The following is a 144,179-nucleotide window of genomic DNA, read 5'->3' as shown; positions in this document are numbered from 1 at the left end:
AACTGTTTTTCCTGTTCGTGTTATAGCCACTGCTTGAACGGCTAGGAATATTTGGATCAGTGTGATTGTCGGAATATGATTCATCCAAGATGCATCTCACGATTTAGACGGTCCGATTAAGGTTGATGTGCGCCACGTGTAGAGAAGACGAACCACCACCACGAACTTGAACCATCATCGTAGTCTTGGAAACGAGAACCATCTTATCCCATTCTCCTAAATCGATTCACATGGGGATTCGTGTGGCATTACTCGGGCCCACCTCCCGATACCCTCCACGTGGCATTAAAACCCCAATCCAACGGCAGACTCGCTCTCCCAGCTGACGCGGCCCTGTTAGCCTGACGGGTGTGTTCGGAAGGATTAAGATGACGTGTCCGAGTGCAATGCGGCAGTTAGTCCCGTGGTGAAAAGTTACAAAGAAACAACTGACAGGCATTCGGCAATGACGACACGTGGCGTAATCTTGACCGTAAAAGGGCGATCTAGTCGAGCTGTAACCGTCGTGCTTAAACGTGGGTTAGGGAATTTAATAAAGCGGAAATAAACAGAAAATGAGAGGAGGGGAAACAGGAAAATTTAAAAAAAAAAAAAATAGTTAAAAAAACGCAAATCCCGAGGAAATTGGACGCTAATGCACGAGTACCAGCGACAAAACCTGCTATAGATCGGTTCCTAAGGAGTTGAATTCAACAATTAAATTTCCTCTAATTTTAATTAATCGCATCATTAATGTTAATTAATTATTTCGTGAAATTACGATTTTACTCCTTTTCTTCCCAAGCACCACTCATCTTCCAATAGTTACCGGGCTTGTCCTTGAATTGACGAAAATGCCCTTTTCATTTTGTGAATCGAAATAGTACAGATGTGTACCTTTCGGTTCCGAAAATACAAATTTGGGGGTGCTAAGACCAATCACTTTGGATGAAGCTGTCATTTATGGAAGCGGATTGCGTCCTGCCCGTGCCTGGACAATAATCCGTCCACGCAGGAGCTCTGTGGATCACATGCGGTGTATGGGATTTATCCACGCCATTCATCCAGTTTTTAAGATGATTTTAATGCATGAACCGAAAAATGATGTAGATCTAAAGTTCATGTGAACCACACCATAGGAATAACAGTTCATAATGACATCCACCGTTGAAACTTTCTAGGGGTAACCGTAATGTTAATTTTCCATCCAAGCTGTTCATTAGCTTATATAGATCTGGATTAAAGGAAAACACAAATATTAGGTTGATCCAAATCTTCTGTGGTCCACTAAATTTTTAATGGTGAGCGTTCAATTCCTACTATCTCTTTCACTTGAGCCTTGTATCTGAAAATTTTTGGTATTATTATCTAAAATGAACTTGAAAAATTAATGGACGGCGTGGATAAAACATATACACCACGGTGGACACCACAGAGCCCTGCCTGGACGGATATTGTACAGGCGAGGCAGGATGCAATCCGCTTCCGTCATTTATCCAAAAAGAATAGTGAAATTATTTATTAGTATTTTTTCGTGCTGACGTCAGTAGACCTTTTGTGCACATGCGCACAATGTGCCGGTGCTTTTATGTGCTGAGATGGTCGGATCGATAATCTGGACCGTTCTTTACTTTTGTCCCACTTTTTTAATGTGGGGTTGAGAAAAATTCACGTAGATCAGATGAATTTTATCATCTGTTGAGTTCCATGCAAAAATGGACGGCTTGGATAAGGGAAGATTAATTATCAGTATGATTATATTCCCTCTATGGTGCTCACATTGGATACATTATGTTTCCAGCAGACCGTCTTGATCACATGAACATAACCATCTCATCCGTTGATTGTCAAACAGTTGAAAAAACGAACGATCATGATTAGCATAAATTAATCAATATGAATTTTTAACAAATTAACATGAAAATAGATTGTTTTTCGTAGTTGCATTTCTTCATTTGTAAGTAAATTTCTAGATTAATCATCCACCTAACTTTCTCTTTCTCATTATTGGAAAATGACAGAAATGCCAACGTGTAGCCTACCAAAACGTCATTAATTAACCTAAGCAACAGGGGCAATTAGGTCATTTTCATTTTAATTGAACAGGAATTCCAACGACCCAGTAAGGTCCAGGTAAACCGATTACTCAACATTACCCCAAAAATAAGCCTTTTAATGCTCGGGAGATGCTTCATACTCGTGGACTCAAAAGTCACACATATGACATATGGGATGCAGATAAGTCAAGGAAAACCATCCAAATTGTGGGCCATGACTGGATCATGAACTAAAAGGTCCATTGAACTTTTATCGTTGCTAACCGGGTGATTGCATCTAACCAATGGTTTTTGTCTATAAACAAATGTCCTTTAATCAAAGTTTAAGATGGTTCCATCAATCTGATTTCATGTTTATGACCTTAATAATGCTGCGGGTCCAATGATGGATGGTTTAATTTGAGTCAAATACATGCCTCATGTGTATGCTAGAGTGCATGCGTATGAAACGTCACAGTGTGCCAGAGTATCAAATAACCACCTTACCAAAAAAGTAAAGGATAGCCGTCGGTGTACTTGTCAGTACTGTTACTTTAGAAAATGGTCCGACGATACAAGTAATTAGACTGGTGAACACAGCCATGAAAGCATAATTTCAATTGCTGGGCTACCTTTTTGGACGGCCATGGTGCAATATCACACTGATTAGAAGTTGAGTTCACAACCATCCTATCCATTGCCTACTTTGAACGGTCAGAAAAAGTTTAGAACAGCAGTCTGAAACTTCTATGCAATAAAGGGGGTATAAATGTCCGAGTACAACATTCTTAGTGCATTTTCCCATCCATCTATGAGGTGGCCCACCAATCGGTCGGTTGGGATTTAGAAGGATATTGTGTATTTAATATTTGTTGGGGGTGGTGTTCTTCAGTGTACTGTGCAACACTGGATCAGGCTTCATAAATAACGGAAAGCTACAATGTGCGTTTGCCACTATTACATAAATTGTGCCAACTCATGCGGTGCACACGTGAAATACATGCAAGCAATCCGGACCGGTCAAATGGCAGGCAGATGTGGACGGAACATACCCTGGAAGTCCTGTTAATTACCAGGCTACATCAAATGAACGGTCAGAAAAAAAGAAGATCAGGGATCAGAATTCAACAGGGGAAATCAGATGGCTTAGGTTTGTCTTCTTATTGTGATTTTCAGACTCTATAAACTATTTGGACAGTCCAGATTGGCATGCACCATGCCACGTATACATCCAGTTGAGTTAATTGCGATGAACAAACACTCTGAAACAAGTCCTCAGGAGGGGATTCTCGTAGTTAAGAGACATAACAGGTGCATTTTTTTCTAATTCATCAGTTTCTTTTCCTGGCAGTTGAAAAGATGCCCTTTTCCTTATTAAATATATAAACATTTTCACCCAACTTTCTTTTTTCTTTTTTTTTTTCATTTTTGAATCCACCGTTTTAGATGTCCGTCTGTCATCTTCAAACGCAAATAAACCCTACTCTCTCTCTCTGTCTTTCTCATAAGGAGGAGAAAAAACCCATTCTTCGGCCCTAACAGACCTTAATGGAAACGCCAGAAATCTTCCACGCTGGTTACTGCCGTGCCGGAAATCCCCAATTCGTGCCGGAAAAGCGACACACCGACCCGAAATCCGGCGACCATTTCATCATCGAAGACCTCCTAGATTTCTCCAACGAAGACGCCGTCGCCGTCGTCGCTGACGACGACGGAACCTTCGACGCTGCTGCCGGAAACTCTACTGATTCCTCCACTGTCACCGCCGTCGATAGCTGCAACTCCTCGTTTTCCGGCTCTGAACTTCATTTCTCCAGCGAACTTGGCTGCCGGAATTTATCGGACGCTCATTTCTCGGGCGACCTCTGTGTCCCGGTAAATACCCGCGACAAAACGACGAATCTCATTTTCGCGGCAATTTCTTGCGCTGAGTATTTCCGTAGATAATTTCTAATTCCACCCCCAAAAATTGATATTTCAACCCCAAACGAATGCAGTTTTGTCGAAAGTAGGGATTGTCGAGAGCAGTCATGGAAAAACAAAACATTTATTATGACCAAATTGCCCCTACAGGAGTGGGAATTTCAGTTTTAAGGGTGGGAGAAAAAGGGGAAAGAAAACAGTTACATACGGTTTTAAATTCTCATTCCGTTTTGATATTATCCTTAATTTTTCTCGGAACTTCTCAATTTACTATGAAACCTCTGAATTTTATCGTTTTTCTTTTAATATTTCTTTCAGAAAATCGAATTCTCCTTATATTTTGAAATTTCGTGAATTTTTTAGCATTTTCAGACACTACAAATGAATAGAGAATTCATTTTTGAATTTGAAAAATAAAAATGATTATCTGTTATTTTTTTATTTAAAAACGCCTGGTAAAAAAAATGACAGAATATTCTTTTTAAATTTCTTCAAAAGGTATAAAAATTACTTAGGAAAAATTAAAATTTGGGTTTTTCTTTTGCAGTATGATGAATTAGTGGAGCTCGAAGGGCTGACGAATTTCGTCCACGAACTGATGAAAAGAATGCATTAAAAAAAAAATAAAAAATCGAAATTCTTCATTGTGTATCGAAATTAATTACGAATTTAAAATTTTTTATTTTTTTTTGGCAGTATGATCAATTAGTGGAGCTCGAATGGCTGTCGAACATCGTCGACGAATCCTTTTCAAGCGAAGATATGCAGAAATTACAGATAATTTCAGGCATGAAAGCCCGCACCGATGACTCATCGGAAACCCGAGAATTCCCAACCAGTAACGGCCGTAACAGCCCGATATTCAGGCCAGAGGTGTCAGTTCCCGGGAAGGCCCGCAGCAAGCGTCCTCGTGCGGTCCCATGCAACTGGTCCTCCCGGTTGCTAGTCCTGTCGCCGACGACATCGTCGTCGGAGTCGGAGACGGTCGCCCCGCCCAATCCCACCAAGAAGGCGCCAAAATCAACGCCGAAGAAGAAAGAGGCTCCGGAGTCGTCGCCGGACGGGCGAAAGTGCCTGCATTGCATGACGGACAAGACGCCGCAGTGGCGGACCGGGCCGATGGGGCCCAAGACGCTGTGCAATGCATGCGGGGTCCGGTACAAGTCCGGGAGGCTGGTGCCGGAGTATCGGCCGGCAGCGAGTCCTACGTTCATGCTTACGAAGCATTCAAATTCGCATAGGAAGGTTATGGAGCTACGGCGGCAGAAGGAATTGCAACAGCAGCAACAACAGCAGTTTCTGCATCCGAATGCCGTCTTCGACGTCATCGGTGGAGATGAGTACTTGATCCATCATGGTGGTCCAGACTTTCGGCAGCTAATTTGAATGGAAAAACTCAAAACTTCTAATGAAAATTTGAGGTTTAGTTGCGAAATTTAGATTTTCTGAACTTTTTTTCTTCTTCTTTTTTTGTAATTCTCTTTTAATTCCTAACTCTTTTTGTTTTTGTTAATTAGATTTTTTCCAAAAATGCAAAAATTAAAAAAGAAAAAAAAGATGGGGTGGTCGAAGGTTAGTGTTAGAATTCTGATGTTTTTCTTATTTTTTTCTTCTTTTTTTCCGAATTGGGCAATTTATGCAAGGAATTTTCAGCAGTTTTGGATTTATTTTTTATTTTTTTTAGATTCTTATTTTTTATTTTTAATTGCAAGGAATTTCTTTTTTTATTTTAAAAATGAAAGAAGAGAGGTTGGATAACATCAAAACCATAGCATCCAAACGATGGGCCATCTCGATGGTGGGGCAGGGATAATCCTGACTGTCCAATAGAGGGCTTTTGATGGACTACCTACCCTGTAATTTTCTTGATCGAACTGTTTTTGGATGGTTGGAAATTTTGAAGCGTGCGACATTCTGCGGCCCATTGAAGAGGTGGAGCCGATTTAGTTGCGGTGTCGCTATCATTAGTTATATGTTTAGGTTCGAACGTGGACGTGGTTCCCGTTAGTAGAAATTATATAAAACTTTGGTATGTCACATACATGCGAACGACTACTGTACACGTGGCATCTTCATCTATCCAAATGTCGAATTGGGTCCCACGTATGAATGGGTCTGTTGACTGGGCCATCCTAAATTGTATCAGAGATGGACCTTTCTTCCTGAACTTGGACGGTAGCATCTGTTCACAGCCACTGATCCTGATCGTATTTCTGGGTGCAATAGAACACCGTTACCTTTTGCATGCACCCCATCAATCGAAGGGCCCATGATTTGGACGGTTCGGATTGTGTAGAATTAGGAACCATGCATCTTACTCTTGCGAGTATAATAGAATTCCTCTTGGTTTAAGACACTTGCTCGTATAATTCATACTCCTTATCCGTGACGTGCCTCCTTTCGAAGCTATGGCTACGCGAGTGGGCCACACACCGCATGTCCTGTTCTCAGAAAATCAGGTCAGTCCATTCATTATTGGGCCACACGCATTTTCCGATACTGTACTTTTAACCGTCCAATTTTTCATATACATGTACGCCATCAAAGAACCAAACCAACCTTATTTTCAAGCAATGGAACATAAAATGTACTGTCCACCCGATCAATGGCCCGGATGCCAAGCACACATGGCCCACCCACATGTACGGAAAGAGTGGCATTGGCATAGATACTCTCTCGTGCGCGCGCGCGCGCGTGTATATATATATATATATAGGCTTGGTTTTCCGGGAAAGCGTAATTCAGGCGGGTATAATAAGAAAAGCTACACCAATGGAGTATACTCGTTAAGTATCGTTTTCCGTTTTATTATTCTATTTCACCGAAACCGGTAAATATTAAAATAATAAAATTCAAATATCTATGCTAATGGCACGGAATTTCCTGTAAAGATGGGTGTAGCTATGGAGGTACTAGATACTAGCTAGGAAAAAGAACAAATTCGTTACTCTGGAAAGAGTGATGAGCCATACTCCTGCACTCAGGGTCTCTAGAGGCCATATATTAATCTCTACCTAAAAAGTTACCGAAATCATGGGACTAATTTAGATGGGTCATAAACCAAAGCTCGTATTTAACGGATGATCATCACTATCCGATTGATGGAAATCTATTGGCCCGTTAAAATGAACAGTAGTCAACGGTGAGAATTCTAAATTTGGATATATGGAAATTAGAAGTTAATATTATAGAGTCGATTTCATTTTCGGAAAAAAATATTATGCCGTTGGTCCCACCGTTTGGACAGATTGGATTAAGATAAATATATTCCAGGTGTACAATTTTTAGTGCAGGTGTATGGATTGCGAAATAATCCCGCGTATCAAAAAAGAAAATCTTTGATCCTCTGTTTGCTTGTAGTGGTTCTTAAATCAGAATCATGCTCTCAAAAAATTAGTTTAGTTTAAGAGAGGCACATGACTAGATTTAAAAAAAGTTAAACGGTCGACAACGTGGGACCTACTTTAGATGGATCTTAAACTAACAATTACACTCAAACCTATCTCCTAAACGGATGTTCCGTTGACATCTGATGGACGGTTAAGATGAAAATTGTTCATTGGTCCAAATTCAACAAACAAAGATCCATCATCAATCGGGGACCACAATGGTCCAATCAACCTGATTATATGGCTGTGCCAAATCCGAAGTGGGCCCCACTATTTGGACTGCTTAGTTTGAAACTTTGGGACGGGGATTGCATCCTACCGCTTCCTTGACACACCACAGGAAACAGTGGTGATTGAATGCTTACTGTTAAAAACTTCTTGGAGGGTAAGTTTTTGATCAAGTTAATATTTGTCTTATCCCTTCATCTAGGTTCATGTGACCTTGTGAACAGGTTAAAGGAGAAATAAACATTACTATAGGCCTTAAGAAGGTTTCAACTATGATATCATTATCACCGCTGCTTTATGTGGTGTGGCCAACTTGAGCCTTGATTCTGCCTCCATGTGGGCTAATTCCTTGATATGATTTGTTAAAATGGATGGACAGTGTGGATAAAACACATACATCATGGTGGGCCTCTCGGATCCCCTGCCAAGACAGGTAAGATGCAATTTGCTTTCCATTCTTTGACTTACATGAATTATTTTTAAGTTAGTCAACATTTGCATAGAAAATGACACGGTAGTTAGTAATTAATTATTATCCATTTATAACGTATTTATATGCGAGATAAAAAATCAAATACGTTATTCTCGTGTGTTTCAGTATGAACTATCACACTCTATCATAGTGCGTACATGCGTACCTGCAAGCTTATGTGTTGGTGAGGGGAGTGATGGCTAACCTACGTAGGGTGGTCCAAGAGGACACATGGGGTAGAGCTAGAATATTTAAATAATAATAATAATAATGGGTGAGTATGACTGTCCACGCGATCCCAGACATTGCTAATCCATAGGCCATTTTAGATTTGTTAAAATGAGGAATATTGACGCAAAATACCTCCGTTTAAATATAATAAATATGAGAAGGGGTAGCAAACGGAGAGGTGGTCACATGCTTGCTTATGCATATTATAATGTCACTCACGAGATGGCCTCCTTTAGTTTCATGCACACGAGTCGTGGCATGCACGTGAATGCATGTGCATGGCGCCTGTGAGGGATGTCTACTTTCAAAGTCATGTATGCAAATACATGCACCGGGGGCACACGTCAACACCATGGCATGGATGGATATTGATGCAGGGTCATGTATAACCCGAGGATTGTCATCAATTCTCGTTATGGTGTGATACATGTGCCGTACAAGCTTAGACGCGCATGCCTATGAGGTGAGTGGATTAGGTGCCCCCTTATCATGGGCCCACCCATCTTGATGTATGTATTATATATCCATGTTGTCCGTTAGATTTGTCAGATTATTTTTCAAAATGAGACTCAAAATTGTAGGAAACAATGGTGATTGGCCATTAGAAGCTTCTTCTGAGCCACATAAATTTTGGATCAACCTAATAATTGTTTTTTTTTCTTTTTTATCCATCATCTAAGTTTGTGTGAACTTATCAACAATTTAGATGGCAAATAAACATTATGGAAACATCACAGTGGGCCCTAGGAAGTTTTTAATGGTATGACTTTTCAATCAACACTATTTTTATAGGTACGGTGATCCACACCATGGATATAAAAAACAAACATTAATTTAGGCCTCAAGGTAAGGGCCACACCGTCTTGGGTGAGGCTGAGCCATACCCAATCTGCTCCCAGTTCCTCGAGCCGTTTTGATTCAAGTAAACTTGTGCCATGGATAAGTAGTCAGGATTAGTTGTATTGGCATAGATTATCTATGGGTATACTCTCTTTTAACTTTTCCATTTTTCTATTTGTCAAACACCCAAGGGGCGTTTGGTGTATGGTATTAGAAGGGATTAGGTGGGATGGAATTGCATTTGGTCCCAGGTTTGGGAAGAAATGGAAAAGCTTGGAATTAGATAAGATGGAATTACATTGGGACCTGTGCCAATTCCACTCAATGTTAGCAAGTTGTGTAGGTCTCACCATGATGTGTGGGCTATATCCACACTGTCCACCCATTTTTCGAGATCATTTTAGAGCATGGGCCAAAAAATCAGGTAGATGTAAAGCTCAAGTGGACCCCACCATAGAAAGCAGCAGGGATTGAATACTTATGGTTGAAAACTTCTTTTGGACCACATAATTTTGGATTTGCCTCATTTTTAGGCCCATGCCATAAAATGAGGTTACAAAACAAATGAACAGTTTAGATATAACACATATATATTATTCTTAATAGTTTCAAATGCTGGTGGGTATATCTATTCAATGTACCACCATATTACAAACGGAAGATGGAATTAAGCTTATCCCATGATAACAGGGGACAATCCTTGCCATGTGTAATAATTATATTTTTTGAATCCCTTCCCACCTGATCCTTACTAATGCCCTGCGCCAAACACCCCCTAAAGGCATGTTTGGCTAGACCAATCCCATAGGATTAGGAGGGATAGAATGGATTTTAAGGTAACGATGGTGGTGTTAGTGTTTGTCCCTTGATCCCATGGGTTTCGATAGCCCATGGGATATATAACAGCCTGTTTGGACCGTCCCAAATGGATGGGTTTGCATCCACACTGCTTCTTGTGGTGTGCCTCACTCACTGTTTTATATTTGCCTTAAAACAGGTTCATATATAGCTAAATACAGGCCGGTGAAAATGATGGACAGAGTGGATATCTCATTGATATCTTGGTGGGACCCACATAGCGGTGAAAATTTACATCATGGGATTGGCAGAATCTATGTTAGCTAACAGCGGTATTTACTAGGGCGAGGCAGATGAAATCCCACCCCACCATCCTAAACGGCGGATGGGATGGGATGGCGCAGGATAACCCTCCTAATCTCATCTAATACCATATCTAGTGCCCGGCCAAACACACCCTAAGGGTGTGAAGAGAGGATGGATTTAGCACATGTAAAAAGCATGATATAAACAATGTCACATTAACACATATGTGAGTTGGGCACTTAATTAAGGATTGAAGGTAGCACTTATGCACATTTGAAGAACTTGAACTTAAGTGTCATGCATGTGGCACATTTGAAATATATGAAGCATGTGTATAAAAAAAAAAAATATTTCTTACGCCCAGTGAATTAGGCACAAATGGTTTCATTGTGGCAAAGATAACGAAATTCTTTCTTAAAAATGATGTGTTAAGATTAGTTGTCCTCGTTAGCTTACGTTCTCATGTTATATATAGGACCGCATTGGTCTACATCACTTGTTTTATACAATGCATAAGTGGTTGTTTGAATGAAAGTAAATGAGAGAAATTGGGAGTAAACAGGGTAAGAGTTGCGTTTGGAAGTAAGCAAATGAATATAATTGGTACTTGGAGTAAATGGGTTTGGTTTGATAGCGTGAGTAAGATGAAAGATTTGGATGTAAATGGCGTGAAATGCTTGTTTAAGTTTCATTGGAGAGTTGCACAAGTATATGACGGTGTTGTTGTTGCTATGTACATTTCCCCCTTATGCATAGCATGCTAATGATACTTTGAAACAATTTAATTATCATCTATATCACTAAAATTACACCAATAAAATGATCCAAATTGTTCAAATGTTAGCCATTTAAATAGATGGTTAAAAAACATTTGTTAAGTTGCTTGTCCGTGATTATTGCATTTGTCGCCTACCCAAAGCTTAACCTCATTTTTTACTAAAGTTTATATTTCAGTAGGCATATTACAATTATTATGTCAAATATCACATATATACTAATTAGATATATTAAAAATACTTTGAGATATCACATATATTCTTGTGAATATATCGAAACATTCCAATCAATTCTAATTCCTTTTATATGCTTCCATATAAATCAAATATTTGAATTTGGATGCATTTCATTTACTCCCATCCAAATAGAATTGAATAAATCATTTATACTTAAAATGAGAAATGTGAAATAAATTCCATTTAATTTACATTTATAAGTTTCCAAATGACATGTAACAAAAGTTATTATGGACCCACAATGTTTTATATGCAAATCCACTCCGTCCATCAGGCAAAAGACCTTATTTAAACCATAGATATAAAATATTAACTTAAAAGTTCTAATGGTAACAATGTAAAACTGCTCCTAAAGCCTTTAGGTGCACATGGTGTAGCCTGCTTGAGTTTTGGATATAGCTGATTTTTGTGTCTTCACTTTATTATGGTTAGTAAGACATGATTAACAGGCTCGATGAAACATGCATACCATGGTGGCCAATACAAAAACGTATCGCTTGCATCCCATCCCAATTATCCATTGTGAGATGGCTAATCTAAGTTGTGGGTTTGGCTGAGTTTTTACCCCAATGCCTAGGATCCATGATAAAGCCTCATAGATGGGGATGATTTTTGCATATAGAGCATGATAGGCCTTATAATGCTTGTTTTATGTGGTAGTAGAGTGGTGTGCTTAAATAAAGTTTACAAATCATGAAATTGTATACTTTTTATGGGTCGAGGACGTTTTTCCTAATACACTAGTTCACACAACAATGTGCACTTGAACACATGACCTCATGTTGAAACTTTTGTGAGTTTACCACCTTGGCATGAGCAAGGAGGGCGGGGTCCATTGCTTCCGCACCGATCCCAGCTCAAGACAAGCTATGACTTTAAGTGTCTAACTGATGAATGGGTCTAATCACACTGTCTAACACCGTTTATTTATTTTTATTTTTTTTCATGTCATTTTAAGTGAAAATCCAAAAAAATAAGACAGATCCAAGATTCCAGCGGCTACATCTTAAGAAGAATCAGTGTTAATGATACCTGTTGGGGACAAAAGATACGGAGTTCGGAGACTCGGACTCTATGCCTCGGGTCGCCAAAGGATGTGTCAGATCCGAGGCATGGTTTATTGAGCCGAGACAGAAGTTGAGTCGACTCGAACTACACATCAGCAATCCGGGCATGCATCGGGCCGATCTTCTTATCGGATCGGCCAGCGCAAGATAAAGCCTCATCCCGAATATCTTGGGACAAGATCCCCGACCCCGAAGCTCACGGGATCGGACGAAGACTGGAGATAGGCACGATCCTGTCTCCGTGATACCAGGAGAGGATCCCGCACACGATATCAGGAGAAGAATCCTCGTACAAATAAATGCTCCAGCAGCTATAAAAGAAGGACCTCCCTCATCTGGTAGGGTAAGGCAAAAAATTCTATCTCAAAACCCCTCAATACGCTTAGACCCAGAGTCCAGGCCTGACTTTGGCATCGGAGGGTCCCCTGCTTAAGCCAGGGTCTCCTTTGTCCTCTTTTTGTGCAGGTACACGAAGGTCTAAGAGGGCGAACCAGATATTCGCGTCCGGCGGTGGCGCTGGGGAACGCTCTGAAAGGGAAGGGAGTCATACTTCTATATTGAGTTCCATGGTGATGACTAGAAGGACGGTCCCGAAGAAGATTTGAATGAGATTGCGATTACGGGGCCAGCGGGTCCGCAGCCCAGAACCCAACTAACAACCGCCAACGAGGAGCGGCCAGAACAAGCAACATAGCGGGGTCGCGACGATGGGCGGTTGGACAAGGAGGTTCAAGAAATCCATCCGATATGAACATGATGAAGCAATCAACGAATGAAACCAAACCTTTGGAGTAAAAGGGGAGACAGAGCACGTACCGACTGCGGCGGTTGATCCTCAACTTTCCGCGCCGCAGTCTTTGTGGCCGAACCAACCCCAAGGCGAGTCAGAACCATCTCCAGCGCAGTCGGCCAACGCTTCCCTGCCCCCGACCGATCTTCGACACGAGATAGAGCGAAGAAGGCGCAACCGCCCTTCCATGGAAGGCACAGCGCAATGAACCTTGGAAAGCCGATATTCAAAATTTTAAAAGAGAAGTGCGGGAAGAAATGGCGAAAGAGATGGCAGACATAAAGCATGGCCGGAATATGTACTCGGCTAGATCCGAAGCAAAGGCGTCCCCCTTTGTGGACTCGATAATGAAGGCTCGGTTGCCCGAGAGGTTTCGCTTACCTCAAATCACTCCTTTCACCGGCAAGACCGACCCGACGGAGCACATCGAATGCTTCAAAACCTATATGGAGCTCCACGATGCCTCGGATGCAATGTGTCGGGCCTTTTCTCTTACATTGCCCGATGTAGCTCGACTGTGGTTCAAATAATTGAAACCAAACTCATTGAGTTGAGCGACGCCTTCCTCACAAACTTCATCGGTGGAAAAAAGAAATTGAAGCCCCCCACATTTGAACAACATAGTTCAAAAGCGGAGAGCTATTGAAAGATTATATCAAGCGTTTCAATTTCGAATCCCTTTTAAAAACATTCAGAAGAAACGGCTCTCAATGCGCTCATGCAAGGAGTTAGAGATAAGTCATTCTTGGCACTCTAGACAAAACTCCGCCTAATACTCTGGCAGAATTTATGGCACAGTCAGTTCAAATAGTTGAAACCAAAACTTTGGTCAAAGACTCGGACAAAAAGCGGCCGGAGGAAGGAAACGCAAGGATGATCAAGCGCATAATGAGCGAAGGTCGAAACGGCCGGATCGAAGATTTTCCATATATACCCCCCTGAAGAAGAGCAAGTATTGATGGAAATCAAAAGCGGGCTTTGTTCGGCCCAAGCTCGGGAGTAATCCTAATCGGGGGACAAGGATAAATCGCCATTATCACCGAGATCACTGGCATAACACAAGTGATTGCCGACACCTAAAGGAAGAGATCGAACGACTCATAAGGGACGGCCGACTCAAAGAGCATGTGGTTAAAGCCGGGGTAGCTGAGGGACGTCCGACCGAGAGTCAGCCTATGGAAGAAATCCGGACAATTATCGGCGGCCCGCGAGGTGGAGGCGACTCAAACAATGCTCGAAGGAATCACGCGAGGAAGCTCAGTCAGCCTAAATCTGAGCTTATGATTATAGATCGGCCACCAAAGGAGAAGAAAAGGGAAAGATATTGCATCTCGTTTATAGAGGAGGATGCCCGAGGTATCTATCACCCCCACGATGACGCATTGATTGTCACCCTGACTATCGCTAACCGGAAAGTGTTCCGGACACTCGTCGATATGGAGTCATCTGCAGACGTGTTATTTACACAGGCGTTCGACAAAATGGGGATCGAACGATCCATGTTACGCCCAGTTCGGACCCCGTTGATCGGTTTTTCCGGAGGACAGGTACTGCCCGAAGGGATTGTCTCGTTACCACTCACTGCTGGTAGTGCCCCACATCAGACGACGATGATGGTTGAATTCTTGGTCGTCGATCAACCCTTAGTATACAACGCAATACTCGGCCGACCTTCATTGAGTCTCCTCTAGGCCGTGGTATCCACATACCATCTTTCACTGAAATTCCCGACTGAGTCGGGAGTAGGAATTGTCAAAGGAGACCAGCAAGATGCGAGGCGTTGTTACATGATAGCTATAAAGGGAACCGCCGATAAAAGTCCGATCAACATATCAACGATCGAATCATTGGACCCCCGGGGCGAGAATCATGAACGAGGGCAACCGGCCGAAGATCTTATCTCAGTCCCCTTGGTCGAGACAGATGGATCTAAAACAGTGCAAATTGGCTCGTCCCTGCGATCACCCTTGAAAGATAATTTGATAGCCCTACTTCGACGATATGCTGATGTATTTGCGTGAACCATGAAGATATGCAGGGAATCAACCCGTCAGTGATCACTCACCGACTCCCCTCGAGATTCGAGGAAGGGCCTCCCGAGGATCCGGCGACTGAAGTGGCTGAGTCCAATGATGCTGCGGGTGGTACTGGGGCCGACACTATCCGAGAATGGGTCGCGAATGTCGTGCTTGTAAAGAAATCCAACGGGAAGTGGCGAGTCGGTATTGACTATATTGACTTAAATAAAGCCTGCCCAAGGATAGCTTTGCTTGAGGATATACCAATGGTAGATAAGTCAGGGACATGAGCTCCTTAGCTTCATGGATGCTTATTCAGTATAATCAAATTGCAATGCATAAAACAGATAAATCAAAAACTACCTTTGTCACCGACAAAGGCCTTTATTGTTACCGAGTGATGCCATTTTGTCTGAAGATGCCGGCGCAACTTATCAAAGATTAGTTAACAAAATCTTTGCTCGGCTTATTGGGAACCATGGAAGTATACATTGACGACATGCTCGTCAAAAGTATAACGCGGGAATCATATGAATGATTTGGAAGAAATGTTTCTCATCCTACGGAAGTTTCGGATGAAGCTAATGCCAGTAAATGTGCTTTTGGGGTGGGCTCCGGAAAGTTCCTCGGTTTCTTGGTCAGTCAGGGAGGAATAGAGGCAAACCCGAGAAGATAAGGGCTTTGATTGATATGGAATCCCCAAGACCATTAAGGACATTCAAAGGTTGACTGGACGAGTCACATCGGTTCCTGTCCAGAGCCACGGACAAATGTCTCCCTTTCTTCAATTGAAAGGAAGACAAACAATGGGTTGGACGGAAGAATGTGAAGCGGCATTCCAACAATTAAAATCATATCTCGGTTCTCCACCTCTCTTATCAAAATCCGAATCAGGGGAGTCCTGCTCCTTTACCTAGCAGCATCCGAGGCAGCGGTTAGCTCGGCTTTGATACGCGAAGGAAAGCAACTGCCGGTTTATTACGTCAGCAAAGCGTTATTGCCAGCGGAAACGAGATACCCAAGCTTGGAAAAAGTGGCCTTGGCTTTAATAACTTCCTCTCGCCGACTCGGGCTATTTCCATGCCCATACCATCATCGTGATGCCCGATCTTCCGCTTCGCCAGGTGGAAACCAGAAGCTTCCGGCCGACTCATGAAGTGGGCTATCGAACTGAGTGAAACCGAAGGTAGGAATCAAAGGGCAAGCCGTAGCTGATTTTATTGCGGGGTACACCACCAACCGAACTCCCGGTCAACGATATGCCAATGGATGTGCAGTTCCAACCGCTCCCCCGACCCTACCCTGCCTTATTTTCTGGAAACTGTTTGTCGGCGGTTCTTCCAACTCGAAGGCAAGTGGGGCTGGGGTTGTGCTGGAAACCCCCGATCATACCTATATACGTATGCCTTACAGCAGAATATGAAGCATTGTTACTCGGCCTCCAACTCGTCGCTAGCATGGGAGTCACGCACCTAAGTGTTTTCAGCGATTCTCAGTTGGTTGTTAATCAAGTTACCGGTGTATACCAGACACGGAAAGACCAATTAAGAGCATACATGAAGAAAGCGAAAGAACTTATCAATGGATTTCAACTCTGTCGTGTCACTCGGATCCCTCGAATAGAAAACGGCAAAGCCGATTTATTAGCAAAGCTCGCCTCCGCCGATGTAGATGATATACCCAGGTCCGTCCCTGTCGAATACGTCGATAAGCCGAGTATAAATGAACCAATTAGCGAGGTCATCAATACAATCGACTCGGAACCATCCTGGACCGATCCGATCCGCCAATACCTTGACAAAGGAAAGCTGCCTGAAGATCGTGCCGAGGCTCGACGAGTTAAGATTCGGGCCTCCCGTTACACCATACTCAATGGAACCCTTTATAAGAAAGGGTACTACGCCCCGTTGCTACGGTGCCTCAAACCCAGTGAGGCGAACTATGTATTACGTGAAATTCATGAAGGAATCTGCGGAAACCACTCTGGAGGGCGATCTCTCGCCCATAAGGTCCTACGACAGGGATATTACTGGCCCACTATCCAATACGACGCTCGCAAGCTCGTCCAAAAATGCGATAAATGTCAACGGTTCGCGACAATTCCGAGGCAAGCCCCCGAGGCACTGACGCCGATGACTGGTCCCTGGCCCTTCGCACAGTCCACTCCCTATGGGAAAAGGTCAGACCAAGTTTGCTGTGGTAGCAGTGAATTATTTTACGAAATTGGCCGAGGCAGAGCCATTAGCTAAAATAACCGAGCAGAAGATCACCGAGTTTGTGTGGAAAAACATTATCTGCCGATTCGGAGTACCCCGTACCATTATTACAGACAATGGAAGGCAATTTGATAATAGAAGCTTTCGCGAGATGTGCGACAACCTCGGAATCAGAAACGTCTATTCTTCGCCTCATCATCCTCAAACTAACGGACAAGTAGAAGCGGTTAACAAGATTATCAAGCAACATTTACGGACCAAGCTTGACCGGGCCAAAGGAGCATGGGCCGAAGAGCTCCCAAAAATTCTCTAGGCTTACCGAACTACAGCTCGAACCGCCACAGGAGAAACGCCCTTTTCACTCGCGTATGGCTCGGAAGCCGTCACTCCCGTTGAAATCGGATTACCTTCGGCTCGAGTCACTTCGTTCAATACGGAAGAAAATGAAGAACTCCTTACACTCGGGCTCAACCTTCTGGACGAACAAAGGGAAGTGGGGCGGCTGCGCACGGAGGCACGACAACGACAAGTGGCTCGGTTCTACAATACCCGAGTTAAGATCAGGAGGTTTCGAATGGGAGATATGGTTCTCCGAAAAGTATTTTCCAATACCAAGGAATTTGGATCGGGTACGTTGGGACCCAATTAGGAAGGACCCTATATCGTCTCGGGCACCATCCGACCAGGAACGTATCGGCTAGAAGATCTAAACGGACAATCATTGCCTCATCCTTGGACGCTGAGCACCTCAAGATTTACTATCCTTAGCTCGGTACTCAATGTTTAAAAACTCTGAACTAAGAAAGATTGAAGCCAAGTCAAATGAATAAAACTAAGTGTTTTCTTTCATTCATCAACCACATGTGAGTACAACATGTGAATACATCGATTTAAAAAAAAAAAAAAAAACAACACAAGGGGCCCTGGTTACTGTCCTCCGGAAGGAACGGTACCCGAAGCATTCTCGCATGTACCAGCCTCATCCCCAGCAGTGACTTCAGCGGCGGCGTCCGGATTCTCGATTTCTGAGGCTCCTCCTCCCTCGATTTCTGAAAGATCAAGGTCAGGAAAAGATTTCTTTATGTCTTTGACACATTCCAGATATTCGCTTTGGAACAAGCGATCCCTCTCATCCTCGAACTCCGCTGACTCAAGGAAAGCTTGGACGGCTTGGTCCCTAGCCTTCTCAGCCTCCCGAGTCTTCTCCTCGGCCTGTTGAATGCGCTCCGCCGCTCAAGCTTGGCCCGAGCCAAGTCATCTGCACAAGAAGCATGGTGCGAGAACTCGTCGGTTCTCCTCTTCAGCTCTGGATAGAGCCAATACACGAGTAACCTCGGCTTGCGCTTCATCGAGGGCTCTCTTGGAGGAAGCCGCCTCTTGCGTCTTCGGCAGCTTTTTGGGCAAGGGCCGCCTCGCCTGAGAATGCCGACTAGAATTTCGGCATCCTCGCGTCGCCCTTCGGCCTCCGACAGGTCAGCCGATGAGTCGAAGATAACTCTTTCTTTGGCCTTAATCAAGCGGGAGCGAGTTCAAAAGCACCCTTCTGCATGGCCGGTTTGCGGCGAAGGAGCGTTTAGAGGCGATGAACTCTTTTCGCCCCATGGGCTAAGGCCCAGGGAACCTCCGACACCACCTTCTGCAGGACGGGCGGCCCTTCTTGGTTCGTTTCCTCCCCTGGAGGATGCGGTCCTCGTCTCTTCTTCCCCCCTTGAGGTCGCTAGTCTCTTCCTTCTGTCTCGGAACATCCGTCGCAACGTGTCCCAAGTCGGGTGCCAGGTTGCGGCCACCGTCGCTTCCACCCTTTCTTCCGGGTCATAACGACAGAAGGGGCCTTCTCCTTCCGCACCACTCTTTGCCTCTTCGGCAGCCGAGGCTCCGACAGAAGAACCGATCGCGGAGGAGCCTTTAACTTCAGAACCGCCCTAAGAGGAGGACGAGCTCCAGTCATTCCGAAGGAGCCGGTTCGGGAGCAATCCTAAGATTGGGTCGAGCTTGGGCAAATCTAAAAAAAAAAAAAAAAAAAAAAAAGCGAAGTAAGTGGGAAATTCAGAAGATGCATGAAGACACATTTTCAATTACCCGTGACGTCTAGACCTGCGAGATGAAGACGCTCCTGTGTAAAAGCACCTTCCAGGACCTATCTGCTGGATCGAACGCCCTCAACTCTTTGATCCAAGCAGAGCCGAGCTTTGGCCGCTTCTTCGGAATATCTGCAAGCCCGTCAGACTCGGAATATCACAAAAATAAAGAAGGGCGAGGAGAAGACCCAAGTCACCGCTCTGGAACGCCCAGGAACACGAGCCTCGCAGACCGGATTGGTCTCCCCGACCACAGGCCCAAAACCAACGTTCTCTCCAATGTTTGTTGGAAGTGGGAGGGTCGGTTATTAGGGAGCCGCCTCCGCCCTCCAAGTAGCAAAGACATAAAAGCCGGGGTAGTTCGGGTTCACGCGCACTTGGTACAAGTGGAGAAACTAGCGGTGGCTGTTCTATCTCAGCCCACAACACCGCACACCCGAATAAGTTCCTCCACCCATTCGGAACTATTTGCCCCGGGGCAATCTGAATCCGAGATAAAACTCCCCGGACAATGGCCTGAAGGGGCAGACGCAAGCCGCATTGCATTGAGACTTGGTAGATCGCGACCGCCCCAGCAGGAGGATGATCCGGCAAGTCATTCGGACGGGGGAGATAAGTGATAACCGATTCGGGGATGTGATACCCGATTCAGATTCTCTCTAAATCCGCCTCAGTCAAAACTGAAGGAACCGGGCCGCTTAGATCATCCCCTGATCCTTCTCCTTCAGACTCGGCGTGTGCCGACTCATCAACGGGAACCGACCCAGAGGTTCCCTCGGTAATCAACATCTCCTCTTCTTCCTCCTCTTCTTCCTCCATGCCCCTTGGAAAATTAGGCCTTCCCGGGCGGGTCAATAAAGACGACCCACCACGAGAAGGATCAACGGAAGCAGGGCGCTCCGCCGGAGCTTCAGTAACCCTCTCAGAAAGAAAAGCAGCGTTCGCATCAACTGCTATCTCTGTCAGTAAGGAAGGCGATTCCGCAACATTCCAAAAACGTTGCGCTTCGCCTTCATCTCCGGAAACTCCCTCCTGGGGACTTCGAGGACCTCTAGCCGCCATTATCGCTAAATAAAGAGGAAGGAGAGACTCACCGAAGGAAGAAAGGAAAACGGAAATGGCGAAAGGAGGCGCTGGCAGTTAAGAGAGAGGAAAGGAAGAAGACGCAAGACCGAAAAAGCTCCAAAGGAAAAGCAAAGCGGGAATGGCAGTAGAAGTTCGAAATGCGGGACCCCCACCATTTTATAAGATTGCCATGTAGCAGAAGCAATTAATGGGAAAATGATTCGACGCCTGCATCGACTCCCCCACTCGACACGTGGCGCACGTCTACTGACGACAATAATGCCCTTGCTACGTGTCCAACCCTCATTGGCGGGGTGAGCGATTTGACGGCTGACGGCGCATGCGATGTCAGAAACTGAACCGTCTCCCGTCAAAGGCGACACAGAATGCATTAAATGACTACTTATTGTCTCGGACTGAGCTATGAACCGACTCAAAACTCGCTACTCCTAAGTGTCATATGAAACACACGGAGTAAGGGGGCTTACTGTTGGGGACAAAAGATACGGAGTTCGGAGACTCGGACTCTATGCCTCGGGTCGCCAAAGGATGTGTCAGATCCGAGGCATGGTTTACTGAGCCGAGACAGAAGTTGAGTCGGCTCGGACTACACATTAGCAATCCGGGCATGCATCGGGCCGATCTTCTTATCGGATCGGCCAGTGCAAGATAAAGCCTCATCCCGAATATCTTGGGACAAGATCCCCGACCCTGAAGCTCACGGGATCGGACGAAGACTGGAGATAGGCACAATCCTGTCTCCGTGATACCAGGAGAGGATCCTGCACACGATATCAGGAGAAGAATCCCCGTACAAATAAATGCTCCAGCAGCTATAAAAGAAGGACCTCCCTTGTCTGGTAGGGTAAGGCAAAAAATTCTATCTCAAAACCCCTCAATACGCTTAGACCCAGAGTCCAGGCCTGACTTTGGCATCGAAGGGTCCTTTGCTTAAGCCAGGGTCTCCTTTGTCCTCTTTTTGTGCAGGTATACGAAGGTCTAAGAGGGCGAACCAGATATTCGCATCAACAATACCTATTGTTGAAACCTTTATAGGGCCCACTATAATTTTTATTTACCATTTAACTTGGTCATAAAGTCATATAGACCCAGAATAAGGAAATAAAACAAAGGTGGCCTTTATAAGTTTTTCAACGGTCAGCATTAATTTTCATTTTGTGGTCTACTTAAGACTTAAATGTGAGTTACCTTTAGGCTCGTAACTTAAAATGAAATAGAAAAATAGATGTAGAGTGTGGATAAAACCCATACAACACGTGGAGCGTCAGAGCCCTAACCTACCCCGTCCGCGCCCGAGAAAGGACCCTAGCTTTCTCTGTGTTATGCCTTGCTGGACACAACTTCGGATGGATGAGAACATCCTCCTGAGATGAACGCACATGCATTGTATGAATACATGCACATGGCTTTACCAAATGCATTGTCAGTTAATAAATGGGACGGACATCAACTGCGGATTGGGCTGGTGTGTGGAAGTTACCACGTTATGTGGATCCCACCACGAGGTATGTGTTATATCCAAACCATCCATCCATTTTAGGAGTTAGTCTTAAGGCTTGATTCGAAAATTAAGACAGATCTAAAGATCAAGTGTACCACACTGCAAAAAAAGTGGGTGACTGAACTTGTACCATTAAAATCCTTTTAGGGGTCACAGAAGCTTTGGATTAATATAATATTTGTTTTTCTTCTTCATCCAATTATTTTTTTACCTTATGAACAGATTGGAAGGAAAATAAACGTTATGGCGGGCCCTACGAATATTTTAACTGTGAGAATTATTATCCCGTTTATTTATAGTGTGGTCCAGTTAAGTGCTTTGGATATGATTTATTTTTGAGCTCATTCTCTGAAACGATATGGCAAAATGTATGAAAGGTATGGATATAATAAATACATCGTTGTGGGGCACATGTAACTTTGATCTCCTTTGAATTGGGAGCTCAAGGAGCGTCAGCGCTCATCTTCGCACGACACGTACCCGCACCAGATAGGTCGGTGGTGTGTGGTACACCGGCCAATCCGCTTCCGTAGTAAATGAACGCGGAATGGGTACTATCCACATCGGGACGGACAGTCCTGACAGGGGCTTGTGGGCTACCTTGATGTATATGTTTTATCCACGCCGTTTATCAATTTTGAAAGATCATTTCAGGGCAAGTGGCAAAGAAGGAGGCAGAAGGCTTAAATAGACCACATGTACAGGAAACAGTGGTAATAAAACGCCAACCATTAAAAACTTCTCAGGGCCCACATAAGTTTTGAATCAAGCCAATATTTATAGTTTTCCTTCATCGACGTCCATGTAAACTTTTGAACAGGTTGGACAGCAAATAAATATCACGGTGGGTGGTAGGCATGACTCTCACCATTTCTTACTTTGGTGTGACCTACTTCAGCCTTTGATCTGATTTATTTTTGGGACGTCGCTCTAAAATAATCTATCACAATGGATGACCGGCGTGGATAATACAGAGACCCTGTCATGACCGTCCGTATCTGGCCAGGTCCTGATGGCGGTAGTACCTCATCCGCGCCTGTCGTAAATGCTCGTCTGATCGGTTGAATTGCTTGCATTCAGTATTTTCAGGAGTTACCTGCCAATCGGCGCAAGGAAACAGCTGTTTTTTTTTTACTCCGTTCCTGAATCTGACCAAGTGGGGACCATGGTTTGCTGATCCCTACCGTTTGTTTGGTGGGTCCCACCAAGGGTGGATTATGCTCAAAAGATCTTAAATATTTAACGATCCTAGCCATCCATTTCTTCGTCTAACTATAGATGGTCGTTGCTGTACCTTTCTTCTTAGTCACGTATTTGCACGCTACCATCAGAGCTTCATTAAGCATCCATACGGGCCCCTTCAAATGGATGGTGAAGATTTAACATTGTCAAAGGCCCCAATTCAAAATAAAAATAAAAAATCTATTAATCACCCGCTAATATTAATTCAAACAGAGTGGCATTTTGTACCATGGGCCATCCATAATAGCTTGACTAGTTGGACGGTCCAGATATGGTGACCGTGGAGACAAGTCTAGCCTTGTAAGTGGATAAATAATAATGGGACACAATTTTAATTGGACGATAAATATGAAAAGCGTTAAACGGTCCAAATCCAACAACCGAATGTCCATCTCTCAGCCGATTGTCTTAATCAATCTGATTTTAGTGGATCTCACTAATCAACGGTGTGTTCCACTGTTTGGACGGTTGGGATCTGAGATTTCTGTCACTTTTAGTGCAACGCCAGCCATCATTCCCTTGCGAATTATGGGCACCGTGCTTCAGCAGGATTCTTTAGCAATCTAAACCGTTCGATCTGATGGGCCTTTTAGTGGATGGAGGATGCACCAAACATTTCTTAAATTGTAAAATCCTGCCCCTTTAATCGATTATACCTACAAAATAACTGTTTGGAGATACTTATAGCAAAATTCCACGCTCATTGGAAGAAAGGTCAAGCATCGAAGGGTTCGAATATTCCAATCTGGGAATAATCGGGGCATCCCACATCCCTGGTGGGCCATCAGATCAAAGGTTTGGATCTCCGAACTATCGTGCCAGCAAGCGAGAAATGAGCAGATGTCTAGCACCCCAATTAGACACACCAGCTCATCCGATGGTTTTGATCCCGATTGCCAGGTGCCACAGCATCGATGGACCACCATGGATGGCATTAGACAGACGGCCCAGATCATCATACCATTGCACGATCCTAGCCCAGTGATATTTCAGTATACCTTCAAGGACAAAAGCATGTCAATCTCCATTTGAATCTTTGCATTGGTTAATCTAGATTAGCCAATCCAAACATTCACTTCGAACTCTGTTTGGGTGGTTAGGATTGGATGAGCCCATGGATTAGGATTAGTGAGTCAGTCTACCATATCCCATTGCTGGAAAGTGGAAATGGGAAGTCTGTGGATGTAACAAGTTCCATTGAGGACGGGGCATCCAGGTAGCCAACTTGTTCAAGGTTTATGAAATAAAGTCAACTAATATTCAAAAAGCTTAAAAAAGGCAGCGATGGATATTTATTATAAAAATGTGAAATAAGGATGAAAAAAACTATTTTGTACTTTTGCTATATTTGCCAAATATATCGTGGGGGATTGTTCATATTGTTGTTTAATTCACATTTAATGAATGGCCTGTATTTGTCAAAGGTGTGTTATTAACTTAGTGCCAGGGTGTGCTAAAGTTGAACTCAAACTCATATCAATTAAACGTTTGTGATCCCATACATCGAAGTAGTCGGATTATGATCAAACCTATGAAGGTTAATCTGATTGTTCCACCACCACTGTTGTGATAATCAAGTGATTTTAAAAAAAATGAAAGATTAATTCTTCCAAATGGGATAATTTTACCTTTCACCAAGGACTTTTCTTCCATCCATTGCTTAACTTGTAGATTGAGTGAAGATAACCTTGTTTCAACACTTAGGTCTTGGTATCAATCTCCAAATGAGGTGTGGCTAACAATGGGATGTGTACTGACAAGATGAAAAAGTTTTTTTTTTTTCCTTCTTCTAATAGTGATAGCATATCAGGTTTCTCAGTAATGAGATAATGGATGAATAAGATTAAAAATTAAGACTAAATTGCCGATTTCATTGATTTGCATATAAGATAGTATAATCAGCAAAATTAAATTAAATTAAGTGGAGAAAAATAAAGAAAATTACCTATAATCATCTATGCGGACATAGCAACCGAGGTGTGCAATCTTTAAGACGTGACTGGTGTGATCCACCAAGTAAGAATCCAATGATCGATGGGATCAAATGACGAATATCATGGATATTTAATCCACTCATAAGGCGTATTGTAACGATGTTGTTGGATACTAGTAGATTAAGTTAAACTAAAAATTCCGAACTTGTTGCAATGTGGCTAGATAGAAGTGAAATATTTAGGCTAAAACTAAGATAAATAGTGTTGTAGTGTGGCTGGATAGAAGTAGAACATTTAGGATAAAACTAAGATAAATAGTGTTGCGTTGTAAAGATTGATTGATTGTATGTGGTGAGGGTTCAAAGCTATTAATTGAGTACTACTTTTATAAACTTAGAAAGGCGATAGATGAGTTGAGATTTCCTTATCAATCCTCAAAGATGACTCGGTCATGTCCCAACATGATTCAAATTCTTTACATCATTATAATTGGATCTCATTCTGATTTCATATGAATTTATCTTCTAACCTTTAGTAGTCCCCAAAAGACATTGATCGTCTCTAAAAAGTTTCATGTTTTGGCATGATTGTGTTAGATGACCTTGTTATGCATATTTTGGATTTGGAGATATCTAGTATCGATGGGTCTGTATGTACCTTGCTACGTACATTGTTGGTTTCACGTGTCTTTCATGTAGTTTCTCTTTCCATGAAGACGGATATACATATTGTTAGTATACATTTGTTTGTCACTCACATGATTTTGTGTGTTATAAAATCAATTAAGTCATTGAAAGTTGAAAACTGAAAACCCAAAAAGATGTGGAGCATCAAGGAGCAAAGGATATATATATATATATATATATATATATATATATATATGGATCCTTGCTCTTGCTCGGGTGGTAGACTCTCGGAGTTTCAACACCCAGTCAAGGGTTTGAGTATCCATAGGTGGTGAAAGCCCACTATGGCGTGAGTGTGTGTGTGTGTGTGTGTGTGTGGCGCTTTATTAACCCCAATCCTTGAACCTCTATATGATCCTAACCCTATAGGTAAATCTTGTTGATCATCTATTAGATTTAAAAGCTTAATTGAAAAATGATAAGTAAAACTAAAAAGCATGTTAAGCTGCTTTGAAATCATATGCCCAAAGTCATGGTTTTCGAGTGCTTCTCCATCCCATTGACAAGTTGTTAATGGGACTCAAAATCAAAGTACCACTTAATCTGATCGATGAATGTGTTTAGAAACCAACAAAAATCATTTAAAATTTTCCGAATGTAATCAACATGAACTCCAAACTTCATTTAGGATTCAGAGAGTCCCACAATCCAAACGTTCCCTTAGAACTCAAACTTGGGCCCATTCAGGTTGGAGCTAAGAAGACAGATGGACAAGGCAATCTAACCATCCATCCAATGATGACCCTCAAATGGAAGACAGATGGACAAGGCAATCCTAATCATCCATCCAATGGTGACCCTCAAATGGATGCTCAGGGACCCAAATTCAACAAGTAGACTCAGATGGTTAACTTGTCAAATCAATGTGATTTTCAGGCTATCCACAGTGGGGCCCACAAATTGATGATCTTGGTCCCATGCATGTAAGCAGCTGTGAAAAGAGTCCACAATTTAATCAATGGATATGATATTTACACCCACAACTATTGAAAAGAGTCCACAATTTAATCAATGGATATGATATTTACACCCACAACTATTGAAAGAGACACCCCATCTCTATACCTTTAGAAATATGATAGAAAGATGGACCGTCAGTGTACTTAACGTAGGAAATGGAGGAGTGGACTCATCAACTAGGGAGCGTGTAGATATCAATTACCTTTGATAATGAAAATAGCTTTCATACTCTGGTATAGTGCAATAGATCATACGCAGGCGCTTACAAATTTCGAAATTGCTTACTGTACACAAGTAATTCAAATAGATTATAGGTACAATTTACATGCATCATTAACCAAATTTAAGATTATTTTATTCTCCAACTATAGGATTGGTGGACATTGGACGGTTGAAAATGAAAAATGCCCAATTATTCTGTTTCAACAAACTAGTGTCCATAAATCAAAGGTTAGGATTTAGGACAGTCACTTAGCGACAGGGTGGATTCCAAAATTTGGTTGGCTTAATTTGATTTACTGTATACCATGTGTATAGTTTCAGAGTGCCTGTGCATCAAGCGTCATATGCTTCAGAGTATCAAATAAGTCCTTTATAATGGAGGGTAACAAATCTTCCGAAGGCAGACGAGTATAGGATATCAGCCGAAAACTCACTCTCTCATTGTATCCTTTTCCAAAGTTTTTAGGAAATTTAAAATAAAAATAAAATGAAACTGCCTACTTAATATAGAATTTATATCTAATATCTTTTTCAAAATTGTTTTAAAAAACTACCTCATTAATTAAAATAATTATCACTTAAATACTTTCCATTAGGTTTCTTAGTACAAGTTAGGGTCCACCATGAAAGCAAAGGACCCCGCCGCTCGGTGGGCCCCATCCATGATTCGGGCAGACAATATGATTAGAAACAATGCATGGGGCAACACACCCTCCAAATCATATCCGATGGTGTGGCTCAGCTGAATCACAGGTAGGCCATATTTTTGTTCCCCAGGCCTAATAAATTTTGGTGTTGCAACTAAGAGTTCAAGTAGATTTCATATAACCATCAGGGTAAGCGATATAAAAATCAAGAGTGGACATGTGTCTCCTAACTGTTTCCTTAGTTGACCCACCTGAATGATAGGTTCAGCTTGATTGATTTTGCCCTAAGCCTAATGTACAATTACTCATCTAATGGTGGGAGTAGATTTCACATACACATTACTAAGGTTGTACATGAGCCACGCTAGCTCGAAAAGTTTGCTTAGCTTGGCTCGATCTAGCTCGGCTTGAACAATGACTCGAGATGAGCTAAGCTTCAAATAACCCAGCTAACTTTGAAAATGAGCTTGCGAGTTCAATCATAATGGATCTTGACTCGACTCGACTAGAACTCAGCTCGGCGAGAGAGAGAGAGAGAGAGAGAGAGAGAGAGAGAGAGAGAGAGAGAGAGAGAGAGAGAGAGAGAGAGATATATATATATATATATATATATATATATATATATATATATATATATTGAATATTTGATTTGGGAGTTCAGTTAGGTGCGGGTTGGGTCATTTGAGTTGGGTGTGGGTTGGATCGAGTCGCTGGGTTGGGTTGGGTTGGGTTGGGTTGGGTTGGGTTGGCGGTAGGCTTGACTTGATTCGAGGTGAGCTCACCTTGATTTGATCCACTAGCTCGCTTTAAGCTCGAGTCAAAAAGTTTGGCAAACAAATTGCACTCAAGGAGAGCATGGACGAGTCAAGCCAATCTTAGTCCACCTTGACTTGACTAGGCTCGATGTACAACCCTACACATTAGTATGTGCCCCTTGAAAAATCAAGGGTGGGCATCCGTGTCAAAATGTTCGCAAATACACTAATATATTAAGGGAATTTTACACAATGCCCACTCTTGATTTTTAGCTGGGCCCAAGCTGGGCCCACCGTGATGTGAATGTGAGATCCACTTGAGCCACCCATGGCCAAAAATCAGATAGGCTAAACCAACGAAAGCAATTGGGAGCAAGACATTCACCCTTATTTTTTATAGGTCCACTGTTATAATTATATGAAATAAACTCCAACAATTACATATAAAACCGAAATTTGGACTCAAGGCTCAAAAATCAAGCACATCCATCATTAGGTGGTCCACACCAAAGGAAACACTTGCAGGGTGAGCATGACCTGTACAATGTTTCCAATATGCCTCAATGTGAATTTCACATAAACATTGCAATGGGGCCCACCCCAGCTGCCAAACCCCTTTGATCAACCACAACTTCCATCAACCAAAGGTGCCCCAAGGATTAAACTAATCAGGTAGGTTATTGAAAACTTTTTTGAAAAAGGTATCCAAATTTCCATATTAAGTAGGTAGTGTTTTTTTTATTTTTTATTTTTTAAATCTCAAGTTTTAACAGGGCAGGGCGATGAAGATATGGGTCCCACCAAAACTGCTGATTACGAATGGCTACTATTATTCTACATATGGGGCAGTGAAAGAGAGAGGAGACATGCAACGTCAATGCAAGCGACATACGAAAAGAAGCAAAAGACACATGCACATGCACCCCCTTTCATTTATTTAAACGATATTCAACGCCACGGCCGAGAAATATGGGACACAAGTACACATGACAAGCACCCCCATCCCTCATGTCACGTGCTCTTCCATGTATATATTTTCATGCCTCACACGTGCAAAAGGACTGGCATGTGCGAGACTCGAACCCCACATCAGATAATCCTACAAGCCAGGCTTATATGGTCCTCAGGTGACCCACGCCCGTTGAAAACAACTGAACGGCTAAGATAAATAGTCCAATGGTCCGGATCCTGTATACAAGAACGACTCATCCGATGATTGTACCTGGCTGATTTTTTTTTATCTTTCTTTTGAGGCATGGGGTTGACACAGTGAGGATCTCCTGACCAAGGGCTCCGATTCAGAACACGTGTGACTCGAATCCACGTGTGGGGCAAATGCACTTTCAAAGTGCTGCACGAATGACTGCAACTCAACATTTCCTCAAAATGAGGCCATGGTTCAGTGATCCGAACCGTATCTTTTAAGAACACCCGCAGTAGCACATCCACCGGAACCTCCAATGACGGAAAATAATCCTAACCAATCAATAGGTAGCCCACAAATGGACGGTTGAACTGTAGCAACGGTTCACATTCAACCCAACAAAGGTGAAATATACTGTATATACGATCCCCCAATGGGGGATTTTTTTTCTTTATAGGGTAAGGGTCGATCAGGCAATTTTTGGTATATGGGTCACCTACAGTGAGGCCCACCATATCATTTGGTATCATTTAAAACTCGGGCCCCACTGGTACAAAACGTAAACCGTTAATGTACAAACTATTTTCCAATTTGGTTTTCGCATAGATGGGGTCACTAGACAATCATCCAGACCATTGATGTGATAGACCCTAAGCTAGATGGAGAATGCCCTAAAAATCCTTTTGATGCGATGATTCAAACCCTCCGTTCAGAGGTCTGCCAATAGACGGTTGAGAACTGCTATATCATATGTACTCATTTGACAGGACAGACCCCAACAACTGGATGGCTAGGATCTTCTTAAACTGGGATACTATTAAGCATGAGCCATTTATGACAGGGATCACCATGAGAAACCTTTTATACCATGCACACGTAATAACTCCTAGATGGGAGGCATCCATTCTCACTTTCTCAGAAATTGAAGGGTCTTGATGGATCAGGACATGTATCACCTCCTGCTGGGCCCAAATTTCGGTGATCCAGACCATTGATCTGATGCGTGACACATGGATGGACTGTACCCAAAAAATGAAATTCCAGATTAACAGCGGCTAGACCTGCATAATCTCCCAATGTGCCCTCTCTGTACAAGCAGGAGCCATGGTTCGATGATCCAGACCATTGATCCGATGTGCCACGCAGTAGATGGGGTGCAACAAAAATCATACAATTAGAAAACACCTAGGGGTTGATATCTAATCAGAGAGATTTGGGGCCATATACCACAGCCAGTGGGCTATTCAGAACGGCGATCTGATCCACGACTTTATGAACTGGCACAGTACGTATAGATGAATTTGTGCATCTGTACAACCAGCGTGCGAGAAATCCAAGTTGTTTGATCTTTCCACTTTTATTATAAAAACAAGCATAGAAAAAATAAAATACCAACGATTCTTCTGGTACTTATCGATCGAAACAGATCACGATCGCGATCGCGATCAATGTATGCGTACGACTGAACAAAATCACAAACCGTCTGGACCGATTTCACAAGGAATGACAAAACATTTCTGTAAAATCATAACCGATGCTACTGTTAGGAACATGACTACCATGGAATATGAAGGCAGCCCCAATTGGATAAGTGGAGAAGAGAACGTACTCAAGTGAAAAACTATGAAAGGGTTCACATGCTTGTGAAAGTTTGCACGGAAGAGCGCAGCCGCAGAATTCTACGGTCTACCTGATATGAGACCTTCGCAAAAATTCAATGATGAATGAAATAGGTCCAACAGTTTGCCTAACTACTACAAGAGCAGATAGGTTTCATTACCCCTCTAATTCTATGATAAAGATAACCCCAAGTTAAAATCTATAACACGGAATAGATGGATAAGTACATACTCGAAGACTTATCCACTAAAAGTATCGAGTTTTTAAGAGATTTTTTTATATAGGTTTTTTATATGTAGGTGTCTTGAGACCAGACTAAGAATCTCGTAAGATGGTCACTGATGATTTTTATCACGAGAATAAAATTGGCTTTCACTAAGATATTTTATTTCAAAGTTCAAGAAAAATCAATCTTTAGTTATTATTAACAGTTGTAAGTCATTAGCTGCTAGTAAAATATCGTTTACATATAGAAATAATATCAGAAAAGATTTTCCAAACCGTTTCATGTATATACAATGATCTTCTTTACTAATTGCGAACCAAAAGTGGTGATGGCTAAGTGAAACCTTATGCACCATTGTTTTAAAGATTGCTTCATCACATAGAAAAATTTTAACAGCTTGTAAACTTTCTTTAGATGCTTTTTGTCTAGCTAACAAATAGGTTGTTGCATGCATATCTCTTCATCCAAATCACTATTCAAGAATGTGGTCTTTACATCAATTTGATATAACTTAAGTCTAAACTTGCGACAATGGATAAGATCATGCGGATTGAGAAGAAATTTACAATAGGTAAAAAAGTATCATCATAATCAACGCCTTTTTTTTTAATATAAAACTTTTAGCAACCAACCGTGCTTTATACTTGTCTATTATATCATTTGCCTTTCTTATAATATTGAGTACCCACTTGTTACCCATCGCTTTGTGATTAGAAGACAAATTTATAGGTTCTTATACTTTATTTTTCTCCATCGAGGCTATCTTTTCATCCATTTTCCCACTATCTTGACTAATTATAAATGCATTTTCATTTTGAGAAAGAGAACTCCCACTCCTTTAAGATACATCAGAACTTTTTAAAAAAATCTATTGTAACATTTTGCTTTTTTTGGCTGGGTATTTATCTTTGACGAAAGTCACGTCATGAGATTCTATCTTGGTCCATCCTCCACAGTTCTCATAAATTATAACATATCCTTTTAAGTGCATGTGGTATTTGATTAATACACACTCAATAATTTTACTTTCAAATTCACTTCTATATAGAGTATGCAATAAAACATATCCTAAAGATTCTTAAGGGCATAAGTCAACTAAAGAAGAAATCCTCACATTTTACATCTTATATTGGAGTTTTAGGAATAGATTTAGACAGGACCCTATCAAGGAAATAGACAGCTATTAGTAGCGCGTCTCTCCAAAATGTGGTAGAGAGATTGACATGTGCTATTATCGATCTAATCATATCCAATAGCGTCATGTTCATTCTCTCTGCAACTCCATTTTGCTATGGAGTTTAAGTCATTGTGTACTATTAGATGATACCAACATTTTCAGTGTCATTTAAATATTTCATGTGTATACTCACCACCTCTATCAAATTAAAGGATTTTAATATTTTTTTTGAGCTAATTTTCGACTTTAACTTTATATTTGATAAAACAATTAAAAGTCTCGGATTTGTGTGCGATGAGATATACATATCCATAATACGAGTAATCATTAATGAATTTGACGAAGTATAAGTGATGAAGTATTGAGATTCATGACAGTCACCTATAGCTGCGGCTTTACAAAGAAAGGAGAGAATTAGAGAGGGGGGAGAGCGAGAATTTGAGAAAGGGGGTATTTCCATTGGGTGCTCCCGTAGTTGCGGCTGGCGGCAAACATGGTTGTTGCTGCTACGGCTGGCTGCTGTGGAGTAGGGAGATTTCTGGCTAAGGCAACTGATTGTTATTTCTAAACAATGCCTTAATTTAATACTGCTAAAAAGTTCCTAGTCTTTTTTATTATTTTCAAATAATCCCAATCTCATGAATATTTCCAAACAACACCCTATTTTTTAATAATACTAAAAAGGGTCTTTATCTTTTAGATTATTTTGAAATAATTTTTATCTTTTGAATATTTGCAAACAAAACCCATCGTATAAATATTTCTAAATAGGCCCTATCTTTTTAATATTTTAAAATAGTGCCCATTCTTTCGAATATTTTCAAATAACTGCTATCTTTTGATTAGCTTATTTCCAAATACCCATCTTTTTATTTATTTTCAAATAAGTGCTGTCTTTTGATTAGCTTATTTCCAAATACCCATCTTTTTATTTATTTTCAAATAACACCTTATGTTTTGAATATTATTAAAAAGGATATATCTTTAAGATTATTTCTAAAATAAGCCTTTTTAATATTTCCAAATAATGCCCTTTTTAAAATATTTCTAAATAGGCCCAATATTTTGAATATTTTCAAATAATGCCCCATCTTTTGAATTGTTTTAAAATAAGCCCTATCTTTAAAATATTTTTAAACAGTGCCAAAATCTTTTGAATATTTTAAACTAGCATCCCACCTTTCTATTTCACTGAAATACTACTGTAGAGTCTCAATTCTATTCCACATTTTTTTAGGACTACATCATCCTTTATAGGGCTATCAACAGGCCAGGCCTGAGTTGGCTTCGCCGGGATTTTGAACTGTTCAGCCCAGGCCTATTCAAAATTCTGATTTTTGGCCCAGCCCATTGAGAACCCTAATCAATGGAAAAAGTGATAATCAATCTCTATATACGTAGTCAAGCATAAGGTGTTACTTAAACACCCCACACCATCTTTGGTGTGTGTGTTGGGGGACCCAATTTCTCTCTATCTGGATTCCCCGCCTCTCCTCCCAATTTATCTTTTATGTTTCAATGCACTCGGTCCATCAGGTGAGTACCTTTATTTTAACCGTATTTACAATCCAGGTAAAAGCTCTGATGGGCCACACCAATGAAAACCATGTAAAATGGCTCCTAAAACCTCTAAGTTCATACGGTGTGGCCCTTTTGATATTTGGATCAGGTTGTTTTTTTTTTTTTTTTTTTTGGGTACTTTTTACTTCATCTTGGTCAGTTACATTTAATAAACGGTTTCGATGGAAGATACACACCACTTGTGGGACTCATGATCTAAGATGAGCTAGAAAACCCAATGGACAGTAGATGTCATATGGACTTTACGGTGGGCCCAACAAAAGCATGGAGAGATTTAGCTTTGCATGTAGCTCCACTGCGCTACTGTTGGCGGGGTTAGAGTATCAGGCCCATGTCATAAAATTCAGGCCCGCTTTTTCATCATATGTACAACCCAGCTCGAATCTGACCCAATCCCCTGTTACCACTTGCACGGACAATTTTATAATATGAAAGAAACTCTCAAGTACTCACTGAGAAATCTGTGATCAATTGGGCCTATGTTGAACAATGCAGGCTGGGCTTGAATAGAGCTCGGCTTCCTTGACACCCCCAAATAGAGAGACTTCTATCCCATCGAGTGCATGTGAGATCTGTTAGCCATTCATAAATAACAAAATATAAGTATGTTCTAATAGAGAAGTTGATTTTTGTGATTGAACGCCCACCAATAAAAATTTCATGTGGGCCATAAAAGTTCTGCATCAAGCTATTGCTTGTGTTTTCCCTTCATCCAAGTCTATATGACCTAATCAACAGGTTGGATGGCAAATAAACATTATCTAATTTGCACAAAAGGATAGATGTACAAGAACAGGATTATACCCATTTTATAAACGGGCATAAAGAATAGGACTTGAGCCCATCCCAGCTTTTGGAATGGGTGTGGAAATTGGACCCTGTCTCATTTAAATCGGGTTAGTCACTCAAGTCTCATAGGTCCGGGTACCCAATGACAGCCCTACCAACAATAAATACCAGCTCGACAACCACGTGTTTCTCACGGACACAGGAGCCGTGTAGCCCATGCAGCACAAATTTCTCTATCTGTTGCATGCATTTTTTATTTTTTTTCCTTCAATTTCTCCAGCTCATGGTTTAGGATGTGATCTCAAAAGTGAGGAAAAAAAAAAAAAAAAAACTCATGTGGGTCACACCACAAGAAATAGAGGTGACTGAATGCCCATAGTTTAAATGTTATTGGGCCCACCATGAGATTCATACGCCATCCAACTTGTTCAACGTGATTCCTAGTTTCCTTCCATGCTAAAGGGTAGACACAAATATCAACCTGATCCAAAACATTTGTGGGCTTGACAGCCTAATCCCCATGGTTTCTTATGATGTGGCCCACTTGATGTTTTGGATCCGCCTCATTTTTGGGATTGCAGCCTAACATGATCTGGAGAAACTGGGATGAGTGGATGTCACGCGACATCATGGAAGGCCATCCTGATATGGATGTCAATCACATGTTTTAAATAGATACATATGCTTAGATTTATGTGGTCGGGATTCACATACGTGTGGGATTTGCAAAATTCTCTCTCAACAAACGTGATTAAATCTTCTCTCAAATGATATTTTCAGCAACTATGGGATCTCGATTAACTTCCAAAAATCTATTAATTCAAATCTTGAAACAATTCCTAAAAGATCTCTAATAAATATTCTAACAATCCCCATAAAAATTTTTTAAAAATTAAAAAATTAAAAAAAAAAATTTATATAAAAACACACTATTCTAACCATCGGCACCATTCAATGGCCACCGATAACTAAACCATCCTGATATGGATGCCAAACGCATGCTTTAAATAGGAACGTATACTTAGATTTATGTGGCTGGGCTTCACATACGTGTGGGATTTGCAAAATTCTCTCTCAACAAACATGATTAAATCCTCTCTCAAATGATATTTTCAGCAATTATGGGCTTGGCAATCTAATCTTTTGATTAACTTCCAAAAATCTATTAATTCAGATCTTGAAACAATTCCTAATAGATTTCTAATAAATATGGCTGTCAATGGGTACCCGGATCCACAGATACCTAATAGGCCCAACCCAATTTTAAAGGGTCCAAAGTCCAATATTTTGGACCCATAAAGATATCAGGTTAGGTTTAGGTTCACCTTTTGAACCCAATTAAAAATTGGGTCTACTTGAGTATGGGTCAGGTCCATGCCATGGGTCATGGACCCGGTTACTAGTCAGGTCGGGTCTAGGTTGGGTCGACTTAGTTTTAATAGTACAATATATTAAATGATGAAGAGACCCTATGTCAAAGTGGGACGTGTGTGCACAATCTAATCCATCCACCGGGTGGGCTGAACCACATAAATGCTCTTATTTCCTTGAACCCATCTAAAAACCTAGATCCAAAGGCCTGATGGGTACCTAATGGGCACCCAAATTCAATCAGTCTTGGTTTATGTCTTCAAAAATATCCGAAGGCAATGGTAGTGCTATCAATGGGTACTCAAAGTCAAAGGTACCCAATGAACCCAACCTCATTTAAACAAGTTTAGGTTCAATAAATTGGACCCTTTAAGAAATCAGGTTGGGTTCGAATCTAGACCAATTTAAAAAATCCATACTTTTCTTTATTTTATTTCAAGTTTTGGGTTGGTCAATCCAGGTCATCTAGCCCAACCCATGAACCTATGTGGACCGGTAGGGTTCAAGCCAACTTTGACTCATTTTCTTAAACGGCCATTTGTCTAGCCTGAACCCAGCCTGCCACCGAATTAGCTTGGTCTGCACCCACCTCAAAAGCAGGTTGAGTCAATTGACCCGTAGGCGGGACCGAGCTAGGCTAAATCTAGCCTGGGCTTATCAGTTGGTCAAAGTTACAGGCCTAAGCCCAACCTGCTCAAGTTGGAACTCAAAACCCACAAGCCAATTTGGCCTCTTCGTTGCCTAATGCTAGTAAGCAAAGTTCAAAAGGAAATGGTTTCCTTATCTTCATGGATTATTCCATACTTCATCATCTTCATGTTCTTCGATAGCGCCACACTGAGAAAAAAAAAAAAGAAAAAGAAAGAAAGAGTTATGTAATACAAAGAGCATACGTTGGTTACTTAGCATGTACTGATATAGAGAACTGCATCAACAAAGAAAATAGATGCGCTCATCATTGTGCTTTGACTCATCAACTCCAACTAAATCAGTTCGTCCTTATTCCAATCAAGACTTGGGATGAGTCTCATGCAACTTGGGGGAGTAATCAATCCTTGGTCTCCATCCCTCATCAATCAAAAGTAAAAAAATCATGTTTAGTAGCAAAAATGAACCTATGTTGCTATCATTCCCGCAGATGAAAGTGCCGCAATGTTTATTTTTCAATTGACCATTGACATATTCTTCAGTTTGCTCATATATCCATCCAGACAAGCTTAGAATACCCGGACAATGATAAAACCCATGCCAAGAGCCCAACTCTTTTTGTTAATGATCGTGCCTAAGTTTTTAAAGAAAAGGAAAGGAGATATGTCATGACCTGTTCAAATTTATCTATGGGACCAAGACCCATTAAAATTGTGCCAGGGCCAACAAGTATCCGAACCCACGAGTCCAGGAACCCATTAACATCCCTAATGCAGGATGACCCAAAAATCTCTTCGATTTAATGTATCAATCCTGTGTGAAGATTTTATTTGTCATCTATCTACCATATAAGGTGAGAAACATCGTATAGATGGTTTGAGTTATTCAAAGTCAACCCAAATTCAAAAGCCTAAACTCTCAAACATGTTTTAAAAATAGGCAATTGGGATCATTGATCAGCTACATCGCCCCATCTCAATCCCCTCTACAAAAAGGAACCTCAATACCACTTTCGCGTGCAACAGGATTAGGTGCAATTCTACATCTCAGTGTTTTTTTGGGTGATCTTTTGTATGTACAGTGAACTTACCACATGATGGACAGATCCGTCGCCAACCTAAAAAGCCAGACACGCAATAGGTTTCAAGAAAATCTAGCCTTATAAACCACCATCAAAGAATAGAAACTCAGTAATGGAACCCCCCTTTAGCAAGCAATAAACTATGATGCCAAAATATTGCACTCATTGATGAGTTGGAACAGTTTTGCAGCCTTGAGATCCAACATCCCTGAGATAAAAACAAACCACTAAATATAATAAAATAGTAATAGAAACACAACAGCCACCTATATACGCTTGCCATTTCTTTCATGAAATGTTGCCAACATATTTGGCCAAGGCAATCTTCACAGTTGGACCCATCTTATGGACAGAGCCTGGATCTCGCATCCATGTACCAAAGCATCATGACCAAAGATCAGAGTCATCTCACCCTTGAAAAGTTCAACATACCTAATTTGCACAAAAAGATAGATGTACAACAGAAGCATATCTATAAGACAATCTTTTATATTAACCTACCATAGCTTGTGTGTGTACCTTTATAGAAAAAAAAAAAAAAAACAGAGAGAGAGAGAAAAGGATGGTGCAATTTGAAAAAGAGAGCACAAAACTCCCACAGAACTATGCAACTCTACATAAGCCCAAATAAAACAATCAGGCCACAGACAAGATAATAGCATCTTAGAGATACCAAGAAAAGAATAAGAAGACATAAAGTTGGGTTGCAAAACCACATATGGCGGTCATCTGTTTCTCTAGAAAAAAAAAATGGGAGTTCCAAAATTGCCCCCATTAATGGTAATTGCTTCAGTGAAATCCCTACCATATTCTTACTAAAACATCAACAACAAATGACAACCTAAAAAAAAATCAATTAGCCAAAACAACACCCATATAAAAAACTACCAAATCTTCCTAAAAAAGTCTTAGGAACCAACTCAGATGCTAGTAAAAGATGACCTCCCAAAAGCCAATCTTAGAAATGTTCAAGGAACCAACTCAAATGCCAGCAAGGGTGACCTCCCAATGGTCATTCTTAGATATGTGGATCCACAGTCTTGAAAAGGAAACACATTTTTGAGAAGACCCAGTTCAGTGTAAAGGAAAAAAATTTGACATATATAACTTGGCATGGAATATAAAAAAATAAACATAAAAATTAAAAGCTATTTCACTCTTGAGGAAAGTGACACCAACCTTCTCAATTTGAAGCTCCTATTGAACTCTACAAGTCTATATCAAACAATCCAAGATGAACAAACTGATTTGAGGGATATCAGAATAACGGAAATTAAAAGTCAAAGATTACATTGAACCATGAAAGAAAAAGCTAACACGATTGCTGTGGTCTACTCCACCCGACTCCATGAAAGAACAAAAATTAGTAATTGCTCGAGCAAAATTTTTTGAATACCATTAAGAAATCAAATCTAAATGATGAAAGATTTAGAAAGACCAACTCTGGCAAGAGGTCCCTAAGAAACTATCCCCTATATAGTATGGAAGTTGGCATCAATGTTTTAAATATCGATGATATCGGCCGATATATGTCATGATATATATCTTGTATTCAACCTGTGCGATATGAAATACACAGGTAGTGCCGATATATCCCTCATGTTCGATCTGGTGAGCATTTTCAATTTTTGATCCCCCTTTTTTTTTTTTTTTGAAATTATGTTAAATCAGTGTCAAATGGTTATAAATCCATCGGTTCTTCATGTTTTGCATGAAAAATCGGGGAGGTGGAGTTTTGATTTCGATATCCATTGGTTCTTCATGTTCTCCATGTGTTTTTTCAAAATTTTCCTTCAACCAGCTGTCAATTGAGACTAACTTCGAAGTATTTAGGAGTATTTGATGAAATGATCATCACATACACTCTACTTTCAAATTTTGAGTGTAGGTGGTCCAATTTAGGGAAATTTCAAAATTTTCGCAATTTCTCCCAAATTGCTTGCAATGTCGCACTCCAAACATGAAATCAAGCATGTATGACGGCTGATCCATTTATTTGTTAAATCCTTATCAATTTTTAAAAAATAAAAATCATTTTTAATAAAATATATATATTTTTTCTAAATTTCCCTTCAACTAGATGTCAATTAAGACTAATTTCAAAGCATTTATGAGCGTTTGATGAAATGACCATCACAAACACTCTAAATATTATGCATTCAATTTGAATGTAGTTGCATTAGTTTAATTAGACAACACATAGCTTAGGACCCTATACAAAGGAAACCTGTCATATGCACTTCTTTTTTTAGATTTTATGATTTAAAAGTGTGTATTAGGGCTTTTTTTTTTTTTTTTTTAACAATCACTGAAGTTTCATTGAAAAATTCAACCATTTCCCCATTGTTTCCCCAAGTTTCCCAAAAAGTGCAATAAATTACCTTATACAAACGATACATCCCGTTTGATAACTGATATGTATCTCTATCGTAAGGATGCAATACATAATACAATACTCATATTTCGAACACTGGTTGGCATTAGGCTGGGATGAAGCTTTTACAACTAGCAATAGAACACAAACATGGAGACAACCACAACACAAAATTAAAGGATACAAATTTGTGCTCATTGATGGATAAAGCAAACAAGTTACCAAATTGTATGGGTCAATGGATCGGCCAACTGGATGGCTATTAGATAATGCGGGTATGGTATCAACTTCCTATCATGGCAGTTTTTATAAAGTAACTATCAATGAAAATCTAAAAAATAAAATGGGGTGGAAGTTTTATTTGATGGTATAACAGGCCATTTGTTGTAATCCTTGAAAAAAAAAAAAAAGGCCATTCATTGGTAAGAAAGTTCTGTATGGCAACATCAACTTGACATGTTGAAAGTCGACCAAATAGGCCTAATCAAATACAAATCAAGAATAATTTGGTGGATTGAAGCCCTTTACATTACAATTTCTGACCGGAATTCAATGAATAGAAACAAATTTTGGAAAATATCAAAAGAAGGGATAAACTGTCACTTTTCAATTTTCTTTCTTTCTGTTGTAATTATATGCGCGCAGGCCCTAAGCCAGCAGATAAAACTCACCAAGAAAACTCAATGGAAGCATCACACAATCATACACAAATCACATTTGTAGGGAACCCCTTCAAGACTATATAACACATTGTTACCAATAAATAGAGACAACCAACATACATGTAGAAGCGAGCTGATCAAAATCTCTCGCAACCAACAATTATAAATGAACCCATTAAAACTCTCACATTTCCTCTTTCAATGAAAATCCATATGAGATCAAAACAAATAAAGCAAGAGGATGGAAAAAGAAACCCCCTCCTATAAGTACTCCCAAAATCTTCAAAGCATTGAAAAGAATAAGGAAAAAAGAAAAAAGAAAAAAGAAAAAAAAAGATATGATTTGTCTAGATGCCTCCGAAACTAAAGAACCAAAAGATACACACTGCAAGTGCCAACCCCAGATTTCTCAGTTCCAAAGAAAAATTCAGTAAGTTTTTATCAGTAAGAGACCCAAATAAGCGTACAACTAATCATAATAATTGCAGAAAATGGAAGGAGAACAAAAGTTAGAATCCAGACAAACAATCTGTTGATCTAGCATTTGATAGATTTTGACCACCTACTTCTCTGGAACCTTAGAAAAAAAAAGAGAGTAGATCTTGGCCATCTATTTCTTTGAAATGAAGAATGAAACAAAGTAAACATGCATGGCATTGTAATTTTCTTAAACTATAGCAGTTTGTATCAGATTGAGGAAATCAATTCTATTTTTCATATACATTTTGCAGCAGTTAAATACACATATGGGATAACAAACACTTGTTTGAGATCCTAAAATATAGAGCAGTTTGAAACTGTTTTCCTAACTCTAAGGAACAACTATTTTGAATGAATCCAAAATAGAGAAACTAACGAGCTATTACAATCTGTACAATTATTTTCAATGAATTCAAAAATAGAGAAACTAAGGGGCTGTTACAATCCTATGACTTATGATATGCCCCCTCAAGATGGATCTCGAGATAGAAGTCCAATCTTGGATTTGAGATCAAGAAAGCGGGAACGGTGAAGAGGCTTGGTGAGTACATCAGCAAGTTGATCTGCTGAAGATACATGAGCAACACGAAGGACACCATTTTGTACTTGGTCCCTGATGAAGTGAAAATCGATGGCAACATGTTTCATTCTGGAGTGAAACACGGGATTGGAGCAGAGTTGGGTAGCACCAACATTGTCACAGTATAAGACGGGACAGCAAGGTAGTTGAACACCAAGATCAGTTAGGAGATAACAAAGCCAGTTGAGCTCAGTAGCTGCATTAGCTACTGACCTGTATTCAGCTTCAGTGGAAGATCTTGCAACAGTTTTCTGCTTCTTAGAACTCCAGGAGACTAGATTGCGACCAAGATAGATGACATAAGCACTGGTAGATGAAAAATCATCCTTGTCACCTGCCCAATCTGCGTCTGAATAGGCGTGTAAGTTGAGTGTTGAGTCACGATGAAGATGATTTGAAAAGGCATATAGATGCAATGGGGACTGGCAATGTATTTGGAGGCCTTCATTAATAGTTCCACACAGATAGCGTAATAGACGTTTAACAAAGCTCCAATGGTCAGTTGTCGGAGTATGCATGTACTGAGAGAGCTTGTTAACCGCAAATGCAAGGTCTGGTCTTGTAATCAAGAGATATTGAAGGCTGCCAACAACTGTCCTATACTCTGTGGGATCAGACAAAGGAGAGCCCGATTTTAACATCAGAGGTGGGCTAGTTGGAATGGGAGTTAGCACGGGTTTGGCATCAGTCATATGAGTTCGAGCCAAAATATCCAGAATGTAACACCTTTGAGACAGTAAAATACCTTACTGATTTAGGACTACCTCCACACCGAAGAAATAAGATAGCTGTCCAAGATCCTTAATTAAAAACCGATGAGCAAGAACATCAACAAAGGAGTCGATCATCTTAGTGTTGTCACCAGTGATTATTAAGTCATCCACATATACAAGTATATACATAATATGTCCAGCAGTAGTAAGAACAAATAGTGAGGTATCTGCATGAGAATTCTTGAAGCCAGAGTGAAGAAGGAAAGTGAGAAGTTCATGATACCATGCTCTAGGTGCTTGTTTGAGGCCATAGATTGCCTTTCGAAGTTTGCAGACATAAGATGGATGATCTTGATCAACAAAACCTCATGGTTGTTGCATGTAGACATTCTCAGAGAGGTGTCCTTGGAGAAAGGCGCTGACATCAAGTTGGCATAAGGACCAACCCCGAGAGACAGCAAGGCTGAGGACAACACGAACTGTGGTCGGTTTTACAACAGGGCTGAACGTGTCTAGGTAATCGACTCTTGGTCTTTGATGAAATCCTTTTGCAACCAAACGTGCTTTGAACCTATCAATAGAGTCATCAGAGTTACGTTTAATTCTAAAAATCCATTTGCACCCAACTATATTCTGTGTAGAATCAGGTGGAACAAGTTCCCATATTCCATTTCTAACTAAAGCATCACACTCATCAGACATGGCTTGATGCCACTTTGGATCTATAAGGGATTTAGTCACGGTTGTTGGTTCAAGGTCGTTGGATTTTGAGATTTGGGTATGAAGGTTCATCTTAGTTATTGGTTTATGAATGTGGTTCTTGGCTCGGGTGGTCATTGAGTGAGTTGGAAGGGGATGAGTTTCGGTTGGGAAAGGAGGAGGTGACGTTGGGATATGTAGTGGTGGGGTTGGATTGGTTGAGGATGTCAAGGAAGGTGAGTTTGGGTGGGTGGGTTGGGTTGTGTTGGTGGAAGGAACTTGTTCTGGAGGGTGTGTTGGAGTTGCACATAGAGGTTGCTAAGGGACGATGACTTCAGATGGCATAGTAAGTGGGCTAGGAAGAGGGTGAGATAACTCTAATTGGTGCAGGAATCCAAGTGGCAATGATGTTGGGATGAGGACTAGAGGACGGACCAGATAATGAAGAGTAGGGAAACTGAGATTCAACAAATTGGACATGTCTGGAGACATAGAGTCTTGAGGTTGAAGGGTCAAGGCAGTAGTATACACTTTGAGTGAGAGAGTACACAAGGAAAACACATGGCTTGGACCGTGATTCAAGTTTGTGTGATGTGTAAGGTCTGAGCCAAGGGTAACATAAGCAGCCAAAGACCCTTAATTTCGAGTAATTTGGTGCTGTCAGAAATATTTTGTGGTAGGTAAGGAGAGATTTAAAGTGGGAGTGGGCATTCTATTGATGAGGTAGACGGCTGTGGCAAAGGCATAAGTCCAGTAGGAGAGGGGTAAAGAAGCATGAGTGAGGAGGGCAAGGCCTGTTTCGACTATATGAAGGTGCCTTCTTTCGGAGTGACCATTGTGTTCAAGTGTGTGAGGTGGAGTGGTGAGATGAGAGATACCATTGGTTGAAAGAAAATTAGCTAGGGAGATGTACTCACCACCATTGTCAGAGTAGAGGGTTTTGATGGTTGAATTGAAGTGTTTTTCTACAATGGCTTTGAATCTTATAAAGACTTCTTTGACATCAGATTTGTGTTTGAGTGGGTAAAACCATATATATTTAGTGAAGTGATCAATGAAGATTACAAAATATTTAAAGCCATTATATGAGAAAATTGGAGAGGTCCAGACATCTGAAAATATGATTTCAAGAGGTTTAGTAGAGACAATTGTAGAGTTGGAGAAAGACAATTTGTGGCTTTTATTGCAAAGACAAGCATTACATGAGAAATCAGGAGATAAAGAGGAAGATAAGCCTAAATGATTGCTAGAAACAATATGTTTGAGAATTGGAAAAGCAGGATGTCCTAATCTATGGTGCCAGTCGAAGGAAGTGGTCGTTATTGTGGAGAAGGCAATCAGAGGGGAGGAGGTTGGCCACTCATAGACACCATCTTTAGTTCATCCTTTCAGCAGTGTTGCCCCGATTCAAAGTTCCTTCACAAGAAAAGTGGATGGTAAGAACTCTATGGAAACATTGTTAGAATGGCAAAATTGTGATATAGAGATTAGGTTTTTTTTTCATAGATGGAACACAGAGAACATTGTTTAATGTAAAGGTATTGTGAGGAGTTTTGAGAAAGGTGGAACCAGTGTGGGTGATGGGCAGATTGGAGCCATCTTTGATCATGATGTCATCAGTGCCAATGTATGAAGCATGCAGGGAGAGGTTGCTCAGATCAAATGTGACATGGTGTGATACACCGCTGTCCAAAAGCTTGTGGCTGTCATAGTGTGCCTTGTTGGGAAGAACTGGATGTGGGGGAAGTGTGAACTGGTACGAGGCGAAATGAAGGACACCGTTTGGCAGTGTGACCCTGAATCCCGAAAATTTGGTAGTGACCAAGGTATGGTCTGGGAGGAGGACGAGGGCCCTGTGATGAATGGGGTCCTGCATTGGTTGCAGCAGGTGGGCGGTTGGTTGAGTTGAAGGATGGGCGCCAGTTGGTGGTGGTAGTGCTTTGTGGTTGAGAAGGACGCTAGCTTTTGCTGTTGGTTCGGTATGTGGGATTTGCAGTAGCTGGAAAATGGTGTGGCTCGGGTGGGATTGTTTGAAGAGAGGCTTCAAAATTGAGGAGTTTTTTGTGAAGTTCTTCAAAGGTGATAGAGGTATCTCTTGCTTGGACAGCGCGGACTAATTCTTTGTAATCATCACCGAGACCATCTAGGATTTTGTCTGTGATTTCTTCTTCATCAATTGAGGCTCCAAGAAAAGCAAGATCATCTGCTCGAGTTTTGATGGTTTGCATAAACTCACTGATGCCAAGGGAGCCTTTGGTGGTGTTTTTGAGTTGGTTTTTGATTTGTTTGATGTGGCCATGAGAGGGCTTAGCATAGGTGTTGGCTAGAATTGTTTAGGCTTGTCTAGAGGTTTTGGCTTGAGCTATGAAGGGAATAATGGTGGGTGAGATGGAGCCAATGACAGCGTTGAGGATCAGTTGGTCCTGTCTGCTCCATAGAATGTAACTGGGATTGGGTCTGGTTGTGTTGGATTGTGTCAAGGTGGTTGGTGGACATGGTTTGAAGCCATCAATATAGCCAAGAAGGTCATAGTCAATGAAGAGTGTTTAGAACTGCAGTTTCCAGGAGAGGTAATTGGTAGAGGTGAGTTTGAGAGGAGCTTGAGCAGCAATGTTGATGCTGATGAGAGTTTGGTGTGGTGCATTGGTGTTGAGGATGGTTGTAGGGTCAGATTCGGTAGCCATGAGTGCTAAAGAACAAGGGAAGAGAAAAAAAAAATTGGATCGGCTTATACTACTTGTGGTTGCTTTGATACCATATCAGATTGAGGAAATCAATTTTATTTTTCATATACATTTTGTAGCAGTTAAATACACATATGGGATAACAAACACTTGTTTGAGATCCTAAAATATAGAGCAGTTTGAAACTGTTTTCCTAACTCTAAGGAACAACTATTTTGAATGAATCCAAAATAGAGAAACTAACGGGCTGTTACAATTTGTACAACTATTTTGAATGAATTCAAAAATAGAGAAACTAAGGGGCTGTTACAATCTGTTACAATCCTATGACTTATGATTGTTTGTTGAATGATCCACAGAGCAACTCCAATACAGGAATACCTTATTACATGAATATGAGAATGATACTTCAAGAGCCAACACTGGATTTCTCAATTCTAAACTCCTAAAAGCTCAGCATGTCTGTATCAGAAAGAGACCCAAACAAATATCGAGCTAATCACAATAATTGAAGCAAATGGAAGGAGAATGAAAGTTGAAAATCTATAGAAACAATCTGTCAATCTAGCATTTGATTGATTATGACCACCACCTACTTCTCTAGAACCTTAGAAAATGAAAAACAAAAAAAGAGTAGATCTTGACCATCTATTTCTCTGAAACCAAGAAAGGAAGAAAGTAGACATACATGGCACTATACTTTTGTTAAACCATAATACTTCGTTGAATGATCCACAAAAAGCAACTCCAGCACAGGGATATCCTAATACATGAATATGAGAATGATGAGCCAACACCGAATTTCTCAATTCCGAACTCCTAAAAATTCAGCATGTCTGTATTTGCAAGAGACCCAAATAAACATCCAACTAATCACAATAATTGCAGAAAATGGAAGGAGAATGAAAGTTGAGAATTTAGACAAACAATCCACCAATCCAGCATCTGATAGATTATGACCACCTACTTCTCTAGAACCTTAGAAATAAAAATAAAAAATAGAAAAGAGTAGATCTTGACAATCAAATTCTCTGAAACCAAGAAAGAAACAAAGTAGACATGCATGGCATGGAAATTTTCTTAAACCATAATACTTTGTTGAATGATCCGCAAAGAGCTACTCCAGAACAGGGATACCCTAATACATAATATCAATAAATCATCATGTCCCACAAGTTGTTGGCTCCATGAACTTCCCTAAAGCATGTCAATCACTACTTATTTGGAAGGATTTTCTTGGATAAGGCCTATACAGAAAGTCACGCCCTGAAACTGAAGAACTTAAAATATGAAAGTTGCCCTAGAAAAGAAAGATGATACTTTGGGAGCATACACTGATCTTCTCGTGTATTAACTCTCAAAACTCAGCAAATCTGCAGCAGCCAAAAACCAAATAAACATCTAGCCATTCACAGCAACAACAATTGCAGCAAATGGGTGAGAGTAAATTTTGAGAATCAAGACCAAGACCCTGCCAACTAGCATGGATAGATCATGACCGTCTAATTCTATGAAAACATCAAGGACCAAAATTAGCCTGCTTCTAGAAGCTTAGAAAATCTAAATAAATAAATAAATAAAATACCTAGCTATTTGGAAGTTGGCATCTTCCACTTGCTTGGATAAAGCTCTTGTAGTGCAATACCATTTGCAACCTGAAAATCCAAAGAATCAAAGAAAATACAATGTAATGGACCTCCCACTTGAAGTGAACCTTGTTCCCAGTCAATTGCACATAATGAAGCTTTTAAGCATCATCGAACACCTCAGCCTTCCTAAATCATTAACGGGTTTAGGTCCCCTTCTCTGGACCTATTGAGATTTTGAATTCAGTTCAGGTCTCACTTTCGGACCTGGATAAGCATCAGGTCTAGTTGACTTTGGTTGGGGTCTATCAGGTCCATGTGATGGACACATGGACTGGGGACCTCGGTTTGGGTTGGGTCCACTTAGTTTTAACAGTACAATTTATCACCATGCAAAGTGCCAAAGTGGCACATATGTGTACTATCTAATCCAAGCCTGAAGGAGCCAAACCCGGCAAGATCCAAACCTAGTTAGCTTGAGTACGGCTACTATAGGAGCAAACTTGAACCCGACCCTTGAACAACCTACTTAGTTCCTTACTACACCAAAACATGTTCTGCTACATACGTACAAACATGAGTAGAAACATGCCAAACTCGCTCTTTTGGTCTCAGGTCCAGAGCTAAACGGGCTTTGACCAGACCTGTAAATATAGAGGATTGTGAAAATGGGCCTAATTTTGAAGCCCCTTTGATAAATGGGTTAAAGTTTTTTATTGAGACCAGAACCAAGAACGAAGACCGACTGGTTTATCTGATCTTACTAAACAGTTTGGCATGGGCCTAGCTAAGCTCAGGATGAGCTAGACTGCCCATACCCCATCCTCTAAAACTTGTACAAGATGGCTCATGATGGCTAGTGTTAGCACACATGATGTGGGTCTCTTTATCAATGTACAAACAAGAAAGGATGTAAGAAAACCAATGAAAATGTTGTTTTCTTATACAAATTACTTCATATGGTTATCGCTGGGTCCAACCCCACTGCCTGCCATGATATATAACCACAAAAAATTTGGTTTGGACCGGGACGACTCGAGGGGCACCTCGTACCTGACTCATATAAGAATCCAATTGGAGTTTTGGACCTAGACCCAACCCATTAAAAATTTAGGTCTGGTCTAGATTAGGTCAAACTCGAAATCATAAGCAACCGGTCCATTAATTCAATGGGTCAATCCTGGCCCTTTGACCCAAATCTTACTTGTTTACAACATAGGTCATGTTAGGGTCGGTAGAGCTCTCAATGGTACCCGAAGCCAGGGGTACCCGATGAATTTGACCCACAAACTCGACCTAATTTTAATGCATTCGGGTCCAATAAATTGGACCTGTTGAGAAATCAGGTCAGGGGTCTCTAGACAATGGATTTATCCATACTTTTCTCCTTTATTTTGTTTCAGGTTTCGAGTCGGGTCAAGCCCATGCCTTAATTACCAATGATATTAATACTGCAGAGCATACAAGCATGTAAATATGAAAATGACAAAAACAACTATTAGCATTATAATCAAATAGCAATGACAGCCATTTCAATGATGTGAAGCTAGGGACTAACATCTGTAATCAGATGCTTGAGTTACTTTAAAAAAAAAAAATTACACACGCACACACACCACCACACACTCACGCCATGGTGGGATTTCACCACCTATGGGTACTCAAACCCTCAACCAGGTGTTGAAACTCCTAAGAGTCCACCACCGGAGTAAGAGTAAGGACCCGATGCTTGAGTTACTTATCAAAGGACGGCGAATACACATTTAAGCTGGTCATTCAGATCAAGTAATGCAGTTTTTAAGCATATCATTGAACACCTCAAGAGAAATCAATTACAAGATGGAGAAACCCCTAATTGCTAGAGTCATATATGACAGTTTTGATCAGGTCGAAGTTGAACCAAAAGCGGCCAGCCCATTAATTTAATGGGTCAATACTGGCTCTTTGACCCAAATCCGACCCGTTTATCACATGGTTGCATTAGGGTCGGTAGGGCTGTCGATTAGACCTGAAGCTAGGGGTGCCCAATGAATCTGACCAACAACACAACCTAATTTTAATGAATTTAGGTCCAATAAATTGGATCCGTTGAGAAATCAGGTCGAATTCGGGTCTAGAAAATGTACTTATCCATACTTTTCTTCTTTATTTTGTTGTGGCTTTCATGTCGGGTCAAGCGGATCACCTGGCACAACCCCCATTAATAATCCATGTGCAATAGCAATCATTCATGTATGTAAATGCAAACTTCATGGATCTGCATTTTTTTTTATTAGTAGGTGTGGGGACAACTATGGTGTTCATATGACATCTCGCCAATCTAGAACATTGTCCCACCATTAAAAGGGGATGCCCAAAAAATAGGTCAACCAACAGTCAGGTAGAGCACACTGTAGAAAACCATAAACAACTACATTTTCATGGTGGGACGAACATGCATATTCATGTGGAGCATCCCATTTTCTTAGTGGGACGACCTTGCATATGGCATCTCATTTTCACGGTGCCACAACCTTGCTGGACAGGTAGGATGTCATACATACACCATAGTGGGCTTCACATGTTGGCAACTTGGGCATACAACTAGTCAAGTGTGTGTGTCCTTGTGCATCGAAAAAAAGCATATCTAAGTCGATGATTATTTCCACAAGGCTGATTAGAATTCAAGGGTAGGAGGTGGACAAGGAGATGGAGCAGCTAGGAAGCTTGGTTTTTGAATGTTTCACGCTTTTTTCATCGGAATGAGTTGCTCATTGGTTTTGTCAACTGAAATAAACAAGTAATGGAGGGGATTCAAGGCCATGCCTTAATTTACCAAAAATATTCAAAACGGTAAAGCATACAAGCATGAATATATGAAAATGGCTAAAGAAATCATTTAAGAATGCAACTTTTAATCACATGAAGCATGGTTTAACATTTGTAAGCAGATATTTTAGTTTCTTATCTAAGGCCGGAGAAAACATTTAAGTTGGTTATTCAGTTTCAGTAATATGCAGCTTTTAAGCATCATGAACACCTTAAGTAAAACCAATTATAGAAAGAAGAAACCCCTAATTGCTAGAGTCATAAGTGATCAATGTTGGAACCACACCAGTAAGGATGTTCTTTTTTTTTTTCACAAATGATTAAGCCTTCTTAAATCATCAACCGGTTCAATCACATGAATGGTTTGGAAGATCGAATAGGGCTCAATCAAACGAATGGTTTGGATCAATGAAAATCAGCCCAAATATATATAATGATTGGTTTAGATCATTGAAAATCAACCCAAATATATCAATAACACGATGGATCACTACAAAGTGGACTGGTAACAAAGCAGGGTCAGATCAGCCTTCAAATATCACTTCGCTAGGATCGATGAAAACTACCCAAATCATATGAATGCCTTGGAAGATCGAATAGGGCTCAATCAGACGAATGGTTTGGATCAATGAAAATCAGCCCAAATATATATGATTAGTTTAGATCATAGAAAATCAACCCAAATTTATCATCAATTGGATTACTAAACCATCAGCCTTCGAATATAACATGGATTGAATCAACGAAATGGCCCGAAACAAATGAAGTGTTAGGAACAATAAAAAATAGGTCAACTCATATTAATGCCCTGGAAGATCGAATAGGGTTCAATCAAACGAATGGTTTGAATCAATGAAAATTAGCCCAAATAGATATATGATTAGTTTAAACCAATTAAAATCTACCCAAATATATCATCAATTGGATTACAAAACATTAGCTTTCGAATGTAACTTGGCTTGAATCAACAAAATGGCACGAGGTATATGAAGGGTTTGGATCAGTAAACATAGCCCAAATCATATGAATGGTTTGGAAGATCGAATAAGACTCAATCATACGAATGTTTTGGATCAATGAAAATCAGCCCATAAAAATATAATGATTGGTTTACATCATTGAAAATCAACCCAAATATATCAACAATACGATGAATCACTACAAAGTAGACTGGTAACAAAGCAGGGTTAGATAAGCCTTTAAATATCTGTTCACTAGGAACAATGAAAACTATCCAAATCATATGAATGCCTTGGAAGATAAAATAGGGCTCACTCTGACGAATGGTTTGGATCAATGAAAATCAAACAAATGGTTTCGATCAATGAAAATCATCCCATATATATATATATATATATATATATATATATATATATATATATATATATATATATATTAGTCTAGATTGTGGAAAATCAACCCAAACTTATCATCAATTGGATTACTAAACCATTAGCCTTCCAATATGACATGCATTGGATCAATGAAATGGCCCGAAACATATGATGTGTTTGGATCAATAAAAATAGGCCAAAGCATACGAATGTCGTGGAAAGATCGAATAGGCCTCAATCAAATGAATGGTTTGGATCAATGAAAGTCAGCCCAAATAGAAAAATGATTAGTTTAAATGGATTAAAATCTACCCAAATATCTCATCGATTGGATTATTAAACATTACCGTTCGAATATAACTTGGATTGAATCAACGAAATGGCCTGAAGTATACAAAGGGTTTGGATCAAAAGAAATAGCCCAAATCATATATTAATGGTTTGGAAGATTGAATAGGGCTCAATCATTTGAATGGTTTAGATCAATGAAAATCAGCCCAAATATATATAACGATTGGTTTAGATCATTGAAAATCAACCCAAATATATCAACAGTACGATGGATCGCTACAAAGTGGACTAGTAACAAAGCAGGCTTAGATCAGCCTTCAAATATCACTTTGCTAGGATCGATGAAAACTACCCAAATCATATGAATGCCTTTTAAGATCGAATAGGGCGAATGGTTTGGAACAATGAAAATCAACCCAAATATATAAGATTAGTTTAGATCATAGAAAATCAACCCAAATTTATCATCAATTGGATTACTAAACCATCAGCATTCGAATATGAAAAGGATTGGATCAACGAAATGGCTCGAAACATATGAAGTGTTTAGATCAATAAAAATAGGCCAAATCTTATGAATGTCGTGGAATATTGAATAGCCCTCAATCAAACGAATGGTTTGGATTAATGAAAGTCAACCTAGATAGATATATGATTAGTTTAAACTAATTAAAAATCAACCCAAATGTATCATCAATTGGATTACTAAACATTACCCTTCGAATATAACTTGGATTGAATCAACGAAATGGCCCGAAGCATATGAAGGGTTTGGATCAGTGGAAAAAAGCCAAATCATATATAAATGGTTTAGAAGATCGAATAGGGCTCAATCATACGAATGGTTTGGATCAATCAAAAATTAGCTGAAATATATATAATGATTAGTTTAGATAATTGAAAGTCAACCCAAACATATCAACAATACGATGGATCACTACAAAGTGGACTGGTAACAAAGCAGGGTCAGATAAGCCTTCAAATATCACTTCGCTAGGATCGATGAACCCTACTCAAATCATACGAATGCCTCGGAAGATCGAATAGGGCTCAGTCAGACAAATGGTTTGGTTCAATGAAAATCAGCCAAAATATATAAGATAAATCTAGATCATAGAAAATCAACCCAAATTTATCATCAATTGGATAACTAACTCATCAGCATTCGAATATGACATGGATTGGATCAACAAAATGGCCTGAAACATATGAAGTGTTTGGATCAATTAAAATAGGTCAAATCATATGAATGTCATGGAAGATCGAATAGGCTTTAATCAAACGAATGGTTTGGATCAATGAAAGTCAGCCCAAATAAATATATGATTAGTTTAAACCAATTAAAATCAACCCAAATATATCATCGAATGAATTACTAAACATTACACTTCGAATATAACTTTGATTGAATGAACGAAATGGCCCGAAGCATATGAAGGGTTTGGATCAGAAGAAATAGGCCAAATCATATATGAATGGTTTGGAAGATCAAATAGGGCTCAATCGTACGAATGGTTTTGACCAACGAAAATCAAACCAAATATATATAATGATTGGTTTAGTTCATTGAAAATCAACCCAAATATATCAACAATACGATGGATCACTACAAAGTGGACTGGTAACAAAGCAAGGTCAGATAAATCTTCAAATATCACTTTGCTAGGATCGATGAAAACTACCCAAATCATATGAATGCCTTAGAAGATCGAATAAGGCTCAATCAGACGAATGGTTTCGATCAATGAAAATCAGTCCAAATCTATAAGAATAGTTTAGATCATAGAAAATCAATCCAAATTTATCATCAATTGTATTACTAAACCATAAGCCTTCGAATATGACGTGAATTGGATCAACGAAATGGCCCGAAACATATGAAGTGTTTGGATCAATAAAAATAGGCCAAATCATATAAATGTCGTGGAATATCGAATAGGCCTCAATCAAACGAATGGTTTAGATCAATAAAAGTCAGCCCAAATAGATATATGATTAGTTTAAACCAATTAAAATCAACCCAAATATATCATCGATTGGATTACTAAATATTACCTTTCGAATATAAATTGAATTGAATCAACGAAATGGCCTAAAGCTTGTGAAGGGTTTGGATCGGTTGAAATAGGCCAAATCATATATGAATGGTTTGGAAAATCGAATAGGGCTCAATCATACGAATGCTTTGGATCAATGAAAATCAGCCCAAATATATATAATGATTGGTTTATATCATTGAAAATCAACCCAAATATATCAACAATATGATAGATCACTAGAAAGTGGTCTGGTAACAAAGCAGGGTCAGATGATCCTTCAAATATCACTTCGCTAGGATCAATGAAAACTACCCAAATCGTATGAATGCCTTGGAAGCTCAAATAGGGCTCAATCAGACGAATAGTTTGGATCAACGAAAATCAGTGCAAATATATAAGATTAGTCTATATCGTAGAAAATCAACCCAACTTTACCATCAATTGGATTACTGAACCATCAGCCTTCGAATAAGACATGGATTGGATCAACAAAATGGCCCGAAACATTTGAAGTGTTTCGATCAATAAAAATAGGCCAAATCATATGAATGTCGTGGAAGATCAAATAGGCCTCAATCAAACAAACAGTTTGGATCAATAAAAGTCAGCGTAAATAGATATATGATTAGTTTTTACCAATTAAAATCAACCCAAATATATCATCAATTGGATTACTAAACATTACCCTTCGACTTTTATTTTGTTTGAATCAACGAAATGGCCCGAAGCATATGAAGGGTTTGGATCAGTAGACATATGCCAAATCATATATGAATGGTTTGGAAGATCGAATAGGGCTCAATCATACGAATGGTTTGGATTAATGAAAATCAGACCAACTATATATAATGATTGGTTTATATCATTGAAAATCAACCCAAATATATGAACAATACGATGGATCACTATGAAGTGGACTAGTAACAAACAAGGGTCAGATAAGCCTTCAAATATCACTTCGCTACGATCGATGAAAACTACCCAAATCATATGAATGCCTTTGAAGATCGAATAGGGCTCAGTCAGACGAATGTTTTGGGTGAATGAAAATCAACCCAAATATATAAGATTTGTTTAGATCGTAGAAAATCAACCCAAATTTATCATCAATTGGTTTACTAAACCATCAGCCTTCGAATATGGCATGGATTGGATTAACGAAATGGCCCGAAACATATGATGTGTTTAGATCAATAAAAATAAGCCAAAGCATATGAATGCCGTGGAAGATCGAATATGCCTCAATCGAACGAATGGTTTGGATCAATGGAAGTCAACCCAAATAGATATATGATTAGTTTAAATCAATTAAAATCAACCCAAATATATCATCGATTGAATTACTAAACATCACCCATCGAATATAACTTGGATTGAATCAACGAAATGGCCCGAAGCATATGAAGGGTTTGGATCAGTAGAAATATGCCAAATCATATATGAATGGTTTGGAAGATCGAATGGGCTCAATCATACGAATGGTTTGATCAATGAAAATTAGACCAAATATATATAATGAATGATTTATATCATTGAAAATCAACCCAAATATATGAACAATACAATGGATCACAACAAAGTGGACTGGTAACAAAGCAAGGTTAGATAAGCCTTCAAATATCACGTTGCTAAGATCGATGAAAACTACCGAAATCATATGAATCCCTTGGAGGATCGAATAGGGCTCAGTCAGATGAATGGGTTGGATCAATGAAAATCAGCCCAAATCTATAACATTAGTTTAGATCGTTGAAAATCAACCCAAATATATCATCAATTGGATTTCTAAACCATCATGCTTCGAATATGACATGGATTGGATCAACGAAATGGCCCGAAACATATGAAGTGTTCGGATCAATAAAAATAGGCCAAACAATATGAATGTTGTGAAAGATCGAGTAGGCCTCGATCAAACAAATGGTTTTGATCAATGAAAGTCAGCCCAAACAGATATATGATTAGTTTAAACCAATTAAAATCAACCCAAATATATCATCGATTGGATTACCAAACAATACCCTTCGAACATTACTAGGATTAAATCAACAAAATGGCCCGAATATATATAATGATTTGTTTAGATCATTGAAAATCAAACCAAATATATCAATAATACGATGGATCACTACAAAGTGGATTGGTAACAAAGCAGTGTCAGATAAACCTTCTAATATCACTTCGCTACTATAGATGAAACTACCCAAATCATAAGAATGCCTTGGAACATGGAATAGGGCTCAATCAGATGAATGGTCTGGATCAATGAAAATCAGCCCAAATATATAAGATTAGTCTTGATCGTAGAAAATCAACCCAAATATATCATCAATTGGATTGCTAAACCATCAGGCCTCGAATATGACATGGAATGGATCAACGAAATGGCCCAAAACCCTGAAGTGTTCAGATCAATAAAAATAAGCCAAAGAATATGAATGCCATGGAAGATCGAATAGGCCTCGATCAAACAAATGGTTTTGATCAATGAAAGTCAGCCCAAATAGATATATGATTAGTTTAAAGCAATTAAAATCAGCCCAAATATATCATCGATTGGATTACTAAACATTACCCTTCGAATATAACTTGGATTAAATCAACGAAATGGCCCGAAGCATACGAAGCGCTTGGATAAGTAGAAATAGGCCAAATCATATATGTATGGTTTGGAAGAACGAATAGGGCTCAGTCATATGAATGGTTTGGATCAATGAAAATCAACCCATATATATATATATATATATAATGATTGGTTTATATCATTGAAAATAAACCCAAATATAGCAATAATACAATGGATCACTACAAAGTTGACTGGTAACAAAACAGGACCAGATCAGCCTCCAAATATCACTTCGCCAGGATCGATTAAAACTACCCAAATCATATGAATGCCTTGGAAGATTGAATAGGGCTCAATCAAACGAATGGCGTGGATTAATGAAAATCAGCCCAAATATATATGATTAGTTTAGATCATAGAAAATCAACCCAAATTTATCAACAATTGGATTACTAAACCATCAGCCTTCGAATATGACATGGATTAGATCAACGAAATGGCTCGAAACATATGAAGTGTTTGGATCAATAAAAATAGGCCATATATATATATATAGCAGTGGTCTCCTACGAACCATACTGCATGAGACTTCGTGCGCACTAAGGCCAGCTTACTTAGACAGTAGGTTGAGGGTGGACCCCCACTGTGATTCGTTTGTGACATCCATTCCAACCATTATCTACCTTATTAAAATTCATGCAAGGGAATGAAAAATTTATATATATGTACTATTGATGTGACCACACCACATGAAAATATAGTTATTGAACGCCCACCATTAAAAGAATTTTAAGGGCTACAAAAGTTTTAGAATAAGCTGATATTTATGTTTCCCTTCATCCAAGTCTATATGACATAATCAACAAGTTGGATATCAAATAAACATTATAGTGGACCTTAGGAAGTTTTTAATGGTCGGCTTTTAATCACCATTGTTTTCTGTGGTGTGGTCCACCTTAGATTGGATCTAACTCATTTTTTAAGCTCATGTTATAAAATGAGCTAGCAAAGTGGATGGACTTGGATAAAACACATGGATCATTGTGCGGGCCACGAGCACAACCAATAACGAGGTCCGTATGGGCGAAATCAGATTGCGTACTGAGTTACTCAGTACACTCTTATTTTACTGAGTAAACTCATTTGGGACCACCTTGAATGTATGTGGTCTATCCACGCCGTCCATCCATTTTTTTCGTCCAATTTAGGGGGTTAAGCCCAAAATTGAAGTATATCCAAAGATCAGGTGGATCATTCCACAGGAAACATTGGGGATAATGATTTCCACTATTGAAACCTTTCCAGGCCCCACAGTGATGTTTATTTGTCATCCAACCTGATCGTAAGATCTTAAAGACATGGATGAAGGGAAAAAAACAATTATAAGCTTGATCCAAAACTCCTGTGGCCCCTAAGAAATTTTTAATGGTAGACATTCACATGGGTAATAGAATCCACGTCCTGCTAGTCCTGCCATCCTATGACAATAGGATGTGTTGGGGATGCCCACCTTGACGTGTATGTGAAATCCACTCCAGCCATGAGGTGGGTGATAAAAAAAAATTATCAGTAGGGATCAAACATCAGCATGATCCGTAATTTAGGTAGGGCACATTAATGGAAATAGTGTGGGAGGATGCTTACCATCCAAATTAATTCACTTGTTGTAGCCCACATAAATTATATATGTGCCTAATTTTTTATAATCATGCATGAATATTCACGAGACAGGTAATGGTTGGAGTGGATTTCATGGGCCCTTTAAAAATTCAACGGTAAGTATTCCCTTCTCCCACTTTTTCCTTTATTGTGGCCCACCTAAATCATGAGTCTAACTGGGTTTTGAATTATGTGGCTAAATTTTCATCACAGACCTTGTGGTCATAGTGGATTTCACGAAATTATTGTGGTGGGCCCACCCCTAGCCTACAAGCTAGTAAGCTAGCCTCAATGTGCATGAAGTCTCTTACGGCTTATATGAATGTCTTAGTGCGCACGAAATCTCATGCGGTACGGTTCGTAGGAGACCACTGCTCTCTCTCTCTCTCTCTCTCTCTCTCTCTCTATATATATATATATATATATATATATATATATATATGATTAGTTTAAACCAATTAAAATAAGCCAAATATATCATCAATTGGATTACTAAACATTACCGTTCGAATATAACTTGGATTGAATCAATGAAATGGCCCGACGCATATGAAGGGTTTTGATCAATAGAAATAGGACAAATCATATATGAATGGTTTGGAAGATCGAATAGGGCTCAATCATCCGAATTGTTTGGATCAATGAAAATCAACCCAAATATATATAATAATTGGTTTAGATCATTGAAAATCAATCCAAATATATCAATAATACGATGGATCACTACAAAGTGGACTGGTAACAAAACAGGGTCAAATCAGCCTTCTAATATCAATTCACTAGGATCGATGAAAACTACCCAAATCATATGTACACCATGGAATATCGAATCGAGCTCAATCAGACAAATGGTTTTGATCAATGAAAATCAGCCCAAACATATAAGATTAGTTTAGATCGTAGAAAATCAACCCAAATTTATCATCAATTTGATTACTAAACCATCAGCCTGCGAATATGACATGGATTGGATTAACGATATGGCCCGAAACATTTGAAGTGTTTGGATCAATAAAAATAGGCCAAATCATATGAATGTCGTGGAAGATCGAATATGGCTCAATCAAACGAATGGTTTGGATCAACGAAAGTCAGCCCGAATAGATATATGATTAGTTTAAACCAATTAAAATCAAACCAAAAATATCATCAATTGGATTATTAAACATTACCCTTCGAATATAACTTGGATTAAATGAACGAAATGTCCTAAAGCATATGAAGGTTTTGGATCAATAGAAATAGGCCAAATCATATATGAATGGTTTGGAAGATCGAATAGGGATCAATCATACGAATGGTTTTGATCAATGAAAATCAGCCCAAACATATAAAATGATTGGTTTAGATCATTGAAAATCAACACGAATATATCAATAATACGATAAATCAATACAAACTGGACTGGTAACAAAGCAGGGTCAGATCAACCTTCAAATATCACTTCACTAGGATCGATGAAAAGTACCCAAATCTTATGAACGCCATGGAAGATCGAATAGGGCTCAATCAGACGAATGGTTTGGATCAATGAAAATCAGACCAAAATATCAAATTAGTCTAGATCGTTGAAAATCAATCCAAATTTATCATCAAATGGATTACTAAACCATCAGCCTTCGAATATGACATGGATTGGATTAACAAAATGGCCCGAAACATTTGAAGTGTTTAGATCAATAAAAATAGGCCAAATCATATGAATGCCATGGAAGATCGAATAGACCTCAATCATACGAATGGTTTGGATCAATGAGGGTCAGCCCAAATATTTATATGATTAGTTTAAACCGAATAAAATCAACCTAAATATATCATCAATTGGATTACTAAACATTTGAAGTGTTTGGATCAATAAAAATAGGCCAAATCATCTTAATGCCATGGAAGATCGAATAGGCCTCAATTAAACAAATGGTTTGGATCAATGAGGGTCAGCCCAAATATTTATATGATTAGTTTAAACCAATTAAAATCAACCTAAATATATCGTCACTTGGATTACTAAACATTACCCTTCGAATATAACTTGGATTGAATCAACAAAATGGATGAAAGCATATGAAGGGTTTGGATCAATCGAAATAGGCCAAATCATATATGAATGGTTTGGAAGATCGAATAGGGCTCAATCATACAAATGGTTTGGATCAATGGAAATCAGTCCAAATATATATAATGATTTGTTTAGATCATTGAAAATCAACCCAAATAATAATACGATGGATCACTACAAAGTAGACTGGTAACAAAGCAAGGTTAGATCTGCCTTCAAATATCACTTCGCTAGGATCAATGAAAACTACCCAAATCATACGAATGTCATGGAAGATCAAATAGGGCTCAATCAGACAAATGGTTTGGATCAATGAAAATCAGCCCAAACATATAAGATTAGTCTAGATCGTTGAAAATTAACCCAAATTTATCATCAAATGGATTAGTAAACCATCAGCCTTCGAATATGACATGGATTGCATCAATGAAATGGCCCGAAACATTTGAAGTGTTTGGATCAATAAAAATAGGCCAAATCATGTGAATGCCGTGGAAGATCGAATAGGCCTCAATCAAACGAATGGTTTGGATCAATGAAAGTCAGCCCAAATATTTATATGATTAGTTTAAACCAATTAAAATCAACCTAAATATATCATCAATTGGATTACTAAACATTACCCTTCGAATATAACTTGGATTGAATCAACGAAATGGCCCGAAGCATATGAATGATTTTGACCAATAGAAATAGGCCAAATCATATATCAATGGTTTGGAAGATCGAATGGGGATCAATCATACAAATGGATTGGAGCAATGAAAATCAACCCAAATATATATTATAATTAGTTTAGATCATTGAAAATCAACCCAAATATATCAATAATACGATGGATCACTACAAATTGAACAAGTAAGAAAGCATGGTCAGATCAGCCTTCAAATATCACTTCGCTAGGATCGATGAAAACTACCCAAATCTTATGAATCCATGGAAGATCGAATAGGGTTTACTTAGACGAATGGTTTGGATCAATGAAAATTAGCCCAAATATATATGATTAGTTTAGATCATTGAAAATCAACCGAAATTTATCATCAATTGGATCACTAAACCATTAGCCTTCGAATATAACATGGATTGGATCAATGAAATGACCCGAAACATATGAAGTGTTCGGATCAATAAAACTAGGCCAAATCATATGAATTGTGTGGAAGATCGAATAGGGCTCAATCAAACAAATGGTTTTGATCAGTGAAAATCAGCCCAAATAGATATATGATTAATTTAAACCAATTAAAAGCAAGCCAAATATATCATCAATTGAATAACTAAACATTACCCTTCGAATATAACTTGGATTGAATCAACCAAATGGCCCAAAGCATATAAAGGGTTTGGATTAGTAGAAGTAGGCCAAATCATATATGAATGGTTTGTAAGATCGAATAGGGCTCAATCATACGAATGGTTTGGATCAATGAAAATCAGACCAAATATAAATAATGATTGATTTAGATCATTGAAAATCAACCAAAGTATATCAACAATATGAAAGATCACTACAAAGTGGATTGGTAACAAAGCAGGGTCAGATATGCCTTCAAATATCACTTCGCTAGGATCGATGAAAACTACCCAAATCAAATGAATGCCTTGGTAGATCGAATAGGGCTCAGTCAGACAAATGGTTTGGATCAATGAAAATTATCCCAAATATATAAGATTAGTCTAGATCGTAGAAAATCAACCCAACTATATCATTAATTGGATTACTAAACCATTAGGCTTCGAAATTGACATGGATTGGATCAACGAAATGGCACGAAACATATGAAGTGTTCGAATCAATAAAAATAAGCCAGAGCATATGAATGCCATGGAAAATCGAATAGGCCTCGATCAAACAAATGGTTTGGATCAATGAAAGTCAACCCAATTAGATATATGATTAGTTTAAACCAATTAAAATCAACCCAAATATATCATCGATTAGATTACTAAACATTACCCTTCAAACATAACTTGGATTGAATCAACGAAATGGCCCAAAGCATATGAATGGTTTCGATCAATAGAAATAGGCCAAATTATATATGAATGGTTTGGAAGATCGAATAGGGCTCAATCATACGAATGGCTTGGAGCAATGAAAATCAGCCCAAATATATATAATGATTGATTTAGATCATTGAAAATCAACCCAAATATATCAATAATACGATGGATTACTACAAAGTGGACTGGTAACAAAGTAGGGTCAGATCAGCCGTCAAATATCACTTTGCTAGGATCGATGAAAACTACCCAAATCATATGAATGCCTTGGAAGATCGAATAGGGCTCAATCAGACGAATGGTTTGGATCAATGAAAATCAGCCCAAATATATATGATTGGTTTAGATCGTAGAAAATCAACCCAAATTTATCATCAATTGGATTACTAAACCATCAGCCTTCGAATATGGACATGGATTAGATCAACGAAATGGCCCGAAACATATGAAGTGTTTGGATCAATAAAAATAGGCCAAATCATATGAATGTCGTGGAAGATCGAATAGGCCTCAATCAAACGAATGGTTTGGATCAATGAAAGTCAGCCCAGATAGATATATGATTAGTTTAAACCAATTAAAATCAACCCAAATATATCATCAATTGGATTACTAAACATTACCCTTCGAATATAACTTGGATTGAATCAACGAAATGGCCCGCAGCATATGAAGGGTTTGGATTAGTAGAAATAGGCCAAATCATATATGAATTGTTTGCAAGATTAAATAGGGCTCAATTATACAAATGGTTTGGATCAATGAAAATCAGCCCAAATATATATAAGGATTGGTTTAGATCTTTGAAAATCAACCAAAATATATCAATAATACGTTGGATTACTACAAAGTGGACTAGTAACAAAGCAGGGTCAGATCAGCCTTCAAATATCACTTCGCTAGGATCAATGAAAACTACCCAAATCATATGAATGCCTTGGAAGATCGAATAGGGCTCAATCAGACGAATGGTTTGGATCAATGAAAATCAGCCCAAATATATAAGATTATCGTAGAAAATCAACCCAAATTTATCATCAATTGGATTACTAAACCATCAGCCTTCGAATATGACATGGATTGGATCAACGAAATGGACCGAAACATATGAAGTGTTTTGATCAATAAAAATAGGCCAAATCATATGAATGTCGTGGAAGATCGAATAGGCCTCAATCAAACGAATGGTTTGGATCAATGAAAGTCAGCCCAAATAGGTATATGATTAGTTTAAACCAATTAAAATCAACCCAAATATACCATCCATTGGATTACTAAACATTACCCTTCGAATATAACTTGGATTGAATCAATGAAATGGCCCGCAGCATATGAAGGGTTTGGATCAGTAGAAATAGGCCAAATCATATATGAATTGTTTGCAAGATCAAATAGGGCTCAATCATACAAATGGTTTGGATCAATGAAAATCAGCCCAAATATATATAATGATTGGTTTAGATCTTTGAAAATCAACCGAAATATATCAATAATACGTTGGATCACTACAAAGTGGACTGGTGACAAAGCAGGGTCAGATCAGCCTTCAAATATCACTCTGCTAGGATCGATGAAAACTACCCAAATCTTATGAATGTCTTGGAAGATCGAATAGGGCTCAATCAGACGAATGGTTTGGATTAATGAAAATCAACCCAAATATATATATATATATATATGATTGGTTTAGATCGTAGAAAATCAACCCAAATTTTTCATCAATTGGATTACTAAACCATCAGCCTTCGAATATGGACATGGATTAGATCAACGAAATGGCCCGAAACATATGAAGTGTTTGGATCAATAAAAATAGGCCAAATCATATGAATGTCGTGGAAGATCAAATAGGCCTCAATCAAACGAATGTTTTGGATCAATGAAAATCAGACCAAATAGATGTATGATTAGTTTAAACCAATTAAAATCAACCCAAATATATCATCAATTAGATGAATGGCTTAGATTAATGAAAATCAACCCAAATATATATGATTAGTAAAGATCGTAGAAAATCAACCCAAATTTATCATCAATTGGATTACAAAACCATTAGCCTTCGAATATAACATGGATTGAATAAACGAAATGGCCGAAATATATGAAGTGTTTGGATTAATAAAAACAGGCCAAATCATATGAATGCCATGGAAGATCTAATAGGCCTCAATCAAACGAATGGTTTGTATCAATGAAAATCAGCCCAAATAAATATAATGATTGGTTTAGATCATTTAAAATCAACCAAAATATATCAATAATACAATGTATCACTATGAAGTGGACTGGTAACAAAGCAGGGTCAGATCAACCTTCAAATATCACTTCGCTATGATCGATGAAAACTACCCAAATCATATGAATGTCATGGATGATCGAATAGGGTTCAATCAGACGAATGGTTTGGATCAATGAAAATCACCCCAAATATATATGATTAGTTTAGATCATAGAAAATCAAGCCAAATATATCATCAATTGAATTACTAAACATTACCCTCCAAATCTAACTTGGATTGAATCAACGAAATGGCCCGAAGCATATGAAGGGTTTGGACCAGTAGAAATAGGCCAAATCATATATGATTTGTTTGGAAGATCGAATAGGGCTCAATCATACGAATGGTTTGGATCAATGAAAATCAGCCCAAATATATATAATGATTGGTTTAGATCATTGAAAATCAACCCAAATATATCAATAATACGACGGATCATTACAAAGTAGACTGGTAACAAAGCAGGGTCAGATCAGCCTTCAAATATCACTTTGCTAGGATCGATGAAAACTACCCAAATCATATGAATGCCTTGGAAGATCGAATTGGGCTCAATCAGACAAATGGTTTGGATCAATGAAAATCAGCCCAAATATATATGATTGGTTTAGATCGTAGAAAATCAATCCAAATTTGTCATCAATTGGATTACTAAACCATCAGCCTTTGAATATGGACATGGATTAGATCAACGAAATGGCCCAAAACATATGAAGTGTTTGGATCAATAAAAATAGGCCAAATCATATGAATGTCGTGGAAGATCGAATAGGCCTCAATCAAACGAATGTTTTGGATCAATGAAAATTAGACCAAATAGATGTATGATTAGTTTAAATCAATTAAAATCAACCCAAATATATCATCAATTGGATTACTAAACATACCCTTCGAATATAACTTGGATTGAATCAACGAAATGGCCCGTAGCTTATGAAGGGTTTGGATCAGTAGAAATAGGCCAAATCATATACGTATTGTTTGGAAGATCAAATAGGGCTCAATCATACAAATGGTTTGGATCAATGAAAATCAGCCCAAATATATATAATGATTGGTTTAGATCATTGAAAATCAACCCAAATATATCATCAATTGGATTACTAAACATTACCCTTCGAATATAACTTGGATTGAATCAACGAAATGGCCCGAAGCATATGAAGGGTTTGGATCAGTAGAAATAGGCCAAATCATATATGAATGGTTTGGAAGATCGAATAGGGCTCAATCATACGAATGGTTTGGATCAATGAAAATCAGCCCAAATATATATAATGATTGGTTTAGATCATTGAAAATAAACCCAAATATATCAATAATACAATGGATCACTATAAAGTGGACTGGTAACAAAACAAGGTTAGATCAGCCTTCAAATATCACTTCGCTAGGATCAATGAAAACTACCCAAATCATATGAATGCCTTGGAAGATCGAAGAGCGCTCAATCAGACGAATGGTTTGTATCAATGAAAATTAGCCCAAATATATTTATGATTAGTTTAGATCGTAGAAAATCAACCCAAATTTATCATCAATTGGATTACTAAACCATCAGCCTTCGAATATAACATGGATTGAATCAACAAAATGGCTCGAAACATATGAAGTGTTTGGATCACTACAAATAGGCCAAATCATATGAAAGTCATGGAAGATCGAATAGGGCTCGATCAAACGAAAGGTTCGTATCAATGAAAATCAGCCCAAATAGATATATGAATAGTTTAAATCAATTAAAATCGACCCAAATATATCATCAATTGGATTATTAAACATTAGGCTATGAATATAACTTGGCTTGAATCAACGAAATGACATGAAGCATATGAAGGGTTTGGATCAATAAACATAGCCCAAATCATATGAATGCCTTGGAAGATCAAATAGGGCTCAATCAGATGAATGGTTTGAATCAATGAAAATCATCCCAAATATATAAGATTAGTTTAGATCATTGAAAATCAACCCAAATACATCATCAATTGGATTATTAAACCACCAGCCTTCGAATATAACATGGATTGAATCAACGAATTGGCCCAAAGCATATGAAGGGTTTGGATGACTAAACATAGGGAAAAATCATATGAATGCCTTGGAAGATCAAATACGGCTCAATCAAACGAATGGATTAGATCAATGAAAATCAGCCCAAATATATATAATTGGTTTGGATCATTAAATATCTACCCAAATATATCATCAATTGCATTACTAAACCATCAACCTTTGCATATAACATGGATTGAATCAACGAATTGGCCCGAAGCATATGAAGGGTTTGGATGACTAAACATAGGGAAAATCATATGAATGCCTTGGAAGATCAAATACGGCTCAATCAAAGAATGGATTAGATCAATGAAAATCAGCCCAAATATATATAATTGGTTTGGATCATTAAATATCTACCCAAATATATCATCAATTGCATTACTAAACCATCAGCCTTTGCATATAACATGGATTGAATCAACGAAATGGCCCGAAGCATATGAAGGGTTTGGATCACTCAAAAGTAGCCCTCCAACTTGAAATTGGCCAAGTCATTGAAACAAGTATGATTTTTAGAATTAGTCATACACATAAGGGCCTACTCCCTCGGATGGTTTGGATCAATAAAAAGTAGCCCTTCATATTGAGGATAAGGGCAATTGAGTAATGGCATAACTATCCCTTTTCGACTTGAAATAAACTCGATCATATGTAAACTTTGGTCTTAAAAATCAGCCAAGTCATTTAGACTACTAGGATTTTTAGCACTAGTCATACGCATACGAGCCTTCCCCCAAACATATGAATAGTTTGGATCACTAAAAAGTAACCGTACTACTTGAAATCGGCCTAGTCATTAAAAGAAGCATGATTTTTAGAATTAATCACACATTTATGAGCCTAGTCGAATGGATCACTGGAAAGTAGGCCTCTATATAAAGGATTTGGACAATTGAGCAGAGGCCAGGTTACCCCTTTTCGACTTGAAATTTACTTAGTCAAATACAAAGTTTAGTCTTAAAAGTTGACTAAGTCGTTGAAACAAATAGGATTTTTAGAACTATTCATATAAATATGGGCCTTCCCTAGCCCTCCATATAAAGGATTTGGACAATTGAGGCCGGGTTTCCCTTTTTCTACTTGAAATTTAATTAGCCAAATGCAAAGTTTGGTCTTAAAAGTCGGCTAAGCCGTTGAAACAAATAGGATTTTTAGAATTATTCATACACATAGGGGCCTATTCTCCCATCCCTCGGATGGTTTAGATCAATGAAAAGTCGCCCTTCATATTAAGGATAAGGGCAATTGAGTAAGGGCATAACTATCCATTTTCGACTTGAAATAAACTCGATCATATGTAAAAACTTTGGTCTTAAAAATCAGCCAAGTCATTCAGACTACTAGGATTTTTACCACTAGTCATACACATACGGGCCTTCCCCCAAACATATGAATGGTTTGAATCGCTAAAAAGTAATCCTACTACTTGAAATCGGCCTAGTCATTGAAAGAAGCATGATTTTTAGAATTAATCACACATATATGGGCCTAATCGAATGGATCACTGGAAAGTAGCCCTCCATATAAAGGATTTGGACAATAGAGCAAAGGCCGGGTTACCCCTTTTTGACTTAAAATTTACTTAGTCAAATGCAAAGTTTGGTCTTAAAAGTCGGCTAAGTCATTGAAACAAATAGGATTTTAGAATTATTCATACAAATACAGGCCTTCCTAAGCCCTCCATATAAAGGATTTGGACAATTGAGCAGAGACCGGATTACCCTTTTTCGACTTGAAATTTACTTGGCCAAATGCAAAGTTTGGTCTTAAAAGTCGGCTAAGCCGTTGATACCTATTCATACAAATACGGGCCTCCACCCCCCCCCAAATAATAATAATAATAATAATAGGGGATCTCCAAGTCTCTTTCTCTCTAATCCTTTGGGATAAGGATTTATTTATAAAAAGATTGGGTTTCAAACTAGAGCTTATACCGTCAAAAAGTCTATGACTCTACCTCCATGCACCAAATTGACAAAGTCCCCTCACTAACCGGTGGCATCCACTCTTGACCAAAATCACATGCTAGTCCAAGAGCCCAAAAGTTCTTAACCAAATATCCTTCAAACCTTTATCTGTCTCATAACTTTGAAAAAAAAAAATATGAAAAACCTATATCTCCCTAAAATAGACCATTAAGTGGTGTTTACGGCCTTTATAGGGGGCGTAACAAACCGTTAACATCAGTTACAGGCTATTTTTTCCAGAACGACCGTTACGACCCTGTAATATGTAACGGATGCCACCGTTTCCGTTACATAACAACCTTTATGGCACACCATGCCCTTCACCAACTGGTGGCATCCACTCTTGACCAAAATCCCATTCTAATCCAAGGCCCACAAGACCTTAACAGTTGGATATTCATCAAGCGCGATAAAACACTTTTAATGATTAAAACAAAATATTAATGATTAAAAACTTCAATTAAACATTTAAAACCATTTCGGTGCCAGGCCCAACTAGAAAACAACTTGATTATTGCCCATCAATGTGGACATCTAACTAACATTGCTCCCGAGGAGTGGCCATTTCAGAACCAAAGTAAAAATTCGCATTACAATTTCTATTAAATAGCATTAGTAGATACTTCCTCGCCATGTTACTCCTGAAAACGAAAGCAAGTATAAAAACCGTCATGCCCCAAAATCGGAAATCAGGCTCACAATATGGACATTTAACCATCATTGCCTGTCAATGTGGACATCTAACCAACATTGATCCCTAGCAGTGGCCATTTAACAACCAAACTACATGTTACTATTATAATTTCTATTAAATAGCGTTAGTAGATTCTTCCGTGACATGTTACTCCTGAAAACAAAAACAAGTATAAAAACTGTCATGCCCCAAAATTCGAAAACCGAGCTCACAATGTGAACATTTAACCATCACTGCCCATCAATGTAGACATGTAACCAACATGGACATGTAGCCAACATTGCTCCTTAAGAGGAACATTTAACAACCAAACTAAATATTAGTATTAGAATTTCTATTAAATAACGTTAGTAGACTCTTCCGCAACATGTTACTCCTGAAAACAAACGCAAGTATAAAAACCATCACACCCCAAACTCGAAAATCGAGCTCACGATGTGGACATTAAACCATCATTACCCATCAATGTGGACATCTAACCAACATTACTCCCTAGGAGTGACCATTTAACAACCAAACTAGATGTTAGTATTAGAATTTTGATTAAATAGTGTTAGTAAATTCTTCCGCGACATGTTAATCCTGAAAACAAAAACAAGTATAAAAACTGTCGCGCCCCAAACTCGAAAACTGAGCTCACAATGCGGACATTTAACCATTATTGCCCATCAATGTAGACATCTAACCAACATTGCTCCCTAAGATTGGCCATTTAACAACAAAAATAGATGTTAGTATTAGAATTTCTATTAAATAGCGCTACTAGATTCTTCCGCGACATGTGACTCCTGAAAATAAAAGCAAATATAAAAACTATCACGCCCCAAACTCAGAAACCGGACTCATGATGTGGACATTTAACCATCATTGTCCATCAATGTGGACATCTAACCAACATTGCTCCCTAGGAGTGGCCATTTAAAAACCAAACTAGATGATAATATTAGAATTTCTATTAAATAGCATTAGTAGATTCTTCTACGACAAGTTACTCCTGAAAACAAAAGCAAGTATAAAAACTGTCACGCTCCAAACTCAGAAACCGGGCTCACAATGTGTACATTTAACCATCATTGCTCCCAGGTAGTGGCCATTTAACAGCCAAACTAGATGTTAGCATTGGAATTTCTATTAAATAGCGTTAGTAGATTCTTCCACGACATGTTACTTCTGAAAACAAAGGCAAGTATAAAAACTGTCACGCACCAAACTCGGAAACCGGTCTCACAATGTGGATATTTAACTATCATTGCCCCTCAATGTGGACATCTAATCAACATTCATTCCTATGAGTGGCCATTTAACAACCAAACTAGATCTTAGTGTTAGAATTTATATTAAATAGCATTAATAAATTCTTCCGCAACATGTTATTCCTGAAAACAAAAGAAAGCATAAAAACTGTCACGCCCCAAACTCGAAAACAGGTCTCACAATATGGACATTTAACAATCATTGCCCATCAATGTTGACATCTAACCAATATTGCTCCAAAATAGATGTTAGTGTTAGAATTTCTATTAAATATCGTTAGTAAATTCTTCCGCAACATGTTACTCCTGAAAATAAAACAAGTATAAAAATTGTCACGCCCCAAACTCGAAAACCGAGCTCACAATGTGGACATTTAATGATCATTGCCCATCAATGTGGACATCTAACCAACATTGCTCCCTAGGAGTGGCCATTTAACAACTAAATTAGATGTTAGTAATAGAATTTTAATTAAATAGCGTTAGTAGATTCTTCCGCGACATGTTACTCCTGAAAACAAAAGCAAGTATAAAAACTGTCACGCCCCAAACTCGGAAACCGGTCTTACAATGTGGACATTTAACTATCATTGCCCATCAATGTGGAAATCTAACCAACATTGCTCCATAGGAGTGGCCATTTAAAAACAAACTAGATGTTAGTATTAGAATTTCTATTAAATAACGTTAGTAGATTCTTACATGACAAGTTACTCCTTAAAACAAAAGCAAGTATAAAAACTATCACGCCCCAAACTCGGAAACCAGGCTCAAAGTGTGTGCATTTAACCAGCATTGCCCATTAATGTGGACATCTAACAAACATTGCTCCCAGGTAGTGGCCATTTAACAACCAAACTAGATGTTAACATTGGAATTTCTATTAAATAACGTTAGTAGATTCTTCCACGACTTGTTACTTCTGAAAACAAAGGCAAGTATAAAAACTATCACGCCCCAAACTCAAAAATCGGGCTCACAATGTGGACATTTAACCATCAATGCCCATCAATGTGGACATCTAATCAACACTGCTCCCTAAGAGTGGCCATTTAACAACCAAACTAGATGTTAGTGTTAAAATTTCTATTAAATAGCGTTAACAAATTCTTCCGCAACATGTTACTCCTAAAAACAAAAGCAAGTATAAAAACTGTCACGCCCCAGACTTGGAAACCGGTCTCACAACGTGGACATTTAACCATCATTGCCCATCAATGTGGACATCTAACCAACATTGCTCCAAACTAGATGTTAGTATTAGAATTTCTATTAAATAGTGTTAGTAAATTCTTCCGCAACATGTTACTCCTGAAAACAAAAGCAAGTATAAAAACTGTCACGCCTCAAATTCGGAAACTGGGCTAACAATGTGGACATTTAACTATCATTGCCCATCAATGTGGACATCTAACCAACATTGCTCCATATAAGTGGTCATTTAACAACCAAAGTAGATGTTAGTATTAGAATTTTTATTAAATAGGGTTAGTAAATTCTTTCACGACATGTTACTCCTGAAAACAAAAGCGAGTATAAAAACTATCACGCCCCAAACTCGAAAACTGGACTCACAATGTAGACATTTAACCATTATTGCCCATCAATGTGGACATCTAACCAACATTCCTCCCTAGGAGTGGCCCACAAAGAGCCAAAACATATAGTGAGCCCATGGCCTCACAAAAACTAGGCTAATTAGATATTAGTAGTATAATTTAGATAACATGTCTCTTAATCCCTCAAAAACACATAAACAAACTGTGGTTCAACTTAAAAACTACATGTGTCAAGAACAACCCAATTAGATGTTAGCATTAGAAATTTTCATTAAATAACGTTAGTATTTTCTTCCACGCCATGTAACTCTAAAAAACAAAACCATGTATAAAAATTAATCTAATTAGATATTAGTAGTAGAATTTAGATTACTCGTGGCTCTCAATCCCCACAAAACAAACTAAGAATCTATGGTCGAAAAAAAAACTACATGTGTAAATAACAACCAAATTAGATGTTAGTATTAAAATTTCTATTAAATAGAGTTAGTAGATTCTTCCGCGACATTTAATTCTGAAAACAAAAGCAAGTATATAAATTATCACACCCTAAACTCAGAAACCGGTCTCACAACGTAGACATTTAACCATCATTGCCCATCAATGTGGACATCTAACCAACATTGCTCCTGAGGAGTGGCCATTTCAAAACCAAAGTAAAAATTCGCATTACAATTTATATTAAATAGCGTTAGTAGATACTTCCTCACCATGTTACTCCTGAAAACGAAAGCAAGTATAAAAACCGTCACGCCCCAAAATCGGAAATTAGGCTCACAATGTGGACATTTAACCATCATTGCCTGTCAATGTGGACATCTAACCAACATTGCTCCCTAGCAGTGGCCATTTAACAACCAAACTACATGTTACTATTAGAATTTCTATTAAATAGCGTTATTAGATTCTTCCACGACATGTTACTCCTGAAAACAAAACAAGTATAAAAACTGTCATGCCCCAAAATTCGAAAACCGAGCTCACAATGTGAACATTTAACCATCACTGCCCATCAATGTGGACATGTAACCAACATTGCTCCCAAAGAGTGGCCATTTAACAACCAAACTAAATATTAGTATTATAATTTCTACTGAATAGCGTTAGTAGACTCTTCCGTGACATGTTACTCCTGAAAGCACACGCAAGTATAAAAACTGTCACACCCCAAACTCAGAAACTGGGCTCACGATGTGGACATTAAACCATCATTGCCCATCAATGTGGACATCTAAACAACATTCCTCCCTAGGAGTGTCCATTTAACAAACAAAATAGATGTCAGTAATAGAATCTTGATTAAATAGCGTTAGTAAATTCTTCCGCGACATGTTAATCCTGAAAACAAAAGCAAGTATAAAAACTGTCACGCCCCAAACTCGAAAACCGGGCTCACAATGTGGACATTTAACTATCATTGCCCATCAATGTGAACATCTAACCAACATTGCTCCTACGAGTGGCCATTTGACAACCAAAATAGATGTTAGTATTAAAATTTCTATTAAATAGTGCTACTAGATTCTTCCACGACATGTTACTCCTGAAAACAAAAGCAAGTATAAAAACTGTCACACCCCAAACTCGAAAACCGGACTCACAATATGGACATTTAACCATCATTGCCCATTAATGTGGACATCCAACCAACATTGCCCCCTAGGAGTGGCCATTTAACAACAAAACTAGATGTTAGTATTATAATTTCTATTAAATAACGATAATAGATTCTTCTACGATATGTTACTCTTAAAAAAAAAAAAGCAAGTATAAAAATTGTCGACCCCAAACTCGGAAACCGGGCTCAGAATGTGGACATTTAACCATCAGTGCTCATAAATGTGGACATCTAACCAACATTACTCCCTAGGAGTGGCCATTTAACAACCAAACTAAATATTCGTATTACAATTTCTATTAAAAGCGTTAGTAGATTCTTCCGCGACATGTTAATCCTGAAAACAAAAGCAAGTATAAAACTGTCGTGCCTCAAACTCGAAAACCAAGCTCACAATGTGGACATTTAACCATCATTGCCTAGTAATGTGGACATCAAACCAACATTACTCCCTAGGAATGGCCATTTAACAACCAAACTAGATGTTACTATTAAAATTTCTATTAAATAGCGTGAGTAGATTCTTCCGCGTTATGTTACTCCTGAAAACAAATCAAGTTTAAAAACTGTCATGCCCCAAACTCAGAAACTGGGTTCACATTGTGGACATTTAACCATCATTGCTCCCTAGGAGTGGTGAAGTAACAACCAAACTAGATGTTAGTATTATAATTTTTATTAAATAGGGTTAGTAGATTCTTCCACGACATGTTACTCCTAAAAACAAAAGCAACTATAAAAAATGTCACGCTACAAACTCGAAAACCGGGGTCACAAGGTGGACATTTAACCATCATTGCCCATCATTATGGACATCTAACAAACATTGCTCTCTAGGAGTGGCCATTTAACAACCAAACTAGATGTTAGTATTAGAATTTCTGTTAAATAGCGTTAGTAGATTCTTCCGCGATATTTTACTCCTGAAAATAAAAACAAGTATAAAAAGTGTTACGCCCCAAACTCGAAAACCGGTTTCATAATGTGGACATTTAACCATCATTGCCGATCAATGTGGACATCTAACTAACATTGCTCCCTAGGAGTGGCCATTTAACAACCAAACTAGATATTAGTATTAGAATTTTCATTAAATAGTGTTAGTAGATTCTTCCGCAACTTGTTACTCCTGAAAACAAAAGCAAGTATAAAAACTCTCACGGTCCAAACTCGAAAACCGGGCTCATAATGTGAACATTTAACCATCATTGCCCATAAATGTGGACATCTAACCAACATTGCTCCCTAGGAGTGGTCATTTAACAACCAAAATATATGTTACCATTAGAATTTTTATTAAATAGCGTTAGTAGATTCTTCCGCGACTTGTTACTCCTGAAAACAAAAGCAAGTATAAAAACTATCACGCCCTAAACTCAGAAACCGGGCTCATAATGTGGACATTTAACCATCATTGCCCGTCAATGTGGACATCTAACCAACATTGCTCCTAAGGAGGGGCCATTTAACAACCAAAATATATGTTACCATTAGAATTTATATTAAATAGCGTTAGTAGAATCTTTCGCGACATGTTACTCCTGAAAAGAAAAGCAAGTATAAAAACTCTCACGCTCCAAACTTGAAAACCGGTCTTACAATGTTGACATTTAACCATCATTGCCCATCAATGTGGACATCTAACCAACATTACTACCTAGGAGTGGCCATTTAAGAACTAAATTAGATGTTCGTATTAGAATTTCTTTTAAATAGTGTTAGTAGATTATTCCGCGACATATTACTCCTGAATACAAAAGCAAGTATAAAAACTGTCACATCCCAAACTCACAAACCGGGCTCACAATGTGGACATTTAACCATCATTGCCCATCAATGTGGACATCTAACCAACATTACTCCCTAGTAGTGGCTAATTAACAACCAAACTAGATGTTAGTATTGAAATTTCTATTAAATAGCGTTAGTAAATTCTTCCGCGACATGTTACTCCTGAAAGCAAAAGCAAGTATAAAAACTGTTACGCCCCAAACTCGGAAACCGGGCTCACAATGTAGACATTTAACAATCATTGCCCATCAACGTGGACATGTAACCAACATTGCTCCTTACGAGTGCTCATTTAACAACCAAACTAAATGTTAATATTAGAAGTTTTATTAAATAACGTTAATAAATTCTCTCGTAACATGTTACTCCTGAAAATAAAAGCAAGTAAAAAAACCATCACGCCCCAAACTCAGAAATCGGGCACACAATGTGGACATTTAACCATCATTGCTCATTAATGTGGACATCTAACCAACATTCCTCCCTATAAGTAGCCGTTTAACAACCAAACTAGATGTTAGTATTAGGATTTCTATTAAATAATGTTAATAAATTCTTCTACAACATGTTACTCCTTAAAATAAAAGCAAGTATAAAAATTGTCACGCCCCAAACTCAGAAATCGGGCTCACAATGTGGACATTTAACAAACATTCCTCCCTATGAGTAGCCGTTTAACAACCAAACTAGATGTTAGTATTAGGATTTCTATTAAATAATGTTAATAAATTCTTTTGCAACTTGTTACTCCTTAAAATAAAAGCAAGTATAAAAATTGTCACGCCCCAAACTCAGAAATCGGGCTCACAATGTGGACATTTAACCATCATTGCTCATTAATGTGGACATCTAACCAACATTCCTCCTTAGGAGTGACCATTTAACAACTAAACTAGATGTTATTATTAGAATTTCTCTTAAATAACGTCAGTATATTCTTCCACGACATCTAACCAACATTGCTCCTTAAGAGTAGTCATTTAATAACCAAACTAGATGTTAGTATTAGAATTTCTATTAAATAGTGTTAGTAGATTCTTCCGCGATATTTTACTCTTGAAAACAAGAACAAGTATAAAAATTATCACGCCCCAAACTCGGAAACCGGGTTCACAATGTGGACATTTAACCATCATTGCCCATCAATGTAGACATCTAACCAACATTGCTCCTTACGAGTGCTCATTTAACAACCAAACTAAATGTTAATATTAGAAGTTCTATTAAATAACGTTAGTAAATTCTCTCGTAACATGTTACTCCTGAAAATAAAAGCAAGTATAAAAACTGTCACGCCCCAAACTCAGAAATCGGGCTCACAATGTGGACATTTAACCATCATTGCTCATTAATATGGACATCTAACCAACATTCCTCCCTATGACTAGCCATTTAACAACCAAACTAGATGTTAGTATTAGAATTTCTATTAAATAATGTTAATAAATTCTTCCGTAACATGTTACTCTTTAAAATAAAAGCAAGTATAAAAATTGTCATGCCCCAAACTCAGAAATCGGGCTCACAATGTGGACATTAACCATCATTGCTCATCAATGTAGACATCTAACCAACATTCCTCCTTAGGAGTGACTATTTAACAACCAAACTAGATGTTATTATTAGAATTTCTCTTAAATAACGTCAGTATATTCTTCCACAACATGTTACTGTTGAAAAAAAAAATAAGTATAAAAACAGTCACGCCCCAAACTTGGAAATCGGGCTCACAATGTGGACATTTAACCATCAATGCCCTCTAACCAACACTGCTCCTTAGGACTTAACAACCAAAGTAGTTGTTAGTATTAGAAATTCTATTAAATAGCATTAGTAGATTCTTTCGAGACATGTTACTCCTGAAAACAAAAGCAATTATAAAAACTGTCGCGCCTCAAACTTGGAAATCGGGCTCACTATGTGGACATTTAACCATCATTCTCTATCAATGTGTGCATCTAACCGACAATGCTCCTTAGGAGTGGTCATTTAACAACCAAACTAGATGTTAGTATTAGAATTTTTATTAAATAGGGTTAGCAGATTCTTCCACGACATGTTACTCCTAAAAATAAAAGCAACTATAAAAAATGTCACGCTACAAACTCGAAAACCGGGGTCACAATGTGGACATTTAACCATCATTGCCCATCTTTGTGGACATCTAACAAACATTGCTCCCTAGGAGTGGCCATTTAACAACCAAACTAGATGTTAGTATTAGAATTTCTGTTAAATAGCGTTAGTAGATTCTTCCGCGATATTTTACTCCTGAAAATAAAAACAAGTATAAAAAGTGTTACGCCCCAAACTCGAAAACCGGTTTCATAATGTGGATATTTAACCATCATTGTCGATCAATGTGGACATCTAACTAACATTGCTCCCTAGGAGTGACCATTTAACAACCAAACTAGATATTAGTATTAGAATTTTCATTAAATAGCGTTAGTAGATTCTTCCGCGACTTGTTACTCCTGAAAACAAAAGTAAGTATAAAAACTATCATGCCCTAAACTCGGAAACAAGACTCATAATGTGGACATTTAACCATTATTGCCCATAAATGTGGACATCTAACCAACATTGCTCCCTAGGAGTGGCCATTTAACAACCAAAATATATGTTAACATTAGAATTTCTATTAAATAATGTTAGTAGAATCTTTCGCGACATGTTACTCCTAAAAAGAAAAGCAAGTATAAAAACTATCACGCTCCAAACTCGGAAACCGGGCTCATAATGTGGACATTTAACCATCATTGCCCATAAATGTAGACATCTAACCAACATTGCTCCCTAGGAGTGACCATTTAACAACCAAAATATATGTTAGCATTAGAATTTTTATTAAATAGCTTTAGTAGATTCTTCCGCGACTTGTTACTCCTGAAAACAAAAGTAAGTATAAAAACTATCACGCCTTAAACTCAAAAACCGGGCTCATAATGTGGACATTTAACCATCATTGCCCATCAATGTGGACATCTAACCAACATTGCTCCTTAGGAGTGGGGATTTAACAACCAAAATATATGTTAGCGTTAGAATTTCTATTAAATAGCGTTAGTAGAATCTTTGGCGACATGTTACTCCTGAAAAGAAAAGCAAGTATAAAAACTCTCACGCTCCAAACTTTGAAACCGAGCTTACAATGTGGACATTTAACCATCATTGTCCATCAATGTGGACATCTAACCAACATTACTACCTAGGAGTGGCCATTTAAGAACTAAATTAGATGTTCGTATTAGAATTTCTTTTAAATAGCGTTAGTAGATTATTCCGCGACATATTACTCTTGAATACAAAAGCAAGTATAAAAACTGTCACATCATAAACTCACAAATCGGGCTCACAATGTGGACATTTAACCATCATTGCCCATCAATGTGGACATCTAACCAACATTACTCCCTAGTAGTGGCCAATTAACAACCAAACTAGATGTTAGTATTGAAATTTCTATTAAATAGAGTTAGTAAATTCTTCCGCGACATGTTACTCTTGAAAGCAAAAGCAAGTATAAAAACTGTTACGCCCCAAACTCGGAAACCAGGCTCACAATGTAGACATTTAACAATCATTACCCATCAACGTGGACATCTAACCAGCATTGCTCCCTAGGAGTGGCCATTTAACAACCAAACTAGATGTTAGTATTAGAAGTTTGATTAAATAGTGTTAGTAAACTCTTCCGCAACATGTTACTCCTGAAAACAAAAGAATGAAAATTGTCACGCCCCAAACTCAGAAATCGGGCACACAATGTGCACATTAAACCATTATTGCTCATTAATGTGGACATTTAACCAAAATTCCTTCCAAGAAGTGGCTATTTAACAACCAAAGTGGATGTTAGTATTAGAATTTCTATTAAATAACATCAGTAGATTTTTCCATGACATGTTACTCCTAATAAAAGAAAGTAAGTATAAAAACCATCACGCCTCAAACACGAAAATTGGGTTCGCAATGTGGACATTTAACCATCAATGCCCATCAGTGTGAAAATCTAACCAACATTGCTCGTTAGGACTGGCCATTTAACAACCAAAGTAATTGTTAGTATTAGAAATTCTATTAAATAGCGATAGTAGATTCTTTCGCAACATGTTACTCCTGAAAACAAAAGCAATTATAAAAACTGTCGCGCTACAAACTTGAAAATCGGGCTCACTATGTGGACATTCAACCATCATTCTCTATCAATGTGTGTCTAACCAACAATGCTCCTTAGGAGTGGTCATTTAACAACCAAACTAGATGTTAGTATTAGAATTTTTATTAAATAGGGTTAGCAGATTCTTCCACGACATGTTACTCTTAAAAACAAAAGCAACTATAAAAAATGTCACGTTACAAACTCGAAAACCGGGGTCACAATGTGGACATTTAACCATCATTGTCCATCATTGTGGACATCTAACAAACATTGCTCCCTAGGAGTGGCCATTTAACAACCAAACTAGATGTTAGTATTAGAATTTCTGTTAAATAGCGTTAGTAGATTCTTCCGCGATATTTTACTCCTGAAAATAAAAACAAGTATAAAAAGTGTTACGCCCCAAACTCGAAAACCGGTTTCATAATGTGGACATTTAACCATCATTGCCGATCAATGTGGACATCTAACTAACATGACTCCCTAGGAGTGGCCATTTAACAACCAAACTAGATATTAGTATTAGAATTTTCATTAAATAGCGTTAGTAGATTCTTCCGCGACTTGTTACTCCTGAAAACAAAAGCAAGTATAAAAACTGTCACGCCCTAAATTCGGAAACCGGACTCATAATGTGGACATTTAACCATCATTGCCCATAAATGTGGACATCTAACCAACATTGCTCCTTAGGAGTAGTCATTTAACAACCAAACTAGATGTTAGTATTAGAATTTCTATTAAATAGTGTTAATAGATTCTTCCGTGATATTTTACTCCTGAAAACAAGAACAAGTATAAAATTTATCACGCCCCAAACTTGGAAACCGGGTTCACAATGTAGACATTTAACCATCATTGCCCATCAATGTAGACATCTAACCAACATTGCTCCTTACGAGTGCTCACTTAACAACCAAACTAAATGTTAATATTAGAAGTTCTATTAAATAACGTTAGTAAATTCTCTCGTAACATGTTACTCCTGAAAATAAAAGCAAGTATAAAAACTGTCACGCCCCAAACTCAGAAATCGAGCTCACAATGTGGACATTTAACCATCATTGCCCATCATTGTGGATATCTAACAAACATTGCTCCCTAGGAGTGGCCATTTAACAACCAAACTAAATGTTAGTATTAGAATTTCTGTTAAATAGCATTAGTAGATTCTTCTGCGATATTTTACTCCAGAAAATAAAAAAAAGTATAAAAAGTGTTATGCCCCAAACTCGAAAACCGGTTTCATAATATGAACATTTAACCATCATTGCCGATCAATGTGGATATCTAACTAACATTGCTCCCTAGGAGTGGCCATTTAACAACCAAACTAGATATTAGTATTAAAATTTTCATTAAATAGCGTTAGTAGATTCTTCCGCGACTTGTTACTCCTGAAAACAAACGCAAGTATAAAAATTGTCACGCCCTAAAGTCGGAAACCGGACTCATAATGTGGACATTTAATCATCATTGCCTATAAATGTGGACATCTAACCAACATTGCTCCCTAGGAGTGGCCATTTAATAACCAAAATATATGTTAGCATTAGAATTTCTATTAAATAGCGTTAGTAGAATCTTTCGCGACATGTTACTCATGAAAAGAAAAGCAAGTATAAACACTCTCATGCTCCAAACTCGGAAATATATGTTAGCATTAGAATTTCTATTAAATAGCGTTAGTAGAATCTTTCGCGACATGTTACTCCTGAAAAGAAAAACAAGTATAAAAACTCTCACGCTCCAAACTCGAAAATCGAGCTCATAAAGTGGACATTTAACCATCGTTGCCCATAAATGTGGACATCTAACCAACATTGCTCCTTAGGAGTGGCCATTTAACAACCAAAATATATGTTAGCATTAGAATTTTTATTAAATAGCGTTAGTAGATTCTTCCGCGACTTGTTACTCCTGAAAACAAAAGCAAGTATAAAAACTATCACACCCTAAACTCGGAAATCGGGCTCATAATGTGGACTTTTAACCATCATTGCCCATAAATTTGGACATCTAACCAACATTGCTCCCTATGAGTGGCCATTTAACAACTAAAATATATATTACCATTAGAATTTCTATTAAATAGCGTTAGTAGAATCTTTCGCGACATGTTACTCCTGAAAAGAAAAGCAAGTATAAAAACTCTCACGCTCCAAACTTGGAAACCGGGCTTACAATGTGGACATTTAACCATCATTGCCCATCAATGTGGACATCTAACCAACATTACTACCTAGGAGTGGCCATTTAAGAACTAAATTAGATGTTCGTATTAGAATTTCTTTTAAATAGTGTTAGTAGATTATTCCGCGACATATTACTCCTGAATACAAAAGTAAGTATAAAAACTGTCACATCCCAAACTCACAAACTGGGCTCACAATGTGGACATTTAACCATCATTGCCCATCAATGTGGACATCTAACCAACATTACTCCCTCGTAGTGGCCAATTAACAACCAAACTAGATGTTAGTATTGAAATTTCTATTAAATAGGATTAGTAGATTCTTCCGCGACATGTTACTCCTGAAAGCAAAAGCAAGTATAAAAATTGTTACGCTCCAAACTCGGAAACCGGGCTCACAATGTAGACATTTAACAATCATTACCCATCAACGTGGACATCTAACCAACATTGCTCCCTAGGAGTGGCTATTTAACAACCAAAATAGATGCTAGTATTAGAATTTTGATTAAATAGCGTTAGTAAACTCTTCCGCAATATGTTACTCCTGAAAACAAAAGTAAAAAAATTGTCACGCCCCAAACTCAGAAACCAGGCACACAATGTGCACATTAAACCATTATTGCTCATTAATGTGGACATTTAACCAAAATTTCTTTCAAGAAGTGGCTATTTAACAACCAAAGTAGATGTTAGTATTAGAATTTCTATTAAATAACGTCCGTAGATTTTTCCATGAAATGTTACTCCTAATAAAAGAAAGTAAGTATAAAAACCATCACGCCTCAAATACGAAAATTGGGCTCGCAATGTGGACATTTAACCATCAATGCCCATCAATGTGAACATCTAACAAACATTGCTCCTTAGGACTGGCCATTTAACAACCAAAGTAGTTGTTAGTATTAGAAATTCTATTAAATAGCGTTAGTAGATTCTTTCGCGACATGTTACTCCTGAAAACAAAAGCAATTATAAAAACTGTCGTACCTCAAACTTGGAAATCGGGCTCACTATGTGGACATTTAACCATCATTCTCTATCAATGTGTGCATCTAACCAACAATGTTCCTTAGGAGTGGTCATTTAACAACCAAACTAGATGTTAGTATTAGAATTTTTATTAAATAGGGTATGCAGATTCTTCCACGACATGTTACTCCTAAAAACAAAAGCAACTATAAAACATGTCACGCTACAAACTCAAAAACTAGGGTCACAATGTGGACATTTAACCATCATTGCACATCATTGTGGACATCTAACAAACATTGCTCCCTAGGAGTGGCCATTTAACAACCAAACTAGATATTATTATTAGAATTTTTGTTAAATAGCGTATTCTTCCGCGATATTTTACTCCTGAAAATAAAAACAAGTATAAAAAGTGTTACGCCCCAAACTCAAACCGGTTTCATAATGTGGACATTTAACCATCATTGCCGCTCAATGTGGACATCTAACTAACATTGCTCCCTAGGATTGGCCATTTAACAACCAAACTAGATATTAGTATTAGAATTTTCATTAAATAGCATTAGTAAATTCTTCCGCGACTTGTTACTCCTGAAAACAAAAGCAAGTATAAAAACTGTCACGCCCTAAACTCGGAAACCGGACTCATAATGTGGACATTTAACCATCATTGCCCATAAATGTGGACATCTAACCAACATTGCTCCTTAGGAGTAGTCATTTAACAACCAAACTAGATGTTAGTATTAGAATTTCTATTAAATAGTGTTAGTAGATTCTTCCGCGATATTTTACTCCTGAAAACAAGAACAAGTATAAAAATTGTCACGCCCCAAACTCGGAAACTGGGTTCACAATGTGGACAATTAACCATCATTGCCCATCAATGTAGACATCTAACCAACATTGCTCCTTACGAGTGCTCATTTAACAACCAAACTAAATGTTAATATTAGAAGTTCTATTAAATAACGTTAGTAAATTCTCCCGTAACATGTTACTCCTGAAAATAAAAGCAAGTATAAAAACTGTCACACCCCAAACTCAGAAATCGGGCTTACAATGTGGACATTTAACCATCATTGCTCATTAATGTGAATATCTAACCAACATTCCTCCCAATGAGTAGCCGTTTAACAACCAAACTAGATGTTAGTATTAGAATTTCTACTAAATAGTGTTAATAAATTCTTCCGCAACATGTTACTCCTTAAAATAAAAGCAAGTATAAAAATTGTCACGCCCCAAACTCAGAAACCGGGCTCACAATGTGGACATTTAACCATCATTGCTCATCAATGTGGACATCTAACCAACATTCCTCCTTAGGAGTGACCATTTAACAACCAAACTAGATGTTATTATTAGAATTTCTATTAAATAACGTAAGTAGATTTTTCTATGACATGTTACTCCTAATAAAAGAAAGCAAGTATAAAAACCATCACGCCTCAAACAAGAAAATCGGGCTCGCAATGTGGACATTTAACCATCAATGCCCATCAATGTGAACATCTAACCAACATTGCTCCTTAGGACTGGCCATTTAACAACCAAAGTAGTTGTTAGTATTAGAAATTCTATTAAATAGCGTTAGTAGATTCTTTCGCGACATGTTACTCCTGAAAACAAAAGCAATTATAAAAACTGTCGCGCCTCAAACTTGGAAATCGGGCTCACTATGTGGACATTTAACCATCATTCTCTATCAATGTGTGCATCTAACCAACAATGCTCCTTAGGAGTGGTCATTTAACAACCAAACTAGATGTTAATATTAGAATTTTTATTAAATAGGGTTAGCAGATTCTTCCACGACATGTTACTCTTGAAAACAAAAGCAAGTATAAAAACCATCATATCGCAAACTAGGAAACCAGGCTCACAATGAGGACATTTAAAAATCATTGCCCATCAATGTGGATATCTAACCAACATTGCTCACTAAGAGTGGCCATTTAACAACCAAAGTAGATGTTAGTATTAAAATTTCTATGAAATAGCGTTAGTAGACTCTTCCGCGATATTTTACTCTTGAAAACAAAAACAAGAATAAAAACAGTCACGCCCCAAACTCGAAAACCGGGTTCACAATGTGGACATTTAACCATCATTGCCCATCAATGTGGACATCTAACCAACATTGCTCCCTAGGAATGACCATTTAACAACCGAACAAGATATTAGTATGAGAATTTCTATTAAATAGTTTTAGTAGATTCTTCCACGACATGGTACTTCTGAAAAGAAAAGCGAGTATAAAAACTGTCACGCCCTGAACTCGGAAACCACTCATAATGTGGACATTTAACCATCATTGCCCTTAAATGTGGACATCTAACTAACATTGCTCCTTAGGAGTAGTCATTTAACAACCAAACTAGATGTTAGTATTAGAATTTCTATTAAATAGTGTTAGTAGATTCTTCCGCGATATTTTACTCCTGAAAACAAGAACAAGTATAAAAATTGTCACGCCCCAAACTCGGAAACTGGGCTCATAATGTGGACATTTAACCATCATTGCTCATCAATGTGGACATCTAACCAACATTGCTCCCTATGAGTAGCTATTTCACAGCCAAACTAGATGTTAGTATTAGAATTTCTTTTAAATAACGTTAGTAGATTCTTTCACGACATGTTACTCCGTCACGCTTCAAACTCGAAAATCGGGCTGACAATGTGGACATTTAACCATCATTGCCCAACAATGTGGACATCTAACCAACATTGCTCCCTAGGAGAGGCCATTTAACTTCCAAACTAGATGTTAGTATTAGAATTTCTATTAAATAGCGTTAGTAGATTCTTCCGCGACATGTTACTCTTGAAAACAAAAGCAAGTATAAAAACTGTCACACCCCAAACTCGAAAATCGGGCTCACAATGTGGACATTTAACCATCATTGCCCATCAATGTAGACATCTAAGCAACATTGCTCCCTATGAGTGGCCATTTAACAACCAAACTACATGTTAGTTTTAGAATTTCTATTAAATAGCGTTAGTAGACTCTTCCGCGTCATGTAACTCCTGAAAACAAAAACAACTATAAAAACTGTCACGCCCCAAAGTCGAAAACCGGGCTCACAATGTGGACATTTAACCATCATTGCCTATCAATGTGGACATCTAACCAACATTTTTCCCTAGGAATAGCCGTTTAACAACCAAACTAGATGTTAGTATTAGAATTTTTATTAAATAGCGTCAGTAGATTCTTCCGCGATATGTTACTCCTGAAAACAAAAACAATTATGAAAACTGTCACGCCCCAAACTCGAAAACTGGGCTCACAATGTGGACATTTAACTATTATTACCCATCAATGTGGACATGTAACCAACATTGCTCCCTTGGAGTGGCCATTTAACAAACAAACTAAATGTTAGTATTACAATTTCTATTAAATAGCGTTAGTAGATTCTTCCGCGACATGTTAATCTTGAAAACAAAAGCAAGTATAAAAACTGTCACGTCCTAAACTCGAAAATCGGGCTCACAATGTGGATGTTTAACCATCATTGCCCATAAATATGGACATCTAACCAACATTGCTCCCTAAGAGTGACCATTTCACAATCAAACTAGATATTAGCATTAGAATTTCTATTAAATAGTGTTATTAGATTTTTACGTGACATGTTACTCCTGAAAATAAAAATAAGTATAAAAATTGTTACGCCTCAAACTCAAAAACCGGGCTCACAATGTGCACATTTAACCATCATTGTCCATCAATGTGGACATCTAACCAACATTACTCCCTAGCAGTGGCCATTTAACAAGCAAACTAAATGTTAGTATTAGAATTTCTAATAAATAGTGCTAGTAGATTCTTCCATGAGATGTTACTCCTGAAAACAAAATCAAGTATAAAAACTGTCAAGCCCCTAATGTATACATTTATCCATTATTGCCCACCAATGTGACATCTAACCAAAATTGCTCCCTAGGAGTGGCCATTTAACAACCAAACTACATGTTAATATTAGAATTTCTATTAAATAGCATTAGTAGATTCTTTCACGACATGTTACTCCTGAAAACAAAAACAAGTATAAAAACTGTCACGCCACAAACTCGAAAACCGAGCTCATAATGTGGACATTTAACCATCATTGCTCATCAATGTCAACATCTAACCAACATTGCTCCCAACGAGTGACTATTTAACAACCAAACTATATGTTAGTATTAGAATTTCTATTAAATAACGCTAGTAGATTCTTCCACGATATGTTAATCCTAAAAAAAAAAACTTGTATAAAAACCATTAGAATTTCTATTCAATAACGTTAGTAGATTCTTCCATGAAATGTTATTCCTGGAAAAGAAAAAAAGCAAGTATAAAAATTGTCACGCCCCAAACTCGGAAACCGGGCTCACAATGTGTATATTTAACCATCATTGCCCATTAATGTGGACATCTAACCAACATTGCTCCCTAGGACTAGCCATTTAACAACCAAACTAATTGTTAGTATTAGAATTTCTATTAAATAGCGTTAATAGATTCTTCCGCGACATGTTACTCCTGAAAACAAAAGCAAGTATAAAAATTGTCACGCCCCAAACTCAGAAACCGGGCTCACAATGTGGACATTTAACCATCATTGCCCATCAATATAGACATCTAACCAACATTGCTTCCTAGGAGTGACCATTTAACAATTAAAATAGATGTTAGTATGAGAATTTCTATTAAATAGCGTTAGTAAATTCTTTCGCAACATATTACTCCTGAAAACAAAAGCAAGTATAAAAATTATCACGCACCAAACTCGAAAAGCGGTCTCACAATGTAGACATTTAACCATCATTGCCCATCACTGTGGATATCTAACCAACATTACTAACAACCAAACTAGATGTTAGTATTACGATTTCTATTAAATAGCGTTAGTAGATTCTTCTGCGATATCTTACTCTTGAAAACAAAAACAATAATAAAAAATGTCATGGCCGAAACTCGAAAACCGAGCTCACAATGTGGACATTTAACCATCATTGCCCATCAATGTGGACATCTAACCAACATTACCCCCTAGAAGTGGCCATTTAACAACATAACTAGATGTTAGTAATAGAATTTCAATTGAATAATGTTATTAAATTCTTCCGCGATATGCTACACCTGAAAACGAAAACAAATATAAAAACTGTCATGCCCAAAACTTGACAACCGGGCTCACAATGTGGACATTTAACCATCATTGCCCATCAATGTGGACATCTAACCAACATTGCTCTGTAAGAGAGGCCATTTAATAACCAAAATAAATGTTAGTATGAGAATTTCTATTAAGTAAAGTAAGTAGATTCTTCCGCGACATGTTACTCCTGAAAACAAAAGCAAGTATAAAAACTGTCATGGCCGAAACTCGAAAACCGAGCTCACAATGTAGACATTTAACCATCATTGCCCATCAATGTGGACATCTAACCAACATTACCCCCTAAGAGTGGCCATTTAATAACCAAATTAGATGTATTAGAATTTTTATTAAATAGCATTAGTAGATTCTTCCGCGATATGTTACTCCTTAAAACAAAAATAATTATAAAAATTGTCACACACCAAACTCGGAAACCAGGCACACAATGTGGATAATTAACCATCATTGGCCATCAATGTGGGCATCTAACTAATATTGCTCCCTAGGAGTGGCCATTTAACAACTAAACTAGATGTTAGTATTAGAATTTTTATTAAATAACGTTAGTAGATTCTTATGCGACATGTTACTCCTGAAAACAAAAGCAAGTATAAAAACGATCATGCCCCAAAATCGAAAACCGCAACAATGTGGACATTTAACCATCATTGCCCATCAATGTGGACATCTAACCAACATTGTTCCCTAGGAGTGGCCCACATAGAGCCAAACATATAATGAGCTAATGGCCTCACAAAAACTAAGCTAATTAGATATCTGTAGTGAAATTTAGATGGCTCATGTCTCTCAATCCCCACAAAACATACAAATAAGCTGTGGTCGAATTAAAAACTGCATGTGTTAAAAACAACACAATTAGATGTTAGCATTAGAATTTTCATTAAATATACTTAGTAGATTCTTCCACGCTATATTACTCCTGAAAACAAAAACAAGTACAAAAACTAAGCTAATTCGATATTAGTAGTAGAATTTAAATGTCTCGTGTCTCTCAATCGGCACAAAATACGCAAACAAGTAGTGGTCGGATTAAAAAGTAAATGTTTCAATAACAATCAAATTAGATGTTAGTAATAGAATTTCTATTAAATAGTGTAAGTAAATTCTTCCGCGACATGTTATTCCTGAAAATAAAAGCAAGTATAAACACAGTTAAGCCCCAAACTCAGAAACCGAGCTCACAATGTGGACATTTAACCATCATTGTCCATCAATGTAGACATCTAACCAACATTACTCCCTAGGAGTGGCCATTTAACAACCAAACTAGATGTTAGTATTACAATTCCTATTACATATATTTAGTAGATTATTCCACGAAATGTTACTCCTGAAAACAAAGCAAGTATAAAAACTGTCATGCACCAAACTTAGAAATCGGGCTCACAATGTAGACATTTAACCATCATTGTCCATCAATGTGGACATTTAACCAACATTGCTCCCCTAGGAGTGACCGTTTAACAACCAAACTAAATGTTAGTATTAGAATTTCTATTAAATAGCGTTAGTAGATTCTTCCGCGACATGTTACCCCTGAAAACAAAAGCAAGTATAAAAACTGTCACACCCCAAACTCGGAAACCGGGATCACAATGTGCACATTTAACCATCATTGGCCATCAATGTATACATCTAATCAACATTGCTCCCTAGGAGTGGCCATTTAACAACAAAACTATATGTTAATATTAGAATTTCTATTAAATAGCGTTAGTAAATTCTTGCGCGACATGTTACTCCTAAAAACAAAAGTAAGTATAAAAATTGTTAGGCCTCAAACTCAGAAACCAGGCTCACAATATGGACATTTAACCATCATTGTCCATTAATGTGGACATCTAACCAGCATTGCTCCCTACGAGTGGTCATTTAACAACAAAACTGGATGTTAGTATTAGAATTTCTATTAAATAGCGTTAGTAGATACTTCCACGACATGTTACTCCTTTTAAAAAATAATTATAAAAATTGTCACGCCCCAAACTCGGAAAACGGGCTCACAATGTAGACATTTAACCATCATTGCCCATCAATGTGGACATCTAACCAACATTGCCCCCTACGAGTGGCCATTTAACAACAAAACTATATGTTAGTATTAGAATTTCTATTAAATAACGATAATAGATTCTTCCACGACATATTACTCCTGAAAAAAAAAAAAGCAAGTATAAAAATTATCGACCCCAACTCAAAAACTGGGCTCACAATGTGGACATTTAACCATCATTGCCCATTAATGTGGACATCTAACCAACATTGCTCCCTAGGACTAGCCATTTAACAACCAAACTAATTGTTAGTATTAGAATTTCTATTAAATAGCGTTAATAGATTCTTCCGCGACATGTTACTCCTGAAAACAAAAGCAAGTATAAAAACTGTCGCGCCTTAAACTCGGAAACCAGACTCACAATGCGGACATTTAACCATCATTGCCCATCAATGCGGACATCTAACCAACATTGCTCCCTAGGAGTAGGCATTTAACAACCAAACTAGATGTTAATTAAATAACGTTAGTAGATTTTTCCACGACATGTTTCGCCTGAAAACAAAAACAAGTATAAAAACTGTCATGCCCCATACTCGGAAACCGAGCTCACAGTGTGAACATTTAACCATCATTGCCCATCAATGTGGACATCTAACCAACATTGATCCCTAGCAGTGGCCATCTAACAACCAAACTAGATATTAGTATTACAATTTCTATTAAATAACTGTTACTCTTGGAAACAAAAGCTAGTATAAAAACTGTCACGCCCCAAACTTGGAAACCAGGCTCATAATGTGGACATTTAACCATCATTGCCCATCAATGTGGACATCTAACCAACATTGCTGTGGCCATTTAACAACCAAACAAGATGTTAGTATTAGAATTTTCATTAAATAACGTTAGTAGATTCTTTCGTGATATCTTATTTATAAAAACTGTTTAGCCTCAAACTAAGAAACCGGGCTCACAATGTGGACATTTAACCATCATTGCCCATCAATGTAGACATCTAACCAACATTGCTCCCCAGGAGTGGCTTACAAAGGAATTCATAAACAATGTAATGGCCACACACATATATTATATTCTTCCGCGACATGTTACTCCTGAAAACAAAAGCAAGTATAAAAACTATCACGCCCCAAACTCGGAAACCGGGCTCACAATGTGGACATTTAACCATCATTGCCCATCAATGTGGACATCTAACCAACATTGCTCCCTAGGAGTGGCCATTTAACAACCAAACTAGATGTTATTAATAGAGTTTCTATTAAATAGCGTTAATAGATTCTTCCGCAATATTTTACTCCTGAAAACAAAAACAAGTATAAAAATTGTCATGCCCCAAACTCAGAAACCGGGATCACAATGTGAACATTTAACCATCATTGCTCATCAATGTGGACATCTAACCAACATTGCTCCCTAGGATTGGACATTTAACAACCAAAGTAGATGATAGTATTAGAATTTCTATTCAATAACATTAGTAGATTCTTCCACAAAATGTTATTCCTAAAAAAAAAAACAATTATAAAAATTGTCACGCCCCAAACTCGGAAATCAGGCTCACAATGTGGACATTTAACCATCATTGCCCATCAATGTGGACATCTAACCAACATTGCTCCCTAGCAGTGGCCATTTAACAACCAAACTAGATGTTAGTATTAGAATTTCTATTAAATAACGTTAGTAGATTCTTCTGCGACATGTTACTCCAAAAAACAAATTTAAGTATAAAAACTATAACGCCCCAAACTCGGAAACCGGGCTCACAATGTGGACATTTAACCATCATTGCCCATCAATGTGGACATCTAACCAACATTGCTCCCTAGGAGTGGCCATTTAACAACCAAAATAGATGTTAGTATTAGAATTTCTATTAAATAGCGTTAGTAGATTCTTCCGCGACATGTTACTCCAGAAAACAAAAGCAAGTATAAAAACTGTCACGCCCCAAACTCGGAAACCGGGCTCACAATGTGAACATTTAACCATCATTGCCCATAAATTTGGACATTTAACCGACATTGTTCCCTAAGAGTGGCCATTTAACAACAAACTAGATGTTAATATTATAATTTCTATTAAATATAGTTAGTAGATTCTTCCACGACAGTTACTCCCGAAAACAAAAGCAAGTATAAAAACATTCATGTCAAACATTAAACCATCATTGACAATCAATTTGGACATCTAACCAACATTGTGGATGTTAGTATTAGAATTTCCATTAAATAGTTTAACTATCATTGCCTATCAATGTAGACATCTAACCAACATTGCACCCTAAGAGTGGACATTTAACAACCTAAATAGATGTTAGTATTAGAATTTCTATTAAATAGAGTTAGTAGATTCTTCAGCGACATGTTATTACAGAAAACAAATGTAAGTATAAAAACTGTCACGCCCCAAACTAGGAAAACCGAGCTCACAATGTGGACATTTAACCATCATTGCCCATCAATGTGGACATCTAACCAACATTGCTCCTTAGGAGTGGCCATTTAACAACCAAACTAGATGTTAGTATTAGAATTTCTATTAAATAGCGTTAGTAAATTCTTCCGCGACATGTTACTCCTGAAAACAAAAGCAAGTATAAAAACTGTCACGCCCCAAACTCGGAAACCGGGCTCACAATGTGGACATTTAACCATCATTGCCCATCAATGTGAACATCTAACCAACATTGCTCCATCGAAGTAGCCATTTAACAAACAAACTAGTTGTTAGTATTAAAATTTCTATTAAATAGCGTCAGTAGATTCTTCTACGATATGTTACTCCTGAAAACAAAAACAATTATAAAAACTGTCACGCCCCAAACTTGAAAATCGGGCTCACAATCTGTATTTTTAACCATCATTGCCCATCAATGTGGACATCTAACCAATATTGCTTCCTAGGAGTGGCGATTTAACGACCAAACTAGATGTTAGTATTAGAATTTTTATTAAATAGCGTTAGTAGATTCTTACGCGAAATGTTACCCCTGAACACAAAAACAATTATAAAAACTGTCACGCCCTAAACTCGGAAACTGGGCTCACAATGTGGACATTTAACCATCATTGCTCATCGATGTTGACATCTAACCAACATTGCCCCATAGGAGTGGCCATTTAACAATCAAATTAGATGTTAGTATTAGAATTTCTATTGAATAACATGACTAAATTCTTCCGCGATATGTTCCACCTGAAAACAAAAACAAGTATAAAAACTGTCACGACCCAAACTCGGAAACCGGGCTCACAATGTGGACATTTAACCATCATTGTCCATCAATGTGGACATCTAACCAACATTGCTCCCTAGGACTGGCCATTTAACAACCAAACTAGATGTTAGTATTACAATTTCTATTAAATATATGTAGTAAATTATTCTGCGAAATGTTACTCTTGAAAACAAAACCAAGTATAAAAACTGCCACGCCCCAAACTCGAAAACCGAGCTCACAATCTACACATTTAACCATCATTGCCCATCAATGTGAACATCTAACCAACATTGCTCCCTATAAGTGGCCATTTAACAACCAAACTAGATGTTAGTATTAGAATTTCTATTAAATAGTGTTTGTAAATTCTTCCACGACATGTTACTCTTGAAAACAAAAACAAAAATAAACATTATCATGCCCCAAACTCGAAAATCGGGCTCATAATGTGGACATTTAACCATCATTGCTCATCAATGTGGACATCTAACCAACATTGCTCCCTAGGAGTGACCACTTAACAATCAAACTAGATGTTAGTAATAAAATTTCTATTAAATAGCATTAGTAGATTCTTTCGCGACATGTTACTCTTGAAAAAATAAAAACAAGTATAAAACATGTCACGCCCCAAACTCGAAAACTGGGCTCACAATGTGGACATTTATTTAACCATCATTGCCCATCAATGTGGACATCTAACCAACATTGCTCCCTAGGAGTGACCATTTAACAACCAAACTAGATGTTTAGTATTAGAATTTCTATTAAATAACGTTAGTAGATTTTTTCGAAATATGCTACTCTTGAAAACAAAAAACAAGTATAAAAACTGTCACGCCCCAAACTTGGAAACTGGGCTCACAATGTGGACATTTAACCATCATTGCCCATCAATGTGGACATCTAACCAACATTGTTCCCTAGAAGTGGCCATTTAACAACAAAATTAGATGTTACTATTATAATTTCTATTAAATATAGTTAGTAGACTCTTCCGCGACATATTACTCCTGAAAATAAAAGCATGTATAAAAACTGTCACGCCCTACAAAACACATAAATAAGCTGTGGTTCGATTTAAAAAGTGCATATGCAAAGAACAACCCAATTAAATGTTAGTATTAGAATTTTCCATTAAATAGCGTTAGTAGATTCTTCTACGCCATGTTACTCCTAAAAACAAAACCGTATATAAAAGCTATGCTAATTAGATTTTAGTAGTAGAATTTAGATGACTCGAGTCTCTTAATCCCCACGAAAACAAGTATAAAAACCGTCACGCTTCAAACTCGAAAATCGGGCTCATAATGTGGACATTTAACCATCATTGCCCCATCAATGTGGACATCTAACCAACAGTACTCCCTATGAGTAGTCATTTAACAACCAAACTAGATGTTAGTATTAGAATTTCTATTAAATAGCGTTAATATATTTATCTGCGACATGTTACTCCTAAAAACAAAAAGCAAGTATAAAAACTGTCACGCCCCAAACTCGGAAACCGGGCACACAATGGGGACATTTAACTATCAATGCCCATTAATGTGGACATTTAACCAACATTGCTCCCGAGGAGCGGCCATTTAACAACCAAACTAGATGTTAGTATTAGAATTTCAATTAAATAGCGTTAGTAGATTTTACCGCGACATGTTACTCCTGAAAACAAAAAAAGTATGAAAACTGTCATGCCTCACACTCGGAAACCGGAATCACAATGTGGACATTTAACCATCATTGCCCATCAATGTAGACATCTAACCAACATTGTTCCCTAGGAGTGCCCATTTAACAACCAAATTAGATGTTGGTATTATAATTTCTATTAAATATAATTAATAGATTCTTCCATGACATAGTACTCCTGAAAACAAAAGCTTGTATAAAAACTGTCACACCCCACAAAATACACAAACAAGCTGTAGTTCGATTTAAAAAGTGCATATGTAAAGAACAACCCAATTAGATGTTAGTATTAGAATTTTCCATTAAGTAGCGTTAGTAGATTCTTCTGCGTCATGTTACTCCTAAAAACAAAACTGTATATAAAAACTAAGTTAATTAGATATTAGTAGTATAATTTATATGACTGTCACGCCCCAAACTCGAAAACTCGGCTCATACTGTGGACATTTAACAATCATTGCCCATTAATGTGGACATCTAACCAACATTGCTCCTTAGATGTTAGTATTAGAATTTCTATTAAATAGCGTTAGTATATTCTTCCGCGACATGTTACTCCTCAAAACAAAAGCAAGTATCAAAACTGTCATGCTTTAAACTAGGAAACCGGGTGCACAATGTGGATATTTAAACATCATTGCCCATCAATGTAGACATCGAACTAACATTGCTCCCTAGGAGTTGCCATTTAAAAACCAAAATAGATCTCCGTATTAGAATTTCTATTTAATAGCGTTAGTAGATTCTATCGCGACATGTTATTCCTGAAAACAAAAGCAATTATAAAAACTGTCATGCCCCAAACTCGAAAACCGGGTTCAGAATATGGACATTTAACCATCATTGTCCATCAATGTGGACATCTAACTAACATTGCTCCCTAAGAGTGGTTATTTAACAACCAAACTATATGTTAGTATTATAAATTAGAATTTCTATTGAATAGCGTTCGTAAATTCTTGCGCGATATGTTACTCCCGAAAACAAAATAAGTATAAAAACTGTCATGCCCCAAACTCGGAAATTGGGATCACAATGTGGACATTTAACCATCGTTGTCCATCAATGTAGACATCTAACCAACTTTGCTCCCTAAGAGTGGCCATTTAACAACCAAAATAGATGTTAGTATGAGAATTTCTATTAAATAGCGTTAGTAGATTCTTCCACGACATGTTACTCCTGAAAACAAAAGCAAGTATAAAAACTATCACGCACCAAACTCGGAAACCGGGCTCACAATGTGGACATTTAACCATCATTGCCCATCAATGTGGACATCTAACCAACATTACTCCCTATGAGTGGCCATTTAACAACCAAACTAGATGTTAGTATTAGAATTTCTATTAAATAACGTTAGTAGATTCTTCTTCGATATCTTACTCTTGAAAACAAAAAAATTATAAAAACTGTCCCGGCCAAAACTCGAAAACCGAGCTCACAATGTAAACATTTAACCATCATTGCCCATCAATGTGGACATCTAACCAACATTACTCCCTAAGAGTGGCTATTTAATAACCAAAATAGATGTTAGTATTCGAATTTCTATTAAATAGCGTTAGTAGATTCTTTCGCGATATGTTACTCCTTAAAACAAAAATAATTATAAAAATTATTACGCCCCAAACTCGGAAACCGGGCTCGTAATGTGGACAATTAACCATCATTGCCCATCAATGTGGACATCTAACCAATATTGCTCCCTAGGAGTAGCCGTTTAACAATTAAACTAGATGTAAGTATGAGAATTTCTATTAAATAGCGTTAGTAGATTCTTCTGCGACATGTTACTCCTGAAAACAAAAACAAGCATAAAAATTATTATGCTCCAAAATCGAAAACCGTGCTCACAATATGGACGTTTAACTATCATTGCCCATCAATATGGACATCTAACCATCATTGCTCCCTAGGAGTGGCCATTTAACAACCAAACTAGTTTTTAGTATTAGAATTTCTATTGAATAGCATTAGTAAATTCTTCCACGATATGTTACTCCGGAAAACAAAAACAAGTATAAAAACTGTCACACTCCAAACTCGGAAACCGGTTTCTATTGAATAGCATTAGTAAATTCTTCCACGATATGTTACTCTTGAAAACAAAAACAAGTATAAAAACTGTCACACTCCAAACTTGGAAACTGGGCTCACAATATGAATATTTAATTATCATTGCCCATCAATGTGGACATCTAACCAACATTGCTCCATAAGAGTAGTCATTTAACAACCAAAGTAGATGTTAGTATGAGAATTTCTATTAAATAGCATTAGTAGATTCTTCCGCCACATGTTATTCCTGAAAATAAAAGCAAGTATAAAAACTATCCCGCACCAAACTCAGAAACCAAGCTCACAATGTGGACATTTAACAATCATTACCCATCACTGTGGACATCTAACCAACATTGCTCCCCAGGAGTGGCCATTTAACAATCAAACTAGATAGTATTAGAATTTCTATTAAATAGCGTTAGTAGATTCTTCCGCGATATCTTACTCTTGAAAACAAAAACAATTATAAAAACTGTCATGCCCCAAACTCAGAAACCGGGCTCACAATGTGGACATTTAACCATCATTGCCCATTAATGTATACATCTAACCAACATTACTCCCTAGGAGTGGCTATTTAACAACCAAATTAGATATTAGTATTAGAATTTCTATTAAATAGCGTTAGTAGATTCTTCCGTGATATGTTACTCCTTAAAACAAAAATAATTATAAAAATTATCACGCCCCAAACTCGTAAACCGGGCTCACAATGTGGACATTTAACCATCATTGCCTATCAATGTAGACATCTAACCAATATTGCTCCCTAGGAGTGGCCATTTAACAACTAAACTAGATGTTAATATTAGAATTTCTATTAAATAGCGTTAGTAGATTCTTCCACGACATGTTACTCCTGAAAACAAAAGCAAGTATGAAAACTATCACGCCCCAAAATCGGAAACCGCATTCACAATGTGGACATTTAACCATCATTGCTCATCATTGTGGACATCTAACCATCATTGCTCCCTAGGAGTGGCCATTTAACAATCAACTAGATGTTAGTATTAGAATTTCTATTAAATAGCATTAGTAAATTCTTCCGCGACATGTTATTCCTGAAAACAAAAGCAATTTTTATAATTGTTTTTGTTTTAAGGAGTAACATATCACAGAAGAATTTAACCATCATTGCCCATCAATGTGGACATCTAACTAATATTGCTATTGCTCCCTAGGAGTAGCCATTTAACAACTAAACTAGATGTTAATATTAGAATTTCTATTAAATAGCGTTAGTAGATTCTTCCGCGACATGTTACTCCTGAAAACAAAAGCAAGTATGAAAACTATCACGCCCCAAAATCAGAAACCGCGCTCACAATATGGACATTTAACCATCATTGCTCATCAATGTGGACATCTAACCATCATTGCTCCTTAGGAGTGGCCATTTAACCACCAAACTAGATGTTAGTATTAGAATTTCTATTAAATAGCGTTAGTAAATTCTTCCGCGACATGTTATTCCTGAAAACAAAAGTAATTATAAAAACTGTTACGCCCCAAACTTGAAAACCGGGTTCAGAATATGGGCATTTAACCATCATTGTCCATCAATGTGGATATCTAACCAACATTGATCCTAGGAGTGGTCATTTAATAACCAAACTAGATGTTAGTATTAGAATTTCTATTAAATAGGGTTAGTAGATTCTTTCACGATATGTTACTCATGAAAACAAAAACAATTACCATCACGCTCCAAACTCGAAAACCGGATTCACAATATGGACATTTAACCATCATTGCCCACTAATGTGACATCTAACCAACATCGCCTCCTAGGAGTGTCCATTTAACAATCAAACTAGATGTTAGTATTAGAATTTCTGTTAATTAGTGTTAGTAGATTCTTTCGCGACATGTTACTCCTAAAAACAAAAGCAAGTATAAAATCTGTCACATCTCAAACTCGAAAACCGGGCTCATAATGTGGACATTCAACCATCATTGGCCATCAATGTGAACATCTAACCAACATTACTCCCTAGGAGTGGCCATTTAACAAGTAAACTAGATGTTAGTAATAGAATTTCTATTAATTGGTGTTAGTAGATTCTTCCACGACATGTTACTCCTGAAAACAAAAACAAGTATAAAAATTGTCACGCCCCGAACTCGGAAACTAAGCTCACAATGTGAACGTTTAACCATTATTACCCATCAATGTGGACATCTAACCAACATTGCTCCATAGGAGTGGCCATTTAATAACCAAACTAGATGTTAGTATTAGAATTTCTATTAAATAGCAGTAGTAGATTCTTCCGCGATATGTTACTCCTGAAAAGAAAAACAAATATAAAAACTATACGCCCCAAAACTCAAAAACCAAGAACACAATGTGGACATTTAACCATCATTGCCCATCAATGTGGACATCTAACCAACATTGCTCCCTATGAGTAGTCATTTAATAACCAAATTAGATATTAGTATTACAATTTCTATTAATATAGTTAGTAGATTCTTCCGTAACATGTTACTCCTGAAAATAAAAACAAATATAGAAACTGTCACGCCCTAAACTCGTAAACCGAGCTCGAAATTGGCCCAACCATAATAATGACCTAGCTAAACACAAGTCTGGACATATAATTGGCTTGATCATATAAACAACTCTGATAACCGAAGATTGGCCAAACATCTGAACAATTTGGAACAATTATTATGGCCCTAGTCATAAGAACAGTTTGGATCATTAAAATAGCTCATTTATATGAACAGTTGAGCCATTAAAAAATGGGTTGAATCATTCGAACAATTTGGATAACTTAAAAATAGTCCCAATCATATGAATGGTATGAATCATTGAAGACTAGCCCTCTAAATTACTGATTTGGATCATTGAGTATGGGACTAGTCATATGAATTGTTTGCAACACTAAAAATTAGGCCTCCATATTAACGATTTGCATCACTGATTACCGGCCTAATAACATCAATTGTTTGGATCATTCAAGATGAGCTCACCCAAACATAACAGATTCAAATGTAGAAAACAGGCCAATTCATCTACATAGCATGGATCAATAAAAATAGGCCAATCAATGTGGTTACGTTGGATTACTACAAATTCACCCAACTATATTCACACCTTGGATCATTAAATACATGTGTGCGTCATAAATGATTTCCACAATCATATGAACAGCTTAAACAATGGAAGACTAGCCCAACCATATTTAAGATTTGAATTAATTAGTACGGACCTAGTAATAAGAGTGTTTGGATCATTAAAAAGAGCATAATCATATTAACAGTTTGATCATAGAAAATGGGCTTGGTCACACTAATAATTAGAATCACTAGATATAGTCCCCCAACCATATGAATGGTGGTATGGATAACCAAAAACTAGCTCTTCACATTATCACTAAGTATGGGCCTAATCATATGAATGGTTCAGACTACTGACAATGAGCTCATCCAAACAAAACAGTTTAGAATTCAGAAAATGGGTCAATTCAATTCAACAACATGAATTGCTAAAAATAGGCCTAACAATGGGAATAGGTTGAGCGTATGATTGGCCCAATTTACATATGGCTACGGATGATGGAAGACTCGCCCAACCATATTAACGATTTCGATCACTTAATACAAACCTAGTCATATGAATGTTTTTATAATTAAAATGAGAGGACAGTCATATGAATGTTTTGATAATCAAAATGAGCTTATTCATATGAACAGCCTAGGATCACTAGAAAGTCCCCAAACCATATGAATGGTATGGATCACTGAAAACTAGCCCTCCACATTACGAATTGAATCACTTAGTACAGGCCTAGTCATATCAATGGTTTGGATAATTAATATGGACCCATTCAATATTTGGATCACTAAAAATAGGCTCAACCATGTGTATAGGTTGAATCACTGAAAATTGGCCCAACCATAATAATGACTTATATCACTAAACATGGGCATGGGCATATAACTGGCCCAATCATATGAGTGGCTCGAATAACAAGGGACAAGCTGGACATATTAACAATTTAGAACATCTAATATGGGCCGAGTCATATGAATGGTATGGATCAAAATAAGCTCATTCATATGAATGGTATGGATCATCGAAAATTGGGTCGAATCATACAAACAATTTGGATCAATAAAAATAGTCCCAATCAGGTGAATGTTATAGATAACTAAGACATAGGTCTAGGCATATAATTGGCCCAATCATATGAATAGCTCTGATAACAAGAGATTGGCCAGGCATATTAACAATTGAGAATAACTAATACGAGTCAAGTCATATGAGTGGTATGGATCAAAATGAACTCATTCATATGAATGGTATGGATCACTGGAAATTGGGCCGAATCCAAACAATTTCACATATAACTGGCCCAATTATATGAACGGCTTTGATAATAGAAGATTGGTCCAATATTAGCAATTTAAAATAACTGACACACGCCAAGTCATATGAGTGGTATGGATCAAAATGAGCTCATTCATATGAACGATATGGATTGCTAAAAATTGCACCAAATCATGCAAACAATTTGGATCACTAAAAATAGTCCCAATCATGTGAATGGTATGGATCGCTAAACATAGGTCTAGGCATCAAATTGGCCCAATCATATGAACGGCTCTAATAACAAGAGATTGGCTAGACATATTAACAATTTAGAGTAACTAATACGAGCCAAATCATATGAGTGGTATGAATCAAAATGAGCTCATTCATATGAACGGTATGGATCACTGAAAATTGGGATGAATCATACAAACAATTTCTATCACTAACAATAGTCTCAATCATGTGAATGGTATGGATCACTGAAAACTAACCATCCAAATTAATGATTTAGATCACTGGGTATGGGCCTAGCTATATGCATTGTTTGGATCATTGAAAAATAGCCCTCCATATTAATAATTTATATCAAATTGATTCCTTGACCACCAACATTTCTGCCATCTATTTGGTGGCCACCAATGGGAGACACATCGAGCAATCACAAAAATCTACCATTGGCCTGAAAATGAGTGTTAAAAAAAAAAATACAGCCAGTGATCCACAAGCAACAGAAAATGTCCAATTGGACTACTAGGATTGTTGATAGAGGAGATCTTTTGTTAATCAGCCATCAGAAGTGGGGTCCACCAGATGGGACAGTATGGATCACCGGAAGATGGGGCTGCCTGTTTGAAATGCTGGCCTGAATGGAATTGCCAATAATTAAGCTAGAACACCGCATATCACCACCTTAAAATACAAGCTATTGATAAAACAATGGCATTTAGATCCTTAAAATGCAAGTTATTGACAGAATATTGGCAATCAGATGGGGCTGCCTGTTTGAAATGCTGGCCTGAATGGAATTGCCAGTAATTAAGCTAGAACACCGCATATCACCACCTTAAAATACAAGCTATTGATAAAACAATGGCATTTAGATCCTTAAAATGCAAGTTATTGACAGAATATTGGCAATCAGATGATCAATCATCAACATCCTAACAAGTAACGATCCACACCACACAGAACATTGGACAACCAATCACTGCAGATCACTAATATGTAAAGTTAGCCTACTCTTATTGTTCAGAATATTCAGATGGCATCAAACATTAAATGGAAACAATACCGTGAATAACTGTGACAAAATAAATTTCTGATTCAAATGGGGCAAAGAAATGTAAGATCCACATACCTCTGCAGCACTAATTTTATTCGATCGAGAAACAGTCTTCCAAGTCAACCTCATCACCCAAGTTCATCTTAGCTGTGCACACCTGTAAAGAGAATCCACAAATAAATAGCAGTTAGCTTATGATGAAAGTAAACTATCCACCATAACCAAGAAAGCAAGAGAATAGTAAAATGGGATTTGCAAACTCCACAAACATTATACCCATCTACCCACTTCCTCATGTGCCAATGTGGCACATGTAAAGATCTAAACCATCCATCTGGCGTAGGACTGTCAGCCAGCTTTGGGTCGGGCACGGGAATACCCATATGCATTTCCGCTAATGGGTAATGCCCCCATACAAGTGAGACCCATGGCTCAGTTATACACACTGTCGATCACCGTGGATGGGGCCACAAAAATTGCCCAAATGGGACAATGTTAAGCCTTCGAATTGTGGCCATTAAATGGACAATCAAGAAAATAGTATGCCAAACATTCATACTTGAAAGATTGAATGCTAGGATCTTCCACTCTCAGATTTTTTTTTTTTATTTTATTTTATTTTTGAGGAACTTTTCACCATGATTGGGATGAAAACAGATTGGCTACTCCCCCTGCCACTAGCCCGGTCTCTAGTGGTCGGTGCTCTGTGGGCCCCACCATGATGTATTTGTTTCATTCATGCCGTTCATCCATTTTTAAAGATCATTTTAGGCTTGATCCCAAAAATGAGAGGGATATAAATCTCAGGTGGACCACACCACAGGAAAACAATAGTGATTGGATATCCACCATTAAAATCCTCCTAAGGCCCATTGTACTGTTTATTTGACATCCAATCTGTTGATTAGGTCATACAGACCTAAATGAAGGGAAAAAAAAGAGATCAGCTTGATCCAAAACTTTGATGGGCCCCAAAAAGGTTTTAATGGTCGACGTCAATTCAACACTGTTTCCTGTAATGTGGTCCACTTGAGATTGGGATATATCTCATTTTTGGTCTCATACCCTAAAATGATTAAGATAAATAGATGTACGATATGAATGAAACACATACATCATTGTGGGGCCCACAGAGCACCGACCACCAGCCAATGGCTGGTGGCAGGGGAGTAGCCAATCCGTTTTCCCAAACAATAAAACCAAAATTTTAAAATCATCAAAATGTCGGGCCCACAGCTCTGAACTCAAGACTCCGGGAGATAATACACATAAGGCAGAGAATCATACAGTCCCTCACTTTTCATAAACATCCAAAATCTGCACCCTACTATCATGGGGATCAACATCTATTTAGTTCGATTGCATTTCCCAACACCAAAATAAATAAATAATAATAAATTCAAAAAGAGAAAGAGTTCAATTGAAGCTATCATTTTTAAATTCAAAAAAGAGAAAATCAAAACCTTAGAAACACTGAGACAGAGCAGATCGAAGAAACGAACCTGAAACTGACACATCGATGACGGCATGCTGAGATGGAGCCACAAACATCAACAACGGAGATACCGCCGGTTTTCCAGACCCTATCTCTACCCACATGCTCTAATCCAGAAGCCAGCAATCGAGATCTGAAGGCAAGGATTGGGAAACGTTGGTAGGGTATTCAGGGATTCGCCCGATTTTGTTGTTTTGTGAAAATGCTGGAAATATCGAGAATGCCAGCTTTGGCAAGTGAGCCTTCAATGAGGTTCTCCAAGGGAGTTCCCGCTCGAGGAGCACTAGCGTCCTTAGACGAGAGAGAGGAGACAGAAGGTTAGAGAGAGAACACTGAGAGAGAAGGTAGAGAGGGGGCGTGTGGCAGAGAACACGGAGAGAGAGACGTTGCTGTTTAGGGACGGCTCGGATGGGAAGAGTTCAAATGCGAGGAAGGAAAAGGAAAGTGGATCCACCGAGATACTATCGAAAACCTTCTCTCCCTTTACCGCGTGACAGGTGGAGCAAGAATGGAGGGAAACTCGACCGTTAGAAGCTCTAACTTGCGTATTAAGCAAGATTAGCCAACCCCGCCCGGACGTAGAAACTCGACCGTTAGAAGCTCTTGCGTATTAAGCAAGATTAGCCAACCCCGCCCGGACGGAGAAACTCGACCGTTAGAAGCTCTTACTTGCGTATTAAGCAAGATTAGCCAACCCCGCCCTCTGTGAGTCTCACAGTGATCTAAGTGTTTTATCCACGCCGTTCATCGCTTTTATCAGATCATTTTAATATCTGATCCAAAAATTAAAGCAGATACACAGCTCCAGTCGACCACACCAAAGGAAGCTGCAGTGATAATGACACCCACCGTTGAAACCTTTCTAAGTGCCAACGTGATGTTTTTTTTTACCATCCAACCTATTCATAAGGTCACGTACACGTGGATGAAGTGAAAAAACAAATATCAGCTTGATCCGAAACTTCTCCAGCTCCCAAGAAGTTTTTTAATGGTGGACGTTCAATCCCCACTTTGTGGTCCACTTAAGCCTTGTACCTGCCTATTTTTTGTGTTATATCTTAAAATGATCCGAGAAAAATGATGAACGGCGTGGATAAAACATTTACATTACGGTGGACCCCACAGAGCCCTGCCCGGACGGATTACCGTCCAGGCAGGGGTAGGACGCAATCCGCGTCCGATTAGATGGGCCACCCTGATTTTGTGAGAAATCCACCTCATCCGTCCGTTTTTCCAGGACATGTTACGACGTGGCTCCAAAATGAAAGCAGAAACAGAACACAAGTTGGCTGCATGACAAAGAAAAAGTGGGTAGAGAAATGCCTACCGTTGAAATCTCCCTGGGTCCACCGTGATGTTTATATGTCATCCAGTCCGTTCATAAGGTCATTCCTACTTGGATGAACTGAAAAAACAAAAATATTATCTGATACAAAAACTATGTAGCCTTACAAATGTTTCAATGGTGGGCATACAATCTTTATTGTTGCCTGCCTAGCGGCCCACTCTAGTTTTGGATCTCCCACATTTACCGCGCCACATGTAATATGATCTGAAAAAACTGATGGACAGAATGGATTTCCCACGAACATAACGGTGGACGGGGTGGAACTTCCTCACACTGACATACGCATGGCCGTGGGCCCACCTTGATGTATGTGTTGTATATCCACACCGTCTATCCGTTTTATCAGATCATTTTAGGGCATGGATCGCAGATCATACCAAAAAAAAAAAAAGTGGTGATTGGAGGCCAACCATTAAAAACTTACTAAAGCCCATCATGATGTTTATTTTTGCCATCCAATCGGTTTATATGGTCCCACAGACCTGGATTAAACTAAGATCACAAGATCAGCTTAATCCAAAATTATTTTAACCCACAGAAAGGTTTTAACTGTGGGCATTCAGTCACGACTCTTTTCTGTGGTGTGGTCCACCTGAGATTTGGATGTTTTCATTTTTGGATGGAGCTGAAAAGATAGATGAACGGTGCAGATATACAATACATAAATTGAGTTGGGACAGAACTGGTGTGTACCACGGCTGACTGACCCTATCCACTCCCAACCGTTGCAACCTTTTGCTTGCATATTTAGCATTCTCGCCAATTAGCTTATACTTATGCCATAGGCTGATTGTGCCACCAACCTCGATGTGGTTGTTAAGGTAGCAAAGTACCGTGAGCCCCACCATCATATATTTGTCATATCTACATCGTCCATTTATTTTGAGAGATCATTTTAGACCATGAACCCAAAAATCAAGATGAGGCCACGGAAGTTTTGGATCAAGCTAATGTTTGTGTTTTACCTTTATTCATCTTATAAACAGGTTGGATAGTAAATAAACAGCATTATGGCCCTAAGAGGTGACTGTCATTGTTCCACTGTTTTTGTAGTGGTCTACTTGATTTTGGATCGGCCCAAAATGATTTGGAAGAATAGATGGACAATATAGGTATAACACATACATCATGGTGGGTTCTATGGAACTTTGCCATGTTAACACACCATCTAGGTACACACCAAGCCTGCTTATACTCAGGCATGACATGATGCTTGATAACAGGGCTCAGAAATTGTACACATGGCTTGGATAAAACCTACCAATTGCACTTGCCAGTGTCTCAAAGGCATAATTCCAATATCATATTGTTTTGTCTATACTATTCGATAATGTGGACAGAAGACTTCATGCCAATGAGATCCTCTCTGTCTATTAGGTGCGCCACCTTGCATCTATTATAGGGCCAAAAACTTACAAAGATTTAAAATTCAAGCATGCCGAAAGCTTTATGGGGCTTACCATTGTGTTAAATTATCACATAGTACACCAATTTAGAATATTAAAATTGATCTAGAATATCACATATATTCCTCCAAATATATAGAAAATTTCAAATTTATTCCAATTCCTCTCATTTACTCCCATCCAAATAGAATATTTTGATTTCAAATGTGTTTCATTTACTCCAATCCAAGCACAACTAAGTAAGCCATTTACTCTCAACTCATATATAAGAGATTCCATTTTGAAAAATTCAAATTTATTCCAATTCCTCTCATTTAATCCCATCCAAATAGAATATTTTGATTTCAAATGTGTTTCATTTACTCCAATCCAAGCACAACTAAGTCATTTACTCTCAATTCATATATAAGAGATTCCATTTACACACCCTGTGCACGTTAAAGTGGAACGTGTACACGATCAAATTCATGCATCTTGTTAGCCCAACCACATTAAGTGCTCTTATTTGTCCCAAACTCAACTCAAAACCTAGGTCCAAAGACCCCATAGGTAACCTCATTGGATCCGAGTTTAGGTCTTCATGAACCAGTCTTGGGCCAAAGGGAACATGACAAGATCTGGACCTAGTTAGCCGCTCGGGAATAGGTACTATAGGACCTGGCCCGAACCCAAAGGAATGCTTCAGTTCTCAGTTCAGTTCAGATAACAAAGGACGTTAAAGTGGAACGTGTACACGATCAAATTCATGCATCTTGTTAGCCCAACCACATTGAGTGCTCTTATTTGTCCCAAACTCAACTCAAAACCTAGGTCCAAAGACCCCATAGGTAACCTGATTGGATCTGAGTTTAGGTCTTCATGAACCAGTCTTGGGCCAAAGGGAACATGACAAGATCTGGACCTAGTTAGCCACCCAGGTATAGGTACTATAGGACCTGGCCCGAACCCAAAGGAATGCTTCAGTTCTCAGTTCAGTTCAGATAACAATGGAATGCTTGCCCGAAAGAAGAAGCAGCAGCAGCAGCTAAAGAAAATCAATTTCATGCTTTGATACTTCGATATGAGTAGGTTTGAGGCAAACATGACTTCATATATTTTCGGTGTTTACGGATTTTATGATGCGACTTATGCACATTAAGTTTAGGCTATGTTTAGACACCGAACATTAGAAAATCCCAACTTTCCTGTAACCAGTAGGGGCTTTTTTTTCCTGGGAAACTCCAGGAGAAAGCTTGGACTTCCATGGTCCGGCGCAAAGTTCATGCTTCCTGTTTTTGCAGAGTTTCCTAAAGAAATGACAGGCAAATACATATGTGGGGGGGTGCCGAGCCCATGTAATCCATGGTTGTTTCAATTTCTAGAATTTCAATAGGTTTTTCCAAATGAGGCATTAGGCTCTGTTCAGAAGCCTAGGCTCAATTCCTGAGTGCTCCTTTTGTCAGGAGAACAGTGGGGTGTGGTGCAAATCAGCTGATATTTCCACACCTTATGGTAGATGCCGGGGCCTGCGGGTACCACACCAGATGATCTTCCTCCATGTCACAACAAAACAACAGAAGAGAGCAGATTTGGCACCAACAGGTTAAGTTGTCCCTGACAAAAGAAATCCTGGAATTATTAGCAAATGAATACTCAGCAAACAAAGAAAATCACGTCCCCTATACTACAGAAAAAGACATAAGCCAATCCTCTGTAAAGCATTCTGCAAAACAAACTATAACATATCAAAGAATAAATCGTGGAAATCTACACCTGATGACCAGATGTATACACCAGCTACAAATGTGAACACTCCAAAGCACTCCGAAGCAAGTGAAACATTGTTGGGTTTGGTTTGGAGTTGAGATTCACAAATATCACATATGCTACAGCCCAAGCAGTTCATAAGTGGGTTCCACTGCAAACAAGCCCTGGTGGAAAAATCAGGTCAGTCCATCTGTCAGGTGGGCCACACATGGATGAGAAAACCGACAGAAAAAAATGACAAACTGCCTTATGTTCAACCTACGCATGCATCCTAGCTGATAGCAGGACCAGCCTAATTTCCAGGTCAGGGCATGTTCATGGTGGGGCCCCACCTGATGAGTGTTCAATGGCTGAGACCCTTCATGCAAGTGCCGCCGCTGATTGCTTTCACCAAACACACTTTTGCAATGTATATATGAAACACACTGTAATCATGCGAGTCATGATAAAGAGAAGCAGATACATAAATATAAAGAGTAGCAGATCCGAGGGGAAAATAACACAACCAGATCACATCTTTTTTTAAACCATCTGGAAGTGGGTTTAAGTGGAGTGTAAGGAAGTGCTTCCCCAATGAAGCTCCAATTCAAGTTTGCAAACAAGTTTTACTTGAAAATAGCCAAGGAGTTTCAATAATGAAGTTAGAAATCAGCATAGAAGCATACCTTTGAATGGGAACAATATTAAACTCAAAAGAGTTTACCTTTTCACTGCTCTGCCTTGCAACTAGAAATGCATTAGAAATACCTTTTGGCAGTAAAGAGCACAAGCAGGCAATGGAAACCCAAACCCAAACTCAAAACTCTTAGGATACATTATTCTCCTATAAGAATCTCAGATTAACATAACTTCAGCAAAATTTCGATGCGTACTTCAAGCATTCATCGCGGAACGCAAAGACCCAATTCTAAACAATGAAAATAATAATAATAATAATCAGCATTTAGTCGTGGAATGAAATCTAATTCCTAAAATCAAATCAATGAGAGGAAATCTTATGCAAGATTTATTAAAAAAAAAATAAAAAATCCTAAAAGCAAATTACTAGCATGAAAGCTTAATATCGTCATCATCATCACAACTAAATGCTGTGAAATCCCATAGCACATCTTACGAATTCAGGAGATATAACAGAATTTTTAGTAATCTCAAATTCTACAGAGTGAAAACCAGGTAATAGACCCAACCTAAGAGGAGCCACCAAGTGGTACCGCTTCGGCGCTTCCTAGTCCACATGAAATACATATCAATCCACGAATTTTAGTGCTAGTGGAAAAAGTATATAATATCCACTGGAGGACTAATGTGTTATTCCAATGTTGATGCCTAACAGATACTTTACAGCCAATGACACAGCCCAAGATTGACATTTGTGGGCGAGAACAATGTTTAAGATGTACATGAACGAGCCCAAGAACTACCGTTTTCTTTTTCTTTTTTAACCGACCATTTCTTTTTCTTTTGTTGTTTTTTTTCCCTGTAATTGACACAGCTTCTGTTAATGAAAACTAAGGGACTCGAAATGCAATATCAAGGTAAAGGTAACATGCATTCCTTTGTTGGTGTGTCAGTGACCACACTAGCTTCCCTCGAAACATGATAAAAATATCAGCGCATACCTTATACCAACTTTTTTAGTTTTGCTAACAATGAAATTTGATCTGCATTTCCAGGTTTTACAAGAAAGCCAACAAGTTAGCATTTTCTACATCTCTTTCCACAATAACCAGCCTAGAAAATAAATGAGACTCACCTGCCTTGTTGGAGTCTCACCGGTCTGAAACACCATATTGTTTCTCCCTTGTCACTTCTCATAACAACAACTAAATTTTTTTTCCGTGTTGTCGTTGTTCAAGCTCTTTCCATACAGATGCCAGAGTGACACAAAACCCATATTCACTAAATTCAACCAACTGATAAAAAATTCTTGATCATGTCTCTCACTCAATTCTAATGATACTCTGTTTTCAAACAATTTCTTATTCCTTTCCTTCTAGATCCACCAGATTATGTCAAATGAAAGCATCCTCAAAATTCTCCCTACTTGAGTAAACAACAATTTCATCCACCCACCTACGACCAAGGCCACTTTTTTGGAGAACCCAACAAATTAAAAAGCGTTTGAAGAAGTTCCATATCCCTAGGCATTCTACAAACAAGATATAGGTGATTGAATGATTATTCTATTTCTCTACACAAGTGGCACATGCTAGAGAAGCTTTCACCATTATCACCAATATGATCTAACGTAAGGATCTCATTTGCTGTTTCACCAACCTTCTACCAGGTATCGCTTACATTAGAATGAAGCAATTCTTAGGCACTCCATTATCAATGTCACCGAAATCACCAACACGCCTATGTTTGCTGTTCCGAGTCGCGTGATCCAATAATGGGTCATTTGCTATCTAGATTACTAATTTTTAGCATCCTGAAGTTATGCTCCTACACTCTTAGTATTAATTAAGTTTTAGTGCAAAAGTATATTTACAATGTTGAGATTTAAATTTTGATTAATTCATTACCATGCATATAATATAACAATATGCATGCGGGGTTTATAATAATAACATTTATATATCAAGTGCAAAATTCACTCATTACAAAATGATATTGCATACACTTAGGGTATGCATTGGAGTGACCCACATAATCCTAACACTAGAGTACCATATTGGAGGAAGCTGTGTACTGTGTACCAATTCCCGTACAATGTATCAAAGTGACCCACGATCCAGGTCACCTTTTTTGGATAATAAAATACCTTCATTTCTTATTTCAATCGCTCATGCGAACACTCTCACTCCATGTTGCTTCTATTAATAAAGGCCGTGTATCCATCAAACAACTTATCAATAAATAAATAAATAAACATTTAAAAAAAAAGAAAAAAGAAGAAGCTCAAAAGTTTAGTTGCTCATCCTGCAACCTTTCGTTCTAGCAGTGCATATTTAAATATTGCTGATGACCCAATCTTCCACACTCTGACAGTTATATCACCTGCTGGGAATCATATCATCTAATATTTTTTGAAATTGTGTTGTTCATTAATTCTATATCAGGAATTGCCTCATAGTCCTTAAGGGGAGATTACGTTGATCAGTAATCTCAACAGGGGGATTAGTGACTTGTATATGTCTTCAAAAACCTAAGGTCATGCCAAGATTTGAGCCATTGTATCAGATGACTGAACCCAAACTTGATCGGCCGACCAACTTGTGTGTGGCTCATTTGGATGGATAGTCCCAAAGATTCTTCAAAGATCCAGGATAATCAGCGCTCTACATTTCAAAACATGATGAGATTCACATCAAGTCTCGGGTGTTCAAGTGGTGAGAGATTGGGTAGTAGAGTCGGTGGGTGGCACAAAACCAGATGAGTTGTGGGGAGGTGGACATGAAAAGCGGAGACATTTTCCATGGACAAACAGACATGACCAAGTGCCATATGTCTAACAAGCTTCTGCGTAGACAGAAGTTCAGATAGTCTTCTCACTATGTTGGTGCCAGATTGAGGCAGGACAAGTTGCTCTTGGTTGGTAATAAAATTCTGCTTGCCTTTCAAGAAAATTAAAAAATAAAAATAAAAAAGGACTGATGCCTAGGAAGTAGGACAGAACATTGGCTATGGATAATACTGCACAACACCTTATATGCAACTTAGTACAATATGATCACATGATATTTAGGGGGTGTTTGGGTAGGAAGAATCCTAAATGTGGATATGGAACCCCTGGAAATCAGTCAACATGGAAAGCAGTAGAAAGTTGAGAAGTCACTGGTCAATACAGGCTTTTTGTTTTTCAAGTTGATTTCCATAGAAATGTTGAAAGGTCGATGACCAACAAAAACAGGTCTCGCAATATCGTGGAAATGCCCATGGCTTGAGTTTTTGAGATGCAATCTATTTACTCATTTTCTGAGGAAAAGCATAATCATGATGGTGGATTTCCACAACCACCTTTTTGAAAAGAAACTAAAAACAAATCTATTGCATATATGTGCACACGCGCACATATATAGTTGATAACATATCAAGCTGGCAATCTTCTTCTATTGCTACCTGCAGTCATGCAGTGAAAGAAAGCAGTATGGTGTCTCCCTCCATTAGCCAAATGACCCTCAAACCCTGCCTCCAAAAAGTTTCTTCATGTAAGAACAGCCAAAGTGATGCTTGCGTACTCTACAGGGGATTGAAAGGCAATTCCACGAGTTCAAGATTGTCATCTCAATATAAGCCTTAACTTTCCTACGATTTAGGTTGCTAAACACTTTTTTACTCCCTATAACCAACTCCCTCCTCCAGGCCTTGAGTTTAAAACGAATACTTGGCTAGCACATGAGTTTCAACCCCATATTGAATGCCCACGAACCTGTTTGGATTCATACACGAGGCAATGGTGATTCTAGTAAACCGTGGGAAAGTAAAAGCTAAAAGCTATTTCCCTCTATTGTTTTTTCATTATATATATATATATATATACATATCATGAAAATTTTACTTGAAGACAAAAAGTGGAACTTGTTTCACTACAAGAAAAATGACAATTACCGGCGGTCAAAACCGCCCCTAAATGTTTAAAAAACCGCCGGTATAAGAATGACCGGCGGTTGGGCACGTGCCACTGAAAGGGGCGTCGCTGTACCTTTTAGCGGCGGTCATTTACCGGCGTTTTCAAGTCGACTTTTAGCGGCGCTTACTGTACTTTACCGGCGCTTCTGTGATTGCCGCTAAAAACTCCACGAAGCGCCGCTAAAAATCGTACGAACGCCGGTGGAATGCGTTTGAAACGCCGCGAGAAGTGATAAAAGTGCATGTAAATTTCGTTAGAAACGCCGCTGGAAACTATTGCAAACGCCGTTAAAGGATGTAACAAGTGCTACTCATTGATTCGAGAAACGCCGCTAAAACTGCCGATAATAGAAATTCCTACCGATTCTTTACTTATCCTTTCACACAAATTCCTGTTGATTCTGACTAGTCCTTTTCTATAATTGCAATCCTATAATCAAATCTCCATCAATCTAACTATCAAATTTCTATCTGCATAACTATCAAAAACCTATGATTGAATGACAAGAATTTGAATTACCCAATAATCTAACATTCATCAAGACAACAAGTAGCACAATATTAACAAAACAATTAATGGTCTATTTAAAGTTTTCAAAACAAAACTATAAATGTCTTCCTTTCTTAGCCTTTCACATGAACTGTTTCTATAAGGTCCCCTTCTGGACCGATCATATGTCTTCCTTTCCTAGCCACATCTTCTAGCAAATGTCTACAACACCAACCTCACTGGCCATGGTCACGTGTCCACTATGTGTGATGTAGGCCCTTTTCTTGCAATGAGCCTAAATTCCTCCCTGGGAAGTTTCCCTACAATGGGCTTAGAAGCATAGCTGATTCAGTAAGTGGCACAGCATTGAGATTATACTGCTTGGAGCTGTAGAGTGCTGATCATGTGCTCCTCACGTGTAGACAAGAATAGATAGTTAAGAAAACTTGATTCATAGCACATTTGATGTATACATGTGTTCCACCAGATAGCAGGTCCGTTTTACAAATTCTAGGTTGGAATGGAAAACAAGTTATTTTAGACTACTAAAGCTAAAATGGACAATCCTGCAAGTGAACCTGTTAGAATTCCTGCTCCATCTTCGTGTCCTATATAACAAAATACATAAATGCGGAGAGGCTCCCAATCAGCTCTTCAACTCTCCAGGAAAAATGGTCTTTGTGAAAGCTCAGGAGCATTGGACTATTAGATCTCCTTCAGCCTGCTGTGTCCAATGCACCTCACAACTTTCTATAACCAGCTGTGGTCCTTCATTATGGTGTAGAGAACACACAAAATAGTCACTTAAATACATCCAGACAAGTCACAGTAGCACTTCTCTAACATTCAAAATTTTCAAAACCAAATTGGAAAAAAGAGAATCAAAGTAAACTAAATCAGATTTGAAAGTTGGTCAAATCATAAATAGGCGAATTATGGACGGAGACATTGTTTTCATTAATAGGCCACCTAGTACTCAAAAACATTCATTACAAGCATTTTCTGTCTATGTGCATGACGACCATACTGTTAAGATCAATCCTCTTATTTGTGCTCCCCTAGGTGCAGATTTTGGTGGGATTGTGTTCATATATTTTATCCAGTCTCTAGCAGCAAAGGCAGAAGTTTTGGAGCTGTTTAGTGTTGAAAAGCAAATCCGCAGTTCTCATAGTGGTAGTCTGAATTTACAACTGGTGCATGATTCTTTATTGTCACTTAAACTCATGTTTAGGACTTTTTTTCTTGAACAAAGCGACTGTGCAACAGTTGGCTATGTGTGTTTCACCAGTTTACTGGAACCTGCTTTGCTTAAGGCTCACCGTACAGGTCCTCTGTGGACTGTTTTGCAAATGGTACAGAGTGCTTTACCTGCGTTTTTTGACTGCTTTGGGGAGAGGCATTTGATCAGTAAAAGTGAAATGGTGAGGATTGATTTCAATAGAGATTTACTGCAGTCATCATTCACAAAGATTGTTACTTCTGTTCTTGACAAGAAGGGAACAGAAGAGGCTGTTAAGTTCTTTAATATGTTGCAGCCATTGCTGAAGGAGATTCTCTTTTTAGAAGGATATAGTGTTGGCTTGAATGATTTTGACATTCCCAAGGCTGTTACTGAAGATATAAAGAAGAAGATTCAGGACATATCACCTTTGCTGCTTCACTTGAGATCAAATTACAATGAACTTGTAGAGTTGCTAGTGGAAAGCTACCTGAAAACTGTAAAACTGCCTATCCTGACTCGTATTCTAAAGTTATCTGCTTTGGGTAATTTGATAGATTCTAAAAATGATTCAGCTATCAGTAAGGTTGTTCAACAACTTGGCTTTTTGGGGCTTCAACTTTATGACCGAGGGAAGTTAAGGCGTTTGGTTGAGGATATGAGTTTCCACTTCCAAAATAAGTATTCTGTTAATGGTGATATGAGTTTCCACTTCCAAAATAAGTATTCTGTTAATGGTGTTGACTATCCTTCTAAGGCATTTGGGTTAGTTAAGAGCTCCTTTTTTCAAGGTCTGACCCCCTATGAAGAGTTGGTCCATTCCATATCATCCAGGGAAGTGTTGATCCGTTCTTCTAGAGGACTTACTGAACCAGGAACTTTGTTTAAAAATCTAATGGCCACACTTAGAGATGTCGTTATCTGTTATGATGGGACAGTGAGAAACCTCTGCAGCAATTCTATAATTCAATTTGAGTATGGACAGGTGGACAAAAATAGTCCTGGCAGGTCTCTTGCCGGTGAACCGGTTGGCGTATTAGCTGCTACTGCAGTATTAAATCCTGCATATAAAGCAGTTCTTGATTCTTCTCAGAGCAACAACTCTTCATGGGAATCGATGAAGGAAATACTTTTGTGCAAAGTTAACTTCAAGAATGATATTATTGATCGGAGAGTTATTCTATATTTGAATGAGTGCTTCTATGGGAAAATGCATTGCAAGGAAAATGCAGCATATTTAGTTCAGAATCGTTTGAAAAAAGTCACTTTTAAAGGATGTTGCTTTTGACTTCTCCATTGAATACCAAAGGCATCGACAAATACCTGAAAGTTCAGAAGCGGATACAGGCCTTGTTGGTCACATTCACCTTGATAAGATGCGCTTGAAAGTACTCGAGCAGAGCATGGATGAGATCCTGCACTCTTGTCAAGAGGTTATAAATTTCTTTGGGAGAAAGAAGCACGCACTTTCACCTTTTTTTAAGAAGATTTATTTGTCTTCCTACGAATGTTGCACACTTCAGCAATAATGTGATGAGAAGTGGTCTCAGCTGCCATGCCTGCAGTTCTTCTACAAACAGCAGGAGCATTCATATCAAACAACACTGAGTAGATTGTCTCTTTCAGTTGTCTTCTAGATGCCTTGGCAGATTCAGTATCTGAAGAAAATGAAAAAATAATAATAATAATAAATTGATGGACTGTCTTCTAGATGCCTTAGCAGATTCAGTTGTCTTCAGTCCATTACTATTGCCCCTATCAAGGAGAGGTGATACCATTACCAGTTAAACTTCTGATTCCCACTGGGACACTATGCTAACTACACTTTGGGCATAACTTCCTCAATTGGGTTGGGACGACATTCTCCTTTTTTTTTTCTTTTTTTTTTTTTGCACATAAATAACTAACTTTGCATATGCATTCCATGTTAGCACTAATGCCATTAAGATCTTTCTCAATCAAGTGCAGATTTGAGAACTTGATTATGCTCTCGTACCGATAGAAGACTTTATTTATGTCAGATCTCTCCAAATTAGTAGCACTCCACACTTGCTTTGAAACAGCATTTATAATTATAGAGATGATATCCTGTCAGCTGAACGAAGCAAATGGAGCACAACAACAGTAGCAGCAAAAAAAAAAAAACAAAAGTCCATGTACCCTCAGAGTATCCAATTCAGGCCCTCCTAAGGCATCATAGTAGTGATCTATTGGTAAAACATCAATTTCAGCAGTCTGTGTACTGTTAACCTCTGGTTCTCATTTTTTTGGAATTGTATAATCATAAAGCAATGGAAATAATGTGAAATTAGATGATATTTTTTTTTGGAATTGTACCTTCTGATCACGCATAGGCTGCAGATGAAACACATTCCAGAACTTCTTACCTGCATCAGTTCAAACAACTTAGAAGCACTTTACAGAAGAAATGGTAAAGAAAAAAAAAAAAAAATCAAAGAAGACCAATGATTTCAATGTCCATCTTATGCATTTGAACCAAAATCCCATTCTTTCAAGCATAGAGAGGGAGAGAAGAAATCTAAAATTGACATCTTATTATATTAGAGCAAACACAAAACGTAAGTTCATAATATAATGGATATAGACTAGAAATAGTGCACTAAAATGTTTTTGGGATCAATATCCATAAAGGTCATTGAACAAGAATTTGTTCAACCTAGCAATCATTGGTAAACGCAACAAATTGTCCTGCTGTTCAGCCTACCCTCAATAGAACATTTCACGGATATGGGCACTATCTCATTTTTCACAACAGAGGAATCCTGATCATCAGATATGGGCACTATCTCAATTTTCATTTCAGCATAAGCTACCATGCAATACTTGGAATTTCTCCATCATTACAATTTTCACTGCCCATAAATTTAAAAAGAAAAAAAGGAAAAAAAAAAAAGTCATCTGTCAGGTCTTGAGCAAGGGGAGTCAAGTGTTAGTTTTGCACCATTTATAAAATGGTGGTGAGACTTTAGACATACACATGGCATGCTTATATGGCAATCCAGACCATCCAAATCTATGGATGGAGCACAAGTGCATAATAAAAAATCTTCACTGAGAAGATAACATTAACCATCAGATTTGTCCTTCCAAATTTGGACCATTTACTTTTATTTTTAACCATCTATCCATATGATATCCATTAATTGGATGGTTAGGATTGCTTGATCAGTGTGATTTAGAAATGTCTGATTTTAGAAATGCTCCATCAACAATGAGATCCACAATCTGGATGGTGTGTATAGCTGTAAATCAATCTGATATGTAAGGTGGATGAGTCACTGCCAATTTTTAAATGGTGCCAAAAAAAAAAAAATAGATGCAATAGCTCTATTGAATTTACCATTTTATCCTAGAAAGTGAATTGTCTATCAGTGGAAGGAGAGTAATAAATATAAATATGAATTCCCTTTCTATTTTCAAATCAGGTGGAGAAGGAAAATGAAAAAAAAAGAAGAAGAAAAGTTGGGAGAGGAAAGTACAGAAAGAGAAGAGGGGAGTCTAACAACATAGAAAATGCATCCACAACAGTCCTTGAAAATTCTGATTCAAGCTAAATTGTTGGATGTAGCTCGATGAGGCTGTTACCTGGCTCTGGTTTCTGAACTCCTCTGTTTCTCATTGCCTCTCTCACTCTTGTCACTTTGTTCCATTGGCTAGCACTTGCAAACATGTTCGCTAGAAGAACATAATCCCCACTTTGAAAGAAGCGAATCCAACCGTCTGCAGATCAAACTATGTATGGAAAAGTTGGACAAAGCAAAAACTTGCAAGGAAAGAAATCAGAAAAGAAAACAAATAGAAGAGAACTGATGTAGTGTACAAACCTCAACTGTTTGAGAGCTAATGTTGACTTTTCACATCTATATAAAGGGTGGGAAATTTTTCAAGGAAATTGTCGATGATGGTGCTTAGAAATTTCTCATGTAGGTGTTCTATTAGGCGTTAATTGTTTGACTTCTTTGGTTAGTCGGAAAGAACCCAGGCAGGTTCATTGCAACTCTCCACCATACAGTCGATTGCAACCTGTAAGATGATATAAGTTCATATCCACCTCACTACAACAAAAATGGCCTTGTGGCTAGAAATGAACAATCAACCAAACCATATACAAGAATTCCAGGACATGACAGTGTATTCATATATATTTACAGATTTTAATGCATGGATTGTGACATCTTTGGAAGAATAATAGCTGTAAAAAAAAAAAAAAAAAGTAGCAAGCACAACAGTTCTTTGTGAATTGTGACAATGTAGGTACGGCATAGAAAAGAAGCAATGTTGATGGTGGGCTCTGTAACCTGGTAGCTGGTGAAGGAGGAGCAGTTGCAGCTGAGGGAAACGGGTTTCAGGAAGATGGCATTCTCAGTCACAAGAATCCAAGTGCTGGAACTGAGGTTACTGAATCAATTTTAGCTAAAGTTATTGTTATGGATGTTTGTTTGGCAGAAAATGGGCAAAATCAGGGGACTGAAGTCGTGGAGATGCATGTAGAAGCAGATGTCTCTTTGCTCGATGAGAAGCAGAAATCTGTGGGCAATGCTATGGATGCAGGCGCTGCTTTGTCAGAGCAGAAGCAACATACAGGACCAGAATCAGTAGCTGGTGAAGGAGAGCAAGTTGTGGCTGAGGAGAATGAAATTCATGAAGATGTTGTTGCATGCCACAAGAATCGGAATGCTGTAATTGAGGATACAAAATCACTGGGGAGATTTGGTTACATAAAAGATGGAACAAACATTCAAAACTCTAGTATTCACGATCTCATAAGATGGGCCTCATGTACAATTGTTGTCCAAGCAGCTTAATCAAATGTTGCACATTTCCAAACCAAATCACAAAACTCAAGCAATATTAGGCAAGACCCAAAGACAATTACCACTTCATGCATTGCCTGAACAACTCTAATTTCTTGCCAATATTCATTTGGCGACTTTGAAAGTAGAAATATTAAAAGTTATTAAATAGATAAAAATTATAAACAAAAGGCTACCTGGCTAGGCTCGTTTATCAACACAGGCTGGAATCATCGAGCTAATGCTTTATCCTTTTCAAAATGCATCCTGTATTCATAAATAGAACCTGAAGGTTCCTGGTGTGTATAACTGTGGACCCACCTCTCATAGTTGTTGCATGAGGGGGAAGAACCAGTATATGACTACCAGTTAGAGTAAACACTTACAGGAATCCTCTCTGGATATTTCTCCCAAATTCTAGCAGCCTCAGCACGCCTTTTCTCTGCATACATTCTGCTTTGAAAGGGATGTTTCTAGGGACAATGTGCAGCTTGGTTGCTGCTCCAAGGTAGCTACATCCTGGTGTATCAACATAAAAAACAATAAATACTCCTTAATAAATAGCTTAGCAAATAATTCACCACTAAGAATCCATACCAAAACTATCTGTGAGGGTGCATCCATATCTGGACAAGAGTATGGGAATTGGATACAGAGAGGTTCAGAATTAGAATCGAAGTGGCTTTGGATACAGAGAGGTTCAGAGTTAGAATCCCACACCTGAAGATTGCCTTTATATGATTTAAATGATAAATATAATCAAATAAAGGAAAAGACTACAAATTCATATATCTGATCTAAGCATGATTTATTGTCAGTTCAGGTTTCATGGGCCTGAATCCAACCCCAATTAGTAAATCTGATTAAATTGGGTCAGTCAGTTTGGGTGCACACGCTCCCACATATTCATATAGTAAAATCTCCTTGACATGAGTGGTGAAAACAATTGAAAACTTCATATATTTAACAGGACCACCGCAAGAATGAAGATCAATGGTTCTAAATTCCATACAACTCAGGCCCAGGTTGGGTGATGCAGGTTGTTGGCCTCATAGGCCCAACCATACACATGCTGAAAATCTTCCTGGTTGAATGATCCTAGCTTTTCAGTCGGTGGCCTGCAAATAGTTAATGAGAAAAATACATCCACTGTCTACATTGAATGAAAGGTTATATCAAAATGAGGAAAAACTGAGAAATGACTGGATGGAATTTTATGCTTGCCAAGAAAGACAACAACAACAACTATGGCATTTGTACTAGATTTGAAGCTCTAAAATCACATGACTATCAGGTCTCAGAACCAGCTATAATGTACTAAACAACCATCAATTCATCATATGATATCATCAACTGCACAAATATCTGCTACCATCTTCAGAATCTCTCTTCTCAGTGGCTGCAACGTCTAAGATTGTTTTAAACTCATGCGCAATCATTACAGCCATTTCAAAACCTGCCAACAGGTAAGAAGCTATGTGAAGCATATAAAGTAAGAAAGTTATAGAGAATTAGAGTAGTAAATATAAACGAGCCCTTGAGATGAGATTGAGCAAGATCTCACTGTTGAATTAACTCTTTTATTTCTTTCTACATCTTCACAACAAAAGGTCAGGTCATCCATGTTTAGGCCATAGAAACTTTGGCTCTCTAAATGCCAAATAATTTTGATCCAAAAATTGGATTTGAATTTTGAATTTCTGCAGTTGAGGCCTTAGGAATTTAAAAACCCAAAATGAAAGTTACCATTTTCTAGCATTGGAGAGCCAAATTCAAAGAAACAAAAACAACCAAATGCCATTTCAGAGTCGTCTTCCAGAAAGAAAGGAAAAAAGGAAAGGAAAAGAAAAACCCACTTGAGTTCTTTGAAATATGTCAAAATAATTATCTAAAAAGAAAAAAGAAAGCTGTCAATATCCAAATAGAAGAAACAAAAGAAAACAAGACCTTCACTCGATCAGCATCAGACTGGCTAAGACATCTTTATTCAAGAGTTGAGTTACAAAATCAGTGACTAGAAGTGGCTCGATAAAAGCAGTCGACGACATATCTGCAACAGAGACAATTTCTTAGTAACAAGAAAATTTTACAGCATGCATTATAATACGTAGGTATTATATAACACAGTACTTTAAAAGTATGCATCCATATTGCAAATTACCTATTATACAACAAGCAAGGCAGCAATATAAAGTGCAGTACATATTGCACATGGTGATCCAGACTATTATGTGGACCTAATCATAGATACACCATAGCGCCCAATCATGGGCCTCAATGCTTAGTCCAAACACAACTAAAAACAGGATGCACTCGAGATGAGCCATCTTACAAAGTGTTTCTTAACTCAAACTAATTCTCATTCCTAGTCCTCCCAAAATGCATTTTTTGTAGCGCAGCCATAGGACCACATGAAACAACTGGTGGACTCCATTATGCAGAAACTGCTTCACTATTGCGGTATTATAATATGATTACTATGCACTGTCCAGAGGACTCTTAAGTCTTAATTAGAGAACTCTTAACAGCAAGCCAAAGCCTCATAATATTTATTAAAAGACTCAGTCATCCAAAAGCAATGTAGTGGACTGAATTGCTTGGAAATGCAATAAAAGAAAAAGGCATGGGTAGCCAAGACAACATTTAGTCCTAAAAACATTAAGTAGACATTACTTTCTATTTGAAGCAATCAGATGCATGTGGGAGACGTAATAAAGAACCACAAGGGTAGTGGAGGGGTGACATACAATTAAAAAGAAAAGAAATATGACCTGTGTCTCATTCCATGTGCTTGTGCCTAAATGCGTTTAATGTTGAAATCATCACCATTACCACCACTGCAGACACACCATGAAAAAGAAAAGGAATATGACTTGTCACTCATTCCATGTGTCCAAATGCATTTAATGCTGAAATCATTATCATTGCCACCACTTCCTTATCCAGTGTTATTCTACAGCCTCAAGTTTACAAAAAAGAAGGAATTACATTGAGATCACCTCCAACACACCATGAAAAATTGGCAACAAAATCAGAAAAAAGCACCATAGAGAGGGAGAGCTAGATGAGGGACATTCATTTAAAATAAAATAAAATAAAATAATCAGAATTAAGGTCCATAGAAAATGTAATATAACCAAATGTGGGCTGAATTGCTTTTAGAGAAATCATGTTTCAACCATACTCAGAAAATCTAAAAGGGAAAATAGATTAGAGGCAGATAGACAACGGATTGTCAAGGATACATCTACATCTATAAACAACAATCTTATATCACACATACACACATGATAAATACTTGAGTCTGCATCTATAAACAGCAAGTAGGTGCAAGCTCCTCCAAGGATTCTTCAATCTATAACCGAGGCAAAACAAAATTCATTTCTAATGATGAATCAAGTTATTGTTTCAAGGTGATATTACCATGGAGGACAAGTTCATCGATGAGATTGTTGTAGTACTGCAGTCCTTTTGGGTTGACAACTCTCCGTCCATCTGTGTGTAAATGGCCACAAGAACCAAACAGGAAGTTTCAGCGATGCATCCAGGAAACTGAAAATTGAATCAAACTAATAGCTTACATACCAAGAATTAGCGTAGCCTAGGATATAAAAAAATTTGTAGGCATCTAGGCCATCTCATGCATTAGGTTCACATCTTTATTGCACCTGATTTTCTTTCTGCTTATGAAATGGGTTGGCCTCTAGTTTAGGTTTTGAAACATTGGTTTGTATATGGTGCAGATGTTGTGTTAGTGAGTCTCAGTCACAGATCTCAAAATAGTTTGAGATCATAAGAATGTTGTCCATCTGCATTAACACCTACCCTTTGACTGGTTCCAATCAACAAGCCTTCTCATATCCTAGATTGTTTGGGACAGAGAAAGGAACAACATTAAGCAAATTCCAGTTTCATATAATGGTTGTGATTTGCACAGAGTGCATCCAATCCACTTCGTTTTGGATAACTTCCAAGCATACAAAAAACATATAAATGATTGTTTAACCAATAATTGCAAAAATTATTTGCTGAAGAAAAATTCAGCAGATCTTTAAAAGAATGAAAAAAAAAAAAAAAAAGAGAGAGAGAGAAAAAAAAAGAAAGAAAGAAAGAAGAAACTCCTGAAGAAAGGTCAAAGATATTTGCAAGCATGCAGCCTACCTTGTTGTTGATCATATTGAAGGACCTCAATGTTGAAAAATGGCATCTTAACATTCAGCAGTTTGAGATTATTCTTTCCATTGATAATTTCTATAATAATAAATATTATTATTATTATTTTGATAGGTAAGCTGGTTTTGAACCTGAGACCTCAATGTTGAAAAATGACATCTCTATCATTGAGCTTAAGGCTCAAACACATCTTGCCTAGCAAGAAAAGCATCAATCACCATCAAAGCTCTCCTATAAACAAAAAATAAAAATAAGGTTGATACCTGCTATAGTTGTAATGGGTTTTCTTCCTCAACCATATAGTAATGGTCATTTATCACACTAGGATTAGATTCAGATGACTGTGGTCATGCTTTTTGTGCCATTTTCGTTTAGCTGCAACCCAAAGCCTCTCCTCTCTTCTTCTTCGATATTGGTCGTCATTGTGGCAGCGGCATGGGCTGCCATTAATGTTGGCATAAAACCTCAAAAAAAGAAAAGAAAGTAGTCGACCACTGCCGGTCTTCAGTACCAGCGCCAGTAGCCTCTGGATGGTGTCCCCTATTGAAAGCCTTGTTGTTCTTTCACCGCTGTGAGTAGATGCGACCATGGTCGATGACTCCATTCAATGATTTTATAGAACCCTTTTCTTCTCACCTACTCTTTAATGTCCTTCACACAGGGATCAAATTCAGATGACCGTGGCCGTGCTTTTTTTACGCCTGCTAAGGTTGATACCTGCCCTTTTTTATTCCCTTCATAAGAATCAAGAAAGAAATCTCACCTCCGTGGTACAAGACACGCAAGGATCTGTCATTGAGCCATAGATCTGGATTTCGGGGAGAAACCCTCTGTGATTTGGGGAAGAAACCCTCTGTTTCACTAGTGGATTTTCACCAGACGGGTGATGGTTGCATAACCACAAGGAAGATAGTTGCACGACCACAGAGAGAGAGAGAGAGGTGGGATGCGTGGGCTGTAGGAATGAGAGGGATAGAGAGAGAGAGAGAGAGAGAGAGAGAGAGAGAGACTTTCGGTAGGTTATTGCAGGGGAGGAGAGAAGAGGGGAGAGGGTTTTGGTAGAAAAGAGGTGGGAGAAGAAGGCGCGATGGATTTGGAAGAAGGCGCGCGTTTTGGACATTTGGGGATAGGGTACCGTTTTGGATTCGAGGTTAGGGCGCGCGTTTTGGGGTTTTTTTTTTTAAAATTTCAAATCAGCGGCGGTGGCCCGTTTTGTACACGGGCGGCCACGTAAAAACGCCCCTCGTTTCATCTACAGTGGCGGTTTATTGTGGCCGCCTGTGATAAAAATGCCCCTAATAACTATATTTTTTGTAGTGTTTGGCATTGAAGATGGATTGTGGAACATGCCGCATTGTCACATATTTGACACTAGCACATCAGCTACTAGAAGATGGACAGTGGCCCATGTTGCACATGTGGCACGTTGACAATTGTGGCACATGTGAAGTCCCTGACAATGGATGGTGGCACATGTAGGGCACTTGAAGATGGTTGGTGGCACATGTTCCACATCACGCATGGCCAATTTGGTCTGGAGAGCTTGAAGATGAATGGCGTTACATGGGGATCACTTGAAGCTGGTGGCACATGTTGTGCACGTGGCAAAGTAGGCTTGTGACACATTGACTCACGGGACACTTAAAGATGGTGGTACATGTTGCACGCATGGCACATTGGCACATATATGGTTGCTTTAATATGGATGGCGGCACAGGCTTTACATGTGGTGACCTTAAAGATGGATTGTTGCACATGTGGGGCACTTGAAGATGGTCGATGGCACGTGGGGCTACCATGTGGGGCACACCATAGAGTGGGGTTGTTTCCTCTCCTCTTCTCGATTTCTTGGAAATTACATTTCTTAGGCATGGGCAAGGAAATGAAAAGGGGCATTTTCCAGGTAATCTAGGGAAATTGAAACGACGTTTCCAAGAATTTGTTTATTAAGGGCTCTGAAATTTATTTAGAGAGAGAGAGAGAGCTATTTACAGAGAAAATAAAAATCAATCTGAAAACATTCAAGATCCATTCAATGCATCCCCATCTATGTCCCCAATAGCATTTGACGACCATGCCCATTCAAGAGTTGATCTTTTCACTTCAAGGAAGACCAAATCTTGATGTTGCAACTTGTCCCGAAAGACTAATTGTTCCGCTCGAGCCAAACAGTCTACAACATTGTAAGCAAGGAGATTCTCTACAATGTTGTCCTCTTCTTAAGAGATGAATCAGATGCAATTACCAGTAGAATGATGTAAACCGAGAATTCACCCAACTTATCCGAATTCTCAAAACCCATCCATCCATGATAGATAGGTCCACATCCACTTGATAGATAAGGCTCATAAGGTTGGAGAATTCCTCAACCTCCTCATTAAGATCTCTTCGTAAAAGAGGGACCACACCAAAATTTCTCCCATGGGTGATATGACGCCCGAGATTCACACGTCGTCCTCCATCACTATGTTAAAGAGTTTGGAGAACCCACTCTTTAAGCACATCCCACACCATCTATCTACCCAGAACCTCACCTAAGCTTCATTCCCAAGCCTAAAGGAGATTTCCCTTCTGAACTTACTCGTCATCTTTAGCACCGATTCACATAAGCCAAAAGCCTTGTAATGAGCCAAGTATAGTGGAAACCACCCACCCTCAGCCTCGTATTTTTCAATGATGATACTCTTCCATAAGCCATCCTCTTCATTAATATCCTTCAGGCTTCTTATCTCCAACCCCCCTCTGGTTGGGGATAAGAATCCAAGTAGTATTTTTCAATGACGATGCTCTTCCATAAGCCGTCCTCCTCTTCCCAACAAGGCTTCATTCATAGCCTTCAGATTTCTTATCCCCAACCCCCTCTGGTTTGCAAACTTCTTCCTAGCTCACAAAGTGAGAAAAGAAAAAAAAAAAAAAACCTTGGGAGTAAAAAAAAAAAAAACTTTTTAGTCTTTTCCAACCTTTGTACCACACTGCACAAACAATGCAATAAGGATATAAAAACAAACAACCTTTCAACCACACCTTTCCAAGAAATTCACAAACATGGAAATAATGTTTCCTCAATTTATTTTTTTTACAACAAACAGGTGTGAAAGCCACACTAATTCAAAACGTAAATGCGGTGAGGATTAACAAATGATCTATGACGGGTCTAGTAAGGATCCACGGACAAGACTTTATTGTTTCTCCTCCAATTGGTTATGAGTTCTGACCTTTGGCCCGTATAGAACACAATCACAGAGAAGTGCATTATTGTAAGTTCATATATGATGAAATGTGAAAATCTTTCCACATTAGATGCTATTCAACTCCACAAACCATCAAATGGCTTGTTAACAACCATTGAAGTTACCCATGATATCTTGCATCTCCTCGAACAAAAAACTCTTACTCACATTGGTTCACAAGAACCTAATTTTCATGCCTCGTAGATCCCATAATCCATATATTGCACACATCACTGATAGTTCTATTAGGGGATGTTCGGATCCTTGCATTCGTCAATCTTGGATTCACCAAACCAGGGATTTGCTCCAATTCTAATGTATGGTGCTTGCAAGGATTGCAAAATATGAAGAGTGATGAGCCCACCTACAACCTTAGTCCCCAAAAGTAGGGATTGACACTCCTCCCAGAAAGGTGGTGTTGCACAATCAAAGGATTGACACCCCTCTCTCGAACCACTCGCAATGAACCTTCAATCTCTAACAACCATCCCGTCATCGTACAAACATCATCCAACCATTGTCAAATCACTTATCACAAGTACCACTTTCCTTGGTAGTTTTGGGGTTTTATTTAGTATTCCTTTCTTTTTGAATCTATAAACCAGACAACAATTTACAAATTCTAGGTTTATAAGTCATAGTACATGATGTCAACCAGATAATAGATCTGTCAACTTCAAGGATGACAAATCCAAGACTTGCTACTCCCAGGATTCGTAACTTTCTCCTGACTAATTCCCACCATCCAAACAGCCCATTGGACCAAGAAACAGCTTAAGATATGGTCCCCAAATTCTTCTCCTTAACAAGATGACCAACCCACTAGGTTTAATCAGGTCCTGTGATTTGGTACATAATATCTGTGAACGTTCCATGATATCATGTACATTTGGTGTCTTTAAACATACCTTTACCTATTTAAAGAACAAAAGAGAAGGGATGTTCTCCCAATACAAATTAGCTTCTCGTAATAAACACGATATTAGCCGCCTTTCAAAAAATAAAAATAAACACGATATTAGCCACCCATTAGTGGAAACTGTCAACCATCATTTGAACTAGCTTTGACACAATAAAATTTAAAATAATTTTTTTTTTTTTTAAAAAAAACCTCAATAATGGAACAACAACAAAAAAAAAATGTAAAATATAAAAATTCAAGTTTCATAGTTAGCCCCCATATCATTAAATTTTTACCCTAAATCAAAAGCTTTGATGAAACAAATAAGTTCCTATGCCACATTAAAAAATGTGAAGATTTACTTGATGAGTTTAACATCTAATCTAACCTATAAATGAACCGAACCCTTATAAGTAATTAAAACCCGATAGCAACCTCTAAACACAATTCAGACTATGTAACACTATAAAAATCTAACCTACAAATGAACCAAACCCTTACTCTTTTTCTTTTTCTTTTTCTTTTTTTGCACTTTGGACATGCATATGATAGTGTATCGGACCATTCTTTGATGAGAATATTGTTTGTCGGTTTGACTAGTTAAAGGCAAATCAAGAATGATTTGGTGAACTAGGGCCCATTACATTGAAATACAACAAAAGGAAGATGAAAATATAAAAAGAAAGTGAGGGTTTACCATTCTTTCTGATTTTTCCCATAATGGTCCATTTTGCTTTGATTTGTCAAATCCCGTTCAAATCATTTGTTTTGACCTCAAAATAGGTCTAAATCTAGCCTAAAATAAGTTTTAAGCTTCTTCCATGGTTTAAATGAAAAAAGAAGAGGATACATAGTAAAAAAAAAAAAAAATCAAAATTGGGCCCTTTTTTTTTAGAGAGATCAAAATTGGGCTTTTATAGGCATATCTGCTTGTATCAGCCGTATCAGCCCTGTATCGATGTCGATCCGCCACATATTTAGCTGATACAGGTCAATACAAGCTGATACGAGTCAATTTTCCACTTCAACTATTACATGTGCCATCCACCCCCGCGATTTAGGTGGGCAACACCAAAGGAAACTGTTGGGAGAGAGACGTGAACCGTTGATTTTTTTACAGGGCCCATTGTGATGATTATGTGAAATTCATGTGAACCATTAAATGCCACACAATAGTTTAAGCTTGGGGCGCGAAAATCAGACCCATCCTTGATTCGGGTGGTCCACACTAAGGGAAACAGTTTGGGGGGTGGGCTTCGCTCTATACACTATTTCTAATCGTGAGGTCCACCTAAATCACCGGATGTGGCTGATTTTTCAACCCTATGCCTAAAATTGGGTCACTGACCTAATGGTCAGAGTGGATGCTTAAAATACATGGTGTATGTGAAATCCACTCTAACTATTACATGTGCCATCCACCCCCACGATTTAGGTGGGCCACACCAAAGGAAATTGTTAGGAGAAAGACGTGAACCGTTGATTTTTTTACAGGGCCCATTGTGATGATTATGTGAAATTCATGTGAACCATTAGATGCCACACAATAATTTAGGCTTGGGGCCTAAAAATCAAACTCATCCTTGATTCAGGTGGTCCACACTAATGGAAACAGTTTGGAGGGTGGGCTTCGGTCTGTACAATATTTCTAATCGTGAGGTCCACCTAAATCACCGGATGTGGCTGATTTTTCAACCCTATGCCTAAAATTAGGTCACCGACCTGATGGTCAGGGTGGATGCTTAAAATACATGGTGAGGCCAACCTAAGCTAGACCAACTATTTCCTTTGGTGTGGCCCACCTAAATCATAGGTCAACCTAATGTTTTGGCCCTGGGCCTAACATGGAATGGCATATGTAATGGTTAGAGTGGATTTCACATACACACATTGTTTGAATTATCTCCGATATTATCGAAATATCTCTAATATTATCCTTATCTCCAGCTTGGCGATACCGATAACACTGGTAGCGATACCGATAACACAGGTAGTATTAGAAATTCCAAGCATCAACAATGTATCACTACGTATTGCCAATGTATCGATATCGCCAATATTTTCAATTATGTAAATTCTAGGCGTCGCTTGTATAGCCAATGTATCGATATTGCCAATCTATCGCTAATATTTTTTTACTGTGTAAATTCTAGGTGACGCTTGTATCACAAGTGTATCGACGATATTTCAATAATATCATTAATGTAAAGATATTATGAAAAGTTTGTTTATTAAAAAAATTATATTTCAAAATTTTTTATGTACACATTGTTGTATGCAGTTTTCAATTTGTCATTGCTATTGATAATATCTCAATATTATCATTATCGCTATTAAGACCACAACCTTTCATTTCATTTCCAATTGTCAATGATTTCTAAGCAAAATATCTTGAGTTATCGATATTATGCAATATCGATACATTTTTTGGATGGAAGATTGCATGGATGATTGGATGGTTGGATGGGATGGTTAGACTGTTTCTTACGACAACACATGCTTTTAAGCCCCCATTAAATGGAAACTTATTGTGTATTCTTCTTCTTCTTTTTTAGCAAAATTTTTATTCCTAAATATGCAAATTTGTGTATTTTAGCATATCCTGAAGTTTCACTGAAAATTCTACTGTTTTCCCCATGTTTTCCCGCATTTCTGATTATCAACAATATTATCGGCGATATCGATATTGTTTTTGTATCCCCGGCTAGCGAAACTTGTAGCAATACCGATACTTCAGACACTGCATACACATCAAGGTGGGCCCATAAAAAATCAAGGTAGGTTCCACACATTTCATCCTCAAGACTTACATTTCGGCGGAAGTAGCTCCCCTACACTACGGTTCGTAGAAGAGCACTACTCATGTGTGTGTGTCAAAGATGGGGAAACAAAAAGGAACTCAAGAAGATACCAAAAGGCTATCTCACCTTGCACCTGGAAGCACGATGTAGCGTCCCGATTTCCATGTAGCCAATTACACGCACACCTAGACATACATCTACCTCACGAGGAATATAGTGAAATATTAAACATAATGGATCAGTATAAATAAAACAAATAAATAAATTTCGGGGACGAAATTTTATTTAAGGGGCGTAGATTGTAACACCCTGAACTTTTCGATACCTGAGTATTGAAAGTTCTCAAGTGTTACCATGAAATTTACTTAGCCGTCAAGTTATCCTTTTAGGGCTTACCAACTCTGTGTAAACCTAGATCTTTAGATCTAACCACTTCCTGCCGTCCATCGTAACTCAAACTTGGACCACACCTTGGCCTCATATGACTACGGTATCATACAAAATCTAGACCCCGATCTATGATCCAACACCGTTGAACGCGGAAGCCAACTCCTTTCTTTTGACGCAAAAGGTGAAATTTTAGATCTAGGCATTTTCCACCATCGATCAAACATCAAATTTTGTCCAACCATTTACCTGTCTTAACTACACATTTTCCCCAAAATTGGGCCTCGATCATTGAATATGGACTGTTAATGGAGATTAAATCAGTTTTGGCACTCGGTAAGAAAACTCTTAAAATAAGACCTCGATCGATGGTGGAAAAGGCCTAGATTTGAAATTTCACATTTTGCATAAAAACGGAGTTGGCTTCCGCGTTCAACGGTGTAGGATCATAGATCGGGGTCCAGATTTTGTATGATATCATGGTCATATGTGGCCAAGGTGTGGTCCAAGTTTGAGTTGCGATGGACGACAGGAAGTGGTTAGATCTGAAGATCTAGGTTTATACAGAGTTGGTAAGCCCTAAAAGGATAACTTGACTGCTAAGTAAAAGCCTACCGAAGTTGCGTTTTCATATTTCACACTTGGTCCGTATGATGGTCAATCCAAGTAATTTATATGAAGGGAAATATCCTACTACGACTATCCACGAGGTTTCTTCACTCAATGGACACCAAAATCAATGGTTACGGGTTGATTTGTCAATTGGCTCACTTTTACAATGATCTAAGGGCTGACCGGTGGCATCCACTCTTGACCAAAATCACATGCTAGTCCAAGAGCCCAAAAGTTCTTAACCAAATATCCTTCAAACCTTTATCTGTCTCATAACTTTGAAAAAAAATAAAAATGAAAAACCTATATCTCCCTGAAATAGACCATTAAGTGGTGGTTACGGCCTTTATAGGGGGAGTAACAAACCATTAACATCAGTTACAGGCTATTTTTTCCAGAACGACCGTTACGACCCTGTAATGTGTAACGGATGTCACCGTTAACGTTACATAACAACCTTTATGGTACACCATGCCCTTCACCAACCGGTGGCATCCACTCTTGACCAAAATCCCATGCTAATCCAAGGCCTATAAGATCTTAACAGTTGGACATCCATCAAGCGCGATAAAACACTTTTAAAGATTAAAACAAAATATTAATGATTAAAAACTTCGATTAAACATTTAAAACCATTTCAGTGCCAGGCCCAGCTAGAAAACAACTTGATCATTGCCCATCAATGTGGACATCTAACCAACATTGCTCCCGATGAGTGGCCATTTAACAACCAAAGTAAAAATTCGTATTACAATTTCTATTAAATAGCGTTAGTAGATACTTCCTCGTCATGTTACTCCAGAAAACAAAAGTATAAAAACCGTCACGCCCCAAATTCGGAAATCAGGCTTACAATATGGACATTTAACCATCATTACCTGTCAATGTGGACATATAGCCAACATTGCTCCCTAGCAGTGGCCATTTAACAACCAAACTACATGTTAGTATTAGAGTTTTCATTAAATAGCGTTAGTAGATTCTTCCGCGACATGTTACTCCTGAAAACAAAAACAAGTATAAAAACTGTCACGCCCTAAAATTCGGAAACCGAGCTCACAATGTGGACATTTAACCATCATTGCCCATCAATGTGGACATGTAACCAACATTGCTCCCTAAGAGTGGCCATTTAATAACCAAACTAGATATTAGTATTAGAATTTCTATTAAATAGCGTTAATAGACTCTTCTGCGACATGTTACTCCTAAAAACAAATGCAAGTATAAAAACTGTCACGCCCCAAACTCGAAAACCGAGCTCACGATGTGAACATTAAACCATCATTGCCCATCAATGTGGACATTTAACCAACATTGCTCTCTAGAAGTGACCATTTAACAACCAAACTAGATGTTAGTATTAGAATTTTGATTAAATAGCGTTAGTAAATTCTTCCGCGACATGTTAATCCTAAAAATAAAAGCAAGTATAAAAACTGTCACGCCCCAAAGTCGAAAACCAGGCTCACAATGTGAACATTTAACCATTATTGCCCATCAATGTGGACATCTAACCAACATTGCTCCCTAGGAGTGGCCATTTAACAACCAAAATAGATGTTAGTATTAGAATTTCTATTAAATAGCGCTACTAGATTCTTCCGCGACATGTGACTCCTGAAAATAAAAGCAAGTATAAAAACTGTCACGGCCCAAACTCAGAAACCGGGCTCACGATGTAGACATTTAACCATCATTGCTCATCAATGTGGACATCTAACCAACATTGCTCCCTAGGAGTGGCCATTTAAAAACCAAACTAGATGTTAGTATTAGAATTTCTATTAAATAGCGTTAGTAGATTCTTCCACGACAAGTTACTCCTGAAAACAAAAGCAAGTATAAAAACTGTCACGCCCCAAACTCGGAAACCGGGCTCATAGTGTGTACATTTAACCAGCATTGCCCATCAATGTGGACATCTAACCAACATTGCTCCCAAGCCATTTAACAGCCAAACTAGATGTTAGCATTAGAATTTCTATTAAATAGCGTTAGTAGATTCTTCCACGGCATGTTACTTCTGAAAACAAAGGCAAGTATAAAAACTGTCATGCCCCAAACTCGGAAACCGAGCTCACAATGTGAACATTTAACCATCATTGCCCCTCAATGTGGACATCTAATCAACATTGCTCCCTAGGAGTGGCCATTTAACAACCAAACTAGATCTTAGTGTTAGAATTTATATTAAATAGCGTTAACAAATTCTTCCGCAACATGTTACTCCTGAAAACAAAAGCAAGCATTAAAACTGTCACGCTCCAAACTCGGAAACCGGTCTCACAATGTAGACATTTAACAATCATTGCCCATCAATGTTGACATCTAACCAACATTGCTCCAAACTAGATGTTAGAGTTAAAATTTCTATTAAATATCGTTAGTAAATTCTTCCGCAACATGATACTCCTGAAAATAAAAGCAAGTATAAAAACTGTCACGCCCTAAACTCGGAAACCGGGCTCACAATGTGGACATTTAACCATCATTGCCCATCAATGTGGACATCTAACCAATATTGCTCCCTAGGAGTGGCCATTTAACAACTAAATTAGATGTTAGTATTAGAATTTTAATTAAATAGCGTTTGAAAATAAAAGCAAGTATAAAAACTGCCACGCCCCAAACTCAGAAACCGGGCTCACAATGTGGACATTTAATGATCATTGCCCATCAATGTGAACATCTAACCAACATTGCTCTCTAGGAGTGACCATTTAACAACTAAATTAGATGTTAGTATTAGAATTTTAATTAAATAGCGTTAGTAAATTCTTCCGCGACATGTTACTCCTGAAAACAAAAGCAAGTATAAAAACTGTCACGCCCCAAACTCGGAAACCAAGCTTACAATGTGGACATTTAACCAACATTGCCCATCAACGTGGACATGTAACCAACATTGCTCCCTAGGAGTGGCCATTTAAAAACCAAACTAGATGTTAGTATTAGAATTTCTATTAAATAACGTTAGTAGATTCTTACGCAACAGGTTACTCCTGAAAACAAAAGCAAGTATAAAAACTATCACGCCCCAAACTTGGAAACTAGACTCAAAGTGTGTACATTTAACCAGCATTGCCCATCAATGTGGACATCTAACAAACAATGCTCCCAGGTAGTGGCCATTTAACAACCAAACTAGATGTTAACATTGGAATTTCTATTAAATAACGTTAGTAGATTCTTCCATGACATGTTACTTCTGAAAACAAAGGCAAGTATAAAAACTGTCACGACCCAAAATCGGAAACCGGGCTCACAATGTGGACGTTTAACCATCATTGCCCATCAATGTGGACATCTAATCAACATTGCTCCCTAGGAGTGGCCATTTAACAACCAAACTAGATGTTAGTGTTAGAATTTCTATTAAATAGCGTTAACAAATTCTTCTGCAACATGTTACTCCTGAAAACAAAAGCAAGTATAAAAACTATCACGCCCCAAACTCGGAAACCGATCTCTTAATGTGGACATTTAACTATCATTGCCCATCAATGTGGACATCTAACCAACATTGCTCCAAACTAGATGTTAGTGTTAGAATTTCTATTAAATAGCGTTAGTAAATTCTTCCGCAACATGTTACTTGTGAAAACAAAAGCAAGTATAAAAACTCCCACGCCCCAAATTCAGAAACCGGGTTCACAATGTGGACATTTAACCATCATTGCCCATCAATGTGGACATCTAACCAACATTGCTCCCTAGGAGTGGTCATTTAACAACCAAACTACATGTTAGTATTAGAATTTCTATTAAATAGCGTTAGTAGATTCTTCCGCGACATGTTACTCCTGAAAACAAAAGCGAGTATAAAAAACTGTCACGCCCCAAACTCGAAAATTAGGCTCACAATGTAGACATTTAACCATTATTGCCCATCAATGTTGACATATAACCAACATTGCTCCCTATGAGTGGCCCACAAAGAGCCAAAACATATAGTGAGCCCATGGCCTCACAAAAACTAAGATAATTAGATATTAGCAGTATAATTTAGATGACTCATGTCTCTTAATCCCCATAAAACACATAAATAAACTGTGGTTCGACTTAAAAACTGCATGTGTCAAGAACAACCCAATTAGATGTTAGCATTAGAATTTTTCATTAAATAGCGTTAGTAGATTCTTCCACGCCATGTAACTCTAAAAAACAAAACCATGTATAAAAATTAATCTAATTAGATATTAGTGGTAGAATTTAGATTACTTGTGTCTCTCAATCCCCACAAAACAAACTAACAATCTATGGTCGAAATAAAAACTACATGTGTCAATAACAAACAAATTAGAAGTTAGTATTAGAATTTCTATTAAATAGAGTTAGTAGATTCTTCCGTGACATTTAATTCTGAAAACAAAAGCAAGTATAAAAATTGTCACACCCCAAACTCGGAAACCGGTCTCACAATGTGGACATTTAACCATCATTGCCCGTCAATGTGGACATCTAACCAACATTGCTCCCTACGAGTGGCCATTTAACAACCAAAATAAAAATTCATATTACAATTTCTATTAAATAGATTTAGTAGACACTTCCTCGCCATGTTACCCCTGAAAACAAAAGCAAGTATAAAAACTGTCACGCCCCAAATTCGGAAACCAGGCTCACAATGTGGACATCTAACCAACATTGCTCCCTAGCAGTGGCCATTTAACAACCAAATTAGATATTAGTATTAAAATTTTAATTAAATAGCGTTAGTAGATTCTTCCACGACATGTTACTCCTGAAAATAAAAACAAGCATAAAAAGTGTCATGCCCCAAAACTCGGAAACCGAGCTCACAATGTGGACATTTAACCATCATTGCCCATCAATGTGGACATGTAACCAACATTGCTCCCTAAGAGTGACCATTTAACAACCAAACTAGATATTAGTATTAGAATTTCTACTAAATAACGTTATTAGACTCTTCCGCAACATGTTACTCCTAAAAACACACGCAAGTATAAAAACTGTCACACCCCAAACTCGAAAACCGGGCTCACGATGTGGACATCAAACCATCATTGCCCATCAATGTGGATAACTAAACAACATTGCTCCCTAGGAGTGTCCATTTAACAACCAAAATAGATGTTAGTATTAGAGTTTTGATTAAATAGAGTTAGTAAATTCTTCCGGGACATGTTAATCCTGAAAACAAAAGCAAGTATAAAAGCTGTCATGCCCCAAACTCGAAAACCAAGCTCACAATGTGGACATTTAACCATCATTGCCCATCAATGTGGACATCTAACCAACATTGCTCCTAGGAGTGGCCATTTGACAACCAAAATAGATGTTAGTATTAGAATTTCTATTAAATAGCACTATTAGATTCTTCCGCGACATGTTAGTCCTGAAAACAAAAGCAAGTAGAAAAATTGTCACGCCCCAAACTCGGAAACCGGGCTTCAAATATGGACATTTAACCATCATTGCCCATCAATGTGGACATCTAACCAACATTGCCCCCTACGAGTGGCCATTTAACAACAAAACTATATGTTAGTATTAGAATTTCTATTAAATAACGATAATAGATTCTTCCACGACATATTACTCCTGAAAAAAAAAAAAGCAAGTATAAAAATTATCGACCCCAACTCGAAAACTGGGCTCACAATGTGGACATTTAACCATCAGTGCCCATTAATGTGGACATCTAACCAACATTGCTCCCTAGGAGTGGCCATTTAACAACCAAACTAAATATTCGTATTACAATTTCTGTTAAATATCGTTAGTAGATTCTTCCGCGACATGTTTATCCTGAAAACAAAAGCAAGTATAAAAACTGTCGCGCCTCAAACTCGGAAACCGAGCTCACAACGTGGACATTTAACCATCATTGCCCAGTAATGTGGACATCTAACCAACATTGCTCCCAAGGAGTGGCCATTTAACAACTAAACTACATATTAGTATTAGAATTTCTATTAAATAGCGTTAGTAAATTCTTCCGCGTTATGTTACTCCTGAAAACAAATCAAGTTTAAAAACTATCACGCCCCAAACTCGAAAACCGAGTTCACAATGTAGACATTTAACCATCATTGCTCCCTAGGAGTGGTGAATTAACAACCAAACTAGATGTTAGTATTAGAATTTTTATTAAATAGGGTTAGTAAATTCTTCCACGACATGTTACTCCTGAAAATAAAAGCAACTATAAAAAATGTCACGCTCCAAACTCGAAAACCGGGCTCACAATGTGGACATTTAACCATCATTGCCCATCATTGTGGACATCTAACAAACATTGCTCCCTAGGAGTGGCCATATAACAACTAAACTAGATGTTAGTATTAGAATTTCTATTAAATAACGTTAGTAGATTCTTCCGTGATATTTTACTTCTGAAAATAAAAACAAGTATAAAAACTGTCACGCCCCAAACTCGGAAACTAGTTTCACAATGTAGACATTTAACCATCATTGCCCATCAATGTGGACATCTAACTAACATTGCTCCCTAGGAGTGGCCATTTAGCAACCAAACTAGATATTAGTATTAGAATTTTTATTAAATATCGTTAGTAGATTCTTCCGCGACTTGTTACTCCTAAATACAAAAGCAAGTATAAAAACTGTCACGCCCCAAACTCGAAAACCGGGCTCACAATGTGGACATTTCACCATCATTGCCCATAAATGTGGACATCTAACCAACATTGCTCCCTAGGAGTGACTATTTAACAACCAAACTATATGTTAGCATTAAAATTTCTATTAAATAACGTTAGTAGAATCTTTCGCGACATGTTACTCCTAAAAAGAAAAGCAAGTATGAAAACTCTCATGCTCCAAACTTGGAAACTGGGCTTACAATGTGGACATTTAACCATCATTACCCGTCAATGTGGACAACTAACCAACATTACTACCTACGAGTGGCCATTTAAGAACTAAATTAGATGTTCGTATTAGAATTTCTTTTAAATAGCATTAGTAGATTATTCCGCGACATATTACTCCTGAAAACAAAAGCAAGTATGAAAACTGTCACGTCCCAAACTCACAAACCGGGCTCACAATGTGGACATTTAACCATCATTGCCCATCAATGTGAACATCTAACCAACATTGCTCCCTAGTAGTGGCCAATTAACAACCAAACTAGATGTTAGTATTGGGATTTCTATTAAATAACGTCAGTAGATTCTTCCGCGACATGTTACTCCTGAAAGCAAAAGCAAGTATAAAAATGGTTACGCCCCAAACTCGGAAACCGGGCTCACAATGTAGACATTTAACAATTATTGTCCATCAACATGGACATCTAACCAACATTACTCCCTTGCAGTGGCCATTTTACAACCAAACTAGATGTTAGTATTAGAATTTTGATTAAATAGCGTTAGTAAACTCTTCCGCAACATGTTACTCCTGAAAACAAAAGTAAGTATAAAAACTATCATGCCCCAAACTCGAAAACCAGGCACACAATGTGCACATTTAACCATTATTGCTCATCAATGTGGACATCTAACCAAAATTCCTTCCAATGAGTGGCTATTTAACAACCAAAGTAGATGTTAGTATTAGAATTTCTATTAAATAACGTCAGTAGATTTTTCCATGACATGTTACTCCTAATAAAAGAAAGCAAGTATAAAAACCATCACGCCCCAAACACGGAAATCGGGCTCGCAATGTGGACATTTAACATCAACGCCCATCAACGTGAACATCTAACCAACATTGCTCCTTAGGACTGACCATTTAACAACCAAAGTAGTTGTTAGCATTAGAAATTCTATTAAATAGCGTTAGTAGATTCTATCGCGACAAGTTACTCCTTAAAACAAAAGCAAGTATAAAAACTGTAGCGCCTCAAACTCGAAAATCGGGCTCACTATGTGGACATTTAACCATCATTCTCCATCAATGTGGGCATCTAACCAACAATGCTCTTTAGGTGTGATCATTTAACAACCAAACTAGATGTTAGTATTAGAATTTCTATTAAATAGCGTTAGTAGATTCTTCCACGATATTTTACTCCTGAAAACAATAACAAGTATAAAAATTGTCACCCCCCAAACTCAGAAACCGGGTTCACAATGTGGACATTTAACCATCATTGCCCATCAATGTGGACATCTAACCAACATTGCTCCTTAGGAGTGCTCATTTAACAACCAAACTAGATGTTACTATTAGAATTTTCATTAAATAGCGTTAGTAAATTCTCCCGCAACATGTTACTCCTGAAAATAAAAGCAAGTATAAAAACTGTCACGCCCCAAACTCGAAAACCGGGCTCACAATGTGGACATTTAACCATCATTGTCCATCAATGTGGACATCTAACCAACATTGCTCCTTAGGAGTGCTCATTTAACAACCAAACTAGATGTTACTATTAGAATTTCTATTAAATAACGTTAGTAAATTCTCCTGCAACATGTTACTCCTGAAAATAAAAGCAAGTATAAAAACTGTCACGCCCCAAACTCGAAAACCGGACTCACAATGTGGGCATTTAACCATAATTGCTCATCAATGTGGACATCTAACCAACATTCCTCCCTAGGAGTGGCCATTTAACAACCAAACTAGATGTTATTATTAAAATTTCTCTTAAATTACGTCAGTATATTCTTCCACGACATGTTACTCCTGAAAAAAAAATAAAATACAAAGCAAGTATAAAAACAGTCACGCCTCAAACTCGGAAATCGGGCTCACAATGTGGACATTTAACCATCAATGCCCATCAATGTGGACCTCTAACCAACATTGCTCCTTAGGACTGGCCATTTAACAACCAAAGTAGTTGTTACTATTAGAAATTCTATTAAATAGCGTTAGTAGATTCTTTTGCGACATGTTATTCCTGAAAACAAAAGCAAGTATAAAAACTTTCACACCTCAAACTCGAAAATCGGGCTCAGTATGTGGACATTTAACCATCATTCCCCATCAATGTGGACATCTAACCAACATTGCTCCCTAGGAGTAGCCATTTAACAACCAAACTAGATGTTAGTATTAGAATTTCTATTGAATAGCGTTATTAGATTCTTCCACGATATATTACACCTAAAAACAAAAACAATTATAAAAATTGTCATGCCCTAAACTCGGAAACCTGGCTCACAATGTGGACATATAACCATCATTGCCCATCAATGTGGACATCTAACCAACATTGCTCTTATGAGTGGCCATTTAACAACCAAACTAGATGTTAGTATTATAATTTCTATTAAATAGCGTTAGTAGATTCTTACGTGATATGTTACTCCTGAAAACCAAAATAATTATAAAAACTATCATGCCCTAAACTCAAAAACCGGGCTCACAATGTGTACATTTAACCATCATTGCCCATCAATGTGGACATCTAACCAACATTGCTCCCAACGAGTGGCCATTTAACAACCAAACTAGATATTAGTATTACAATTTCTATTAAATAGCATTAGTAGATTCTTCTTCGACATGTTACTCCTGAAAAGAAAAGCAAGTATAAAAACTGTCACGCCCCAAACTCGGAAACCGGGATCACAATGTAAACATTTAACCATCATTGCTCCCTAGTAGTGGCAATTTAACAACCAAGCAAGATGTTAGTAGTAAAATTTTTATTAAATAGCGTTGTAGATTCTTCCGCGACATCTTACTCCTGACAACAAAAGCAAGTATAAAAACTGTCACGCCCAACAAAACACACAAACAAGCTGTGGTTCGATTTAAAAAGTGCATATGCAAAGAACAACCCAATTAGATGTTAGTATTAGAATTTTTCATTAAATGGCGTTATTAGATTCTTCTGCACCATGTTATTCCTAAAAATAAAACCGTATATAAAAACGAAGTTAATTAGATTTTAGTAGTAGAATTTAGATGACTCGAGTCTCTTAATCCCCACAAAAATGAGTATAAAAACTGTCACGTTCCAAACTCAAAAATCGGGCTCATAATGTGGACATTTAACCATCATTGCCCATCAATGTGGATATCTAACCAACATTGCTCCCTAGGAGTGGCCATTTAACAACCAAACTAGAAGTTAGTATTAGAATTTCTATTAAATAGCATTAGTGTATTCTCCCGCGACATGTTACTCCTAAAAACAAAAGGCAAGTATAAAAACTGTCACGCCCAAACTCGAAAACCGGGCTCACAATGTGGACATTTAACCATCATTACCCATCAATGTAGACATCTAACCAACATTGTTCCCAAGGAGCGACCATTTAACAACTAAACTAGATGTTAGTATTAGAATTTCAATTAAATAGCGTTAGTAGATTTTTTCGCGACATATTACTCCTGAAAATTAAAAAAAAAAGTATGAAAACTGTCATGCCTCACACTCGGAAACCGGAATCACAATGTGGACATCTAACCATCATTGCCCATCAATGTGGACATCTAACCAACATTGTTCCTTAGGAGTACCCATTTAACAACCAAATTAGATGTTAGTATTATAATTTTTATTAAATATAGTTAATAGATTCTTCCGCGACATGTTATTCCTGAAAACAAAAACAAATATAAACACTGTCACGCCCCAAACTCGAAAACCGGGCTCATTATATGGGCATTTAACCATTATTGCCCATCAATGTGGACATCTAACCACCAACATTAGTCCATAGGAGTACCCATTTAACAATCAAAATAGATGTTAGCAATAGAATTTCTATTAAATAGCGTTAGTAGATTCTTCCACGACATGTTACTCCAGAAAACAAAACCAAGTATAAAACCTGTCACGTCCCAAACTCGAAAACAAAATCAAGTATAAAACCCGTCATGCCCCAAACTTGAAAACTGGGCTCACAATGTGGACATTTAACCATCATTGCCCATCAATGTGGACATCTAAGCAACATTGCTACCTAGGAGTGACCATTTAACAACCAAACTAGATGTTAGTATTAGAATTTCTATTAAATAACGTTAGTAGATTCTTTCGAAATATGTTACTCCTGAAACAAAAACAAGTATAAAAACTGTCACGCCCTAAACTGGGAAACTGCGCTCACAATGTGGACATTTAACCATCATTGCCCATCAATGTAGACATCTAACCAACATTGTTCCCTAGGATAGCCATTTAACAACAAAATTAGATGTTACTATTATAATTTCTATTAAATATAGTAAAGTCTCCCGCGACATGTTACTCCTGAAAATAAAAGCATGTATAAAAACTTTCATGCCCAACAAAACACACAAACAAGCTGTGGTTCGATTTAAAAAGTGCATATGCAAAGAACAACCCAATTAGATGTTAGTATTAGAATTTTCCATTAAATAGCGTTATTAGAATCTTTTGCTCCATGTTATTCCTAAAAACAAAACCGTATATAAGAACTAAGTTAATTAGATTTTAGTAGTAGAATTTAGATGACTCAAGTCCCTTAATCCCCACAAAAACAAGTATAAAAACTGTCATGCTCCAAACTCGAAAACCGGGCTCATAATGTGGACATTTAACCATCATTGCCCATCAATGTGGATATCTAACCAACATTGCTCCCTACGGGTGGCCATTTAACAACCAAACTAGAAGTTAGTATTAGAAGTTCTATTAAATAACATTAGTATATTCTTCCGCGACATGTTACTCTTAAAAACAAAAGGGATATATAAAAACTGTCACACCCCAAACTCGGAAATCGGGCTCACAATGTGGACATTTAACCATCATTGCCCATCAATGTAGACATCTAACCAACATTGTTCCCAAGGAGCAGCCATTTAACAACCAAACTAGATGTTAGTATTAGAATTTCAATTAAATAGCGTTAGTAGATTTTTTCGCGACATATTACTCTTGAAAACAAAAAAAACTATGAAAACTGTCACGCCTCATACTCGGAAACTAGAATCACAATGTGGACATTTAACCATCAATGCTCATCAATGTGGACATCAAACCAACATTGTTCCCTAAGAGTGGCCATTTAACAACCAAATTAGATGTTAGTATTATAATTTCTATTAAATATAGTTAATAGATTCTTTTGCGACATGTTATTCCTGAAAAAAAAAACACGGTCACGCCCCAATC

The 144,179-nt window shown here is 37.9% G+C and overlaps 2 protein-coding genes and 2 long non-coding RNA genes across 10 annotated transcripts; 1 reads left to right on the top strand and 3 right to left on the bottom strand.

Moving 5' to 3' along the window:
* Positions 1-3,364: 3,364 nt before the first annotated feature.
* LOC131258022 (GATA transcription factor 12-like) lies at positions 3,365-5,523 on the top strand. 2 transcript variants are annotated; one of them, XM_058259057.1, is made up of 3 exons: positions 3,365-3,890; positions 4,635-5,359; positions 5,456-5,523. In XM_058259057.1, exons 1-2 carry the CDS (start codon positions 3,564-3,566, stop codon positions 5,322-5,324), a joined length of 1,017 nt encoding a protein of 338 aa, XP_058115040.1. In that variant the 5' UTR covers positions 3,365-3,563; the 3' UTR covers positions 5,325-5,359; positions 5,456-5,523. The 2 variants fall into 2 exon arrangements, with proteins under 2 accessions (XP_058115040.1, XP_058115034.1); XM_058259051.1 differs by having other exon boundaries at positions 3,366-3,890; positions 4,635-5,523.
* A 28,731-nt stretch (positions 5,524-34,254) lies between these two features.
* Positions 34,255-105,003, bottom strand: LOC131258016 (uncharacterized). Of its 2 annotated transcripts, XR_009177770.1 has the most exons (4): positions 104,445-105,003; positions 103,018-103,099; positions 37,130-37,162; positions 34,255-34,737 (listed from the first exon to the last, which is right to left on the bottom strand). It is a non-coding gene; the product is annotated as an uncharacterized LOC131258016 (long non-coding RNA). The 2 variants fall into 2 exon arrangements; XR_009177772.1 differs by lacking the exons at positions 34,255-34,737; positions 37,130-37,162 and adding an exon at positions 46,585-47,901.
* Positions 105,004-108,409: 3,406 nt separating this feature from the next.
* LOC131258009 (uncharacterized) lies at positions 108,410-109,796 on the bottom strand. The gene is made up of 2 exons (XR_009177768.1): positions 109,603-109,796; positions 108,410-109,101 (listed from the first exon to the last, which is right to left on the bottom strand). It is a non-coding gene; the product is annotated as an uncharacterized LOC131258009 (long non-coding RNA).
* A 5,309-nt stretch (positions 109,797-115,105) lies between these two features.
* Positions 115,106-119,415, bottom strand: LOC131257985 (uncharacterized). Of its 5 annotated transcripts, XR_009177758.1 has the most exons (4): positions 119,064-119,415; positions 118,825-118,959; positions 117,556-117,605; positions 116,693-116,876 (listed from the first exon to the last, which is right to left on the bottom strand). XR_009177758.1 is itself a non-coding variant. In XM_058259009.1 (3 exons), exons 2-3 carry the CDS (start codon positions 118,907-118,909, stop codon positions 115,315-115,317), a joined length of 381 nt encoding a protein of 126 aa, XP_058114992.1. In that variant the 5' UTR covers positions 118,910-118,971; positions 119,064-119,415; the 3' UTR covers positions 115,106-115,314. The 5 variants fall into 5 exon arrangements, 2 of the variants coding, with proteins under 2 accessions (XP_058114992.1, XP_058114984.1); XM_058259009.1 differs by lacking the exons at positions 116,693-116,876; positions 117,556-117,605 and adding an exon at positions 115,106-115,610 and having other exon boundaries at positions 118,825-118,971; XM_058259001.1 differs by lacking the exons at positions 116,693-116,876; positions 117,556-117,605 and adding an exon at positions 115,106-115,610.
* Between the last annotated feature and the right edge of the window lie 24,764 nt (positions 119,416-144,179).

This window comes from Magnolia sinica, chromosome 1, assembly GCF_029962835.1.
Source record: "Magnolia sinica isolate HGM2019 chromosome 1, MsV1, whole genome shotgun sequence".
Classification (NCBI taxonomy): Eukaryota; Viridiplantae; Streptophyta; class Magnoliopsida; order Magnoliales; family Magnoliaceae; genus Magnolia; species Magnolia sinica.
The sequence above is the reverse complement of the archived record's forward strand: the minus strand, read 5'-3'. Positions and strand labels throughout refer to the sequence as shown.

Excerpts from the sequence above, each read along its gene's own strand:
- LOC131258022 (XM_058259057.1), top strand. The coding sequence starts at position 3,564 with ATGGAAACGCCAGAAATCTTCCACGCTGGTTACTGCCGTGCCGGAAAT. Across the intron at positions 3,891-4,634 it reads CGGGCGACCTCTGTGTCCCG|TATGATCAATTAGTGGAGCT; the intron begins GTAAATACCCGC and ends TTTTTTTGGCAG.
- LOC131257985 (XM_058259009.1), bottom strand. The coding sequence starts at position 118,909 with ATGTTTGCAAGTGCTAGCCAATGGAACAAAGTGACAAGAGTGAGAGAG. Across the intron at positions 115,611-118,824 it reads AGTTCAGAAACCAGAGCCAG|TAACAGCCTTGGGAATGTCA; the intron begins GTAACAGCCTCA and ends TTATATCTTCAG.